Source organism: Cetorhinus maximus, chromosome 12, assembly GCF_964194155.1.
Source record: "Cetorhinus maximus chromosome 12, sCetMax3.hap1.1, whole genome shotgun sequence".
In the NCBI taxonomy this organism is placed as follows: Eukaryota; Metazoa; Chordata; class Chondrichthyes; order Lamniformes; family Cetorhinidae; genus Cetorhinus; species Cetorhinus maximus.
The window spans coordinates 31433285-31577463 of record NC_135890.1 but is presented as its reverse complement, the minus strand read 5'-3'; the positions used below and the strand labels follow the sequence as shown (position 1 = coordinate 31577463).

Here is a 144179-nt window from a genome sequence, read left to right as displayed (position 1 = left end):
GGCCCCTTCCTCTACCACTAGTATTCAAAAGCTTGCAATAGCAGGTGGTGTATTTGCCAACCAGGCCAGCAAGAAGGTGGGTCTTAGGGGTAGGGAGTGGGAAGGAGTGATTATTTTTGTGGTGCCCACATAGTCACTCCTATGCTTTTTGGCCCATCAACTGCCCCTTTTCCACCAGGCAGGCTGATTTAAAAGTAGCCCTATGATCAAGGTGTCAACTAAGCCCATAAAGAATTAAACCGGTAAATGTGTCCTCACAAAGATGGTGGAATGTGAAGCTTACTGGCATATGTCCATAGATGCAGTACCAACTCAAGTATCTCAGAGGGCGATGAATACTAAATTGGGAAGCATAGTTAAAGGACAGTGGAATTTAAGATTTAGGCCTGCCACACTGAAATTACTGCAACATTTTGCCCAATGGCCTATTTTTGGATTCCAATAAAAGATTCAAAATTTTAAAATATTTTAAATCTTTTTAATGCTTTTGCTAAGAAAAACTGGACCCCTGAGAAAATAGGATTGTGAAAAATGTCTGCTCTTACTGTTAATAATCACTATAGCACATTGCTGCTCTGATCTGTGCAAATAAGTGACAGTTTATACATTAATTATTTCAGCTTGAATCATTTATATTTTTACTATATTCAAGGCCAAGAAACACTCAGCCATTATGAACAGTTCAAAATGATTATTTTTCCTTCATTATTTCTCACCTCTGCAGAACATGTATCCAATAAAAAGCGTCACAGTCACGAGAATCAATAAAATCACAGTGATTGCAATTGGCCAGATATACTGTGAGGAAGCACCTGTAGAATTTAATTCTGTAAGAGGAAACAAATAGATATTGGATAACATTTTTGTACAACACTTTGAATATACCAAGGCACCATATCACTCCAATTTCAATTTGTTCTCCCCGCATCCCCATCAGTGATCTCTTTCCTGCCTGCAACATGCGAAGTCAAGTAGGGATGGAAAGGTTGGAGCCTGGTCTCCATTCCCTGTTTCTCCCATCTGGCTTTCTTACTATCGCAACCCCCGAAGGACTGATAATGTTGTTTATCCACTAACTGTAACATTAGCTGGAGTGTTTAAGGTTTTATAGTTTGCTCCCATTCCCTTTGAGATTTCCCTGTGACATACCTCTCCTTCAAAGAGTGACCCATCTGAATTTCATTTCCTTCCTATTGTATTCAAATCTACAACTTCGAATCATGGTCATCTTTACAATTTGTAAACAGATCAAATCTTTCTCCCCTAAGCAAATTTATAGCCATGTACTTGTATTCAACCTCTCTCCAGCACATTTCCATTCTAGTTTCAACAGGTTTGTTGGGCATGCTCTGTCATGAATAGAATCAACCATTCGCATAAATACCACTTGGCACAATTATAAGATTTATTCTGTCCACAATGTGCCAGCAAAATCATTAAGGTAATAGAAAGCTTTCCTGTGGCTGCTTATGACATGGGAAACATTTTTGCCTGAAACAGCACACAAAGGAAATTTTCTCACTGTGACCCTGATTTTCACTTCTGGGTGGGGCGTGCAGAGACAGGAGAATTCTCAACTATGTGAACCCAACCTTTAAAAATAGCTACCCAGACATCATATTTTGGGGTGGTGGGGGCAAAAACGGTGGTGGAAGCTGGATTAGAAGTTGGGTGGGCATCCCGGGAAGAAGTGAGCAGGATGCCAGGCGTGGAGGCAGGCTGGGTGGAAGGCCTGCCTTGGGGCTCCGGCATTGTGTCCAAAAGTTTAAAAATAAAAGATTGAAACATGAAACATCCCTCCAGCCCTCCCCCTCGCACCCCCACACACTCCCTATGCCCCATCCATGCTCACCCCCAGTGCCCGCTATAGCCCCTATGCCAACTTAGGCCAACCCACCCACTATCCATTGCCCTTACACCTCAGCTGCCAACTCACCTAGTGTCCACCATGGGCAGACCTCAGCACCCATGAGAGATGAGATAGAACAAAGTTCTATAAAATAAAGCTCTAAGTATTTGTTGCAGACCACTATTTTGAACAAAACACTGTCATTCGTTAAAAAAATATTTAGTACATGTACTTTCCTTCAACTACATAATGCCTTATAACAACAAACATTTCATTCAAGTGCACAATCCCTTTTATCAACATGCATTGGAATTCATAGTCCCAAAAAATCTACAACTTGTAGCTGTCAATCAAACTGTGAAATGGCAGGCACCCTATTATGATAATGGATGGTTGTGAATCAGTCATGCAACACTAATCCAATAATGAAAGCATTCAGCCTTATGTCAGAGTGAAATAGCAAACATTTTTAAAACACTCCAGACAATTTTTTCAGAGCAGGATTTTTAGATGCATTGACAGCTTGACAGTTCTCTTTTATGGGTGCTTCTGACAGTTTGGACAGTTGACTTTAACAGGTCTGCTGACAGTTCCAATGAGCATGACAGTAATGAGTTTATGCACTTTCAATGCACATTTATGCCTACTTTTACAGTTCCAAAGGACACCTAACCTCCCCGCAAAGGTGCCCAGGGATAAGATCCAACGGGGTACCTTACCTCTCCAAAGATGTACCCTGGCTATCCAAATGAACCCACAAAGTTCAGACCTGCTCTTACCTGGTCTAATCTGCACACTTTGGGTTTCACACTCCTGGCTCATCAAAATCCCATTTCAGTGAAGGCAGCTGATGATTTAAATAGTCAGCTGCTTCTGTAAATCGCACATGCGCGAAATGCACCATGCCCCCAAGAAAATGGGAATTGATGTGTTTGGGGATAGGACTTAGGATTTTCAGGTATTCCCACTATTTTTGCCACAATGGGGATCCCCCTCCATTGTGGCAAAAATCTGGGCCTATGTTTACACTCTCATTATCATATATAGACACCTGAAGATATTTTCTCAGTATGTATACATTGTTGCTATCAGATATGTGACCAGAAGAAACCTTCACATCTGTGCCAAAATTCTACCTTGGCTGAGCTAAATGTCTATTTGAGTTTGCCTGAACCATCATTACTGGCTCAACAATAGCTCCATGGGATGGAAGAGGTTTCTGTGATTTGAATGTCTTCAGCAGGCTATGGGTGCAAATGGATCTCCTCACCTCTACCTTGCTGCAGCAGCAGTGGCCAGAAAAAGTTCTGGTCCAGGGAGCACCAGAGTCCCCATGACCAGATTTTCAGAGGTCAATAACCTTATAAGAGTAGTCCGAGGTTCCGACCCTACAAAATCATCACAGAAAGCCAGCACCCAGCACACCCAGGTCCCGGCTTAGCTTCTGGCACTCCTCTGAAGCTATGGTAAGAGACTGCCACGGTCACTATTTTATACTCTCACAGTTATGATAGCCTATTAATTATGGTACTGGACTTAACCACTAGGATGTTAGGAGTTCAAACCCAATCATAGCAAATTGTGCAACTGAATTCACCAAATCTGGGAATTTGTGGGCTGTCACCAATAAAATAACCATGAAAGTTGCTGGACTGTTGTAAACTTCTAATTAGTTCACTTTTGTCCTCCAGACTCAGAACCCTACAGATCCCTACTCCTTTGGTTCACATTTGACTCCAGTCCCACCCTACCTGGTATAAAACATCCTCAGAGCAGGTAAGAGTAGGCAATAAGTGCATTTTCTACATACCAAGAATAAATTCATCATGTCATGACAAAAGGAAATATTGTAATTATAATGACAGTGTCACTACTCAGAGCAAATCTTTCAACTGTGTTTGTTTTCCTATTAAAGTTAAATGTGTGTTTTGCTTCCTACGATGACACACACAGACTTTATTTCTGATATTTCCTCATTCAGGCTATTCAGCATACATTCTTGACCATGGGAGGAGGGCAAGTCAAAAAACCTGATCCTCCAAGTACTGGGGTTTGATGAGCTCTTTGGATCAGATGTTTATCCATCCCAAACACTTGTGATCAGTGTTGGTAAAGACTCAGATGTCCAGTCCTCTGATCAGTGCAACTCTGCACAGAACAGGTAAGATCAGAAATTCAACACAATGGAGTACTGTGTCCCCTCACTTGAAGCACCAGTGGACTAATCACAGTGCCACCATACAACTCCAATAGCTTTTCTCTTCAAACTTGGCCATAACCTGAGCCAACAGGTCAATCTGCCTTACATCTTGTTGCACAGATTAAAGTAAATGGTAATTATTTATTTGCACTTGATATTGGTGTCATTATTAATACACTCCTAAGTAATTGTCCACAACTATTATGTGGATCATATCAGGTGAAATGTTATTCCACCTTTACTTAAAATCACATAAATAATTCAGCCTCATAATTTCCACAGTCCCAATTATTAGAAAAAACTTTCATTTATCCACCGCCTTTCACAACTTCAGGGCATCCCAGAACAATTTGCATCCAACGAAGTACTTTTAAAATGTAATCATTGTTATAACGTAGGAAACTCAGCAGCCAATTTACAAACAGTATGCTCTCCCACATGGAAGTGTGTTAATGACCAGATAATCTGCTTTTAGTGATGTTGATTGAGGGATAAATATTGACCAGGACATCAGGGAGAACTCCCTCTCTCTTCTCAAATGGTACCACATAATCTTTGATGTCCATCTGAGAGGAAATGGGGCCTCACTTTAATACCCCATCCAACAGATTGTGCCTTTAACAGTGCAGCACCCTATCAGTATGAACTCCACATAGTAACAAGTTATTTCAAACAGATTTCTTAGCAGAAATTGAAAAGCAGAATACTGTGAATCTTAGCAGCATTGGAGATGTGTTTCCAAAGAAGATAAATCAGCTACTTACTGCACATTATGTTGCAGAACTGAATCCGAGCAGAGTATTCTATATCTGTTCGCCATCCCTGTTAAGGCAAATTATTTAAATTTGTGTTATCAATTGTTAATTAGTGCATCTTTTTTAAAAAATCAATGAAACCCTGACAGCGCAATGGACAAATGTACTGACTAGAAGCTCATGGGCCTCAGTCTATGGCCAGAAATTAGTTGGCTGACCTCAAGCAACTGGCAGTGAGTGAAGGGCCAAAACAGCTTAATCATCCCTGGCTAGAGAAGGAACCAAATGATCCAGGTTTTCTGCTCTGAATTGCTTTCGAGCAAACCCCTGCTGGATGTATTCTGATGAAGACAGGGCATGCACTACAATGCTAAGCCCAAGGTCAAATTGTATCCCCTTCCCAAGCCTGGTTTGTCTGATATAGGAATAAGATATCAAAAAGGACCACAATCGCTCGTCAAGTTTAATCGCAATGAGTTTCTAGCTTCAGAATGGGACGTGAAAATTTAGAGGAAAAATAGATTAATTTATCTTTGCTTAAGAGATAGCATTCACTTACCTGCACACAAAAATTGCTGCCACATTCTTCATCAGACAAGTTAAAAACCCTAGAATGGGCCCCAATCTGTAACACAAAACATTTTAACATATTACTTTGACACAGAATCTAAAATATAAATCAATGAGCAATTTTCAAGTGATTGCAAACCTTTTTAGTTGAACTTTAAAAAACAGTATTCAAATTATATGACAGGAGGACCAAATGCAATGTGATTTTTCTTTCCATATCATGTTCATTTTAAATGCAGAACGAGATTAGTTTGAAGGTTAACTCTGTTATGAATGTGTACCAGAATAACAAACTAAAAAGTAAATAATTTAATTGTGTGATGCAAAAAGCAAATGTTAAAAGTTCAAGTTAAATTTAAGTTTTATTTCATTGGGAAAGACTGTCTTTTGTAGATATTTAATATATCTGAATATTGATAAGCATTCCCAAAGCTGGGGCAAAAATATTGCATTGTTGCAAAAACTGCAATATATTAACATTTATGGTGCCATTAGCTGCATTGACTAACCTGTGGTCTAATCAACAACTCAACATGAACTCACTGTATTTGCCGTAACATATAGCTCCTTTAGTGGTTCACACTTGTGGGGTGCAGTTCTGTTACACAGAGCCACCTTGAATTCAGCCTTATCCTGAGTCATGAACGTAAGCTGCAGCTTCTCCAACTGCCCATCAGTACTCATGTTCCAAACTATAAATAAACACAATTATTAACTGTGACAATTGTGATTAGGTGTCTGTTTTAAAAATCGTACACTCATAGCTTTGGGGCAGCGCACATCTCATCCATGATCAGGAATCTTAAACCTCTGGATCTGATGCAAAATGTAATTCCGAAGACATTTGCGGAACAGTGTAAAACAAGTGATAATAAATTAACAAACCGTTTTACATCTTTTCCATTGAAATCAATGAAAATATAAAATGGGAGCCATGTAAAACAGTGTGTTACCTCGCTATCACCCTTTTTGTACTGCCATGTAAAGTCGAGATCTATTCCATTTACACATACCTTACATGGGGCTGAATTTTCCCCACGCTTGGGGGGCGGGGGGGGTGCATGCAGGGCGGGCGCGAACCTGATTGGCACCCCCAATTTACGCGGGCTGGCCAATTAAGGCCCGCCCAGCATGACACACACCCGGAAGCGCTATGCGCTCCCTGTGCGGGTGTGGGGGGGGGGGAGGATTTCCCTGAGTCAGGACCTGCACTCTTTCGTGCATGCGCGTGAAGGAGCGCAGAAATCTCCCTGAGGCATAGAGCTGCCTCAGGGAGATTAGTTTACGTTTTGAATAATTTAATAAAGGAAGAAAGATTTTAAGGACATGTCCCCTCATGTGAAACTGTCACATGAGCTGGGACATGTCCATTAATTTTTTCAAAAAGTTTAATTTAATTAATAAACCCTTCATGAAACCTCATCCCGCCCGTTGATGAGGTATCATGAAAAATGCAAAGGCCGCCTGGGCTCTTCGCCTGCCCGCCAACCTTAGGGTTGGATGGACTGCATTTTTAACAATTTTAATTACTTTCTTAATGGCCTTAATAAGTCTTTGACAGTTCGGCGGGTGTGCAGACGACGTGGCTGCGAGCCTGCCGAACTGACAATCTAAATGATGCATAGTGACATCGGGACGCCCGCCTGATGTCACTGCGCGTCATTTTATACGTCGTCAAGTGGGCCCTGCCCCCGCTTGCCGACCAGAAAATTCTTCCCATGGAGTTTGCTGTCTTATGCATAAGACTTTTGTGTCTAGCAGTGTATTTATTTCACAGTAAGCCTTGTAAAGAACATGTCTTTTTATTTCTGTTGGACTGTTGTAAAGAACATAACATTTTATTTTCTGTTGGAATGTGGATTTTAAAATTACAATGGCTGCAGTTTAAAAGATATGTCCACTAGAGAAGGATGAGAGGCATCTACAACGTTTCCGTCCTGGAACAGAGTGTGCCATGAAAGGCAGGATGGTGCCGGAAAGGAGTCCTGGACCAAAGGAGCTGCCTGTCAACAGCATTTTAATTGGCTCCTGACCAGGGTTTGTGTGAAGAGCAGTGCAGCTGAATAGCTCCTAGCCTGAATGGAACAAGACCTAAAACCTCTTTCTCCTGTGTGTGGAAGATTCCAGTAATTCCACAATAATAGCTAGCTGTTTTATTTTCCTCCTCATATCTCTATAACATGCTCTCTCTCTGAAAACCCCTGTCATGAGGCAAAGGGGAAAATCAACGTACAAGGTATTGAAAGGCAAGTTGTTCAACCAGTGAACTAAATACTGAAAGTGCTGGAAGATCACCTCATGCCATCAACAAGAACTGAGAGGAATTTGGAAAATGTCGATCAAAATCAACCCATCAAATCCTGTACTCTGGAATTGGTGCTATTGAACTGTTTTATCCCACCCTTAAAATCCGTGTTTTTTGTGTGTTTTATGTGTCTTGTATGAGTGTGTATAGGGATTTAAGAAGGGGGTAGAGTTTAAGTTATGGTGTTAGAAATTGGCAGTTCATATTTCTCTCTTTTGCCGCTGGTTAATGACAGTTTGTTCAATAAACAGTTAAGTTTACTTATTAAGTTTACAAACCTGGTGCGCGTATTCTGTTAACCTAAATTAAACAGTTAGGTAGAATTGGGGCAATCTGGTGGTTTGATCAACCTTTTTCACATTTGTTGCGGCTCAGGGTCAGGCTTGATATTACACCGCACTATCCCTGGTGAGTCGTGACAGTCTGCTGACACTTTCAGCAGCTTCTAGCCAAATAGGTGCTCCAGTTCAACTACCTAAGTTGAAAACTGTAAGGGATTGCAGCCAACAGTTCTTTGGTAGGGCATTTGACTCAGATGGGGGGGGGGGGGAAAGCGTTTCTTTCAAAACGAAAGGAAACCGGATGGCAACAATCAGTTAACCATAAAACAGTCTTCACAGCATAGAATGAGCAGATTCCCAACTTTTAGGTTTTTGGTTCTTTTTATGAAAGGGATCAAATCCTCAGTCATAATGCTATGGAATGTCTTCAAATTGCTGGTCGAAGCATGAGGGGTGTAACAAGGTATATTTTTGCACCATCCTATCATTATCTCACCTGAACATGTTTGCACACCTCCAGTCATCTAATGGAAGAATGAACTTAAACAATACCTTTCTGAACAGGTGTGCCTCAGGTATTTTTCTTTTTGCTGGCTGCTCTTTAAGTCAAATCAGAGCATGCCAGATCTTGGTTTATTCTGGGCAGCCTCCCTTATCTTGGGAGCTATAAAGAAAAACTTGTCCTTTCCAGATTTCTAATCTAGTAACGCATCTCCAAGATGTCCCCACCCTTTTAAACTTCATTACAATAGAGTGGCCGGGATTTTCCAGCCCCGCCTGTGGCAGGAATTGTCGTGGGCAGGACGGAAAATTTGACAGACCAGCGGAAATTTCCGGTCCTGCCCGGCCAATATAAAAATTGATTTTTGTTTTTAAATCTCTCTATTCAAAACTTTAAGAAAAACTCAGGAGTCAGGTCAGCATTTTGACAACTTTTGAAACTTTATTTTCAATATTTTTATTGTTAATAGAGGGTCAATGATTCCATCTCTAAGCAAATGTCAAGAAACTATCCGCCTTGGAGAGCATCACAGCTGAGTCCAATATGGTCCTTAACTAACTGTCCACATGCACACACTTTTCCACAAGACCGCCAGAAAGCAATCATGGGATATAATTTCCTCTAGTCACTCACTGGTTAATAGATTCACTTTAGGTTTCTTAAATGCATTGCTGACTATGTTAAACTAGTGCACAGAGATTTTCACACGAGCACATAAAGCCACATGCCACACAGAGTGTAAACCACAGCTGTCTAACTCAGTTGTAGTGTTGTAGCCTCTGCCTTGACTGAGGTCAGCTAACTCAGAACAGACCAGAGATTAAACCTGAGACATTAAACAACCTGTGTGGCTCAGTGCCAAACCACACGGAGAGTACATTTACTTCTTAAAATTTACCTGGTAAATATCCAGAAGCAAAAGGACATCTGACCCAAAAACCCTCATCTGTGGTAAACTGTAAAGCAAGTTTAAAATGTAATACATTCAGGTTAGGATGAGGAGTACAAAAATACTTTGCGTTTAAAATGTTAAAAGTCTGCAAAATATTCATACTTTACACTTGCATGCACAAGGATAGGCAGCTTTATGCAGTATACATGAACAGGGCAGATTCCCTTAACTCATATTTAAAAGAACAACGCTTATCCCATTCCAAAAAGAAGTTTCTGTATTTGCCATTATACTTCCAACTCTGCACATTTGGTTGTTCAGAAAACATAAAACATAAATGCTAGAAAACTTAGCATTTAATTCAGCCATGCATATCAAAAGATCTGAGCTCTGATCCCACCTACACTCAAATAATCTGTTTTCAACAATTCAGTAACAATGAGAGTACCACAATTCACCTTAGCAACTCTAGGTTGGATAAGAAATTAAAAAACATCAGCCAGGATTACTGCTTGTGAATGCTGTCCACAGCTGGAATGTGTGTGGCAGACAATACCAGGCTCAGGTGGGCTTTTGCAACATAAAGAGAATTCTTTAGTTTCTAGTTAAAGATGAAGGAATGGAAAATGCTTTACCTTTACACAGAGCCTTGGATGTAGATCTACACGTGAATACCTGACCTATTCAACAAAGTAATTGAAATAGCCAATATTATTTCCAGACAAAAATTAACTTGAGTGTTTTAAAACAAAACTATATGCATAAAAAGTTTACCTCCAGATAATTATAGATGAGGAAAGCCATACAGCTCATTTTAGTTCATTCATCTAGAGTAACCCTTAATTACCCTAATTGTGTCTAATAATAATTGACAATGCCAGGGACTTCAGCTTCACCCTATCCAGGGAGGTGTCAGCTGTGGCTCAGTTCATAGCACCCTCGCCTTTGAATCAGAGGGTTGTGGGTTCATGTCCCACTCCCGGAAACCAAGAACTGTGATTATACTCGAAAGAGTTGCAATCTGTGACTGTTGATAACTCGAAAGAGTTTCACCCTATCCAGGAATTAATTCCGTGTATGAATCACTGTTTATATGGAAAGATTCCTACTATCAACCCTTAATAGGCCCTGCATTGTTTTGGACCTATGAACTTTTAAACTGCTCTCGCCATTTAAATTCATATCAGGGTTCCACATTGTGGTTCAAATGAAATGGTTCTACTATGGTGCACACAGCATGAACCGGCTGATAAGAGTAGAACTTCAGAGAAAAGGCCAGTATTAGGTGCAGTTCAACAGAAATCCCCTAGAATAGGGAGTGGGTCAAAGCTTGAGACACAAGCCTCACCCCAATTTTTTGTGGACACTGGAAACAAATGAACAGAGACCTTAATGTTTTAGATCAATTGATGAAATCTATTACAAATAAGGCCCAAGTTATGTACCTTAGAAATGGGTGAAATCTTCTGCCCTCGCCAGGAGAGAGGAAGGAGGTGGGCGAGTTTGAAAATCTGGTGGGTTGATATTGGGACCAATACCCAAAGCCTCCTTGCCTCCATTGGAAGCAAGTTCAGGGCAGAAGGGCCCATGGTTGACCTTCCTGCTCTGCCTCCACCTGAGATCCTTAATGACCAATTAATGACCACTTAAGGGCCTCTTCCCACCTCCACTGCAATTTTTCCAGCTCCAGGCTGACCTATTTTTAATTCATTTGTGGGATGTGGGCGTCACTGGTTAGGCCAGCGTTTATTGCCCATCACTAATTACCCTTGAGAAGGTGGCAGTGAGCTGCCTTCTTCAACTACTGCAGTCCATGTGGTGTAAGTACTCCCACAGTGCTGTTGGGGAAAGAGTTCCAGGACTTTGACCCAGCGACAGTGAAGGAATGGCGATATATTTCCAAGTCAGGATGGTGAGTGGCTTGGAGGGGAACTTCCAGGTGATGGTGTTCCCACGTGTCTGCTGCCCTTGTCCTTCCAGATGGTAGTGGTCATGGGTTTGGAAGGTGTTGTCTAAGGAGCCTTGGTGAGTTCCTGCAGTGCATCTTGTAGATGATATACACTGCTGCTACTGTGCATCGGTGGTGGAAGGAGTGAATGTTTGTGCATGGGGTGCCGATCAAGTGGGCTGATTTGTCCTGGATGGTGTCAAGCTTCTTGAGTGTTGTTGGAGCTGCACTCATCCAGGCAAGTGGAGAATATTCCATCACACTCCTGATTTGTGCCTTGTAGATGGTGGACACGCTTTGAGAATTCAGGACTTGATTTACTCGCCACAGGATTCCTAGCCTCAGGCCCGCTCTTGTAGTCACAGTACTTATATGGCTGGTCCAGTTCAGTTTCTGGTCAATGGTAACCTCCAGAATGTTGGTAGTGGGGGATTCAGCAATTGTAATGCCATTGAATGTCAAGGGATGATGTTTAGATTCTCTCTTGTTGGAGATGGTCACTGCCTGGCACTTGTGTGACATGAATGTTACTTCCCACTTGTCAGCCCAAGCCTGGATATTGTCCAGGTCCTACTGCATTTGGAAATGGTCTGCTTCGGTTTCTGAGGAGTCACTGATGGTGCTGAACATTGTGCAATCATCAGTGAACATCCCCATTTCTGACCTTAAGATGGAGGGAAGGTCATTGGTGAAGCAATTGAATGGTTGGGCCTAGGACACTACCCTGAGGAACCTCCTGCAGTGATGTCTATGGATTGAGATGATTGACCTCCAACAACCACAACCATCTTCCTTTGTGCTCAGTATAACTCCAACCAGTGGAGAGTTTTCTCCCTGATTCCCATTGACTCCAATTTTGCTTGGGCCCCTTGATGCCACACTCAGTGAAATGCTTCCTTGATGTCAAGGGCAGTCACTCTCACCTCATCTCTGGAGTTCAGCTCTTTTGCCCATGTTTGAACCAAGGCTATAATAAAAGGTCAGGAGTTGAGTGGCCCTGGCAAAACCCAGACTGGGCATCAGTGAGCAGGTTATTGTTAAGAAAGTGCTGCTTGCTAGCACTGATGTTGACCCATTCCATCACTTTATTGATGATCGAGAGTAGACTGATGGAGCAGTAATTGGCCAAGCTGGATTTTTCCTGCTTTGTGTGTACAGGATATACCAGGGCAATTTTCCACATTGCCAGGTAGATGCCAGTGTTGTAGCCATACTAGAACAGCTTGGCTAGGGGCGCAGCAAGTTCTGCAACACAAGTCTTCAGTACTATTGCCGGAATATTGCCCGGGACCATAGCCTTTACAGTATCCAGTGACTTCAGCTGTTTCTTGATATCACATGGGCTGAATCGAATTGGCTGAAGACTGGCATCTGTGATGATGCTAGGGACCTCCGGAAGAGGCCGAGATGGATCATCCACTGGCTGAAGATTGTTGCAAATGCTTCAGCCGTACCTTTTGCACTGATGTGCTGGGCTCCCCCAACATTGAGGATGGGGATATTTGTGGAGTCTCCTTCTTCGCCGAATTGTTTAATTGACAAATGCCATTTACGACCGGATGTGGCAGGACTGCAGATCTTAGATCTGATTTCATGCTGGGACTGAACAAATGCAAATATTTCAGCCCACTAATGAGGACAGAGTGTTGTGGTTTCTTATTTATGAGGAGGGCTCAAGGCAAAATTGAAGGTAGATTTGATGCATTTATTACTCTGTGTGTTCACTTATTGGCTGTAATATAAAACTGAGTAACTATTTATATTCAGCCTCATCTCACTGCAGATTAAATCATTCCACCTGCTGAAAGATTGAGGCAGTGTATGTGATGGTATGTGTAGCTGTATATTATATTATTGCTCATGTAAAATTTTTTTTTTTAAAGTCATTGCAAATACAAAGCAGGAAAATCAAAATAAACCAAGAAATTTGCTATTCAAGGCACAATTTTTTTACAACTGGACTGTAGTTTAACCTTTGCTCATCAAGGCTGACTTCCACAATCAAAAACAAAAATACCTGGAAAAACTCAGCAGGTCTGACAGCATCTGAGAATGAGAGTCATTCGGACTCGAAACATGAACTGTGTTCCTCTCCACAGATGCTGTCAGACCAGCTGAGTTTTTCCAGGTATTTTTGTTTTTGTTTTGGATTTCCAGCATCCGCAGTTTTTTGCTTTTATTTTGACTTCCACAATCGTTTTTCTGCAAAATCCGTCTTATTATTTCAAAGCATTAATATATAGATATGGTTCCATTGTTATGGGCCTGTGAGTCACTCTGTCAAACTTTGGAAACTGCCCTGTAGGAATTTGAGCTGCATCTATTTGCTGCTGTGTTTAGTTTCCTATAATCTTCAGAATTGGCGTTACATTTGCAGTTTTCCAATTTGCTGGGAACACGATTGGCCAGATTTCTGTTGGGAGAACTATTAAAATCTTATAACCTACCAGAAAATGGAAATAACTGAATATGAAAAAAAAAGTTGTTAAATGAAAAATGTCATTCCATCATCCTGATTTCTAAAGTGGAAAGCATTTCCTGAAGTAGCTACACTATACATTAAACACTTATTAATTGGAAATGGTTCAAATTAGAAAGCGTTTATCGTGTTGAAGGTCAAATTTGTGGCTGCATAGTTTTATCCTTAAAAGGACAGTTACAGTCTCAGTATCAGCAATATATAAAAAATTGTTTTCTTGTTTCAAGATGTACTGTGCAAATTGCTGATTTATTCATTGCCCTTTGAAATAGCCAAGTGCTGAATTAAATTCCTCTGCCCCTTTCTCAACCCTTAAATTATTTTTTTAAATATTCATTTACTTGCTTTTGAAAAGCTTTTAATAGCTTTTCCCTTCGTTCCTTTGATATCCTCAAAATCATTCCCCCTGGTCACTGACTCATAAACCAGCAAAATAATACTATTGATCTTGTCAACCTCATTGAAAGTATCTATTACATTTCCTCTCAGCTTAAATTCTAGAAAAGTATTGCTCTGGACTTGTCATGTTATCCATGTTGGCTTTGCATTAAATGCTAAATGCCTGTACTTACTTTTTGTTGTACTTTGTAGAAGGAGTCTTGTAGATCAATGCAATGATCATTGCTCCCAGTCATCCAGCAGAGGTTTATACCAACCTCCATAGGGCAGGCCAGTTCCCATGCCAACTCCTGTGTTACATGATCATATGTTATGCCATTCCAGAGTTCAGCTGTATCTGAAGTTAGATATGAGAAACGGGCTTGAAGAATATTTGCAACTAAAGTGTTACAATAGGCACAAAAAGTTGTTATATTAATGCAGCTGAACATGTAATAATCAGCAAAAAGTAAGCATTTTTAATGAGTCTTGTTCGCTACCTGTCAGTAACTTGATTTAAATTCACTGAAAATTACTTGTAAAAACTCAAACTGAATTGAATCGGCAGTTCAATTGGTATGCACTAGTTGGGTTGTTAGTGTGGAATTTTCCACTCCCACCATGCAGGAATTGCTGTGGGTGAGGAAGCAAGACTTGGCGTGCGGGTGGGGGGGCGGGGGGCAAAAATCAGCTTCCTGACATTGGGAAGTTAGTTTGGAATCTTGTTCTCCCTACTTTCATGGCGCATTAAAGGTGGATAGAGGCTTCCACTGATCTATGTTAGGACCCCATTTGCATCTCATGCATGCTCATTAAAAGCCCAACACACCGGAATTTTGCTCCCCCCTCCAAATTTAGTAGGAATTTAGAGCGTTCTGTTTCACAAGTGTTCATAAGTGGCGTGCCCCTGTGAGGGAGACCTTCTTCCTGGACTTTCAGGCCTGTAGATTCTGCTTTCGTCTTCCGTTCATACATCACAGAGGTATCAGCTGCCTGTCACACACACTGTGCCAAGGCTGAGCACAGGGGAGGGACAAGACTGAGCCAGGAGTCAAGGAGCAGAGTGGAAGAGTGAATGGATGTCCGGGTGCCGTTCAAATATGGCACCCAGGCATTGGTGCCTATGAGGTGACGGCAGGATGAGCTACTTCCTGCCCGCCCTGCCACAAGATTCAACGTGCTCCTCGCTGCTGCATGGTTAATGAGCTGAACAGCACCCCATGATCCATGTGTAAAAGTTGAATCTGACTGCACTTTTTGTGATGGCGATTTAGAAATGTTTTGTAATGTCCGTTCAGATATTTTATGAATAAAGTATATTTTTCAAAAAAAAAAATTAAAGATTAGCTCATTTTCCTAAAACTCAGGCCCCACTCTATTTTAATTATTTTATAATCTGATTCAGCATCAAGAAACCACAATGATAATATTTCATGGGATTAAATCACATCAGTTTGTGCGGGAGTAAGAAGGGAAGTCAAGCAGATCTTTCTCACTGAAAGGGTAATAGAGTTATGGCATAAACTACCAGGGAAGGCTATTGAATAAAAGTATAAACAGACTAAAGAAACAAGAGTTTTTTTAAGTAGGGAAGACATTGAGGGATGAGGAGAAAGTGGATATGTGGGTTGGAATTATCAAGACATCCCTAAGGCCCTTGAGGTGTTATCTCTTCAAGGAGATCATTTATTCTAAGTCAAAATTATTCGATTGTTCAGATACATTGGGCTGAATATTACAGGAGGGCAGATGGCTTGCCCCCTCCAGAAAGAGTCAGTGTGGAACTGACCCGCTCCAGGCCGGCCCGCCCCACAGCCATAACGCGCTGCTGGCAGGCTACACAAGCGCCGAGTGGGGGTTTCGTCCCTCAAAGGGGAGGAAGCCCTGCCCTCGGGAGCTGTGGGCCAATTGGATTGGCTGGCAGCTCCATTAGTCCCAGCAGCACCACGAGCGCATTAGTGGGCACTGCAGGGACTGCAAGAGGAGAAGGAAGGTGGCCCATGGATCTCCAGAAACAGGTAAGTCCAGATTTTTGGGCAGTGAGGGTTTGGGCAGGGGGCGGGTAGGAAGACAGGGTGGGTTCTATCTTAGGGGAGCCGACCCCGATAGGCAAAGAGCAGCCCCCGAAGATAAAAACATCCTCCTTCCTTCCCGCCCTTTGAAGAGTATATTTTTTAAAAATCAGGTTGTCCACTCCCGCCAGACTGCCCACGCCAAACATTGTGTTGTGTGGGAAAGTATTATCAGGGTCAATTGGTTCGGTAACAAGCCTAATTAACCCTTGAATTTCCATTTAAATATGCTGGGCGGGCTGACAATTTCGGCATCTGCCTGCCCCTCCCCCTATATTATGGGGGTGAGATCAGGGGTGGATGGAAAGGTGGTGGAGTGGGCACCCACACTATTTTATGTGTTCCCCCAGCCAAAAACACGCCGGCAGGTGCATGTAAAATGCAGCCCATTATCTTAGGCTTTCTGCATCCGCTTATGACTGATGCACACCCTGGTAGGATGGAACTTGCTGCACCACAGAGATGTTTCCCTGACCCCAGCAAGTCTCCTGACCTCAGAGTTGGTATCATATTTTAGGCGGGACAGCCAGGGTGCACTGCTGAAGAGAAAAAGAGCGGGGTTTTTACATGGCAGGCCTCGGGTTGCAAACATTTTAGTTCTGAAAATGTTTTACTCATCCCCCGACATTCCCATGACTCTCTGGGTCTGTGCCAGGCTGAGCAGATACACAGGCCAGAGATGTGCATTGATTTCTTGCTCCCCATTTCCTCACTTCTACCAGCCATTGAGCACTGAGTGCCTTTGGACAGAACAGGCAATCTCTGTAGGCAAAATTCATGCAATGCAACTGGATGCCCTTAATGAAATATGACTTACAAGTTCCCTCCCATAAATGGCCAGTTCATTTTATGCTACCAGGCCTGCCCTTTTGGATGGAGGTGGGTAGATGTACACAGGCTCGAGTCCATCCCCAAGCACATTTCTAATGCCATCTAACCCAGGTCCACTAGAAAACCAATGGGATAAGGCCAGAAAACCTAAGTCATTGTATTCTATGGATAAAAAGAGTGCTGCGTGAAATATAATTTAAGCAGGCAAAATTAAATCAATAAGTAAATGTGACAATTCAAAACTCCAGATTAACCTACAACAAAGTAATATAATAGATGTGTACAAGTAAATGGGGTTGAAGGGAGGTAAGAAAAGGCAGTTTCACACCAGTTTCCTGTTACACTCACTGCCTGGTATTCAGAAGCAAAAGCAATTCCATTTGTTTTATGTCTCTGCCCAAGTTTAATTTCACCCCAGATGTGTTTAGCTCAGTCACTTAGAAAGCATGCAAGACTGATTTTTAATTAACTTCTGGACTCACAGTTTTTAAATGGGCAAAGTTGTACCCTCCTGGCATCAGGCAGCACTGACCAGCCCTGGAAATACAACAAAACACAGATACAGAGTTCTCATTAGAAAAGTGAACATGGGATTGTTTACAAGTGAAAACAAGTTTTGGCTGCAATAAAATGAGAACCTTAGAAGAATATAAACATACGAAAAGAAGATTTACAGATTTTATAGGAACGCTGAAGTTTTTTGTTCTTTCATGGGCCAGCATTTGTTGCCCATCCCTAAATGCCCTTAAACTGAATGGCTTGCTACGCCATTTCAGAGGGAGGTTAATTAGAGTCAACCACATTGCTGTGGGTCTGGAGTCACATGTAGGCCAGACCAGGTAAGGACAGAAGATTTTCTTCCCTAAAGCACATTTGTGAACCAGATGGGTTTTTATAAGAATTGATGATAGGTTCATGATCACCATTACTGAGACTAGCTTTCAATTCCAGATTTTAATCATTGAATTTAAATTCCACCAGCTGCCGTGGTGTGATTTGAACCAACGTGCCCAGAACATTAGTCTGGGCCTCTGGATAATGAGTCATTGACATTACTGGTGCCTCACCTTCTCCCCCCAACAGCTGCATAAATTTTCCATCACAAGATTAAATTAAGAACAATTTAAAATACATATTGTGATTTTTTTAAAAATTCAAATATGCATTTGGCCACTTCTTTAAATTCTTCATAGTTTCAGTACATGGTGAGTCATTAATATCTTATAGAACAGATTAACATTTCTCCTTTCACATGCAAAGGACAAAGATATCTTCTAACATAGATCATACTTCTTCAATAGAATGACGCCAACACACCACTATAGCACTCATTTATTACCTCAATACACAAACAGGGCAACAGCTGAGAGTATGGCAAGGTGACCTCTTTGGAGTCTTGGACTTTAATCTGTTAAAAAAAAAATGAAAATACTTTTAGCAATCCCATGGTGACAATACATATCCAATTACATTAGGGAGTAAAGAATCAAATGTGCAACCCCAAAATTATTAAGTCTGAAGAGGACTGATTTAGGGATGAGGCAGAAATTTGGTGTGGAACCTGGGTGTGTTCTGGTCTGTTTTCCCTGGCCTTTCCATTTTCTCAGAAAGCCAGTGGGCAAACTGCCAGCTTCCTCCCTCCACATAATAGGAGCATGTTGGGGAAAGCACCAGGGCTTCCCTGAAAAATTCCATCCTTTACACCCTTAAACGGCTTCCGTGGAACTCATGGATGATTACTGCAGGATCCTTTATTATTATAAGTAATTGATCTTGGAGAGGCTCGATTATCTTGTCTAGTGGCAACAAAGCTACATGAAGAACTGAACAATAAGGCTTCAATTTATAAAGGCTTATCAGTGGGGCACAGCATTGCCTTGAAACAACCCCACCCTTGGAATGTGGGACAGGGTATGCAGCCTGGGGCTAGGGTGGGTTGGGGTTCCACACAGCTAAGCTTGAACCAGCAGAGCAGACCGCTCAGAAATTTTAGGGCCTAAATTTCATTTCCTTCAAAAAATATATGTGAAAACAAAACAGTGCTTATTTACCAATGCATTGATTCCCAAATCTTCACAAGTCAACCATTTGTGGCACAAACGCACATTGTAGGCGTAATCTTCTACGAAGTCAGAAACTTGAACAGATAATGTCTTCTGTTTTTTGTGAATAACATAATCTAATTTACCAGCTGAAATATGGTAAGAAAGTCAATAGTAATTTATTTAGTATTCAAATTCTAAAACCTACTGAACTGTCAACTAATAGCTTTAGCATTTCAACAACTCTATAGTTAAAAAGTCAGTTTCTTTAAAAGATATCAAAAAAACTTATACACCAACAACCAACTTGCTAATTATAAATCGTACACATTGACAGCCAGCCTTGAGAGATTAACAAGTTCTTATATCGTGTTGTGTTTTACGAAAATGTACACGACAAAAGGCAGTGAACATGTTAGAACTCAAAAATATAAAAACAAAAAACTACTGCGGATGCTGGAAATCCAAACTCAATCCTTGTCTATTTCATTCTTTACTCTGTGAAGTAATTGTAAATCCCCAGTGTAAGTCCCTGATCTAAGTCATGTGAGGCACAAAGCAACTACAAAGGGTAAGTTAGAATAGTGGTTTTATTTATAGCACTAGTAACACATAGGCCTCTAAGGACCAAGATATACAAGTTTCAAATCTCATGATGGTGGCTGAGGAATTAAAATTCAATTAAATAAATAAATAAATCTGGAATTAAAAAGCTAGTCTCAGTAATAATGACCATGAAACCCCTCAATTGTTGTTAAAAAAAAAATCCATCTCATTCATTAACACCCTTCAGGGATGGAAATCCCCCATCCTTACTCGTTCTGGCCTCTATGTGACTGCAGACCCACAGCAATGTGGCTCACTCTTTTAACTGTCCTCTGAAATGGCCTGGCAAATTGCTCAGTTGTATTCGAGAGGGGTCAGCTCATCTTCTCGAGGGCAACTAGGGTGGACAACAAATTCTAGCTTCATTCATGATGGCCACATAACAATAAAAGGATTGAAAAGAACTTCTCCATGGTGAAGTACGCAAAAAACAAAAGGACTGGCCACCAACTTTGGAGGGCTGAGTTTTTCTGGCCCTGTGACGGCAGGCTTGGAGGTTGGGAAGACAGGAAAATGGGGGAGGCAGAAGCGGGATGGCTCCCCAATACATTCCCACTGTCTTGGAACTTTCCCAGGGAAAGGCTAGGGATTGAATCGGCTGCCCAATCCACGGAGGTGGGCAGCCAGTTACACTGCTTAACACTCCAATTAAGGTGATTTTGCAGCCTCACCGGCATTTTGTCACTGGCAGAGCTGAGCCCCTACCTCTTGCAGAGGTTGCCAACTCAGTGGAGTAAGGGGTTCATCGGAGCCACAGGCTCCATTCCCTAATGAAATGCAAGCATGAAGGACCACAATCACAGCTGACCCTGACCCAGTGAAGGGGTTTCCCTTCCATCCTTATGTACTTGCTGGCCTAGATTTTGTTCATTTCTTCATTACTGTGCAGCCCAGTGAAGGCGCCCTCATGTTGAGGTGCCCTCACAGTTCCCAACCCGACTCAGCAGCACCCTCCTTTCATGAGCCGCCAGCCCCATGAGCTAGCAGCACAGACATCCCACCTACCGTCCTTAATAGGACAGTGAATGTGGAGGCAGCCAATTAGGAGGCTACCTCCTGAAAGATACTGAGCCAGTCTCACTGCTGGCTCAACGTCAGGGTCCTGAAGCCTGTTGCAAGATCTAGCCTCTAATATTTCATTACAGAGACTAAGGAATAGGTACCCCACCTGCCCTATAGGTCAATGTATGACACAAAGAGATTTCAGGAATAAAATAAAAAACAAAATGATGAAATACGAGAGCTTGAAATACGTATCACATGAATTATATAATTTATTAGAGTATTACTGTACCTATGCAAGTTGGAATATTTCTTCCAATCTCTTTATTAGTGCAATCTGAAAAAGAAAAAAAGGGCCAGTTGAATTCCTATGATGCCAAACACCTACAAGAATTAAAGTATAATCATAAAATCCTAACTCCGCTCCCCACCACCCCGCACCACCCCCCCACCGCCCCCCCCCCCCCCCCCCACCACCCCCCAACCACCCCCCACCCCGCCCCGGATGGATAAATACACCTCCTAGCCATGGAGGTTTGGAAGTTGAATATGCACCAATTATAATGTGTGTGCTTTTCCACTGGATATCATTATTTGCACATTAAATTATCAACAAGTTATGCTTAGAAGTTTCTGTCCATTTAAGATGGCAGTAATTCTAGTTCCATATTGGTAATGTTCACCTCTACCAAATTTCACCCAAGATTTGCGCAACGAAAGGGAAGTTTCAGTCAAAAGTGGAAATGATTTGAAGTAGTACACATAGTTCATGAATTTTCATCACATATTCATGCTTTTACTCCCCTGGTAAAAGATAAAGGCCATCTGGTCTCCGGATAGTCGTACCCTGGAGGTACCTTGGAAAACGCCTTTCAAGACCCTTTGGAAGTGCCAATGCAAGGACTCCAGGGGACTGGTCTGGGAAGTTTCAACTTACGCTGGGCAATAACCCTGCATTTGGAACCCTCCGAAACTGTGAATTAGAGTCAGAGACGTTGTATGGTTCCGACTTATTTACCAGAATAGCTACCCAGGAAAAGTTAGAAGGGTGAAAATCAATTCTAACACCTGGGTAATTATACTGCTGAACACCATCACCCACACACATCCCCCCCCCCACACCTGACTCCCCACTGGACCACTCAACTACAACTACTCCCCCATGACCATCCTCCCAACCAACCCCAACCACCCCACTACTAACTCCACCCACTTACCCACCACCTTACCCCCTCACTCACCTACCTTACACACAACTTTTTTCCGTAGCTTGTCAAAGTGGCCTTGGGACATTTCAGGTTACAATATACAACAGCTAGTGCCATACAAAAGGGGTGTAACTTGGTTTCTCCTGACACTCCTACACAATGAAGGAAGGACTCCAGGAGCAGGTACACTCCACGTTTCTCATGTGGCCTGATGCGGAGGTTGGGGTCAGAAATGTGGTGCTCCAGTGCAAGGTAAGTAAATAGGAACGGAGTGGTTATCCAACAGTGATTGCCACTCTTTGAAAGATTCAGCTCAATCTGGCACATCAGAAATAACCTAATGCAACGTCAAGGACAGATTGATATGACATACTTCAGGGAGCTACATGTATTTTTACCTCCTACTTGGTGCTCCTGTTTTATAAGGACATCACAGTAGTAAGGGATTGTTGTAAGTATCACATAAGTATATTCATCCACTGCAGCTCTGAAACAGTCATATTCAATTTCTACCTGTAATAAAAGAATTAGAAATGTTATTTGTCATTTTCTCATTCAATAGATTAATGACAATAGAATTTGGAATTCAGGGTCATATTTATTTGAACCTACATGCAGCAAAATTTGCAGTGAATTTTTGAGATTTAGGCTAGAAATTCTACCATGCTTAAGAAACTCGGCTGTTTGCAAGGCTCAAGTCAGCTTTTCCCAGAAGCAAATTTTAAAAATGAGTAAACACACCAATCTTCACAGGAGGAGCAAGAGTAGGACATTCAGTCCTTCAAGCCTATTCTTCCATTTATTTAGATCATGGTTAATCTGCATCTTAACTCAATTCATCCTGTTCAACTCCATGGGCTGAATAGTCCCCCCGTTGGGGGGTGGGGGGGGTTGTGTGGGGGCAGGTGGGAGCATGCGCGAACATAATCGGCACCCCCGATCGGGTCCGCGCCACCATTTTACGTGGGCGAGCTAATTAAGGCCCGCCCAGCGCGACACTCACCCGGAAGCGCTGAGCGCTCCCTGTGAGTTGGGGCCTGCACTCTTTCGAGTGCAGAAATCTCCCTGAGACACCTCTGTGCCTCAGGGAGATCAGTTTAAGGTTTTAAAATTTAAATAAAAGGAAGAAAAAACTTTTAAATCTTGTCCCCTCATATGACAGTGTCACATGAGCTGGGACATGTCAATGAATCTTTTTAATAATTTTTATTGAATTTTAAAACACTGCATGAAACCTCATCCCACCCGTGGATGAGGTTTCATGAAAAACACAAAGGCCACCTGGCCTATTCACCCGCCCGCCAACTTTAAGGTTGGACGGGCAGCTCATTTAACTGTTTTAATTAGTTTTTAACAGACCTTAATAGGCCTTTGACAGTTCAGTGGGCGCGCAGCCAACTCGGCTGTGTGCCTGCCGAACTGAAAATCTAAATAATGCACTGTGACGTTGGGACACCCACCCGACATCACCACGTGTCATTTTACGCACCGGCGAGTAGGCCCTGCCCGCCAACCGGAAAATTCTTCCCCATATCCCTATTAAAAACCTATCAATCTCAGTTTTGACATAAATTGACCTAGATTCAATAGCTTTTTGGGAAGGAGAGTTCATTTTTACACTGCCTTTTGTCTGGAGAAGTGGTACCTGACATCACTGCTGAATGGCCTAGCTTTAATATTAAGCTTCTGCCCGTTTATTCTGGCTCTCTCCCTCAGACACCAGGGGGGCCTCTACTCAGGACACTCCAAGGATGTCCAGCTGCTCAGAATCCTCTCTGCCTGTGAAACCATCCCCTCCAGCTACTCAGGCCGAAGAGGGTGCATCTGCCCCTTAGCAGGAGACCCTTTATCAGACCAGGGCCTTCCAGGCCTCAGGCCACCAGACGACGTTCACCAAGGTCATCACAGACATCAGGGCATAGTAGTCAGCAGGCTGCCTCCACCTGCGGACATCGGGGCTGCACCCAAGTGTAGCAGTATGGTGAGGAAAATTAAGAAATATTGAAATCACTTTTGGATGTGCAACCATCGTAAAAATATTGCACTTATGTAAATACATTTTATGTCTGTGTGAATGGCTTGGTCAACTGAAGGTGTTCTGATTATTTACATATGACTCCTTCTATTTCGAGGTTTAGCCATCCTCCAACTCTGTGATAGTGTTGCTCTGTGAGCTTCACATTCATATGAAGTCAGCTTTACCAAAGGTAGTTTCCGCACCCTTGTGTGATGTCAGGTAGATGTTAAAGTCTTTCTTGGAAGTGTGTGCTTAATGTGTTTGTAACCCTTTTTCCTCACAACACATCATTGTGTGAGGGCAGCTCAGCAGCCTTGAGGGATTCGTGGCAGTTGTGTCTCCTCAGTGGTAACACCAAAGAACAAGACTTGGATGGGAGGAGGAAATACCCAACCATGTCCTCATCCCACTGGTCTCTGTAGTTTCTCATTAATGTGGGAATGACTACATCAAGTATGTTTTCGCAGCGTTCTCGCTGTTGAGTCAACTCTCACTTCCCAGAACGAGCACATACAGGGGGCACCGCTGACCTTCTTAGAGATCATGGCCCGGGTGAAGCATGAGGCTAGATGGTGCAAGTCTAAATCCTGAACTAGCTCTCGCTGTGACTGGCTGGACATCCCTTTCAATATAATGGAGTGGCATTAAGGGCCCAGAGAAATGTAGCCATCTCCTGTTGCTTTCACTTTACTCCTCCTGAAATCTGATGGCAATTAAAGTGGCATGAGCACGTTTTCGATGTTGTGCTTCCTTGATGACATCATCCCATGGAAGTTGACCCTCCTCATCCTCTGTGCTTTCTGGGCCTCCTGATCTTCATCCTCCGAGGAGCTCTCATCCTCCTCCATTCCTCCCTCTGGCAAAGGATCACCGCTTTGGAGCACCAGGTTGTGAAAGGCACAACACACAACGAAGATGAGGGAAATATCTGACCTGTTCTTGTAGCCATAGTATTTATATGGCTGGTCCAACTCAGTTCTAGTCAATGGTAACCCCAGGATGTTGATGGTGGGACATTCAATGATGGTAATGCCATTGAATGTCAAGGAGTGATTGTTAGATTCTCTCATGTTGGCGATGGTCAGTGCCTGGCATTTGTGTTGCGTAAGCATTACTTGCCAATTGTCAGCCCAAGCCTGGACATTGTCCAAGTCTTGCTGCATTTGGACATAGACTGCTTCAGTATCTGAGGAGTCACAAATGGTGCTGAACATTGTGCAATCTTCAGTGAACATTTCTGACTTCTGACCTTATGGCAGAAGGAAGGTAGTGGATGAAGCAGTTGAACGGTTGGGCCTAGGACACTACCCTAAGGAACTCCTGCAGTGATTTCCTGGAGCTGATATGATTGACCTCCAACAACCACCTTCCTTTGTGCTAGGTATGACTGCAACCAGTGGAGAGTTTTCCCCTTGATTCCTATTGACCCCTGTTTTGCTAGGGCTCCTTGATGCCACACTCAGTCAAATGCTTCCTTGATGTCAAGGACAGTCACTCTCACACCATCTCTGGAGTTCAGCTCTTTTGTCCATTTTTGAACCATGGTTGTAATGAAGTCTGTTGCTGAGTAACCCTGGAATCCAAGCTGAGTCTCAGTGATCAGGTTAAGCAAGTGCCGCCTGATAGCACTGTTGATGACCCCTTCCATTACTTTACTGATGATCGTGAGTAGACTGATGGGGTAGCAATTGGCTGGGTTGGATTTGTCCTGCTTTTTGTGTACAGGACATACCTGGGCAATTTTCCACATTGCCACGTAGATGCCAGTGTTGTAGCTGTACTGGAACAGCTTGGTTAGGGGCGTGGCAAGTTCTGGAACGCAAGTCTTCAGTACTATTGCTGGAATGTTGTCAGAGCCCATAGCCTTTGTAGTATCCAGTGTGTTCATTCATTTCTTGATATCACCTGGAGTAAATCGAATTGGCTGAAGACTGGCACCCATGACGCTGGGGACCTCCAGAGGAGGCCAAGATGGACCATTCACTCGGCACTTCACAGAATCACAGTGCAGAAGAGGCCCTTCGGCCCATCGAGTCTGCACCGACACATGAGAAACACCTGACCTACCTACCTAATCCCATTTACCAGCACTTGGCCCATAGCCTTGAATGTTATGACGTGCCAAGTGCTCATCCAGGTACTTTTTAAAGGATGTGAGGCAACCCGCCTCCACCACCCTCCCAGGCAGCACATTCCAGGCCGTCACCACCCTCTGGGTAAAAAAGTTTTTTCTCTCATCCCCCCTTAAACCTCCTGCCTCTCACCTTGAACTTATGCCCCCTTGTGACTGACCCTTCAACTAAGGGGAACAGCTGCTCCCTATCCACCCTGTCCATGCCCCTCAATCTTCTGGCTGAAGATTGTAACAAATGCTTCAGTCTTATCTTTTGCACTGCTGTGCTGGGCTCCCCCATCATTGAGGATGGGGGTACTTGTAGAGCCTCCTCCCCCAGCGAGCTGTTTAATTGTCCACCACTAATCACGCCTTGGTGGTGCAGGACTGCAGAGCTTAGATCTGATAGATTGGTTGTGGAATTGCGCGGCTCTGTCTATTGTTTGCTTCTTATGCTGCTTGGTGTGGATGTAGTTATAGCTTCACCAAATGACACCTCATTTTTAGGTATGCCTGGTGCTGCTCCTGCACTGCCCTCCTGCACTGTTCATTGAGCCAGGGTTGATCCCCTGGTTTGATGGTAATGGTACAGTGGGGGATATGCCAGGCCATGGGGTTACAGATTGTGTTTGAGTACAATTCTGTGGTGCTGATGGCCCACAGCACCTCATGGATATCCAGTCTTGAATTGCTAGATCTGTTCGAAATCTATCCCATTTAGCCCATTTAACACAACACAATGAAGGGTATCCTCAATGTGAAGGCAGGACTTCATCTCCACAAGGACCATGTGGTGGTCACTCCTACCGATACTGTCATGGACAGATGCATCTGCAGCAGGCAGTTTGGTGAGGATAAGGTCAAGTATTGTTGGTTCCCTCAGCACCTGCCACAGACCCAACCTAGCAGCTACGTCCTTCGGGATTCAGCTAGCTCAGTCTGTAGTGGTGCTACCGAACCACTTGGTGATGGACATTGAACTCTGAAGGGATTATAATTTCAGGGTAAACAGCTGACCATTTAGGACCAAAAAAAGGAGAATTTCTTTGGAAATCTTTGGAGTTCTCAATCTTTGAAGTCTGTAATTTACGTAAATAATTAGCCATTGTCCAGAAACAACCACAATCTTTCTTCTCCATGAGAGAAAATTCATTATATACTCCTTGAGGGGCACCACTCCACAAGCATGGGATAAGGCCTCCAGGCCTCCATGAATTACCACAGCTGGTACAGGGATTGAACCCATGCCATTGGCGTAATTCTACACCATATACTAGCCATCTAGCTAACTGAGCCCAATGAATATTCAACCACTGAGAATGTTCAAGAATAAGATTGATAGATTTTTGGACACTAAGGGAATCATGGAAAATGGCAGCAGGGTGGGAAAGTGGAGTTGAATTAAATGATCAGCCAATATCTTACTGAAAGGCAGAGCAGGCTCAAGAAATCATATGGTCTACTCCTGCTCCTAGTTCTTATGTTTTTAGGATTATTAGTCTAGACTCCTGGATTACTAGTCCAGTAACATAATCTCTTCACTCCTGTACCGTTATTATCAAACATAATGGGTAGATTTTATGACAATTTAAGATAATAATGTTAATAATATAGGATAATAATAATATTCCTATTGAATGTGTTTCATTTCATGTCTGATTGACACATGCAGCTATTAATATGAAAATCAGGCAGCAAATTAAAGATACTCTGTGAATTGCGAATCACCACAGATTACTGGCCAATTCGCAATACTCCACTGTTAACTTCATGAAAATTGCATCTCCCATTTAACTTCCATGATTTTCATTAACTTGCTGCATTTGCACATTAATTGCCCATTAAACTCTCCATAGAAAATAAAGTTCAGTAATTATACTACCCTAGTAATTAGCAATTCCCTCTTCCCTAGAAAGTAAAGAATTATAAGCATGGAGTCTCATTGCTTCAGTTTGTCTGTTGTTAAAAAAAGTAGAAATGTTTAATGTATTCTTACTTTTCCTTTCTGTCTCTTTTTTCCTCTCTCTCTATTAATTCAATCTTTCTTTTCCTTACTTTCCTTTCGTGTCTGATTTGACATTGAATTCACCCTTCTCATTCCTTGCCAAGTTTTTTTTCAATCTTTTAACCTCATATGTTAAGGAGACACTCTGGTGGTCCCATTGTTCATCAAAGGTCTCTGATGTTCTGTTCCCTTCACTGTACAGTTACCAGCTCACATTCCAATTCTGTTGTGGACAAAAAAATTTCACAGCTAAACATGCAATTGTAAGTCTAACCAATGGGATGTGCGGCTTTATAGCAGAATCTGGCCCAATACAGTGTTTTTATACTGTTTAATCAATATTAAGAGTTAAACATCAAGGGATTCAAACTTACAGAACGTGCTGTAAACTTCTTATATGCCTGTTTATTGAATTTCACAACAATACATTGGTATTGTAAAGTGTTCATTGAAATGGAGCAGATTTCCACACCACGGATATGTTCTGAAACACAAGAACAAAGTAAATGCAAGACACTTTTTAAATTAACATAACATTTGAGAGAAGTTGAGGCAAAGGAGAAAGGGGTATCCTCCTCAAAGTCAACTCTGGTACTTTGGATAGGAGATGTGTCAGTTTCTGGCTGGGATATGTGGAGATTTATTGCATTTCAATAGGAGTGTTCACATGCCCATTAACATCCAGTCTCTAAGCTCGCACACAGTTCTACAGGCCAATCGAGGACACTAAGATTGTTCCGGTCATACAAGATACACTGTCATCTTTTTACTTCAGCATTTAAGTGCAAACATCCTTAAGACATAGCAAATTACCCAAGGTTTAATTAAGTTGAGCATTTCCCCTTTCATCATCCTTATTCCTTAGTTTCTTTATAACTTCCACTGGCACCTCTTATTGCTGTGTTTTCCTTGCATTTGGAAAGATAAGGAGGTCTAAGTGATTCATACTTACTGCTCAGCTGGCAAGTGCACTTCTCAAAAGTTCCATCCTCATCTCCCTACTATTCCTCACAAAAGGGAATCAAATTATATGGAGATAGGGCAGGAAATTAGATTTGAGGTAGAAGATCAGCTCTGATTTTAGGGTGGGGAAGTAGTGCGCTGCATTTAAATTCAAACTTGTGATTAATTTTTTGGGAACAAAGAGTTCAACTGCTTGAGATATTAGATTGTCGGCTAGGTCCACATATTCTAATTAGATTATCTTTGGGTCCCTGTAGATGTATCACCAGAAGAAATGGGATAAAGTTAATGACTTATGTGGTCTTATCACAAGGAGTTTTCTACCAGCAAGTACAGGACTGTTTTCTTAATATTTACTTTGTATAGTAAATTATTCTGAAAATAAACTGAAACTTCCACAAGGGTTCTCTGTGGGCAATCAGCCTAATCCCCAGAGAAACAGCAGCCAAAGTCTGGGAGAACCCTACAGAAATGTTCCCCCAGAATTTCAAAACTAAATAATAGTATGCAGTTTTCAGAATCTAAATTGCTGGGCACATACACTCATTGCAACAAGGACGCAATTTTCTTCCAAATTTGCTTTTAGAAAGTTTTTGATGAAAATATAAAAGTAAATACCATTAATTATCAATGTCCCTTTAACTTTCAGGTGTGTGGAACATTGCCTCTCCTTTATGCATTTCAACACTGTAAATATTTTGAGATCCTCCACAATTTTTGAGGGCAGGGATAACAGACGCTTACGGCAGGGACGGTATGGGTCACCTAAAAAGGGAATAAATTGCACGATATTGTTAAACATGTATGTGTTCATATCACATATTTGAATGTAAACTGTATTTGGTGGTTAACCCCAAGTCAGGCTATCAAGGTGTCCCATCCACTCCTAGTTGAGAGCTAAGCGCCTGACCTCCAACTATGCCTAGAGTTTCCCTATTTAATATCGTGGTAGGAGCACTTATGCCACAAGTTCAAGGGAAGACCTCAAACCACCCTCTCAGGGCAACTAAGGATGATCAGCAAATTCCAGCATTGCCCACGAATATTTAGAAGAAAAGAATTCTGATGCGTGCAACAGAGTGGAAAATGATGGAAATGTTGTAAAAAAGATGTAGTTTTTGTTGTGTATATGACATTGACAAATTTCTATCAATGCAGATGTACAGCTATACAATGCTACAGCACAACATGTACACAATAACTTGTCAGTGGGGCTCCAAGTTTCAGAGGGGATTAGAGAGCTAACAGGTGTGAAATAAGAACTGGCAATTTAAATATTATTCTGCGCCACAGCAGGCAGTATAATAGTGCTGCGAGACAAGTTGGATGCAGTTTACATTACAGTATTATGCAAAAAAGCTAAATAAAAGTGATTAGCTGTTAATGGGCAACTTAATCACAGTAAAATAACCACTCTAATGGTAATTTACTGTTTTAACATCATGATGGTATTGTGAACAGTTTTCTAAAAGGAAATGTTTTATAATGTTTCTAGAATTAACAGAAGAAATCTTTGTGTTTGCTTTTACATTGGTCACTATGCCTAGAAACAAACAAATTTGAACATTGATGTTGGTGAAATCCAACAATATGAAAGCAGTCATTAAAGCAGATTTACTTGTGCCTCACCACCACACTTGACAGGAATAGTGTACCATACTCCTCAAGATCCCACTTAAGATCAACAGCATTTCTTGCCATGGCACAAGGATAAAGTCTTGGAAGCTCAAAGTTTAGAGGAGGTCTACTTAAAAATTTTGAACCTGTACCCAGGAAATCCCCCTCCAGCTGACCCTTTGGTCAGTTTGGGTGTCACTTCATAAGCCATCGTGCCATCAATATTCAAAAAGAGAGAAAAAAAAACAAATTTTCGTTTTTATTTTAGTGTATTTCGTGATTACCAAGGTGAGAGATTAGTGACAAAATTAATATTTTATCATTCGGGCACTCAGTATTAACATTAAACAATCATTGACAAGGTACAGAACAACTTGATGCAGATTAAGGCTTTTACTATTCTTGTTACCCAGTAACAGATCGCTGCCTTAGCCTCAGAAGAGAGCCTCCTCCAGTACCATTTCAGTATTAGCTGATACTCCTGAGTAACTGGATTGAGACTGTTCAAATTCATTTCCAAAGCACCCTTAGAAGTGGCCCTTTGTCATTAATTTGTCTGATTCTAAATTAAATGGATAGGACAAAAGCCCAATGCACCATCCAAATCCCATATCATTCGAGATTTTCTAATGTTCTTGTTTTGCTTTCTGAAGACCAACTTGCGCTGGATTATTTCCAGTGAGTGCTGCATACTCTGATAAAATTCAGATGGCTCTTCTCCATGCAAGAAGGTTGGAAGGCTATCAACTGTGAAGGGAATCATAGTTGAACTGGCTTATTTTTCCCCTTCTCTAGGATATAAGCACTGTGACCAAACAATCAACAAACACTTGCTGATCTGGGTAACATAATGCAAGACTAGCTAGTATATTTACTCATTATGCTGTTGGAGGAGTTACTTCTTATCAGTATTTTCAGACTGATATGAGTAAATACATGAATGCAATCTTAGAGTTCCCTATAGCACAGTGCTCCTGAGGGAATTCCTGCTCGGTCATAAACCTGCAATTCTCATTGCTTAAAATCAATGATTAAACTAGCAGAAAAATTGTCAGTTAAGTGAGAATTTATGACAGAAATAAGGCAATATAAATTCAGTTTTAATTAAATCTACTCCTCATACATGGGGGTTGTTTGGGGAGGGGCAGAGGGCTAACTGATATGATCAACACTTGAGAACAGGATTGAGCTGGAAATAGCAGAAGCAAATCAATCTGACTGTGACTGTAATGAATGGCTTCTGCTCTGTCCTGGACAACATTCATCCTTCAGTTAACTGCAACATCTCGTGCGGCAGGGAAGATTTCACTTCCAGCTGAAATGGGAGCTCTCAGTGCAGCAGCCCCACACCTTCTGCCCATAGCTGCCATCTGGAGGCCTGAACTAATTTTGGATTCAAGCCTCACTTAACAGCATCGGTTTATTCAGGTCTTACCAGGTATACAGATTTGCTATATCTGTAAATTAGAAATTATTTTACAGTTTAAAAAGTAATACTTACTAAAGGTCATGTTTTTGCTTTTGCATTGGAGACCCTGAAAGAACAAAAATATAATTAGGGATATTTTCTGTGCGGTCGGGTTTGTATGTGTTTGTATGTGCATGTGGATAACTGTGTGTGTATGATGGTGGTGTGTTACAGATCACTCAGAGTCAGGATTGCTGTGGCAACATGCATTTTTTCCATAGGCCGGGGTTTTCAGGTCCCACCCGCCGCCGGGATCTTCTGGACACATCGCGTGTCAATGGGCTTTTGGCTGGCCTGCCACATCCACCACGGCAGATCCCACCATAGTACAGCTGGAAAATCCCGGCCATAGTCAGGAGCTATGGATAGTGACGGTAGAGGCTCCAACTTTCTTTCCAACGCATGGCTGACCAGGAATTTCTCCACTCTTACCGCCATTATGGTATGCAAGTTAAATGAAAGAAAGGTGGGAGCTGGCAGTGTAGCATATTGGTCAAGAAACCAAGCTGCAAAATCATCTCAACAACAAATAAAATCGCTGGGAGGGCAGTTGCCTAGGCTCACCTTTAATTATCTTGACTTACGTTATATATCACACCCCATGAATTATTTTGAGGATAACTGATGTAAAATTAATAAGTTCAGCCAAAGTACCTCAATTAAACCTTTTACTGATCTTCCTCTGTCATATACTGATCAACCTGATGCGCACTTAACTAGGAAGTAGTTTACCCTTGCATTTTATTGAGGAAGTAGTTCCACACTGTGGTTCAATTGTTTATCCTTCAAAGGAAAAGTAAATAACAAAAAATTCATGTTGTATAACTACAAAATGAAAACTGCCTGAAAACAGCACACGCTCACAAGAAAAAAGATCAACACACATCAAAGTTGTTCCTCTGTTAAATAGATAGTATCTTTTATCATCTACAACATCTAGGTGTTACCAACAGAATATCTAGGTTATAAAGTAGGTTATCTGAAATCAAATTAAAATGGTGACATGGGCTTCTGGCTTTATTGGCCAGGATTTTCCAGCCCCCTCATGGGTGGGACCCGCCACGGGCGAGGTGGCACCCCAGCCAGAGGTCCATTGACTTGCGGAGGGATCGGAAGATCCCGGCAGTGGGCGAGTGCGGAAAATCCCGCCCATTGTAAGTAAGAACATAAGAAATAGGAGTAGGAATAGGCCATTTGGCCCCTTAAGCCTACCCCACCATTCAATAAGATCATGGCTGAGGTAATCTTTTGAAAAAGGGAGAAGGAAGAAAATAAAATCACTTTCCCCTTAATACTATACTACAAATATTAGCATTTCTCTAAAGTGGTCTTTCACTTCTAAAAGAATAAGTTATATAAACTATATGAATAATTTAGGTTTCATATACATTTAGATTAGTAAATACTCAAGCTGCTTTTATCCAACTGCCTGCGTGTTGAGAGATGGCCAAGTGTGACACTGACCCACATTTATATCCAAGTCATGCAGCCCGTATTCATACGAAGCACTTAAAGAGAAGCCCATGCACAGGCTTCCTGTAGCAGTTTGGCCAGTGAACATGTGTGAAGTACTAGCATCATGTTGCCAGCAGGAAGTGAATTTATGATATCCAAATATCCAAGGTTTGACACAGTGCCACTCTGGGGAATTGTGCCATAGTGCAGCCTGTCTATTGATGCAAGATGGCCTGGCAGCGACAAGGGAAATCTGGCAAGAAATGGATTTTCCTTCTCCCTGGTCTTTTACTAATACAGAGAGTTTACCATACAGCTGGCAATGACTGTCTAAGGTCTGCTCATTAAGACGCAGTGCTCCAAAGGCACCACTGAAACAGCTTCAGAGCTTTTACAAGGCAAGAGATCAAATCAACGAGTTCAAATTCTAAAAAAATGTACTGAAGAGGAGACTTTGGGGTTATCCTCAACCATAAGGATGATCCTACGAAAGCAAAATAATTTAATTGCAAAAAGGGGGAAACAATATTGACGGAGATGGTTGGGCCAGATGGGGCAGTGTAATTTGAGTACATGAAGATAAGTGCTTTACCAGGGGAACAGAACAAATGGAAGACCATGCAGGATTTGCTACAGAGAGAACATCAAAAGTAAAAGCAAGGAAGGGGTTGAGCAGGTTGGTGGACATGGTGATATCATGTTGGTTGAAGGAAAAGAACAGAAGGAGTAACAGACGGGCGAGTGAAGGAGCTGGGGATAGTTTCTCCCACAGTCAGATGTGAAAAGAAGAATGGGTTGATGATGGGGGAGGAGATTTGAATAGAATGGGAAATGAGAACATGATCGAAGAAGACTTTGTCCATATCAAGATGTCGCTGGGTCAAAAACCTAGAACTCCCTTCTAACAGCACTGTTGGTGTTTCTACAACACATGAGTTGCAACGGTTCAAGAAGGTGGCTCACCACCGCCTTCTCAAGGGTACTTTGGGATGGGTAATAAATGTTGGCCTAGCCAGTGATGCCCACATGTCACAAATGAAGAAAAAAGCTCTCAGAGATGAGGCTTTAAATGAAGGTGAAGTCAAGGAAGAGGCCATAGATAAAGTTGGTGGAGTTGATCTGCAAGGCAGGACAGAGTATGGTAAGGGGTGTAGAGAACTCCAAGGATCATGGAGTAGCGGAGAATTTGGGTGTAAAAGAATATGAGTCGCTTAATGCAAAGGCTTAGGCGTGGGAAATAGGGAAAACGTTTCAGCAAAGGAATTAGTTGGGAGGGGAGGGGTGTGGTGCTTGCTAGGGTACAGCCAGTGAGTTTAAAGGAAAGGTGGAGGCAGGGTAGGTGTTAAACAAAGAGAAGATACTGCAGAACTAGAGATGATGGCCACTCCATTACCATGGCAATTTGGGCAGAGAACCTCCAATCTATTTTTAAATTTTATTTTTATCTTTGTGTACCAGGTACAATTAACTATTAAGTTTGTAAGCAATAAAATCTGGATCCTACACTACAAAGCATTATTGATTTAAATGTATGAATGAATAAGAAAATAATTTACACAATTTACATTTTCTTTCAGAATTTATGAACAAACACCAACAGACAAGCAAAGTCAATTTTATTGCACTTTGCTTTTCTTTATCCCATTGATATTGATGTACTCAATGAAATAATACAGATTGTTTTCAGTAATCTCCAAATGTGAAATGTTGCTGTTCTCAGGATCAGCATTCACTGATGTTGATTACCCAACTGAGGACAATAAACTTCTTGTGACACTACTGCCAGAGCCTTGGGGCCCGGCTCCTTGCATTGACCTCTGTGGTCACCTATTTCCATTTCCTTAGAGTTGTCCTTGAGGCCTCCTGCTTCCTGCTCCCTCCCCCACACCCCACTGAAAAATATGACCTCTCGTCTTCAGCCTACTTCCACCGCCAAAGCATCCAGCAGCAGAATTTGAACTTGGGAACCCTCACTCCTCCCTGGTGCTCCATTTGTACAGCTCCAACATGCAGCCAGAGTCAGTAAAGGCAACTAGCAATAGCTCCCTCCCAACGAGTGCAGCTGCTCTTTAATAGGGACAGGCTGCTTTTAAGAGAAATGGAATGGCTGTACTACAGGAGATTAACACACATTGCTCAGTCCCCTGATGACTACTCAGGAAACCAGGCAGAGTGGACCCCACTCAGGCCAACACTACAATCAGGTAAATGAGGAGATAGCACCATGTTTACATGCCTGCCTCAATGGCAACGGGTAGGGGATGGTCACAAAATGCATCCCTCACGCTGGAATACAGGTCATAAATAATTTCTAACCAGTCAAAGGGAAAGAAAAGTGCTTCTTTTTAAATAAGTGGTCAGATGTTATCGAGGATGAGGTGCATGGCTTCACTGTATAGAAACTTTGTATATGAAGAGGAGACCACAAATGCCAAGTAAACAGGTAAAAGTGCCTAATGAAAGTTCAAAGAAACATCCGCATTAGAAGATAATGTACCACTTGTATTACTGGTAATTGCTTTGCCTATTTAAATATCTTGAAATCAGCTGAAACTGTGTGTAATTTGTACATCGACTTAGTCAAGACACTTATTGGCAGAATTTTCCACCCCTCCAAACTATGTACGGTAAAATGGGTTATTTTGAATGGATGTATTTTTTAAATCTGTTCATTTAACACAAAGATATAATCTATAAGCATGTTTACTTGGTGATGATCTTATTAATAGAAAGGATTGCATTTAAACAGTACCTTTCATGACCACAGGACTTTTCAAAGTGTTTTAGAGCAAATCCTATACTTTTGAAGTGCACTGTTGTAATGTAGCAAACACAGCAGCCAATTTGTGCACTGCAAGGTTTCACAAACAACAATGTGATATTAACCAAGTGATCTGTTTTTGTGATATTGGTTGAGGGATAAATATTAGTCAGGACACTGAGGATAATTACCCTGCTCTTTGAGATAGTCCCATGGAACCTTTTACATCTACTTTAGAGATCAGATGATTTAATATCTTAACTGAATGATGGCACAAAATGTATATATGCACACATCTATTTTCTTAAATACCTTCCATCTACTTCTACATCCTGTATCAACAACCTGGTTTCCTTCTACTGTCAACTTCCTTTGTCAGCTTTTCCCATGATAAACACATTTATAATCAGTTGCGTCTTCACTTTAGTCACCAGGTTCCTACAAAATCACTCAAAATGGTTCTAAAATTGTTTTTCATCTGAATATTAATGTTAACTATAACTTGTAACATCTAAAATAAGCGAGTGTCTTTCTTCTTAGCAATAGTGGTTTAACTTTGAAAAATGTAAAATTTTGAATATAATTATACCTCCTGTTTCCATTGACAACCTCCAATTAGAAAGAAAAAAGAAACATTGAAAGGAAAGCAGAAAAGAAGAGAAAAACAGAAAATGGTAAGTGTGAAGCAGAAAAGAGAAAGAAAGAGACTCAAGCTGAAGATGAGACAGTAACAGGAATAAGACAGGTGAGAGAGAAACCATAATCTCCAACTTAGGCTGTACAGCCATGAGATATGGGTTAATAATACATTAAATTTACTATTTACATGTCACCATCCTTATTTATTATCATTATTACACACAATCACAACTGCAGCTCTACAATTATACTGGATAGGGCACCATAGGCTCCAGAAACTGTAGATCATACCTGTACCTGAAGCATCACTAATGCACTCAGAGGGAAAGTCTCCTTGTCCTGATTTCCAAACCATAGCACATCTATTATATCTACTACATTTATGTTTACAGCTTTTTTACTTCTTACTATCTGGGAAAAATTAGAATACCTTATTAGTGGCAAAATGTATTTTTTTCATTCTCCCATAGAAAATATGATTCTCTATATTTCTCTATATTTACCATGAATCGGAAATGAATAAATCAAATTATGTGGCGGCTGCTGTGAAAAAGCAATAGACAAAAGGATGGATTAGGGTCCTATAGGTTACTTTCTTACCTTTGGGAACTGGGTTCAACCTGAACTTCGGAATAGTTGCAAGTGTTCCAGAAGTTCTACATCCACATTTATGATCAGTTTTGTCTTCACTCTAGGCACCAGGTTCCCACAAAATCACTCAAAATGTTTCTAAAATTGTTTTTCATCCGTGATTTAATCTCAATAACTAAAATTTGCAACCTCAAAACTAAAGCCCCTCATCTTGATCAAGGCTAAAATTTCACAAGAAAACACATTAAAATTAAAAAAAAACATTTAAACAGGGCGAATAGCATAATGGAAATTAAAGAAAATGCAAGCATGACTGCAAAATTAACACTTTTATATTTTCGTCGCAACAGAAAATCATTTTTTTTAAAATCTGAACGTTACCTGAGAACACCTGAGTCCACATTTAGTGATTTCCTCAACAGCTCGACAGCAAGAAATGCTCAAACCCAAAATAATTAAAAGGAAGCTAATACGACTACAGCAGCTCATCCTGCGCTTTTTGTCTTTGCCACTTTACTAAATATGTATCATGAAAGGCACAGGCTTGACAAAACTCGTTATTTGAGCAGAGGCGCTGGAACCTGCTTAGAGTTCGCTGACTATCAACGTGCAACAGTTTCCTTTACGACTGCTATCATGCAGCATTACGTTACCCTCACACTGACTCACCGCCACTCACAGCAACTAAAAACGAACCTAAACTCCCTGCCCCGCCTCCAGAAATTCCCGGCTCCTATCCCTTTTCGCTGCTTTTAAAAAAAGCCGCTCCTTCAAATTAAAGGATTTCTTGGAAAATGATCTAACAGTGTATTTCACCTCAACTCCCAATTTCCACATGTTTCTCAAATATGTATCCTGTCATGAAAGAGCAAATCTAATCTACAGCCTGTTAGTTACATTAATCCGTGGCAACGATTAGGCAAAAATGTCTAGAATTTGGACTGAATTCTGAGCAGTTTCCAATTGCTCAATTTAGCTCCTAATTGTAATGGAGTATTTCCCAATGTCTATAGATTTATTACTTATTAAATGTCATAGTTTAACAGCATATGGTTAGAAGTAAAGTCTGGCAACATATTATAGCTAACTTGTGCAGCACAAACGGAAAGATTCGGCGAATGAAACATTCACCTCAGATGAAGTTGTAACTGCAAAGTATTTAATGAACTAGAAACCAAATGTCCAGTGTAACTGGATTCTCAAGGTCTTGTTCACTGGCCAGAAATATGCTCCTAGCCTGACAGTGAACTTGAAGTCATTCTATAAAAGTGTTCAGCCCTGTAAATCTGAATGCCCTCAGAATAATTTCTGAGTGTTTATTTCTTTACTTGCCCCCATGAGCTATTCAGGAATCAGTAACTTTGTACAATCACAACATAGTGGAGTCTACCCAGCATTCGAATGCCTCACCAGCATCAATTGGCCCAAATGGACTGGGAGCAGCTACTTGCAGAAATAACTGTCAGGGCAGTGGGAGGCATTCAAGGAAGACATAGCGAGAGTACAGGGCAAATATGTTCCCATAAAGACAAAGGAAGGTACCAAGTCTGGAGAACCCTGGATGTCAAGGGACATAAAGGTTAGGATTAAGAAAAAAAGAGAAGCTTATGGCAGATACCGAGGGCTCAATATGGCAAAGTCCTTAGCGGAGTATAAAAAGTGCAGAGGGGAACTTAAAAAGGAAATTAGGAAAGCTAAGACAATACATGAGAAAGCATTGGTGGGTAGAATAAAGGAAAATCCAAAGGGGTTTTTTTAATATATAAAGAGCAAGAGAATAACTAAGGAAAGAGTAGGGCCAATTAGGGACCATAGAGGTAATCTGTGTGTGGACCCGGAAGATGGGTACAGTCCTCAATGAATATTTTGCATCAGTCTTCACAATGAAAAAGGACGCACGTATAGACATCAGGTTGGAGGACTGTGAAATATTAGAGGAAATTAACATAGAGAGAGGAGGCACTAGCGGTTTAGCGGCCTTAGAAGTGGATAAATCCGCAGGTCTGGGTGAGATGCATCCCAGGCTATTGAGGGAGGCAAGGGAGGAGATATCAAGGACCCTGGCAGTAATTTTCAAATCCTCTCTGGTCATAGGTGAGGTGCCAGAGGACTGGAGAACTGCTAACATTGTCCCATTATTAAAAAGGGGAGGATGGGATAGACCAGGAAATTATAGGCCAGTCAGTCTAACCTCGCTGGTGGGGAAGTTACTAGAAAGAATTCTGAGGGACAGAATATATCTGCATTTGGAGAGACACGGATTAATCAGAGATAATCAGCATGGACTTGTTCAGGGAAGGTCGTGTTTAACAAATTTGATCAAATTTTTTGAGGGGGTAACCAGGAGTGTTGATGAGGGTAATGTATTTGATGTGGTCTACATGGACTTTAGCAAGGCTTTTGATAAGGTCCTTCATGGTAGACAGGTCAAGAAAGTAAGAGCCCATGGGATCCAAGGCAAAGTGGCACATTGGATTCAAAATTGGCTGAGAGGCAGGAAGCAGAGGGTGATGGTACAGGGATGTTTCTGTGACTGGGAGTCTGTTTCCAATGGGGTTCCGCAGGGCTTGGTGCTGGGGCCCTTGCTGTTTTTGATGTAAATAAATGATTTGGACTTAAATGCAAGGGGTATGAACAAGAAGTTCGTGGATGACACGAAAATTAGTAGGGTGGTAAATAATGAGGAGGATAGCGATAAACTGCAGGAGGATATCAATGGACTAGTCAGATGAGCAGAGCAGTGGCAAATGGAATTCAACCCGGAAACATGTGAAGTAATGCACTGGGGGAGGGCTAATAAGGCAAGCGATTACACTAAGAATGGTAGGACCCTGGAAAGTACTGAAGATCAGAGGGACCTTGGTGTGCATATCCACAGATCCCTAAAGGTAGCAGGGCAGGTAGATAAGGTGGTTAAGATGGCATATGGGATACTTGCCTTTATTAGCCGAGGTGTAGAATACAAGAGCAGGGTGGTTCTGCTGGAACTGTATAAAACGCTGGTTAGGCCACAGCTGGAGTACTGCATGCAGTCCTGGTCACCACATTATAGGAAAGATCTGATTGCACTGGAGATGGTGCAGAGGAGATTTACCAGGATGCTAGCTGGGTGGCGGGTCTAAGCTATGAGGAAAGATTGGATAGGCTGGGATTGTTTTCTTTGGAGAAACAAAGATTGAGAGGGGACCTGATAGAGGTGTATAAGATTATGAGGGGCATAGATAATGTGGATAGGAAGGCTCTGTTTCCATTAGTAGGCAAGTCAATAACCAGGGGCATAGATTTAAGATAAGAGGTAGAAGGCTAAGAGGGGAGTTAAGGAGAATTTTTTTCACCAGAGGGTGATGGGAGTCTGCAACTCATTGCCTGAAAGGATGGTTGAGTCAGATACTCTCGTAACATTTAAGAAGTGTTTAGATATTCACTCGCGTTGCCATAGCCTCCAGGGCTATGGGCCAAGCGCCTGAAATTGGGACTTGTGTAGTCAGATCTTTGTTGACCGCCGCAGACATGATGGGCTGAATGGCCTCCTTCTGTGTTGTAGGCATCTATGAGTCTATGAGGCATCAATGGGCAAGTCTCTTATACAGAAACATCATATTTCAGTATTAAGTTGTATTAGTAAGTCTCCCTACATTCAGACACAGAGTTCTATGATTAGGGCAAAATATCGTATGCTACAGAGCCATACACAACATTATCCTGATGATCTACCAGTTACGCCTTTTTACTGTCTGTCTGTGGACATCGGGTGAGGAATGTTTAGACCAGGCTGAGATGGCTTCTGTGATCAACTGATACTCAATTCTGACTCACACATTAAGAATGGTCACTTGGGATCTCTCTCCAGCAATATCATTGTACCTCAGCTTGAATTACTATCTCCAAAAAAAGGAAGAAAATCAGTGCAGAGGTTGATGTTAGGAAATAGAGAGAGTTTAAGTAAGTTATATTGGTATTTGTAGTGTTGGGAATGAGTTTTAGTGTTAAAGTTTAAGTTAGATTTGTATTTCTGTATGTATGTGTTAAAAAGGTCAAATTGAGTATTAGTTTCACTTTAAAAGGTGCTTGCATTTCTAATGAGGTTTTTACAGCTGTTGCAGCTAAGACAAACAAACAAGAGTAGAAGAATTGGGCTGTTGCCTAGTAACAGGGGTCTAGAGAGGCAGGCCCCTCCCATAGACACACACACAAAAGCTAATAACAGCAATTTGATTATGAAAGTAGCTGCCAGGAGAGACCTGAGCAAAGGGGACAGATAGCCAGTCCCAAGCTAAGGAAAAGACCCCAAAATCCAGGGGAGTGGAACAGGAGAAGGTCCCAAGCAGACTTTCTAGTCAAAGGAAGGACTGGAAAATGTCCTGTTAAGTGAAGCTAAAAGTGAGGGGCAGAGAGAAAGCTCCAAGCTTCAGATTTAAAGAGACAAAAACTGCAGAAAGCAGATTTAAAATGAGAGCAGCTTGCAAGAGGCATGGTGTGACAAGTGTCTGGGGAAGATGATGAGAGATCCATAGCATCTGGTTGAGGTGGCACCTGTCACTTAGTTTAGAGTGTGGTGTGTCTGACTACAGGGTGCCTATTGGTACATGGACTGTGTACTTACTGTGGACATTAGCGTATAAGATAGCTTTCGTGACTTGTGTTATCCTTACAAATCTGTTTATATCTGTAACATTATAATTGAGGGTGGAGTATTGTAACATAGTTCATCTTTTCTTGTTTAATAAATATTTTATTCTTTTGTTAAAAGTTCATCAGCTGACTCCTGTGACTCGGTTCAGTAGCTACTCTCTACGTATCTAAACAAACAAATAAAAGTTAGGATCTATCAAACTGAGTTCCACTCTGGGATCAGGCTTTTCTAGGATCAGTAATCTCAACTGGGATCATAAAAGTAAATTAATTACTTCATTTAAACGTTCAAAATCAATCCAAAGGCTCCCATCGGCTTCACACTGTCACATAAAAAGTAACAATTCAGTCATGTATATTAATATACAGATCATATGTGCTTCCTCAGCACCTTAATGTGTATACCCAGCAGAAAAACCTGTCAAATGTAAAACAAAATGAAATAAAATGCATCTCCTTTTAAGGCTAAAGGTGGTACTTGCACCAGTTATTTTACTGAATATCTTTCAAACACTGAAGGCTAAACAAATGTTAGGCACTGTAAGTGGTAGAATATTTCTGCTTTGTCATGGAACACAGAACATACCTCACCATTACTGTAGAACAGCAATTCTATCTCACGTGCTAAAGGTCTACACTTAATAAAGGCTCCAAGCAGCAGTGAGCTAAAATACTCTCTTCCCACAAATGAACGAATACGTAGAAGTCTCCAATCACCGATGTAATGTATTATAAAATCTTGGTGCATGGCTTCTGGTGCAACCTTAAGCATATCTTTAAATGTGTTTGGAACATGATTAAATGCTACTGGTTGTTAAATGTTTACTCATATGTGAATTTTAAACTGGGATATTTATGGGTGTGAAGCATTGATTGTGGGATCATTAACATCTCTAATTGTATATTGAATTGTGTATATTATGAAAAAATGTATTGCTCTAGAGTCACATTTCATAGAAGAATCATAAAGTCTTACACTACTGAAGGAGGCTATTCAGCCTGTCTTGCCATGTTGGCTCTTAGAAAGAGCACTTGTGCTTAGTCCCACATCACTGCTTTTTGTCCATAATCCTGTAAGTTCCTAAATGCACTTCCATTGAAATTGTACACTATATTATTTCCAACCTAAATGGATGTATATCTGTTTATTGTATGCTTAATCAAGCTGGAATCATTTTGAACAATTGAGATCCTTTTGATGAATTAATTGATAATTTGTTTTATGTAAGGAGAAAGTATATAATTACTAGACTGTAAAAATTAACAATATAGTTTTTGAGATAGGAAATCACGAAGACTTATAAATGTTGTTGCCAACTGGATCTGAGCCAAACCATATGTTCTGTACATGAACATTGAATATAGGGAAATTACTATAGGGGATGTTCCGCCTTTTTTTACAAAGGGCATATTGCCAAATATCTAAATGTTTCTCCAGACTGTAAAAAATTTAAGCTGTTTCTACATTTTTGCAAGAGGAGCAGGACTTAAATATGCAGAGCAGACTCCCAACAATAACATTTGAAATGGAGCCAATGGATTCCTTCAAAAATTGTTGAATAAAAAATTGTTTGGGGCTGGGATAATTGGTTTTAATAATAGATATACTGAGGTAACCAAATATTCCATGGGACATGAAAGCAGAAAGTGTGGAAAAGCTCAGCAGGTTTGGCAGCATCTGTGGAGAGACACATTTGACTTGAAACTTTAACTCTGTTTCTCTCTCCACAGATTTGCCACCGATGCCACCAGATATGTTGAGTTTTATCAGCACTTTCTATTTTGATTTCAGATTTCCATCATCCACAGTATTTTGTTTTTATTCCATGGTACTTAATGGTTTCTGTGCTGTAAAGTGACAAGTGCTGTCTGATAAACAGTAGAGAAGTGAGGCTGGATGGATATTCTGAAGTTTTGCTTGATCACGTTTGGGACAAGTGAGTATTTGTGCAGAATCTTCCTTCACGCATGGGTTGAGTCAATGAAAGACGATTTGTGGCAGGCTAGATTAGCCAAATGTCCTTTTCTTGGCTCGTGTTTTCTTATCTGCAATTATCTTACCTTCAAGTTATATAGATTCCCAGGATGCATCTCCAACCAATGTCAATATTGATATCACAGCAAATATAGATTTGATAGGCTTTGGCCCATGACATGATGTATCACTCTCCCTTCATTTATCCCTCTGCTTCAAACAATGTTAAATTTACTAATCAGTTGCTTGACTAATAAAGCTGGTATTTGTCAAAATCAAAAGATAATTCTAATTATTTTCATACAGTGAATCCAATTACTTTATTTTCTCAGTATAAATTCCTACACTTTATCATGGGTTTCTGTTGTAATCAATTGTACACACCATTTCATTCACCAGTTTTCATCTGATAATCACTTCCTTATCAATTCCAACCTTCTGTCACTTTTTTCAGAAAAACATCACATGCACATTTATCTCTATAATAATTTTATTGGCAATCAGTCAAATGAAAATGTCTGCACCCCATTTCAAATGCTCAAATATCATAAATGTCACGATAGGCTTAAGCATTCTCTAGCCAGGAAGGGTAAAATCATATAAGGTTCCTACATCTAATCACAATCCAGTAGCCCCTGTTATCAAATAACCTGGCAACACTGTCAAGACACAGACATGTAAAGTGGTCACTTGGGTAAGGTACATCTTAGGGTGCCTTATGTCCAGGAAACTGTACCTTAGCAATGTATCAAAGCCTTCAAAAGACATAGGCTGGGATTTTCCGGCCTCATTGTGGCAGAGTCCATTGCGGGAGATTTCACGGCCCAGCCAAAAGTTCATTGACATTCGGTGGGACCGGACAATCCCAGCGGCAGTGGTGCCAGAAAATCCCACCCACAGAATATTCATTTTTTGTTAATAAACTGTGCTTCCTGCTGATGGAATGGAACTGCTTATGGTTGATTCATTTTCAGCTATTTGGATGTTTGATTATACACTTGACAGTTTGATATTATTTGAATGGTTTTGCTTGCTGATGTAACACTTGAAGTGCAAAGCTTTTGAGGTGCCACACTTTCAGAAATGGCATTTTGAAAGGCCTGACACTATGGATAGGAATATAGGAACATATGAAAAGGAATAGGCCATTTAGCCCATCAAGCTTGTTCTGCCATTCAAGGAAATCATACCTGATCTGCAATCCAATGCTCTATACCTGCCTTCACCCCATATCCCTTAATACCTTTGGGCCAGGATATTTAGGTCAGTAAGCAGGGGCGGGGTCCACTCGCCGATGCATAAAATGACATGGGATGACGTCGGGTGGAACTCCCAACGTCACCTGCATCATCTCAATTTTCAGGTTGGCAGGGGTGCAGCCGAATAAGTTGTGCACCCACTGACCTGTCAACGGCCAGTTGAGGCCATTTAAAAAAAAATTGAAGTAATTAATGGACCTGCTCGTCCAACCTTAAGGCAGGCTGGGAGCGCTGGTGGGCTTCAGAAAAAGCATGAAACCTCATCCACGGGTGGGATGAGGTTTCATGAGGGTTTTTAAAAATTTAATAAATGTTTGATTAAAAGTGATGGACATGTCCTAACTCATGTGACAGTGTCACATGAGGGGACATGTCATGGAAATTTTATTTTTGCCCCTTCACCATTTTTAAATTCGGCACCGATCTCCCTGAGGCAGCATTTAGCCTCAGGGAGATGAGTGCGCTCTTTCGCACACATGCACGAAAGAGCGCACTCTCAGCTAAGGGATTCCCCCTGCCTGCACAGGGAGCAGATAGCGCTTCCTGGCGTATGTCACGTAGGGCGGGCCTTAATTCACCCGTCAACGTAAAATGGCGGCACGCCCCCAATCGGGGGCACCAAACGGAGGTGCACCCGCACGCGCCCACACTTGAACTTCCCTCCCAACGGGGGGAAAATTCTTCCCTTGGTTAACAAGAAACTATCAATCTCAGTTTATAATTAATAATTGATCTAGCATCAATTGCCATTTGCAGAAGAGAATTCCAAACATCTCCCATACCTTGCTCGCAGAAATGCTGCCAAATTTCATTCCCAAAAGGTCTGGCTCTAATTTTTAGGCTATGCCCCCCTCGTCATACATTCCCAATCAGCAGAAATAGTTTCTCTCTATCTAGCCTACATGTTCCCCTTAATATTTTGAAAACTTTGATCAAATCACCCCTTCACCTTCTAAATTCCAGGAAATACAACCCTAGTTTGGGTAATCTCACCTTGTAATTTTATCTTTAGAGTCCAGGTACCATTCTGGTACTTCTCTGCTGCATTGACTCAAATGTCAATATATCTTTTCTAAGGTGTGGTACACAGAACTGCTCGCAGAATGCCACAGGTGGTCTATGAGAGCTGGGTAAAGTTGAAGCATGACCTTTAGTCCCTTGTATTCTAGTCCTCTAGCTATACAGGCTAGCATTCCATTAACCTTTTACATTATTTTCTGTTTCTGTTCATGGCATTTTAATTATATGTGTACCCAAACCCCCAAGTCTCTTTGGACCTCAGCTGTTTCTAATTTTTTACCATTTAGAGGTACTCTCTTCTATGCATTTTAATTCCAAGTGAATGGCCTCACATTTGCCTATATTGAAATCTATTAGGCAACAGTATTCTATTTATATGAAGAGAGACTGCAGAACTCAGTGGTACAGGGTATATGAACCACAAAAAGATAGTATGCAGGTACAGCAAGTGATTTGGAAGGCAAATGGAATGCTGGTATTTATTGCAAGGGGAATGGAATATAAAAGTAGAGAACTTTCACTGCAGCTGTACAGGGTCTTGGTGAGATCACATCTGGAATATTGTGTACAGTTTTGGTCTCCTTATTTGAAAAATGATTTAATTGCATTAGAAGCAGTACGGAGAAGGTTCACTTGACTCATTCCTGGAATGAGGGGCTTTTCTTAGAAAGAAGGGTTGAACAGGTTGGGCCTATACCCATTGGAGTTGAGAAGAATGAGATAATCTTACTGAAACATATAAAATCCTGAGGGGATTTGATAGGATAGATATCGGAAGAGTGTTTCAGCTTGTGGAAGAGTCTAGAACCAGGAAACATGGTTTAAGAATAAGAGGTCTGCCGTTTAAGACGGAGATGAGGGGAATTTTTTTTCTCTCAGAGGGTCGTTCGTATGTGGAATTGCCATCCCCATAAACAATGGAGGTTGCGTTATTGAATTTATTCAAGGCAGAGTTAGACAGATTTTTGATAGACAAGGGGTCAAGAGTTATGGGAGGCAGATAGCAAAGTGGAGTTGAGACCACAACCAGGTCAGCCATGATCTAACTGAAAGGTGGAGCCATTGGCTCGAAGGGCCGAATGGCCTACTCTTGCTCCTAAGTTCTATGTTTCTATGATCCTACAGTTTTGCTCATTCACTTAACCAGCAATAATTTGTTGTAACGTTACACCTCCATCTACACTATTTACAACGTCTTTTATTTTTGTGTTATTAGAAAATTTAAATACGTGGTTTTCTACCCCATCATCTAAGCCATTAATAAATATGGTGAAGAGTGAGGCCCCAGCACTGATCCATGTGGGTCACCATCAGTCACATTCTGCTAATTAGAGTCGCTGCCCATTATCCCTACACAGTTTTATGCTGTTCAGCCAATTTCTAACCAGGTCAATAACTTGCCTTCAATTCCATGAGCTTAAACTTTAGCTAGCAGATGACAGCCTTTATCAAGAGTCCAAATAAATAACGTCCCTGTGCATTACTTTAGTCACCTCTTCAAAAAATTCAATCAGATTCATCAAGCATGACCTATCCTTTACAAATCCATGCTGGCTTCTCTGATCAGCTGGAAATTTTCAAGGTGTTCAGAAACCCTATCCTTAATAATAGACTCTAGTAATTTCTCAGCAGGAGGTGTTGGGCTAACTGGTCTATAACTCCCTGGTTTCCCACCCTCATCTTTCTTAAATAGCAGAGTGACATGCACAATTTTCCAATCTAAAGGAACGATTTCTGAATTGAGAGAACTTTGGAAGATAATAGTTAGGGCATCTGCAATATTCTCATCTCCTTCCTTTAAAACCCTGGGATGGAAGCCATCTGGTGCTGGGTCTCTTTAGTGCCACTATTTTCTTTATTACTGTTACGTTGTTTACATTAATTTTGGGTGAGTACTTGGCCCTGATTCAATATTAGTTTCCTTGGGATGTCTGGCATGTTGACCTGTTACTTTACCATAAATACTGATGTAAATAATTAGTCAGCATGTCCGCCATTCCCTTATTTTCATAGACAATGGATCGAATTTTCCCCCTGGGAGTTGGAAACAGAAGTTGCCTTTATTTCTGGGTCCTGACTCCACCGCTGGGAAAAAACAGTCACCCACCTGTGATTTTTCCCAGAACAGCCAATTAATGGCCACAGGGCAGACTCACTGTCCAAGTAAGGGTGGCGGGTGGGCGCATGAGCACTCAAAGCTAGAAGCCCAATCAGAGGCTTTTCAGCTTGAAAGGAACAGTAGGTTCCAGTCATAAGGTAAGTAAGAGAGAGGATGTTTAAAGGTGGAGGTACCCTCTCTCCAACTTTTTAAAATCTTTAATTAAAAAGTAGATTCAGCAGCAAGGCAATCATGGGGTGGGGAGAGGGGGATGGCGTAGAGCGTAGGCACCCCAGCCTGCCTCTGGGTGCCAGCCTCCAGGCACCTAAAATGACCCCTGACCATCTGCAGGAATCTGGAGACAGACTGTAAAATTCCAATTGGCTTTCTTTAATTGGCCTCAATTAATCTCTTAATGAGCCATGTCACCTACCCACCATGGGTTCCTTTGAATTTTGTCTTTTGTTTTTGCGGTTTACCTTTAAGGGGCTGCTTTTGCTTTGTCCCTGATTTTGTTAATTTAGTTTAATTGCTTTGACTCAAAAGAGTTACCCACCACAGGCGGCAGATAGTCCTGCCGACCCGATCCCACCTGCACAAAAATGGCCTGCAGATGGGGTAGAGTCGGTGAACCAGCATGCCTGCCATTGGGGCTATTTTTAGCTCCTGCCTGCTTCTGATTCTGCCCCAGTGACTGTAAATCCAGCCCAATGTCACTTGTTAATCAGCTTATTAAGGGGCCCAACATTGCTCCTGAACATTCTTGATTTCCTAATGTCATTCACAGTGCAAGACTATGTTATATGATGTTTATGTGTCACATTGTGATGTATTCTGTCAGCCTGGATGAAACTGCAAAATCTGCTGATGTAAAATTGCTAATCCATTTAGTCTAAAAATCAATTTTTGATCCTGTTTCAAACATTATTAAAATCAAACCCTAATACTGTAACCAAATTTTGTTCAGGAAAAATATGGCGCTGGGTATGTTTGGTAGCATGCCTCTGAAGCAATTTGATTGTTTTACTATTTTAAAGGTGCTATGAAAATACAAATTGTTGTTGATGCAGCAGCTTTCTTTTCCACTGCTGCTGGCTTCAAAGTTTACGCACAAATTAGAATCACAGAAACTTACACATTCAGTGCATCAGGCCTGTACTGGTTCTTTGAAAGTGCAGTCATGCTCAGCCCCATACCCCCACTTATTGTCCATAAACTTGTAAGTCCCTCATTCTCAAATTCCTGTCTAACTCCCTTCTAAAATTATTTATGGAATCAGCTTCCACTGTCTTTAAAGCTACAGCACGTGAGATCCCGATAACTCTGAATGAAAACAATTCTCATCTCCCGTCTGGATCTTTTGCAAATTATCTTAAATCTATGACTCATAGTTACTGATCCATTTATAAGAAGGAATTGTTCTTCTTTGCTCTATCAAACCTCTCATCACAAAACCTCTATTCCAGTCATCTTTTAGGAACATAGGAACAGCAGAAGGCCGTTCAGCCCATCGCACCTGCTCCGCCATTCAATACGATCATGGCTGATCGAACACTTCAGTGCCTTTTACCCACACTAACCCCATAGCCCTTTATGCTATTGTTAATCAGAAATCTATTAATCTCTACCTTAAACATACTTAATAACTGAGCTTCCACAGCCCTCTGGGGTAGAGAATTCCAAAGATTCACAACCCTCCGAGTAAAGAAATTTCTCCTCATCTCGGTCATAAGTGGCTTCCCCCTTATTTTGAAATTGTGTCCCCTGGTTCTAGGCTCCCCAACCAGGGGAAACATTTTACCTGCATCTACCCTGTCTATTCCTTTAAGTATTTTGTAGGTTTCAATGAGATCACTCCTCATTCTTCGAAATTGAGAATACAGGCCCAGTTTCCCCAATCTCTCTTCATAAGACAGTCCCACCATTACTGGAACAAGTCTGGTGAACTTTTGTTGCACCCCCTCTATGGCAATAATATCCCTTCTGAGGTAAGGGGACCAAAACTACACACAGTACTCCAGATGCAGTCTAACCAAGCTTCTATACAACTGAAGCAAGATTTCACTACTCTTGTACCTTCGCTATTCCAAGGTGAAAATTCCAAACTTTTCTGACCTCCATTTGTGGCATACCCTCATCCCTGGTAACACCCTGGTAAACCTCCCTTACTGAGGCCTTTACATCTTGCAGTCTGGTGCCCAGAATTTTTCACAATACACCACCCTACACTTAATCAATGATTTATTCATTTCTACAATAATCCTTTTGTTTTTATATTCTGAGTTTCTATTTATAATCCAAGACACATATATCCACTTTTAACCACTTGCCCTACCAGCATTAATGATTTATGTATACGGCCACAAAGGTGTTTCTGCTCATCCATGTTTTTCAAAATCATGCCATTTATAATATACTGTCTACCATTTTAGTCCTCCTAAATTGCATCACCTCACACTTCTCTGCATTGAACTACATCTTCCATGCTACTGACTATTTTATTATCCTGTCTATGTCATCTTGAAGGCAAAAACTAATCACTATCATCTACAATGCCAAGTTCATACAAAGTTTATACTGCTACCCTGTAGACCTGAGTCGAGTTCATTTATAAAAACTGAAGAATAATGGACCCAAAACTGACCCTTACAGAAAACCACTGCAACCATCTCCCAGTCTGAAAAATATCCATTCACCGCCAAATTTTGCTTCCGCTTGGTCTTTTCGCCTGCTCGCCAATTGTAAGGTTGGACGGGCAGTGGAAAATGTCAGTCAATTGTCTTTTTAATGGCCTGAACAGGCCTTTTAATTGTTGGCGGATGCGCTGCTAATTCCCACCCACCCCCGCCGACTGAAATATCGTGCGTCCGCACGTTGATGTCGGGAAGCTTGCCTGATGTCAACGCGTGTCGTTTTACACTCGAGCGGGTTGGGCGCGCACCCGCCCACCAAGCTAAAAAATTTTCCCCATGTAATCTGCAGGGGGACAAATTGCTGGACTTCTGTGAGACCCTTTGCAGGCTGCCATTCACAGCCACGGTGACAGCAGTCTGAGTTTTCATACCAGTAAGCTGACATTGCAAAACAGAAATCTGAATTTCCAGACCAGCAGTTAGACTTCTGGCAGATTTCTCAATACACAAAGTATTTTGTGATGCAACCTCAGTCTCTGGTATGCTGGCACCCATGCTATTTCTTGTCCCCTGCCGTGGCTGCAGATCACTGGCTGTGTCTCATCACTTACAAATCCTGCTTCTATGCTATTCTCTGGGTAACGCACAGTGCCAGTATCTGAGCTGACAGCTGTGGGTGTGTAATCGAGTGACAGTGTGTGTCTTCATGATCACTGTATTCTTACTGTTCCACTATTCCTGGCCAGGTTGCAATTCTTAACTATATGAATGGAGAAATGCACAAGGGTAAGGTGTGGTTTGTGGATGGAGGGGGGCAGTAAGAAGTACATACATCCACCATCTGCAGTTTGTAGATAAGATGAGATTATAGAATGTGGGGAAGGTGGGATGTAAGAAGGTGTATTATGAATGAGCATACCATTATCTTTACGGTTCATGCCCCTCCACCAGCCACGGCCTCAGTAATACATGTCCCAGCAGTGGCCAGCACCTCCTCCTCTGTGGGGTTCAGGGCACACAGATATGTCTCTCCTACTCTGGTTACTTCCAGCTGCCTCCGGTTGCGTGATACCCTTCCCCCTTTCTTACAGGACAAGGTGTTAGCGAGTGTCATGCTACCTGTTTCACCAAAATGGCTATCGCAGTTGAATGTGTGCAAGCTGCGAGATGTGTGTGTCTGAGGCTTGTAGCAGTACTAAGTGTGTGTGGTGAGATGAAGCGTATGAATGTCAGGAATGAGTCCTGTCTTGATAAAGTTGGTATAGAAGTGAAAGGGGTTTGGTGATTTGAGCAGTGTCTAAGGCTAAAGGCTAAGGCAGCAGTTAAGCTGTATGTAGCATTTGAAGATGCTTTTCCTGACTCTGATAACTCATGTAAGGTCATTGAACTTCTTACACCTCTACACTCAGGCTTTTGGAACTTGGCGGCAGCTGGGGCAACTCGCTATGCAGGGAACACGCAGGGTTAACACCAGCGACAGCAGGATGAGGCCCTTAAGTGGCCATTAATTAATTACTTAAGGGACTTAATTAGCAGTGGGGTGGGAAGGTCGTACACAGATCTTCCCGCCATGGACTGAATCAGGGTGGAGGCAGGAAGGTGGTGGGGTCCACACACACCACCCACCTGATTGATTAATGCCCTCTCCGCCACCAAATGCACCATGGTGGAGGGCATTAAATTCCCACTCCTGGGGCAAAATTTTGCCCTTGGCATGTGGGATCGGCGGGGGTGGTCGGGAAGCCAACTGCTGCCCGCGATTGGCAGTGCACCGCGATTTTACGCTGGCGGGCCAATTAAGGCCCACCCAGCGTGAAACACAGCTTGTGAATGAGCAAGAAGGGGCGGGCGGGGGCAGGGGGCAGATGTCCACCGAGCCAGCGGCCAATTCAAATGCGGTAGCAGCAGCCCCTGGAAGGCTGCCAGGGAAGGACGCTGAAGTCAGCACAATGGAATCCATTGCGGGTGGACACAGCTGGCAGGAGGGCAGGTCAGGGGAGTCAGCCCCATGTTTCTCAGATGAGTACCTCGCTTCCCTCCTGGAGAAGGTGGCAGCGAGGAGAGAAAGCCTAGTCTCCAGAAACGGGAGGAGGAGGCCCCCCCTACACCTCACCAAAAAGGCCTGGGAGGTGGTGGCATCCAGGGTCAGCAGCCACGACATGGTGAGGTGCACATGGGTGCAGTGCCGGAAGCGCTTTAACGACCTCCTGCGATCGGGAAGGGTGAGTACGGTGTTGGCATGGGTCACTTTGCAGAGCAGCTAAGAGCTGCCCATCTGCCCCCCCCCTCCACCCCCCCCGCCCCCCGTGGACCTCAGAGGTGTTAGAGTGTGAGTGGCAAATGTCAATGAGGCAGCATCTGGGCAAGGGGGTTGAGCCCTGGCTGCTTGGACCGAGTGCCTTGTGGCTCCAGAGTCACGAATCGGCTGAGCCCTGCAAAGTCTTCCTCAGGTGGGGTTGGCCAGGCTGCAACGGCGCTGCAGGTAGAGAGTGGCCTAATCAATGCTCCTCTATCCTTTCAGGGGAAAACATCCCATAAGAATATTGAGAGGTCGCGGACCGGCGGGGACCCCCACACCTCCTCATCCTCACGTGTTACAAGCAGGAGGCCCTGGAGCTGGGGAGGCGCCATGCACCTAGGTCAAGCAGCCGCGGTGAGGTTGGCATGGCAGAGGAAGGTAAGAGTGCAGTGCACTGAGGTGAGAATGTCAGCTATTGCAACCGTTCCAGTGTGGTCTCTATATTGATGTGAGCCTCAACCCTGGAATCCCCATTAATAATTGAAAGACGGAGGCACCATGATGCAAACCTCTGTCTCATCAGGGTGCCAGGCATGCACAGTGACAGTTTCATGACTTAAACTAATGACATGTCCTTCTTTTCCCTTTTAGGCTCACCAGCAGGCGTTCGTTATGAGGAGCCTGAAGACCCACCCCTGTTCCCTGAGGACCACCATGCTGAGCACGCCCCAGCATCACACCCTCTCTGTCAAGCAGACACCAGCACAGATACCAGCACCTCGGTGGGCATAAGGTCGCCAAATAGTCTATTGGTGCACATTGGTGAGGGCACTTCACACTCACTTGAGGTGCAAGCAGAGGCAGGGAGCGTCCAAGGTGCTGGTAGTCGGACGACTGCTGGGGACCAGGACAATGCTCAGTCGATAACTGATGATGAGCCTCTGGAGTTGTCCAAGAGGCAGCAGATGCTGGATGTCCAGCAGGGTGTGCAGTAGGATCTGGCGGAGGTACATGAGGGAATGCGTGTCACGATGTCTGTTGTGGAGGAGCCCCTGCGGAGCATAAGCACTGCATTGACCCTCATGGCCGAGTGCAATGCCTCCTCCGGATGCAGCAGCTCCTCCACCCCTCTGCCAGTGACCGTGGCATCTGGTGAGTCTGTGGTGACTGGGGAGATGCCAGCCGTGGCACTGGCTGCTCCCTCCCAGGCGGGGCCAGCACAGGCTCCACGGGCCAGAGGACACCTGCCAAGATCAACAAGGCCAACAGGACAACAGAGTGAGCAGGCTGTCTCCAATGCTGGTGCCAGAGAGAGGGGAGCACCTAGATGTAGCATCTGCAAATGAAAACTTAAAGCACAATACGGCCTCATCATGGTTGATATTTTGTTCCCCCATTTTTCTTTACATTTTTTCATGGTGTGATTAAAAACACCGGTTAATGTTAATTTCAGCAATGTTTGACGTTCACAAGTAAATGAGATGTTATTTTGTCCAACTGGCCTCTGGGTGCTTCATTTGTTCTGTAGGTGTAGGGTAGGCCATGATGTTATGATGGACGTGTGTCTCCTGAAACTGTATTGCAAAGGCACATTGTGTATGTTGTTGACCAAGGAAATGGTCCTATCAGAGATCGAGTATGGAGCCTGCAGCCCTGGCATGTGATGGTGGCTCTTATTTGGTAGGCTAGCTGAAGGATCATTGGATCAAAGCCTCCCAGGTGTCCCTGCCTCCCTTGAGGTTACCCAGGTCAGTGTCCACGCCCTCAGCGTTCTCCTGACGGTGCTCGTCCTTGGACTCACTACTGGACACATCATCTGTTGCCTGTGCAGCTGTGTCAAGATCTTCTTCCTCCACTGCGTTCCCCCCTTTCCAGTGCCAGATTGTGGAGAGCGCGGCATGCAACCACTATCAGTGACACATGATCTGGGGGGTATTGCAGTGCACCCCCTGAACGGTCTAGGCATTTGAAGCGCATCTTGAGAAGACCTATGGCTCTCTCTACCACCGCCCTTGTGGTGCCTTGGCTCCTGTTGTACCTCTGCTCGGCCTCTGTTCTTGGGTGGCGGAGAGGCGTCATGAGCCACCTTTTGAGGGATAGCCCTTGTCACCCAGCAGCCATCCATCCAGCCGGGCTGGAGCACTGAAGAGCCTCGGCACCTGGGAGTGTCTCAAGATGTATGCATCATGGGAGCTACCTGAGTACCTTGCGCAGACTTGCAGAATCTGCATCCTGTGGTCACACATTATCTGCACGTTCATGGAGTGGGATCCCTTCCTGTTGACGAAGGCACCCGGCTCACCTGCTGGGGCCTTGATGGCCACATGTGTACAGTCTATTGCACCCAGGACATGGGGAAACCCAGCAATCGCTGCAAAGTCTCTGACTTACTCTGCCTGGCTGGCCTTGTCCATACGGTAATGAATGAAAGTCAATGCACGCCTAAACAGACCGTCTGTCACCAACTTTACTCAACTGTGGACAGCTGATTGGGAGACTCCACACAGATCCCTCACTGAGTCCTGGAAAGAGCCGGAGGCATTGAAGTTGAGGGCAACTGTGACCTTCAGCGCCACTGGCATGGGGTGTCCACCCACACAGTCGGAGCTGATCTCAGGGCCAATCCTCTGACAAATGGAAGTCACTGTCTCCCTTAAGAGGCGGAGCCTCCTTTAGCATTGCACCTCGGACATATCGAGGTAGCTGCATCGCCACCTGTAAACCCTGGCAGCAGGATAGTGGCATGTTGTGCGGCCCCTTCTGCGTTGGACTCCCTGTTGGCCCTGCGCCCCTTTTGCCTGCGCCTGTCCTCCCAAAGGTCACTTCCCTGGAAGCTGGATAGGGACATCTGGCCTCCTCCCCATTCTGGCCCTCTCTTCCTCCTCAGAGGAGGTGCCTCCAGCAGAGACCACAATCCCCAATCCCAGGGTAAGGGAAGACTGTCTGATACCTGGAAGGGCCCACATGGTGTGAATCCTCCGGGGGCCTGGAAGACAGCACTGAGTCCTGAACTGAAGCCTCGAAATTCTCTGAATGACCACTGAAGCGAGATAAAGCTGTCCTGTTCACAGAAGCAAACAGCAGCAAGTGAAATTCTAAGCTCCTCACTAATTACTTTGACAATGCCACTGACCCCTCTTATCCGGCCTATGGGCGAGGGTTTTGAAATTGTGGCCTGCCCGCCTGCCTGTGCAACGGCCTAAAAATCACACGGGCTACATAAAGTCAGAGACAATTAGTGTCACAAGGACCTAAATTGGCCATTTAATTAATGGTGGGCGTGTCTCCGTCTTCATCGCGCACCCGCCTAGCGAAATATCGCGAGTGCGCGTTGACGTCAGCATGCTCAGCGGACATCAGCGCACTTTATTTAATCCTCGAGCGGATAGGGCACGCACCCACATGCCAATCTAAAAATTCTGTCCCTGGTTTCAGGGGTTATCAAATTTAGCCCCCTTTATATGCTTATAAACTTTATGGGATTCAATTTAACATTACATGCCAATCTTTTGCTGTCACCTCTCTTTGCCTCCGGTAATAACTTTGGCAACTCCCTCCTGTATTTTCCTTAATCCTCTCTTTTCATTTTTTATTTTATTTTAACTTTAAGCTTTCATTTTTGCCATTCATTGGATGCTCCCTTCAAATGAATATGCCGTTTGTATCCGAATTATCCCTTCCGCAATTTGCAGAACATGTACAGCTTAAAAATGTCCCCAGTCCCTCCCAGAGCTAAAACTTGTATAAATGGCAAAACTGTAATGTTTTGCCTAAAGAAACTCCCTTGGATTGAAATTTAGTCCAAATGTATTCCTCCCAGCCTCGCTTCCAGCAGGGTAAACGTTGTAACAAAAAGATTCCACTTTACACTGAAATGGAAGCAAAGAAAATGCTGAAAATACAGAGCAGATTTCCCAGTATCTAAAAAAAATGTTAAAAAGGCTACTTTCATTCATGTTTAGATTCTTTATCATTGCATTGCAATCTACATATGTCAAGGATTCTAGCCTAGTCCTCTCAAGCTTGGCAGTGCCACCAACTGCTTATAGCATCCACTACATGTGAAAAAAGCTAGTAATTTTTGTATTCAGACTGATGCCACAATGTTGAACGGAAACATCTATATATAGTAATTAAAAGTCTTGCATCTTCAATGAATCAATAGTATCAGAAATTTCGATAGTAATTAAGTCTTGCATCTTCCATGTATCAATAGTACCATTCACTTCAAAGGTAAGACATCTCAAAGTGCTTTATCTTAAAAGCATTGCAATTCAAAGGAGACATGTTAACAGCCAAAATTCATCATAATGCAAAAAAAGAACTGTATATGCAGGGTCAGTTTCACTGAAGTCAGAATAGGATGATATGATTTGCTTTACTATTAATACACTGCATAAAAGTTCCACAGATCTATTTCTTCATGTATTTTATTGCACCTTTTGTTGCCGAGGGATAATGTTAGGGGATGTGGAGTGGCCCTGAATCTTCCTGGTGCCTCAAGACGCAAACAAATTCTTAAATTGTTTCCGTCAGGGACAATGATCACGGAACGATCAAGTTTGACATAAACTGGTGTCCCATTAAACCCACAATCAGGAATCAGGTGTAAAACTTTAAAGGAGCTAAATTCAGAGAGACATAAATAATTGTATTGAAGGAAGGTGGATAAACAACACTTTAGTTGAAGATGAATGGAATATCATAAAAGGAGTAAAAAATACCTGGAAAAACTCAGCAGGTCTGGCAGCATCGGCGGAGAAGAGTACAGTTGACGTTTCGAGTCCTCATGACCCGTCAACAGAACAGTTCTGTTGAAGGGTTATGAGGACTCGAAACGTCAACTGTACTCTTCTCCGCCGATGCTGCCAGACCTGCTGAGTTTTTCCAGGTATTTTTTATTTTTTGTTTTGGATTTCCAGCATCCGCAGTTTTTTGTTTTTATCTCTGTGTTTAATTGACTGCCACTACTCTTCAAGAAATGCCTACCTTGAAGAAGTTTTGTTTTACTCTCCGTCAGGATTTTCGAATCTCTCTTTTGCCTTGTTCACCTTCATTGCTTTCTATTTCTCTCCTGGTGTTTGACAAGGTGTTTACTAAAATCCGCTTTCACAGCCATATTTCCTTTCTCAGTGGCTGTCTCCATCTCCGACTTACCCCACGTGGATTTCAACTGAAATTCCATCCCTCATGTTTCAAACCCACCCAGAATTACAGGTACCTCCGGGACATACAACGTTCCTCGGATTGCTGTTCCCGTCGCATTCTAAGATCCACACTCAGTGCCATGCGCCGCCATATGAACACACTCTACCTCTCCCTCCAGCAGCACCGCCACACCCTTTTTCAAAGCTGCGCGTGCCCCCAGTTTCATTTTATTCTTCGTCTCATCCGACGCCTCAACAAAAACTTTTTCTCTTTCTCTCAAGTGCTAAGGAACGCAAGCTCCAACAACTCATCGACACCAACACCCATCCGGGACCCTCCACCCCTGCCTGTCCCTCTGTCCCCACCCCGTCTTCCAATCCCAGCCCCAGCCAGGTATTCACTATACCCCCTGACCTTCCCCTCTCCGACGCTGAACGTTCAGTGCTCAGCAAAGGACTTAGTTTCATACCCTTAGGCCCTCATCTCAATGAATTTCGGGCTCGGCACGACGCTGAACTCTTCTTCCGCCGCCTTCGTCTCCGTGCTCACTTCTTTGGGCAGGAGTCCTCTCCCCGTTCAACGGATCCTTTTACCCACCTCCAATATTCTCCCTCCACCTGGACCCCTCCCTCTGGATTCTTACCTTCTCTTGATCTTTTCATTGAGAACTGTCGGCGTCACATTAGTCGTCTCAATTTCTCTGCTCCTCTCACCCATTCTAACTTGTCTCTCTCTGAACTTACTGCACTCCGCTCTCTCAATCCTAACATTGTCATCAAAGCCGCTGACAAGGGTGGTGCTGTTGTTGTCTGACGCACTGACCTCTACCTCGCGGAGGCTGAGCGTCAACTCGCAGACACTTCCTCCTACCTCTCCCTGGACCATGACTCCACCGCTGAACATCAAGCCATTGTTTCCAGGACTGTCACTGACCTCATCTCCTCTGGAGATCTTCCTTCCACAGCTTCCAACCTGATAGTCGCCCAACCTCGGACGGCCCGCTTCTACCTCCTAAATTTAAGTTCTGTTGAAGGGTCATGAGGACTCGAAACGTCAACTGTACTCTTCTCCGCCGATGCTGCCAGACCTGCTGAGTTTTTCCAGGTATTTTTTATTTTTTGTTTTGGATTTCCAGCATCCGCAGTTTTTTGTTTTTTGTTTTTATCATTAAAGGAGTAATGTTTAGCATGCATGACAAGTTCATACCAAAAACCAGTAAACTCGGACTAAACAAATATTGCCTTTAATGAATTAACAAATTGTCCCAGATCTTGCAGTCAGCAGCAAATGAATGGTGCCAGCCATTCGATAAACTTACACTTGATCATATACTTTCTATAGGCTCTTGTGCTGGACCTTCTAGTAATTAGAATTCATCTTGGTACAGAGCCTCCTAAAGGAGATCCAGGACCTGTGTAAAAGGTTAAGCAACTGGTTATCCCCTTAACCAATCAGATTAAAGAATTTTTGATGAGCAGTGCAGAGTCTGAACCAGGAACTGCAAGTTGGAATTTTAAATTCAACACCAAATCATATACAGAAAGCAAAATAGAGAAGATTAAGAAAGCCTGATAAAAGACACAGTAAGAAAATGTTTTCAAAAAATTAAGATTTTATTTGCTTTTAGTTTGAAGGAATGATACTGCCCACTTGTAAAAGTTAATTTCCAATGCCAGAAAGTCTGTTTGGCAGTAACAAAAACCTATCTGCTGCTGCTGCTTGTAGCTATTCCTACCAGGAAATCTGCTCTCATGGCAAATCACACTTGTCTGTCTTGCACCATCCCCACACATCCTCACAAATATGGCTCATTTGTAACTCCTCTGTGGCGTCCGGAGTCCAACTACGCCTAGGTCGACCCCCCTTTCTGCTGCCCTCCATTTTGTCCTCCAAGAGAGATTCTGTAACTTTTCAGCTCTGATAAGTTGGCCGAAATACTGACATTTTCTTTTCTGGGTGTCACTTTTTAGAGTTCTTTTTGCTTTTACAATTTCAAACACCTCTTCATTGGTCTCATGGTCTGCATGTGAAATTTTTAGCATAGCCCTAACATCCACATTTCAAAGGCCTCTCTTTATTTTCCCACAGGTCTTTATTTATTGTCCAGGTTTCTGAGGCCTACAGAAAGTAGCACCCTATGACTTATCGCACTCCTGACATTCGTATGCTCGAGTTTTCTTGTTTATGCATCCTTCATCTTGAATTTTCATCCTTCAAGCTTGAGTTTTCTTGTTTATGCATCCTTCATCTTCACAAAATTATTTTTGGCTATCTCTATCCTTCTTCTAATTCTAACATCTACCACCTTCTGTAATCATTTGTTCTAATAGGCAAACTTATCTACTTGGTCCAGTGCGACATCATCCACTTCAATCATCACTCTAGTTTCTGCTAAAGCATTCCTTCTAACTACCACTGTTTTTGGCTGAAAATTTCCAGCCCTTCCTGCCAGCAGGATTTTCCGGTCCCACCAAAGTCAATGAGCATTTGATTGTTCGCCACATCTGCCGTGGGGGAACATGCCGCAGCTGGGCTGGAAAATTCCGGCTTCTGTCTTTTTGGTATTTATACTCAATCCATATTCTAAACTTCTAGATTTTACTTGATCACTGATCAACTTGATCTTCTGATTCTGCAAGTAGTGCTGTGTCATCAGCATACCACAAGTTTACTATGTTCTTGCTTCCAATTTTTACCCCTGGAAGTGAATCTAATTCTCTGCATATTTGTTCTGCGTACAGATTGAATAATTTTGGTACGAGTACACAGCCTTGTCGTACTCCTCTGTTCTCTTGAAAAACTTATCACAGCATCAAAAATTCACTTACACTAGAATGAACATTTTCTGACAAGGTTTGTGGGTATCTAATGGGTAAATAAAGCTTCACACATTTCATGAGTTTCAATGCCAAGTCTCTCTAGGCACAATACTGTAAAAATAGCGAAACATCTGGAGGAGCTGGGAAACTTAGGCAGCAACTTCTTAATTTGTGCATTTAACTACTGCTGTCTAATTTACTATTTATTAATGGTCTGTGCCGAAAGCGTCACCACTATTTCTACTGCACAGTGCAGGTCACTCACAGTAAAATAAAGTGGAAAGGTGCCCTCTGCTACGGAGACAAAAGGAGAGGCATTCACTGGGATGATTTTCAGCTGATGCAAAAAAAGCTAAAAGGGTGACCAGAGACAAAGAGACGGATAAAAAAGCATAGGTACAGAGACAAAACAAGCAAAAAAAAACCTCTTCCAATACTAGAATTATAAAAGTCTGTCAGCAAAGAGGTGAGAACATTAAAAGTTGCAAATGAGCTTAAAACACAGAATGAGCAAAGGACAATAAATATTCTGAGTAACTCTTTCAAATTTTCACAAGGCATAATATAAGCAACTTGTGCCCAGCAAAAAATGCAAAATTCACCATTTTGATATCAATGACATCCAAGCCCAGGCAAATTGAAAGTTCTTAAAACCAATAAATTCCCAGGAGTAGATGGTATTTATCCCAGAATATCAGGGAAACATGACATGGAGGTTTGCGCAGCATTGATGCTAATCATGAGGGATCTGGATCCTGGAGAGGTGCCATTTGTTTGGAAACAAGTTAAAATAATAATTAAATTCAAAAATGAGGTGACAAAACAAACATAAAGTAATTAATCAATGACCAGGAATAAACTTGGATCCTGTGTAAAGCAACTAACCTAGAAAACAACAGTTGACATGGCTCTAAAGAGAGATCCCTCCCGACCAACCACCCCGATTTTCCTGAGGATGTGGCAACCACCTGAAAGACATTTGACAAAGTTCCACATGAGAGGTTACGAATTGACCTCAAAGCACCAGGGATTCAGGGTAAATCTAAGGTAAAAATAAGTATTTAACCGGACTAGAAAATAATGAACACTGGTTAGCAGTGCAATGTTAGGGTGGGGGTCAAATACTGAATGGGGCGTACTGGATTCAGTACTGAAACCACTGTCACTTCAATCTTATATTGACTTGGACACGGAAACTCAATACAAATTTGCTAATGATATCAAACTCAAGAGGGCAGGTTAACTTTAGACAAGACAGATCCATAGACATTGAAACCCAATAAGGTGAGTTGGAACATTTCCAAGAAAGCTCACAAACGTACTTAGGAGCTCTGTTAATGGGGCTGCACTGCAAATGACTATGGAGGCCCCATGTGCTCTTCAGTGGATTGCAGTTCTTAGCAGAGTTCAGACACAACTAAACAGATGTGAACTCTTCTTAACTCACCCAAATCCCTTGCAGAGTGCTTCCTAAACAACTTTGTCAGTTGATGATGCTAAGAAAGAAACAGGTTCTGGATGGCAGTAATGCAGAGCTCAACATCTGAGATTTGAGCTGTCTGTTCAGTTGGCGCTATTCTGCTCTTCTATTTCCACCTGCAATTGCTCCCCTTCACACATACTTTGTGCTTAACTTGGTGCATCCTCCTCAAGATTGTCAACTATTCCCTCTGCGTGGATATGCCTTTGCTGGTGCTTGCTGCAGGCAGAGTGAGTGATACTGCATGCTGTGACATGGTGCGGGTGGCTTTTTCCATGGAAGCTGCTTACGGAAACCTATGACCACAGCAGTCAAATGTCAGTACAATGGAATCAACAACTTACTTCTGGTAACTAATAAAACTTGTATGGTGTAACATGACGAGCCACGTCAAGTTAATTAATTATTGAGAGTCTGAGTGTATTAAAGGTTAAGAGATGGAAGAATAAGCATTAATGTTAACTACAAACGTGTAGATGTATAATATTCTCCTCAAGGGACTTACTACATGTAACCCATATAGGTTCACTCCTTTGAGCCTAGTTGAGGGTTTCCAGTTGCATGGATCAATTTTCTACATCTCTTTGTTGCCAGCAATGACAAACAATTCATTAAAGTGCCACAAGGTTTATGAAGCCTGAAATTTTGTGCCAGAACACTCTCAATCTAAAAGGCTGGTGGAAAATTGCGTACTATGCAAATCAGGTTGTCTGATTTCCCAGCCTCTGATTAAACTTTACAGCTGAAAAATTAACCATTATGTTTACATTTAAGAGTCTTAGGGCGCAATCATCCCAGATTTGCACTAAATGCAGTAGTGGGCAAGTAAAACGACAGCAAAAGGCAAAAAGACTGTAGCCCTCAGGTTTTGTGACACATCACTGGAATGCCTTTTGGACAGCGTGGAGGCCTGCCACGATGTCCTCTACCCAGCTCTGGCCACAGGATGGGCAGCGGCTTGACCAACCGGGCTTGGGAGGAAGTGGCAGTGGTGATCAGTGCCAATGCTGCACAGAAGAGGTTGGCCATCCAATGCAGATAGAGGATGAATGATCGCATCCGTGCAGCCAGGGTATGGCAACCATCTCATCACTCTAAACTCTCACACTCAAGTCTATCACACGTTCACTGGCATCTCACTCACTGCCAGCTCAAGGGACATCACCACCCATTCTCATACATATACCCTCACATGGCCATCTGACTTCATCTCCTCTGGAGACTGCCTTGTCAACCCTCACCATCTTGAGGCCACTTGCACAGATCAACATGTGCCCCCACAGACACCCTGGGTTACCCTCCTTCCCCTGTACAACCCTCGTCCTGCAACCTCTTCTCTTGCCTGAGACCTCTTCTCTCCCTTCACCAAGCAAGCCCTAGCCCTGCAGCCATTGAAAAGCCACCGACATGTGGCTGCCATGAGCCCCCTTAAAAGTGATGTGGTGCTGTCTGTAAAGCCTGGTGCTGATGACTGCGAGTGATGACCAAAGCAAGGTAGGCAAAGAAACTTTGAAGTCCTGAGCAAAGTGCAGCCTGGCAGGTGCACATCACTTGTGTGCTGTTGTGAAACACGTCAATGTGTTTTCCTGCCGACGTGGGTGGTTTTTGTGTGAATAAATTCCTACTAATGATCCCATAGCAAACTTGAGGTAGGATGAACTCAAAAAGGTTAGTTTATTATTGCACACATTCAAAAACCAGGAAAAGAAGGGTCTGTAACATCCCCCTCTGCACATATACACTAAAGAGAGGGATAGAGAAAAGGTTTTACATTTCAGAGATCACAGAGAAAATAAATATTGGTTCATGTGAGGTCCAGAATCAAAGTCCCATGAGGAATTCCATCACAGATGTCTGCAGGCTGAAAACCAGCGCTGTAAGGTTCGCTTTTCTGGTGGTGTAGGCTTCACAAGGTGAAATAGGTACGCAGAGGTGAATCAGTTTTGTAGGCAATGGCACAGAACCTTCAGCAGAAGCAGGGTAGATGAAGCCAATTGTCCAACCTGGCCAGAGCTCCCTCTGTGTGGCCTGCTAAGTCAGGCGTTAAAGCAGCAGACTGGCTTGCAGCTCAGGAAGACAGTATTAACTTGTTCAACAAGCCAGAGTCTTAGATCATGTGACCGTACCTCCCCACAAGGTCTTCAAAAAAAAAGATGTTTACCCAGTGTCTGGAAATTTGCATGTGTTCCAGGCTGATAGCGTCTCAGCCATTATGAGTTGAAAGAGGTGTTATTTGTTGAGCGTCTGGTGTTTGGGAAGTTATTGTCTTCATAGACTATCTGACTCTACTGACAAGCCTGGTCGATCAAATGCGAATGGACTTCATGTAGCTCCATTTGGAGTTGGGCTGTGCAGTCTCAGTTGGTCTATTAGTTGATCCTCAGAATTAACAAGGTGTGACATTTCTGAAGTTGCGAAGTGGCTTCTTTTGTTCTGGTGACTCACCGGCAATAACTCAGACATAGGGTCGGCCATCTTAATGGTCTTTGTCAGCTGAAAGGTCCAGTTTAAACTTAAGAAATAGCAATGAGGATACGTATTTTTATAAAAATATACAATTAGGTTCTGTTCCATCACAATAGTAAAATCTGCTATTGTTCAGTCAAAAAAAGCCACTATGTAGTTGCTTATAGATTTTGCATTGATTAATTGCTGCCCAGCAAAAGAGGGCAGCTTTTGAATTCTCCTGGTGTATCCCTGTATATGTTTTAGGCATGAACATTGCACTTATATATTTTAATCACTTGTTTACCATTGACTCAGGAGGTCAAATTCACCACCCAGTGCAGTGCTGGGATATGCAATCTAGGGAAGGTACCAAAATTGTTCCCTAGTCTGTACTGATATGAATCAGGCAGAAACACTGCTTAACTGTCCTCAGTGCCTGAGGATAGGAATACAAAATTCGGCCAGGTTCCCATTCCTGGTCACACTTAAGTGCCCCTGTTGGAAAATACAAATGAGTGGGTGTTCGCTGAGGTCAGGTTTGGATCATTGTGATACCCCTTTAATCACCAAACAGCCTGCTCACAGTTTACTATGTAGATTTATAGATATAGAATGATGAATTGGCCGAGGTTCTAAAAGGTTGTTGGTGACATTATAACTGGAGACAGAATGAGTCAGAGGGGAAAAAATACCTTAAGCTATTTGTTAATGTGACTTACATAAGAGTTATCATCTGTTTCCTGTCTACTTGATTCCCGTTGCTTGTACAATGTTTTCTTCCTCCTTTTGCAGTTTCCTGCTGCTAGATTCTGATTATCAGTCCTTGATTAATCCTTCTCCTCCTACAATTACATGTGATTCATTTCATATGAATTACATTGAGATAAACCCCAGTTTGTTTTACAAAATCTATCTGAATCATTTAAGTAGCCATGGGGAAAGAAGGAGACAACTGCTAGGAAACAGGCTGCAAGAGTGATTTTGAGTCCATGAGATTAAATAAGAGCAATTGCTGTGAGGTGAGCAGTAAGAAATAGTGTGACAGGTTGGATCATCATTCAGACACTAGAATTTAAATAGAAAATAAAATATTGTTTACTACAGAGGAGTAGTGAAGACACTAGTCAAATGCCATTGCTCTAACAAAGCTTTGGCTTCAATGTTCTACAAACTGTTTGTGGCACTGGTATAGAGAGTGCATGGTGCACGCCTTTTAAAACAACTGACTGAGATTTTAAATTGTATTGTACTCCCTTTGCCTGTTTCACTGCTGTACAAAAGAAACTTTTAAAAAATATATAAGGGCCAAAGATCTACGTCCCTTCCTGTATATTCCACCTTGGTGGGACTGGCACAATAGCTCCAGACACTAAGCAAGAAACAAGGTAATGCCAGGTTTCAGTTTCCCCTTTTAGGTTCTGGAAAATCTTGTTTAGGACAAAAACCTCTTGTCCACTCCAAACATGGTCCCCTGTTCAAAAGCGATCATTTTTCAAGATAGCTTCCTAGAAACAATGGGCACATTTTACTTTTTTGTCTGAGCTTACAAAATTTGGCCGTCATATAATCTAGGCTGACATTCATACAGAGTATTGTGGGAGTGCTGCACTGCCAGAGGTGCCATATCTTTCAGATGATATATTAAACCAAAGCTTTTTTTGCCCTCTCAAGTGGATGTAAAAGAGCCCATGTCACTATTCAAAGAAGAACCAGCTCTGACCAACTCCAGACACTGGGCTGAATTGTCCCAGATTGTCACTAAGTGCAGTAGCGGGCGAGTAAAACGACATTTTACCCATGGGCTGCGATGGCGAGTATTCGTGCTGTATCATCCCAATCCCGTCACATTATTTATGCCTTCCCGGGAAAAATGCCGTTTTGATGGTGGGGGGCTCTCATTCACCCTCCTGCCATCACCTTGCCGGTTCATCACGCCAGGCACCATATTTAAAGTCCAGCCGTGTGCACACATCTCAGTGCTCCCAAGCCATGACTACCGCAGGGAAGATGTCCACGAAAGGCAAGAAGACTGCAGCCCCCAGGTTCAGCGACGATTCACTGGAACACCTTTTGGATGCTGTGGAGGCCCGCCACAATGTCATGTACCCCCGCTCTGGCTGCAGGATGGGCAGCAGCATTACCAACCAGGCTTGGAAGGCAGTGGCAGCTGTGGTCAGAGTCAATGCCCTGCAAAAGAGGACTGCCACCCAGTGCCACTACAGGGTGAATGGTCGCATCCGTTCTGCCAGGGTAACTCACTCTTCTCATCACTCTCAACTCCCACATTCATTAACCCATCACACATCCACAGGGATCTCACACCTCAAGGGACAACACCACTAACTCTGTCACACACCCTCACATCTCCATCAGGCTCATATCCTCTCGAGCTCATCTCCTCATTCCATGGTGCCGCTCACCACAAAAACATTCCCCGCAGTGCCATGTGTCCTGCTCACACTCTCTCCAACTATTTTCAAGCAGCAGAAGCTGGCTCACATCGACAGGGAGAGCTCCCAGACTGGGGGTGTAGTGGTCCACATTAGGGCCCTCATTCACTTTGAGGAGCATGGCCATCGCACTGACTGGTGAGGATGTGGGCCCTGCCTTCGGCGACAGTGAGGTTGGCGGCGAACACTCACCTGAGGATCCTGCACCTCATCATCCCTCTCTCAGTGCAAATGTGAGTGCTCTCTCTCCTGCTTTTGAGCCTGCTGCCATGCACTAACTATCTCTACTTTGATTCACAGGGAGCTCTGCCAAGTGACCGACACCCTCAGCCAGCCAGTCCCTCAGCTCCATCCACAACCTCATCAGCAGCCAGGAGGACACCTCCTCCAGTGAAGAGGCGGAAATAAGCAGCCTGGAGGACCCGTCACCACAGAGGGAGCAGCCGGCCCACGAGTGATTCCGGAGGGAAAAGTGGGAGTGTGTGGCAGGGCCATTCGGAGCCTCGTGCAAACACTCTCACACGCACGTGGATCCTTCACGTTCCACACTCATCTCAATATCCTGAGCAGTTTGAATGTGGCCTGCTAGGGTCCACTTTCAGTTGTCCATCTGAGCTGACTTGCATCTCCATTAACCCACTGCTCACAGTCCCATGCAACATCTGATCTCGCCCACCACAACTCTCGTTTCACTTTCGATTTAGCAAGCATGGTCTGGCTTCACTGCATTGTACGCTCCCCCATCTTTTACCCATTTCCTCTCCCCCATCACAGTTGACCCCCGCCCCCTGGCATCGCGTTCCACCTCCCCTCCGTGTCCTATCTGCCACAACCCTTTTCCTTCGAGGATGTCCAGGTGAACGTGCACATTCCCTTCATTCGCAAAAATCCCACCCCCGTCGACATTCACCTCCTTCCTGCCTCCAGGGTCCGTGTCTGCCTCCAGGTCCCCACCAACCACCCTCGCCGTCCCTTCTATCGCTACTGTTGAAACCTCACCCTCCCACCCTACCACATCACTCTGTCCTCAGTCATTCTTACCCTTCCTCCATACCACATCCACCCTCAGTTCACTCCCCAGGAAGCTGACATGGACCATCCTGTGCACATTCACCTGCATATCCCCACCTTCGCACCACCTCCCCCCCAAGGAACACCCTCCCCCCTGGAACCCCTTCCCCCCAACTCTAATCCTCCCACCAACACCCCATTCTGTCTCCACCCTCCCTCGATTAGACCCTCCACCTTCCTGACTCCGTCCTCCACCCTTACCATCTCCACCACCTTTAATCCCTCTTCCCCCATGACACCTTCCTTCAGCCTTTCCTCTTCCTCCAGCCTTACTCCTACCCCCTTCTTGACTCTTCCTCCACCCTTACTCTCTCTCCTTTCCACACCCCTTCCTCTCCTTCGACATACTTCCTTCTCCCCATCCCTCCATCCCCCCAGACACCCTCCCCTCTCTGCATCCCTGCCTCCCCCTGGACACCCTCCCATCTCTGCACTCCTTCCCTTGCACCTTCCACACACCCCCCCCGCTTTACATCTACCTCCCCAGTTGCCATCTTCTCTCCCGTTACCCCCTCCTCCCCCCCGCCCGTTCTCCGCCCCCCCCTCCTAACCTCACCCCATCCTGTCACCTTCATTCCCCCCTCTCAACCTCACCACATCCTGACACCTTCATTGCCCCCCTGCCAACCTCACCCCATCCTGACACCTTCATTCCTCCCCTCCTAACCTCACCCCCCACTGACACCTCTTCCTCTCCTAGCCGATCGTAGCCCTTCCTCTCCCACCCACTTGACCATCATCCGTTGTGAGCATCAACAGCGACTTTCCAACTTCCGTGTGTTGTTTCACAGCAGAGCCATGTCCATGAGAATCCACCCATGGACATTCCTCCAGTGTGTCGTTGGTGTTGGGCTCCAGCATCTTCTGCGATGTTCGCGATGTAAGCAAGGCCCTGGCAGGTAAGTCCCAACTTCTACACATCACAGTTGTCACCGACGGGCACGGAAAATTCCGGCCCTTCACTCTGTTTCTCTCTCTACGGTTGCTACCAGGCCTGCTGAGCTTTTCCAGCATTTTTTGTTTTTATTTGACGTATGCATTTGACATAGTCTACTTGGACTTCAGCAAGGCTTTTGATAATGTTCCGCATGGGAGACTGATAACGAAGGTAAGAGCCCATGGGATACAAGGCAATTTGGCAATTGGCTGAATGGCAGGAAGCAGAGGGTGATGGTCGAGGGGTGTTTTTGTGACTGGATGCCTGTGTCCAGTGGGGTTCCACAGGGATCGGTGTTGGGTCCTTTGCTGTTTGTGGTAGATATAAACGATTTAGACTTGAATGTAGGAGGGTTGATCAGCAAGTTTCCAAATGACATGAAAATTGGTGGGGTGTTTAATAGTGAGGAGAATAGCCTTAGATTACAGGAGGATATAGACAGGCTGGTCAGATGGGTTGATCAGTGGCAAATGGAATTTAATCCAGATAAGTTTGAGGTGATGCACTTGGGCAGGACAAACAAGGCACGGGAATACAAGATGAATGGTAGGACCCTGGGAAGTACCAAGGATCAGAGGGACCTTGGTGTGCATGCCCACCGGTCCCTTAAGGTAGCGGGACAGGTAGATAAGGTGGTTAAGAAGGCATATGAGATACTTGCCTTTATTAGCCGAGGCATAGAATATAAGAGCAGGGAGGTTATGCTGGAACTGTATAAAACGCTGCTTAGGCCACAGCTAGGGTATTGCGTGCAGTTCTGGAATCTGCATTATAGGAAGGATGTGATTGCACTAGAGAGAGTGCAGAGGAGATTTACCAGGATGTTGCCTGAGATGGAGACTTTTAGTTATGAGGAGAGATTGGATCAACTGGGGTTATTTTCCTTGGAGCAGAGGAGATTGAGGGGGGACATAATTGAGGTGTATAAAATTATGAGGGGCATAGATGCTTTGGAAGTTTCCTTATTCCATGTGGACAGCTGCAAGAACAATGACCAAAAACAAAACATCAAAAAACAATTGTGATGTAAATGGGAACACATAAAAAGGTATCAGAATTGTATGACACATACCAAAAGCCACTGCAAAAACCACAGTCCTGCAACATCAACCAGTAAATTTGCAGGAAATTGCACTAACTCTGCAGGAAGTGTAGAGAACCACAACGTAAGTCATTTCACAATGGAGAACATAGTCCATAATATCAGCAATCAAACCAGACTGAATTTGTCCACCCAAAACTCCTGTTTGTCACCAAACTCAATGCAATACTAAATTAGATATGACAATTGGGTAATTAGTAAAAAAAAAATAGATTATGGAATCAGGCCACAAAATTGGAGTGATCACATAAGAATGTGCATCACCTAGTATTTTGGCCTAGTTCTGTTAACTTTTTTGATGCTCAGCTAGATGATCCATTCAAACTGAACTGGTAGAAAGTGAAAAATGAACTCAGCAATTGATTGCAGATAACCAAAGCAGTACCACATTACAGACTAGATTTTCATGGAGTCAGGGAAACTCCGTGGAGAGTTCAAAATGGCGGATGGAATCCAGATATTGAAGGATACATGAACGGGGGCGGGGCATGAAATAGGCATTTCATAGGCAGCATTTACGAATCTTCCGCACCATTTAAAGAGATAAGAGAGAACAGGAAGTCGTGATTTTCAGTCAAAAGGTACAGAAATCAGTTTGTGTGTGCCACGGCCTGGGATTGGAGATATGAGCAGCTCTGAAGGCCTGAGGTAAAGAATATTAAGCCTCTTATATAGAGCTAAGTGAGATATCACATTTAAAGCTGAATTTGCCTTTGAGATAGAGGCTGCTGTAGGGAAGTGAGGGTGGGGTTGCTGGAAAAGAGCAAGGGCACATCCACAGGGGCTCCTCTTCATCATTTCTTGCCTCGTAAACCAAGGGGCAATATTTCAGACTGCCAGTCTTGTTGAGCATGCGGAGTGTTGTCCATGAAGGAAGGCAGGCTCAAGAAATAGGTGCAGGACCCTCACACATGTGACATGCAGAGGAAAGGTGGAGACAGCGATGTGCAGCTAGAGCTATGATACCTGGGCGTGAGGTGGCAGAGCCCTCCAGTCAGAATAGCAAGAAGGAAGAGGGTGAGATATTACCCTGAGTGAGGGATATACCGGAACAGGTATAGCTTCCTCGAAGCGTTCAAAAAGCAATTTCGATGAAGGCTTAGAATGTCTCAGGAAATGGCCAGAGAAGCCTGCGCCATATTGAAGACAGACCTCATACCTCGAATAACAAGTGCCCAAGCAGCTGACAAGTGTGATGAAGGTTACTGTGGCCTTTAACTTTTATGTGGCTGGATTCTTAAAGGCCTCTGTTACAGACCACCGCAGCATCTCACTATTAGCTGCCCACAGGTGCATAACATCAGTGACCGATTTCCTCTTTGCTTGGTTAGGGAAACACTAATTTCCCAACAGATGTGGAGCCAAAGAGCAATGGCGTTTGTGTCAATAGCTAGCTTTTCACAAGTGCAAAGTGTGATAGATTGTATACACATCACCATAAAAGCACCATCACAGAGGCTCACAGTTATATGAATAGAAAGCCTTTTCATTCAATCAATATGCAGCTTGTGTGCGACCACGACAAGGTTTTCCTCCACACCTGCGCACAGTTCCCTGGAAGCTGCCATGACTGTTTCATCTGAGGAGTCAAACCTGCTGCATCTTTTTGAGCCTATATCCCAGGCCTGTGGCTGGTCACTGGGCAACAAAGGCTACCCTTTGAGGAGCTGGCTGCTTACTCCATTGCGCTGAGCAGAGATGGTGCCAGAACAGTTTCATAACAGCAGTCACGTTCAAACCAGGGCAACCATCAAGCAGTCCTTTTAAAAATGCGTTTCCGATGCCTAGACTGAGGCGTTCTGAGTTTTGAATTTTCCCACAAAGGTTAAAGGGTTGTGGTCGGTACAGACAGTCTTCTCTCTGTATTCATTTCGAATATATATCTCAAAGTGTTTGAGAGCCAGTAACAAATCTAGCGTTTCCATTTCTACTGTGGATTGTAATTTCTGATGTTTGTTTAGTTTTTTTTGGAGAAGTACCCAATTGGTCTCTCTATTCCTGCTTTGTTCTCCTAGTGGAGGACTGCCCTGCCCTCAAGTCACTAGCATCAATGGCAACTTTCAATGCTTGGTTAAAGTCTGGAGCTGCTAGCACTGGTTCATTTATTAGAAGAGTTTTCAGTTTTTTGAAAGCTGTATGGCATTTCTCGGTCCATACCACTTTTGCTTTTTACTGTATTAGGTCCATCAGTGGGGCAGCTACCGTGCTGAAGTTTGGGATGAACTTGCGGTCGAACCCATACATCCCAAAGAATCTCATGATTTCCCGTTTTGTTGTGGGTATGGGGAAATGTGCTGCTGCTTGAGCTTTTGCAGCTCTGGGCAGTACTTGTCCTTAACTCACGTGTCCTACGTAGGCCACCTGAGCCTTAGCGAACTCTCTCTTTGCGAGACTGACAAGGTCAGCTGACTGTAATTTCTGGAAGACGGCTTCCAGTTGCTCCAAGTGAGTTTCCCAGGTGTCGCTGTACACTAGGAAGTCGTTTAGGTACACTACACAATTGGATAAGCCTGCTACTACCTGGTTCATCAATCTTTGGAAGATGGCTGGGGCATTATTGAGTCCAAATGGCGTGACTTGACACTGGTATAACCCATCCGGAGTTACAAAGGTGGAGATTTCCTTCGTGCTGGTGCTCAAGGGAGCCTGCCAATGTCACTTCAGTAAACCTACCTTTGTAATACAGGCTGCGTTGTTTACCCTAACTATGCAGTCTTCCAGGCGAGGAAGCAGCTCTGATCACTGCATTCATTTTCCAGTAATCAATGCAGAACCTTGTGGAGCTATCTGGCTTGGGCACGAGCACAACTAGGGAGCTCCAACTATTGCTGCTAGGCTCTATTAGTTGCTGCTCCAACATGTAGTAAATCTCCTCCCGAACCTGGGCCAGCTTCTCTGGGCCTAGACAATTGGGATATTGTCTTATGGGAGGGGCTTCTCCTACATTCACATCATATAGAGCTAGTGTGGTGCAGCCTGGTTTGTCTATACATAGGCTTTTAAATGCAGTGAACAGACATATCAAGATAATATCTTAGATAATATCACCACCTTCTACACCTCTTTGATCCTTTTGTCTGTGACATCTTTTGATTATCTGCTCCTATCACTGCTTGCTTGTCCCCACAACCACCCCACCCTCAACTTCTCTCCCCCCCACCCCCCACCTTAAACCAGATTATATTTCACCCCTCTTCTAACTATGCTTCAGTTCTGTTGAAGGGTCATGTGGACCCGAAACGTCAGCTCTTTTCTTCTCCGCCGATGCTGCCAGACCTGCTGAGTTTTTCCAGGTAATTCTGTTTTTGTTTTGGATTTCCAGCATCCGCAGTAGTTCTTTGTTTTTATATCAAGTCTGCTTACTGTTCTGCATTTAAATGGGTGAATAAGGAATCCAAGTTCGCTAGTATTTCCGTGTTTGTTAGCCAGGTAGTAGGGGGTTCAATGTGGGCCTCAACCACATCTCCATTCAATTCATCCCCACAGCTACCCTTTCCCTCGAGGTCGGTGGCTATGGAACAGACCATTACCTGCTTCTCCCATTCTCAGCTGTGGTATTGTTTTATCATGTTGACATGACACAGCCTTTGCTTTTTTCTGCAGTCTGGGGTGTCAATTAGATAGTTTACTTCCCCAAGCTTCTTTGCTACTTTTTACAGGCCACTGAACCGGGCTTTTAGGGCTTTACTCAGTATTGGTAGGAGCACTGGCACACAGTTTCCTGGTTGAAAGGTTCGGGCCCTGGCATGTTTGTCTGCCTGTTTCTTCATAGCTGTCTGGGAAATTTTTAGGTGTTCTCAGGCCACATCACAAGCTCTCATGAGTCGCTCATGGAACACGGTTACATAGTTTAACATTGAGATTTCCTCCTTTGCTCTAAAAACCTCTCCTTGATTAGTTTAGAGCACTTCTCACTTGGTGTCAGTAAACCAATTCAAACAGAGTAAAACCAGTGGACTCACTGGGTCAGTTTCTGGTAGCGAACATAAGAAAATCCAGTCCTTTATCCCAGTCATCGTGGCAGTCTGCCTTGATCATTGTTTTTAGGGTCTTCTGGTACCATTCTAGCACCCTCTGCAACTGCGAGACTTCAGCTGGATCACGCCCAGGTTACCCATTGACCTCCTGGAATACTTTGGACATGAAATCTGAGCCCTGATTCAACTGGATCTCAGTGGGCAGTCCATAACTGGTTAAGAATTGGGTTAGTTCCACCACAACTGTTTTGGCAGATATGGTTCTCAGGGGAACTGCCATCCACGATGTTAAGAATATACTGGTAGCCCCCTTTTGTTTTGGGCAGGGGTCCCACACAGTCCACTAACACCTTGCTGAATGGTTCCTGAAAAGCCATGGGAATCATAGGTGCAGGTCGTATTGCAGGATGGGGTTTTCCCACAACCTGGCAGATGTGGCAGGTTCTGCAAAACATTGCTACATCCCTGCAGAGGTGCAGCCAGCAAAAATGTGGGCAGGTGCAGGCTGAATACCAACATGCCCAGCCCTCGGAGTTTCATAATAGTTCCCCACGGTAAATTGGGGGCACCGTTACCTGGTGGATCATTGTCCACTCCCCCTCTGCAGGTCTGTGAGGGGCTCTCCATTTGCTCATCAGCACCCCATTTCTAATGTAGTAGCGTTCAGGAATTGCCTCTGCCTCAGCTTCAGTTTGGGCAGTTAGAGCCAACTTTTTTAACACTGGGTCAACTTGCTGAGCCACAATCAAGATCGATTTATTATCTCCTTAAGGTCTTCTAGACTCCCAAAAAAGTTAACAGATAACCAGTCAGTAGAGTCACCTATATGCAGTGCCACTTCAGTCTCCACAGACGGAGCTTGTCTGGCCATAGATCAGGTTGCCACACAGCCAGGGAAAATGCCGGGCATGTTCTCCTACATCTGTTTTGTCTCCCTGACCTCGCTTGGCTCCTCTGAGATAACTGGAGATGTTACCACTTTTGATCCCACCAGGTCATTGCCGAGGAGCAGGTTGACCTCATCTACAGGCAAATTGGGGACGACTTTCCCAGCCACCGGTCCTGAAGCAAGGTAGCACTCCAGATGCACAAGGTATAAGGGGATTGGCATGTACCTTCCTTCAAAATCCATTACCAACACCTTGGCACTTATTGCACTCTCTGGTAGGAAGGTCATGTCTTTTCCCTGCAGTAGAGTTTGGCTGGTCCCTGTATCCCTTAATTTCACTATAGGCTTACTCACCTCTCTTCCTTCTGATACAAAATCCTTGTAACTCTCAGGCAATGTTTAAACCCGCCTGCAGTCTTAGTGCATCTACAGGGGTTTGCTGCCACAGTCTGGTCTGCTATGCACTCTGATTGACTCCAATACGCTGCACAGGGTTTATGTGCCCCGATAAATGCCACAGGTTTTTCCCGTAACCTCCAGCAGTCAGCACGGAGGTGTCCTACCTTTCAGCAGTTAAAACACGCAGGCTTCCTGGCCTCGCTTTTCATCTCAGCACCATCGTTTCTGGCCTGAGGAAGGTCCCCTGCATTTCCAGCAGCCCTTTCTCTCCCATGGGTGTTCAGTTTCATATCAGTCGCCCTTCTATCCTTTTCAGTTGGTTGGTGGTGACTAGGGAAGGGATTCCTTTGGGATGACGGTTTGTGAATTAGCTCATAATCATCAGCCAGCGTTGCTGTCTGCCTAGCTGCCTTTATCTTCCTTTCTAGTTCACATAGTCTTCCCTGAAGAGTTTTCGCTTTATCCCTTTCTTCTCTCTCTTGCCGTCATCTTTGGAAAGCTTCCTTTCTCTTCTTCTCTAATGCTTGGAGTTCTAACTCTTTTCATCTCTGCTCTAGCTGTATATTGGCAAATTCTATTTCTTTACTTACTCTTGGTTTAAGTTCACAACCTAATTATCTGGGCACACATTTTAACATCATACATATTACAGCCTTTGGGTGAAGGTCTGAGTGCCTAGCTATCCCTTTTAGATCTTCGAGGGACGGAACTTTTAAATCCTCAATTAAATCCTTAATTAAGTAACTTCCCCCTCTCCTGGCAAAACATTGGCATCAAATGTAGGAATTTTCACACTTTAATATTACAGACTCTGGAAAACCTTTTTGCAGTTTTTAAATTGCTTTCAAAGGAAAAATTTACTTTCCCCACTCTAATTCTTTTGTTGGTCTGTAGGAACAAATCTCGGAAATGAGCTCCCAATTTTGTTACGACTGGGTGAGGAGGGTGAGCTGGTTCCCCTTTCATTCAGCCTCCTCGATTAGTCACAACGAAGGTTTTTAAAATTTCCTTTTCCCATAAATGCCTTTTCCAATTCAAATACATTCATTTGGTAATAAGGAGCCATTCAAACCAATTTTTCTTGAATCAAAGAAAGAGTCAGTTTATTAGTTACTAAACCCAAGAAAAAATAATAAAGAAGTGACAACATGCACACAGATATCAGAAATAAGAAAGTTAGAGTCCAATAAAAAGTTAATAGAATAAACAATTAAGTCCTTTGCTTGACTTTGAGGTAAAATTGTTGAACATTGCCAAAGGAGGCTTCGCTGCTCCAGCGAGACAGTGACCTCCATTTGTAGATTATTGGGCCTGAGATCACCTCCAACTGTGTTGGTGGGAACCCCATGCCAGTAGCTCTGAAGGTCACAGTGGCCCTCAACTTCTATGCCTCCAGCTCTTTCCAGGGGTCAATGAGGGCTCTGTGTGGAGTGTCCCAGTCAGATGTCCACAGTTGCATCAAGCTGGTAACAGAAGCTCTATTCAGGCAGGTAATGACATTTATTCATTTCCATATGGACGAGGCCAGCCAGGTTGAGCGAGCCAGAGGCTTTGCAGCGATTGCTGGGTTCTCCCGCATCCAGGCTACAATCGACTGCACACATGTGGCCATTAAGGCACCAGCGGGTCAGCCGGGTGCCTTCGTCAACAGGAAGGGATTCCGCTCGATGAACGTCCATATAGTGTGTGACCACAGGACACAGGTTCTGCAAGGCTGTGCATGGTACCCTGGCAGCTCCCAAGACACATACATCCTGAGGCACTCCTAGGTTCCAAGGCTATTCAGTGCTCCAGCTCAACTGGATGGATGGCTGCTGGGTGACAAGGGCTATTTGTTGAAACGGTGGCTTATGACGCCTCTCTGCCACCCAAGAACAGAGGCAGAGCAGCATTATAATAGGAGTCATGCCTCCACAAGGGCAGTGATAGAGAGGTCTTCTGAAGATGCGCTTCTGATGCCTAGGCCATTCAGGAGGAGCACTACAATACCCCCCAGAGCGGGTGTTACTGATAGTGGTTGCATACTGCACTCACCATAATCTGGCACTGGCAAGGGGGGGAACCACTGGAGGAAGAGGATCTTGCCGCAGTTCCACAGGCCACAGAGGATGAATCCAGTAGTGAGTCAGAAGAGCAGCATGATGAGGAGAACACTGAGGGCATGGTGGCAGACCTCTGTATCCTTCAGGGAGGCAGGGGCACCAGGGAACCTTGATCCAATGCTCCTTCAGCTAGGCTGCCAAAGATCTGATTCCATCTCATCCCAGGTTTGCCCCCTCCATCCTGGATGTCTGAAATGACCCTTTCGTTTGCACCCAAAGTCCACTCAGAGCCTCGGCAATAAATTTTAGAGCTATTCACGTCCAGCATTACATACTGGCATACCCTGCACCGAAAAAAACACTAAGGTGAAGCATACTCAGGCCATTAGGACAAAAACAAAATTTATCTCATTTTGACAATCCAAAAAAATTAACATCAACTTCTCTGGTCTTAATTCCCAGATCAGGAGACATAAATAAAACATTACACAAAAGATCACCCATAAACAGTCCATCTTGTGCTCATGGTGCCTTAAACTTACTTTTGCCAGGAGCTGCTGCCATCAGCTAGAACGCCCTGAGAGGATCCCACAGAGATGACAAGCAGCTCATGTGCCAACGTGAGGTCGCTCTGGACCTCCCTGCTCGCCATTGATGGACGAGCACCTAGCTGGGATACTGGGTGCCTCACCCCGCGTCATTTCCATTTTCGGGCGGGGGCGCAGCCAAGTCAGCAGGTTTCATGAGGGTATTTAAATTTTTAATAAAGGTTTCAATTAAAGTTATGGACATGTCCCAACTCATGTGACAGTGTCACATGAGGGGATATGTCAGGGAAATTTTTCTATCATTTGTATTACAATTTTTAATTCGGAGCCGATCTCCCTGAGGCAGCACTTAGCCTCAGGGAGTTCTGTGCACTCTATCGTGCGCAGGCGCGAAAGAGCGGCACTCCCGGCTGAGGGAATCCCCCCCACCCGCACAGGGAGTGCATAGCACTTCCTGGCGGATGTCACACTGGGTGGGCCTTAATTGGCCCACCCACATAAAATGGCGGCGAGCCCCGATTGGAAGTACGCCCGCCTGCGCCCGCTCCAGCACATCCCCCCCAACGGGGGGGAAAATTTTTCCCCATGTGGTGAAGGCACTCCCACAATGCTGGTAGGTGTGGAGTTCCAGGATTTTCACTGATTAATTTACTTATTAAAGTTATTTCACAAGAAAATTACATCATATGTGTTGTTAGTTTTTTAGTTACATATGCTGACATTCCATTCAGTTACTGGTATTTCACTGAGGGTTATATGTATGTCATGTAGACTTATTGGCTTGTCTTGTGGGATTGTGGTTTTTGTTGTGACTTTTTTCTGGATGGCTTCTGAGCCATGACTTCAATTTTTCAGGAGTAATGACCAGCATGTTTATTTCCAAAGTGCACCATGTGCTGGTTAAGATGCTAAACTGTAAGAATCATTATTGTGCAATGAGCAGTTCACCAGAATAGAGGGAGACTGTGTTTCTCAATGTTCCTTCGTGCTTGTAAATTACTTAACCTCCAGAAATCCTCCACTAAAGACCCAAGTGGCAAGAAATACAAATCTTTTATCTTCCCCTATGAATGAACAAATATTTTAGGAACGTAACATTAATACTTCATTATTTGCATAATAATCAAAGAATAATCATACAGGAAAGGTGGTTTGGTTTCAATTTTACAGTTTATAATATTCTATTTATGACATGCGATCATCTTACAACATTTTTATGGACAGTACGAAAGCAGAGATTATACAAAGGAATTTTATAAAACAAAATATGAAGTAGTATCGAGAAAATGTAACAGCATGGGGCAATTTTAACCCTATCTGCCCAGCAGAAGTCAAGTAAGGGGGCATTTAAAATCACTCTGGAGTTGCTGGGACCAGACAGATTTGGGTTTTCACTTGCCCTGCCAGTCAGGTGATAAAGGCCCAAAGCCAGCCAGGGCTTTTTAAACATCTGTCTGATGGGTCCCAGTGATATCATGGAGACCCAGCTGCAACTTGTAACAGGAGTTTCCTGCCAGATCAACAAAATAATGAAAAGAATCGAGGCCAGAAGAGGCCCAAAGCAGTATGTTTTTAAATTTATTTTAACTTTCCTTGTAGAGTGAAGGAGTAGTTACTCTTCCAGCCCCTACAAGGTAAGCTTAAGCCTGTCCTGCCACAAACTTAAACCCTCCACCCATCCTCCCCCTCCAACCACCACCCGCCCGATCATCGGACACCTGCAAGCAAGCTCTGTAGACAATCCCACCGCTTACATGCTGGTAATCAAGACCCAGGTGCAAAGAACAATAGCTAGGACTAGAGTTTAACTCTTTGCAAGTGGTAGGGTTTTCAATGGTTAAAATTGGGCCCGAGGTGCCCAAGATTGAATTTGCAAAATTACAGAAAATATTCTTTGCATTCTGCACTTGGAATATGCAGTGTGCAACTATAAGGGCAGAATTTTCCCCCTGTTTCCCCCCTGTTGGGGGGAAGTTGATGGGCTGGCGCATACGGGTGCGCTTCCGATCAGTGCCCCCAATCGGAGGCGTGACACCATTGTACATGGACGGGCCAATTAAGGCCCGCCCAGTGTGACGTCCGCTCAGAAGCGCTATGTGCTCCCTGCGTGGGCAGGGGGGGAATCCCGAAATCAAGAGTGCGCTCTTTTGCGCATGCGCACGAAAGAGCGCACTCATCTCCCTGAGGCTAAGTGCAGCCTCAGGGAGATCGTCTGTAAATGTAAAAATGACAAAAATAGAAAAATAAAATTTCCCTTACATGTTCCCTCATGTGGCAATGTCACATGAGTTGGGACATGTCCATAATTTTTACACAATCTTTATTAAAAAATGTTAAAGCCTACATAAAACCTCATCCCACCCGTGGATGAGGTTTAATGCTTTTTCTAATTCACGCTGGGGCTCCTGGCCTGCCCGCCAGCCTTAAGGTTGGACGGGCAGGTCCTTTAATTGCTTCATTGACCCTGTCAATGGCCTCAATTGTCCGTTGACAGGTTGGCGGGCGCGCAGTTGATTTTGCTGCGCTCCCGCCTTCCTGAAAATTTAAATCGGGCACGGTGACCTCGGGAGATCCCCCCTACATCACCACACGTCATTTTATGCATCAGCGAGCGGGCCCCGCCCCCGCTCGCCGATGCATAAAATTCTGCACTAAAAGTTTCAAACAATACATGATGACTGATGATCTTTTTCTATAAATTACAGTGATTATGTCATGGGCGTGTGATTCCACCCCCAACAGTACAAATACATGTCTTTTTAAAAAATTATCAGTAGCTGCTTACTACTCAAAACTTGTAAAGTAACTGAGAAAGAATAAACACAGGAACCTTGCTCAGATAATGTGAAAAATGCACGTGTACTGAAAAGTTAAAAACACATTAAATATCAGGACTCTTCGATGGCCACGGAATATCTGGAATGCAAATTGACAACTATAAGCAAACCGTATCAGCTGCTGAACATAAACACAATTCCCCAACAGAATGGCTTGGGCAGATGAAGAGTGTACCAGAGATTTGAAACAATCCTACTTGTCTTCAAACAGGACTTTTGCTGGAAGAGAATCAGTGCTTTTGCTGAGATATTTTCTTTCCTGGAAATAATGCAGACAGTAACAATATGGCAGTAAGTACAAACTCAAAGGGCTTGGCCGCAAAATAGAATGACAAAAATTATAGTAAAATTTCAAAAATCAGCGAGAGGACAAGAAGCATTGTGAATGTGTCATTAGAGCAGATAAGAGTATAAATCAAGACAGTATCTGTTGAATTTCTTGGAAATTACTGGATAAAAGTGACAATATGTAAAAACCACAGATCACCAGAATGGATCCACAAGCCACACGTCTAATTGAACATTTCCCCATGAATCTGCAAGCCTTCGCCATCCTTTCTGGAGCTGGAATTCATGTTCTGATTGGTTAAAAACTAGCTGCAAAAGCCTTGTCAATTCATTTTATAACTATGGGCAGAACTTTTACCTTGGCAGGCGGGCGTGCGCCCGACCCGCCTCGAGCGTGAAATGACGCCTGTTGAAATCGGGCAAGCGTCCCGACATCAACGCGCAGTCGCGCAATATTTTGATCGGCGGGCGCATGCGGGAATCAGCAGTGTGCCCACTGACAATTAAAAGGCCTATTAAGGTTAAGCCCATTAAAAAGATAATTAACTTAAACTTTTCGCTGCCCGTCCAACCTTACGGTTGGCAGGCAGGCGAAAAGGCCAAGCAGCCTTTGCACTTTTTAGGAAACCTCATCCATGGTTGGGATGAGGTTTCCAACGGCAAATAAAAATAAAATACAACATTTCGCATTTCATTTATAACATGTCCCTGCTCATGTGACAAAGCCACATGAGGGGACATGTTGTATAACATTTTTTAAATTTTTTTTTTGAAAACTGTTCATCTTTCTGAGGCAGCTCTGTGCCTCAGGGGGATTTTCAAGCGCGCATTCATGCACATGCACCAAGTTTGCGCTCGGTCTCCTCCCCCGCCCACACAGGCAGCGCTGCCACTCGCGTTTCACGCTGGGCAGGCCCTAATTGGCCAACATGAAATCAAGGTCCAGCCCCAATCGCCGGCGGTGGTTGGCTTCCTGACTGCCCCCGCCGAGCCTGACCAACACGGGCAAAATTCTGCCCTATGTCAGCATTTTCATTTTTGACCACAACATCAGATGTTGTTGATATCTTGGTTTGATTGGCAACATTCTCTCCTTTCAAATCAGAACTTTCAGGGGGAGTTTTAACCTCACGGAGCGAGTAAGTTTGGGAGTGCTTGGGGTTGTTAAAAGGGCTGAAATAGGCAGCCCATCAGGAACCTGGATGTAACCCGTCAAATTCCACTTTTAACTTCAGCATGTTTGGCTGCAGGCGAGAAACCCCCTTGCGACAGGAATTTCTAATCTGTTATTTTTCTCCTTAGAATATTTTCTTTCTTTCCATCCCTTAAAGTAGTCAGAAGATCATAGCAATATTTTTTGCTAAGACATTTTCTTTCTACAATTTCACACGGAAAGGAAGGCTACCTGAAATGAATATAGTATTTACTAGATAGATGAAAATTTAAATTAATCAAAGATAACTCGGCATCAAACAGATATCCATTGTTAAGTTATCCCACCTTATCATGGGATACAACATTACTATGTTAAAACTCTATAATAAAAGCAGAAAATGCTGGAAAAACTCAGCAGGCCTGACAGCATCTGTGGAGAGAGAAACAGAGTCAACATCTCGAGTCTGTTTTTATTTCAGGTTTCCCGCATCCGCAATATTTTGCTTTTATGTTAAAACTCTATGTGCCTTTAAAATTATGACAGAAGATTCTACGTTTGGGGAGAAAAGTCTTAGCTAAACACAGTGGCATGAGAAACCGTACTGGGTTTGCCAAGTTATCATTTGGTCAGCAGTTGTTCACAAAAGGGGTTAAACTTTGAAGAGTCATAGAGCACCAATGTTAATAAAATACTAGTTTTGAACTTTTGAGTTTTAAATCAGATATTCTACTCAGGTTTACCATCCACTCCTGTAATTCTACTATTCACATTTATTATTCATGGTTGAAAGGAGCCTTATGTACAATTATTTATCTCTAAAATGGAACAACAATTATGCAATTTGGTTCCAATAGCAGATGATCCTCATATTTAAAAATAAACCACAATAATTATGGTGTGCAGTAATTTCAATTTGTAAGATTGACGTCATATAATGGCAGAGATTAGGAAGTACCAATCCTACACGCAGAAATGCTTGTTCAGAAAAAAATACTGTGATGGAGGCAAGATAGTCTTACCTGTTTAGACAGGCACTCAAATTGTCCAATATTGCACTTGCTATTACATTTTCTGTCAATGATTACTTTGATAGTGTCTTCTTGCACATTTGTACACAGTAGTGCCGTAACAGATGTAGAGTGTGACATGCTTGGACTCAAGTTGATCTCAATTAGCCATGGTTTAAAGTCTTCTCCCAGCAAGAAATCAGCACCATATAGTCCAAAATTGTTTTTGCGTGCTTGAATAATGGCCTGAACCGTCACCAAGGAACAAATGATAGCCTTTTTCATAGAAGGGTAGACAATCTCCTGCCAGATGTTGCCATAGCCTTTGATTTTTAAATAGTCTTGGAACTGACCACTTGACCACATGCTCTCTTTTGGCACCAATGGGTTACGTTCAGCGGATGGTTTTAATCGCTTCTGAATGGCATGGTTGCAGAGATGCACAGAACTGCAGAAAAGTTAAACATCATTACACTCATTTTAAAAGAGGTTTTGCATAAAAACCATTAGTTAATTTTAAAACATTATTTTCCCAATATTGCATTGAAAGCCCACATGATAAAAGTAATGGTAAAAATGTTCATATCAAAAGAGCAGTTGGGCCCATAACTCTGCTCCCACCTTACTGTCTTGGTGCCAAGGTCATGAGCATTAAAGGGAAGCTGGACAAGTATCTAAAACAAGAGGGAAAAGAGGGTTATGATGATAGATTATAGGCGACTACCGCTCCTAGTGATGCTGCTGGAACAAGAGAGCTGCCAGCCATTTGACTGTCCAGCAGCTCTCGGGTGTGGGACCTCCTCCCAGATGGGGGCGGAAGTCCCACTTTGAGCCAGTAATGGTCTAACTGCCGTTAAATAAATAATGCAGTCACATTTTTTCTCTCCTGCAGAAGCCAAGCAACTGCTATACATGCTCCTCTTGCAGCCATGTTGACGTTGTGGCTTCCTAGTGCCATCACTATCTGGGGTCCCATTGCAGACAGAGGAACTTTGAGCCTTCACTGTATGGCCACTACTTTGTGTTTGCAGCTCTGGATGCTTTTCAAGTACTTGTGCAGGAACTAACTCTGTTGCTGCTGCAACTGTGGCTGTGGTTGCTGTCTGGCCTTTACCTGCTGCTCCTGTGCTGTCCCTATGCAGCTTCCTCTTGAACTGCCCTCTTCCCCAGTGCTGCTGAAACTTCAAAGTGACCCTTTCAAAGTGTTTAGAACCTGGAAGCACTCCCTGGTGCTGACAAACATGAGCACCCTGACAAATGCTCCCAAGCCCCAAAACCTCCTCAGTATAGATAAATCCCACATCTTGTTCAGTGCTTCCATATCCCCTTGAGTACTCACAGATCCTCCACCACATTGACAGACCTCATAACCTGCTGCTTTAACATCAAATCCCCAGCTGTCAGTATCCAACAATTGTTTCCAGATGGTCTTTCCCTGCCTTCCAACATATCCATGTTCCAGCCTCACTGAATGCTCCCAAGCCCCCATCACTTAAAGTCTATCCTTCATGCGTTATGATGATAGATTATAGCTGGCCACTGCTACTAGTGGTGCTGCTGGGCCAAGATAATAACAATTAATAACAATTGCAGATAACAACATTCACCCCAACTCCCTCCAAATCCCTGCAGCCTCTGTTTTGCAAACCATACTACCTTCAGCTTGCTCCTGGATACTGCCTTCCTCCAACCCAAATCCTCAGCTCATCACTTGTATACATTCCACTGTCTCCCCCACAGAGTTTCACCATCATATTCCTGGAACCTACCTCAAGCCTGGTAAATGGGGGCTACCATCTTGCTGGGAAGAAAAAAAGGAAAAAGAGCAAGAAGTAAAAATTGAGTGCAAAGCAATGCTAATGGGAGCCATAAGTTACACTGTGAAGGAGAGAGTTTCACACAGTAGTGAAGGAATGGGATAAAATATTCAAGGACAAATAGGCAGATGGATAGTACAGTGCAAAAAAAATGTTAGCGCAAAACCGTGAGAAAGAGAACAAGGAGTGGAAGACAACCAGGTTGACAAAGAGGGTGACAGAGAAAAGATTACAGAGCAGCAAAACTACAAGATGCATAGTTGAAAAAGTCAGTTTTGTTTTTGCCCAGGAACAAAAGCACAGGAATCAACTCCAATCAAAACAAAACATATTCCCTGACTCATCATCAGCCCTGCCACAAGAAATCCCCGAATGTGATTCGTGTTTTGATATTTTCATGATCTTATCTCGGAAAAAGGGTGTTGCTTTTGTAATACTCAAATTCTTGCCCACAATTGCTTTAATAGCTATAATTACTATTCACAAGTTACAGTTTATGATCTAATGTTCTGTTACTCTCTTATAGATTTATCTTTTAGATTTATCAACACAGATCATCAGGTCAATTTATGTTTTGACAAGTTCACGAGAAAATAGATTTCTTATTTATTCCCATGCTATAAGGTGTAGATGTTGTTCATGTATTGCAAATGAAACTTAGCAATGTACAAGCATCAAAGGGCAGCTGCACTTTTCCTCTTATCATGAAGGAAATGATACTGCTGAACCCACAGAAGCTACCCAGCTCTGGCAAGTGATAATCACCTGCAATGGCTTCCATTATTGCACCATTACTTCTGGTGTCCCCCAAGGATCTATCTTTGGCCCCCTCCTACTTCTCAACTATATGCTGCCCCTTGGAGACATCAGAAACCTTTGAAAAAGTGTCATGCAGCCTCAAAACATTAACCTTGTTTCTCTCTCCACAGATGCTGCCAGGCCTCCTGAGTTCTTCCAGCATTTTCTGTTCTTATTTCAGAAAGCACAGCATTTAATTTCTATCCTTTTTTTTAATTCATTCACTAGATGTGGGCTTCGCTGACAGGGCTGATGACACCTAACTCTACCTCATCACCACCTATTTCAACTCTGCCACTGTTACTAAATTATCAGGCAGTTTATTCAACACCCAGTATTGGATGAGCAGATATTTCCTCCAATTAAATATTGGGAAGACTTTACGGTCCACACTCCAAACTGCGTTCCTTAGATACCAACCTCATCATTCTCACTGGCAACTGTTTGAGATTAAGCCAGGTGTTCGCAACCTGGGTGTCACATTTGACCCTGAGTTGAGCTTCCAACCTTATATTTGCGCCATCACTAAGACTGCTTATTTCCACCTCCATACATCGTCCCATTTTGCCCCAGTCTCAGCTCATTTGCAGCTGAAACCTTCACTCATACCTTCAGTGCCTTTAGACATGACTATTCTAATGCACTCCCATCTCGTCTCCCACATTCTACCCTCTGTAAACTTGAGAAAATCCAAAACTCTGCTTCCCATGTCTTAACTCACAAGAAGACCATTCCCCTATCACCTCTGTGTTTGCTGACCTACATTGGCTCCTGGCCAAGCAACATCTTGATTTTAAAATTCACACCCTTGTTTTCAAATCCCTCCATGGCCTTGCCCCTCCCTGTCTCTAACCTCCTTCAGTCCCACAGCCCTCCTAGGTGCCTGTGCTTCTCCAATTTGAGCCTCTTGTGCATTTCCAATTTCAACTGTTTCACCTTTGGTGGCCACACCTTCAGTTGCCTGGGCCCTAAGCTCCGGAATACCCTCTCCCACATCCCTCCGCCTCTCTACTTTCCTTTCCTCCCTTAACCCTACCTCTTTGACCAAGCTTTTGGTCATCTAATCTAATATCTCCCGCTATGGCTTGGTATCATATTTTGTTTTATAGTATATCTATGAAGCATCTTGGTATATTGTTATGTTAGAGGTGCAATATAAATATAACATGTTGCTGACACTTGTAATATTGTCCTGGGTCTGGGATGATTTTTAAACATTTTTTTTTAATTCATTCATGGGATGTGGGCATCGCTGGCTAGGCCAGCATTTATTGCCCATCCCTAATTGCCCTTGAGAAGGTGGTGGTGAGCTGCCTTCTTGAACCGCTGCGGTTCATGTGACGTAGGTACACCCACAGTGCTGTTAGGGAGGGGGTTCCAGGATTTTGACCCAGCAACAGTGAAGGAACAGTGATATATTTCCAAGTCAGGGTGGTGAGTGGCTTGGAGGGGAACTTCCAGGCGGTGATGTTCCCATGTGTCTGCTGCTCTTGTCCTTCTAGATGGTAGCGGTCATGGGTTTGGAAGGTGCTGTCAAAGGACCCTTGGTAAGTTCCTGCAGTGCATCTTGTAGATGGTACACACTGCTGCCACTATGCGTCGGTGGTGGAGGGTGTTAATGTTTGTGAATGGGGTACCAATCAAGCGGGCTACTTTGTTCTGGATGGTGTCAAGCTTCTTGAGTGTTGTGGGAGCTGTGCTCATCCAGGTAAGTGGAGAGTAATCCATCATGCTCCTGACTTGTACCTTGTAGTTGGTGGACAGGCTTTGGGGAGTCAGGAGGTGAGTTACTCACCACAGGATTCCTAGCCTCTGACCTGCTCTTATACCCAAAATATTTACCCTAAAACCACAGAATCATAATCCAGTTTAGTTTCTGGTCAATGGTAACCCCCACAATGTTGATCATGAGAGATTCAGTGATAGTAATGGCATTGAATGTCAAGGGGAGATGTTTAGATTCTCTCTTGTTGGAGATGATTGGAAATACCTGGCATTTGTGTGGCAAGAATGTTACTAGCTACTTGTCAGCCCAAAGCTGGACATTGTCTAGGTCTTGCTGCATTTGGACATGGACTACTTCAGTATCTCAGGAGTCAGGAATGGTGCTGAACATTGTGCAATCACCAGCAAACATCCCTACTTCTGACCTTATGATGGAAGGAAGGTCATTGATGAAGCAGCTGAAGATGGTTGGGCCAAGGACACTACGTTGAGGAACTCCTGCAGTGATGCCCTAGAAGTGAGATGGTTGACCTCCAACAACCGCAACCATCTTCCTTTGTGCTAGGCATGGCTCCAACCAGCGAAGAGTTTTTCCCCTGATTCCCATTGACTCCAGTTTTGCTAGGGCTCCTTGATGCCACACTCAGTCAAATGCTGCCTTGGTGTCAAGGGCAGTCACTCTCACCTCACTTTGGGAGTTCAGCTCTTTAGTCCATGTTTGAACCAAGGCTGTAATGAGGTCAGGAACTGAGTGGCCCTGGTGGAACCCAAACTGAGCATCAGTGAGCAAGTTATTGCTAAGCAAGTGCCGCTTGATAGCACTGTTGATGACCCCTTCTATCACTTTGCTGATGATCGAGAGGAGACTGATGCTGTCAGTAATTGGCCGCGTTGGATTTGTCCTGCTTTTTGTATGCAGGACATACCTGTGCAATTTTCCACATTGCCAGGTAGATGCCAGTGTTGTAGCTGTAGTTTTGGAGCACAAGTCTTCAGTATTATTGCCGGAATATTGTCAGGGCCCATGGTCTTTGCAGTACCCAGTGCCTTCAGCCATTTCCTGATATCATGTGGAGTGAATCGAATTGGCTGAAGACTGGCATCTGTGATGCTGGGTACCTCCGGAGGAGGCCAAGATGGATCATTCACTCAGCACTTCTGGCTGAAGATTGTTGCAACGGCTTCAGCCTTATCTTTTGCACTGATGTGCTCGGCTCTTCCATCATTGAGGATGGGGATATTTGTGGAGCTTCCGCAGTTTAATTGTCCACAACCATTCACGACTGGATGTGGCATGACTGCAGAGCATAAATTTGATCCATTGGTTGTGGAATTGCTTAGCTCTGCCTATCATTTGTTGCTTATGCTGTTTGGCATGCACATAGTCCTGTGTTGTAGCTTCACCAGGTTGACACCTCATTTTTAGATATGCCCTCATGCACTCTTTATTGAACCAGGGTTGATCCCCTGGCTTGGTAGTAATGGTAGAGTGGGGGATATGCCGGGCCATGAGGTTACAGATTGTGGTTGAGTACAATTCCGCTGCTGCTGATGGCCCACAGTGCCTCATGGTTGGTCAGCCTTGAGTTGCTAGATCTGTTCGAAATCTATCCCATTGAGCCCGGTGGTTGTTTTCTAGGCCATAGGGAGGTTGAGAGTCAACTGTGTTACTGTGAGACAGGAGTCACATGTAGACTACATGGGATAATGGTGCCAGGTTCCCTTCCCTAAACGACATTCGTGAAGCATTAGGGTCTTTACAAATATCGAACAGTTTCATGGTCACTTTTACTGGTTTTTTACTTTTTACTTCCGCTTTAACTATCATGATGTGATTTTGAACTCACATTTTCTGGATTATTGGTCTAGGTCTCTGGCTGAGAGATGGCTGAACCTGAAACACTGGGCAAAATTTAATTCTGCCCCACCCCTCCACCCCATCCTCGCCCCCCTGCCCTGGAAAGGGCTTTGAGGTGAATGGGAGCCACATAATCGGGAAGAAAAATAGAGTGGGTGGGGCGGGGGGGGAGCCCATTGCCTTCCCGATTCTCCCAGCACAACCTCATCCACCTCACCCCGTCCCCCTGCCCTGTCAATTAAATCAAGGTTGGGAAAGGGTCAAGGACACCCATCCCACCTGCTTCTTAAGTGGCCAATCAATGGCCACTCACGGGCCTCATCCTGCCATCATTGATATTCTACTAGCAGTCAATATGTCGGGGGGGAGCTGCCATATGCCACGTGGGGAGGTCACCCAGTAAAAGCTGGTGGCTTCCCTGTGGGCTTGGGATGGGAGGGCCTTCTGAGCGGGCACCCCCTGACCCACAGAGATCGCAAGGTGCAAAAGCTCCCCCCTGCTCTCCACAACAACCCTCCCCAATCTCCCTGCCAGGGCCTGTGTAACTGGCCCCAGCGAGCCTGACCAACTTATCTGTATTCCAGGGCTTTTGCAGTACCAACAATACTCCTCCCTGGGACTGAAGAGCTGCTGCCCATTGGACTGGCTGACAGCTCCTGGAGGCGGGACTTCTCCCCTTAAAGCATGGAAACCCCAATGGCAGGCAGTTAATTGCCTGACTGACATTCAACTCCGATGCTTCTGAAAATGGCCACAGCGGGGCTGCCCCAGGCTCTCCAGCCGCTGGACAGGGCCACCACTATGGCCATTAAATTCAGCCTGATATCTCCCCATAGATGCTGCCAGACTCATTGAGTATTTCCAGCATTTTATTTTAGATTTCTAGCATCTTTAGTATTTTGCATTTGCTTCTGGAGTACTTGTCCAGTAACATAATCACTAGAGTACCATACCCATAAATAACTTCAAATATAATATATTTGAAACAATCTTATTCTTTTCATTTGTTTACCTGTCCAGGTTTTCCAGTGTGAAAGGCTGTGTGGAAAATCTTAAGTAGCAGTCCTTATAGAACCAGATGTTTATCGGGTTCCAGTCTGTGACAAGAAACCATAGTCTGATGTCGAATTTGGTATCATAAATCAAAAGTGGCTTCTCAATGTACTTCTGCACAACCCACTTGGGGTTTTCTAAAGAAGGGACAATGTCCTTCTGTTTTAGAAACTCATCCAGTCTGTCTACACATTTTATACCTGTAACATGAACATTAAGATTAAGAAAACATTTTATTAGGAAGGCTCTGAGATTATGAAGATTAAACATCTGATTAAATTTAAACACTTTAGTCTGGGCTGTGTGGAATAAATATTTGAGAAAAATAAATTAATAGTTAACATTTTATTACTATTTCTCAAGAGCTTGCAACGGAACTGGCTGGGAAGCATTTTCAGCAGAGAAAACTCTTCTTTAAAACATTCTGACATCTCAGAGTTTTCAGAAGTTTAACCAGTCTAACCAAAACATCCTTTCAGCCATAAAATAGCCACTAGCACATAGTTTAGGCTTCCAGTGGAATTATTGGAAGTGGAACTGTGACGATTAAATATTGGCACTGTCTGGAAATGTGTTAGATGTTTAACTTCATGCAGTTGAAAGGACCTTTAGAAAATGCTTACAACAGTCACCAACAAGTTAAAAAAAAAATCAATGAAACAGGTTCTTAAAACCAATGTAGGGTTGATCAATGACATCCCATTCTCTTGGAAATGTCGATCATCCTGTACAAGCTAACAGCCCTTTCACACAGCGATCCTAAGTTCGTTACCATTGTTTTATATTGTCATTTATTTTTGAATAATGTATCTTATTCCTTATAAATATGTGGGCAGCTGATCCAGGCACATTACTAGTGCTTGCCCTTACAACCTTAAAGAACCCAGAGGTTTTTTTTTAACCTGAGCCTGAGTAGGGAAGCTGATCAGTAGCTCTTGGAAGGATGAAGAAGCCCTTCAATATCAGTATAACTCTTTCTTTTTTGGGGACAGGAGGACCAGGACTCCTTCTCTGGACTTCACAAGAAAAGACATGGCTTCCCCTGGCCCAGAATCCTTCACCCTATCATACCCTGAAACCCTCTCAAAATCCCCTCCCTGTGAGTTAACCTGGTTACTGGCCAAGTTCCTTTGGTCAGCAGGTCTGGCAGCATCGGCGGAGAAGAAAAGAGTTGATGTTTCGAGTCCTCATGACCCTTCAGCAGAACTGAGTAAAGTTAGGAGAGGGGTGAAATATATGCCCACTGTTGCTTTCTGCCTGTTTTAGGTGGACAGCTGACCAGCAACATGCAAGTGAGGCCCAGAAGTTAAAATGCTTCAATCCTCAAATTTAGACCAGGAAGTGTACTTTGCACTTGCTAACCACCCTTGCCTGCCTGAAAACTGCTGGGCGTTAAAATCATCCTCATTAATACTGTATGCTTGTTATTCTGTACAAATATGTTGGTTTTGACCAGTACTTGCAGAGAGTGAAATAATAATACCCACACTTCCTTCCAGTTGCTTCTACCCATACAACCATTAATCTTACCAAAACATCTCCCACGTTACACAGAGCTACAGACATAAGATGGGGGCAGATGGTGGCATAGTGGTCATGTCACTGGACTTGTACTCTAGAGGCCCAGGCTCATGTTCTGGGGGCAAGGGTTCAAATCCCACAACAGCAGCTGGTGAAATTTAAATTCAATTAATAATCTGGAATTGTAAAGCTAGGCTCAGTAATGGCAGCTATGAACATGATTGTTGTAAAAACCCATCTCGTCGGTAATGCCCTTTAGGGCAGGAGATCTGCTGTCCTTACTTGGTCTGGCCTACTCACATATGTGGTCAACTCTTAACTGACCTCTGAAATGCTGTGGCAAGCCACTCAGTTCAGGGACAATATAGGGATGGGCAACAAATGCTGGCCTTGCCAGCAATGCCCACATCCCACGAAAGAATAAATTTAAAAAACATAAATGCAAAGGCACCTCTCAAATTTATTTTTATGTTACCTCGACCCCGCGACTTTGCAGCTGGTTTGACAATCCAGATGTTTCTGATACCATCTATCTCCAACTGTGGATGTACAGACTTTAGCCTATTGAGAATGTTCTGGCAATCAATCAAATAATTATGCGAACCAGGGATCGTAGCTTGATTACTGAAGAAACACAAATAAAGAAGAAAAAATATCTGGGTACCTAAAAAAAAAATGATGCATTTTACTTGGCCTCCAAATAGTCTTATAGCTGAGTATGTTTGTAACCCAACAGAAATTCAGAACAGAATTAGGCTCCCGGTCAAAATATTTGACCTATTTTGGATAGATGTTAATGACTGAGTTCAAAGAGAAAGGAAGGTTAACCACATATTGAGCATGACATTTTACTTTTCACTTAGCAAACAGATATTGGAGGCTTGAAGTACAGATAAGGTTCACAATCATATGGTTTTGTCAATGCACATCAAGGCAACACCTTGTTTTAAAAGAAAATAAATAAACAAAGAGGTTGCTGCAAAAAAGCAAAATAATTTTTTGACTAACTTTGAATTTAAGAGAAATGAAAACTTGCTGGATTCGCTAGCAAATGTTCATCAGGAATATATGTTTCCACACTGATATCATTAACATGGACTTTACATATTTACTTTGTTCTCCACCATCTAGCAAATGTCTGTGATCTTCCTTTTCAGGGTTTCATTAAAATGAATGAGTGGAAAATCGAAAGGACCCCAAATCGGGTACGCCAACCTCCATGCTCCTTTCTCAAACCTTTGCTTTTGTCTTGGTGCAGTGCCTCTAAAAATGTACCACTATGGTTTTGAACATGGCGGCAAGTCAGTTTCTCTTAATCTGTGTGGACGACAAAGCGGGTAAGCTCAGGTCCAATGTCTGTGCTACAAAAAAGCTTGTTTGAGGTTGTGGCTAGTCATGTGGGCATCTCTCACAAAGATTCCTTTAGGTAGTTCCAGAAATCTTTTTATATTGATTACAAAAGTGAGGGAAGGTCTCCGCTGTGAGCAGGAAGAGTTTTTGGCTTGGGCCTTCTGATTGGAGGCATCTTTGATGGGGTGCGAGTTTTCCGCTTACCCCGGCCACATTCCATTTCCATCATCATTTTACATGGAGCTGGTAGATTCCCAGCCTCACATCCTGGCGATATCCTGCCGTAGCCGGAAGAAAAGCAGCTGGCAAGCTGCCTGAAGGGAAAATATACAAACAAAATCTTTAGCTTTGTTGATAGAACCTGTCGATGATAATTTATCGTGCGCTTGCAAGAGCTTCTCTTCTACTCAAATCCTGTGGTCTATTCCAACAGCCTTGGAATATGCCTTGATTTAACTGATGGCTCTTATATCTGGTGTTCAAACTGGGAAAATACAGCAATACGATAGTTATCATATTTCCTCACTATCATTTGATTTACATACCCCTGTTCATGTATCACTATCTCACAGCAAGAGGGAGGGCTGGTCAAGGCAGTAATTGGGAGGAGGATGGAAGGAGTGGGTGGGTGGTAAACAACAGTGGCACTTCTGACTCCACATTCAGGTAAATACTTTTTAATGTACTTATCTTTCTCATGGCGGACTGCAGCAGCCCCTTTAAGGACCACTGGACATGTCGCATGGAGACCATTTTTTATGAGCAGAATTGATGCCAGGCCAGATGCTTTTAGGGCAATCCAATTTGCCAAAGTGGGTACCAAAACAGCCATGAGATCCCATACTTGCTGTGCAAAAAGCTTAAACTCTGCTTCAGACATAGGCCTTGAATGCTCCTTTTGATGCCTATGTTGAATGATGAATAAAGTACTTCCTTCACATCCTTTCAGCCTGCAAGAAACTCTATACAGGTTATTGATAGAAGTGCAACAGTGCACTTTCATTCTCCCAACAACCACGTGTGAGGGAATTACACACCTGAGGCAGATGTACGCTTTTTCCAATAGTGTAAAATAACTACTGACTCGATCACTCTCTCCCGTTTTACATCTCTCCTGGTTTTTATTTCCACTGAAGTCAATCAGCCATTTTACACTATTGGACAGAGTTGAGATCAGAACAGTCCTGATCAAAGGTCATTGCCCTAAAACATTAATTCCTGTTTCTCTCAGCATAGATGCTGCCTGACCCACTGAGCCTTTCCAGGGTTTTCTGTTCTTATTTCAGACTTCCAGCATCCGCATTATTTTGCTTTTGTATTAAACCTATACGAGTCTGCTTGCTGCCAAATCAAACAGCCTGGGGTGATTGGCTCGACAGAGAAAGACAGAAAGAGAGAAGGGGGCAGAGAGAGAGTGGTGGTGGTGGGGAATTGGCAGGAGAGAAAACCATGATGGCACACATCACAATCCTCAATGGCACTCTCATACAAATTGTAAGTCATCCTCTGCAGGGATTTTCAGCACTTTGGGAACAAATAGAAGGGACAGGTAAGGGGACTTCCTCTCAGACAACCACACATTCAATACAAATGCCTCCCTGCGTGTCAAAGGATTGAAGTAGTGCTAGTTAGTAGGCAGATGCTGGCAGCCACAACCTTTCAAATTTGGCTATCGTACCTGTTAATAATAGAGGGGCAAAGCTCTGCAAGTGGCTTTCTACTAACCTGAAGCCTGCTAAAACAACTAAATGTCATCACTGGCATGTGGGTGTGCCAAAGCCTGCCTATGTGGTTGGTGACATCATGACCGCAGTGCAAGTCAAGTGCATGCTAATTGCTTGACCTCCTTTCTTTCAACTCTTCCTTGAAACATGAAAAACATTATTTGAAACACAAGCAAACCAACCCTCTTCAATGATATTAATTGTAATTTCTACAGCCTGCAGTAGATGTCACATTGCCCTCATGGGCCCTCTTTTTTTAAATTTGTCCCTGTTCAGCTGAAATCCTGTGAATATTTTGCTTACAGTCTGCTTTCCAGGATCTTAGTAGACAATAGCAAAATACTGCGGATGCTGGAAATCTGAAACAAAAACAGCAAATGCTGGATAAACTCAGCAGGTCTAGCAGCATCTGTGGAGAGAAAAACAGAGTTAACATTTCGAGTCCATATGACCCTTCTTCAGACCCTTCTCTGAGCAGACAATAATGGACCATTTTTGGAGCGTGACGTTAACAAATAAACTTATAACTTAATAAAAATAATCTCCAAAATATAAAATATTAATCAATTCTACATTATAACAATACCAAACTAAAAATGCCCCCTTTAAGAACCCATCAAGTGTGGAACTTGCTTTGTGTCCACTCAAAACAACTTTCAACGGAAAAAAGACAATCCCAGTACAACAATTGAGAAATTGTGAGAAATTGAGAAAGCGCTCAGTTAAATATTTTTGCATATTGAGAGCACATATTAGGGTACTCACCCAAAATGGAACCCACAATTGGGCCTGAGAACCAGAGTATTCCATTTTCTCAAATATATGTACACTAGTATACAAAATGTGGCAAACAGAAATTGCGTACAGAGCAATTGAGCATAAAACACACCTACAACCTATACAGCTACTCCAGCTGAGCATGTATCCAGCCCAAGTTAATCACAAAATTAAACAAATACAATGTTCTAATGGTAGAAATTCTGATCAGCAATGGTCCTAAAACAAACACTTAGCATGCTCATACTACATCCTTGTGTGTGTGCTGAGTTTATCACAGCTAACTCATTAAAATTCAATGCTTAACATTTTCTTAGAAATATCACACAGATGATTTCAGTATAAGTAGGTTAAACAATTGTACATTAAACATGCCAACCAAAATTTCTATCTTTTAGTATTCCATGTTTCACACAGTGGACAAACGCATGACACCAGCTTATTTTTGGCTGATATTGTGGCCTTACAATTTCTCCATAAGTTTTGCTAATCTCTCACAATATCTTGCTATATTTTGCTAATCTTCCACCAAAGTTAGTGCAAGAGGTCAGGAGAAATCAAAACTGAAACTCAGGGCCTTTTAAAGCTTATATAGAAACATGAAAAATTTACAACACAGGAGGCCAATCACCTATCATGTCTATGCCAGCCAAGAAGGAATACCATTCAGTCATTCAAAGAATAATGATTACAGCTTTGTGCTTACTTACTGAATGAGGTAATAGTGCTGTTCAATTAGATCTGCCCACTCCATTTCACTAAGTGTTGGTGGGATGTCCACTTCAATATAATTTGCACCCTGCTTCAGACTTTGCAAAAAATCTTCACACACTCTGATGGCGGTTTCTATCAGTGTAGTGGATAACTGACCATCTGTTTTACTGGGCTTTTCAGGATCTGGGAAAAGGCAAAGAAATGTTCCATGAAGTAGAAGATATTGTGACAGGTTATTTTGAGTGAATGTAAGACAGGGCATTACAATCACGAAATCTGTTACACAAGCAGGAATGAAAAATTCCCGATGTTGTACATGAAGAGCAATGCCAAAAAGTCATTTTAAAATCAAACCCAGGGAATATTCAGACCACAGGAGATGGCAAGGTCAAGAGGATGAGTCATGCGTATGGATTGGGGGTTTAGAGAGAGAGAGAGAGAGAGAGCGAGAGAGAGAGAGAGAGAGAGAGAGTGAGGGATCTAAGGAGGATGGAAGAGCAGTAAAATTGCCACACGGCTGGCCTGAGTTCTGTACCATAGAAACAGGAATAGGCAATGGACCCCCTGAAGCCTGGTCCACAAACACATGCCTTGCCTGGAATCAAACCCAGGCCCTGCTGCATAAAGAATCCTAACCCTGAACCACCAAATATAACAGTACTTCCACTCAAAGTTTGTTTCTAATTTGTGACTTTGGATTATTTTCAAAGAAATTAACATAAAACAGGTTTAGGCAATTTTTCCTCTGCTAATAATCATGCAGATTGACATAAAACTAGGAAACACAATATTAACAGTGTAAATTGGCAGCCTGAGTGCTTTGCCAGTTTTCTCCCTCATGAAAAAACTTATCATTAGTATTTCATCATTATATTAATACAGATCGCTTAACAGTCAACTAAGAACTAGTGGTTCTTAATACTTGTTAGTGGGGTTTTCCATTTGCTGAAATTAATTCCCCAATATCACTTATAACTCCAAAAGAGTTACAGATCCCCTCAGCAGCAACATATTCTGGAAGAGACAAAAATGCAAAGTGGAAACATAACACACTTGGCTGGAGAGTGGAAAATCTATTGAGGCAGCAGTTCTTAAAGAGCTGCAACATGAACATAATGGAAAGTTGCAGTTAATCTATTGTTCAAAGGTACAAAGGGGATATGTGAGCCACTTTGCTACTTTTCATGCTGAAGGAATGGAGATCCTGCTGCAGAAGATGCAGTAAAAGAGAATGCACCTTCTGATGCTGAAAGATACCCTCCATTGAAACCACAGGTGCAAGTTCCCTTGAAGGAGATCACTATTGCGTCGATGGAATTGCCTCATTTGTGACTTCAAAGTCAGTCTTTCATTGTGCCAAAATTCCATGGCACAGTTTTCTTGAAGGTGAAGATGGTAGTCAAACAACAGAAAACTAATGCAGAGATCTTAAAGATATGCAGGACAAGGTGCTGTTCTTCTGTAGGGAGTTCTCTAATGGGACAGCTGTCATGGCAAAACCTGTTCTGTTAATAGCTATTTGCCAAGTGTTTCATTTTCAAATAATGCGGACACCTTGGACTGTTGAACAATGAAGGTATTATAGTTGCTTCCCAGATAATAGAAGAGAAATGGATCATGATTGTACACTTAACATGTTACACCTTTATTAGGCAGTGTTTTTCTGCTGAGATGTTAAACTGAGCTCCTGTCTAATTTATCTAGATATAAAAAATCCCATGACATTATTCAAAAGGGAGCAGAGTTCTCCCTGTTTTATGGTCAGCATGCCTTCATCAATCAAAATCAATTTAACTACATAAAATTCCAAAGAATTTAGAAACACAGATGCATTTCACCTCAACTTGTCTATACATGTGTTTATGTTCTATCAGCTTCCTCCCACCTTACTTCATCTCACACTGTCAGCATATCTTTCAATTCCTCTCTTCCTTATGAACTTATCTAACTTCTGGCATTTGAATACCATTACAATAATCTAATTGGCTGGATTTTGTGTTAAGTGGTTAGGCAACAGAACTCACCGCTGACCTCAAAGAATGCTGTCCTAAATATCTAGCGATGTATGAGGTTTGGACTTCTCCTTTCCCAATGTCAGTTTGAATCTGCTGCCAAATCAAAGGTATCACCAGGCAATCAGCAAAATGTGATATCATCAAGCAGGGCAAGCAACCAATCAGATTGAAGCATTCCCAAAGACAGCAATCCAAAAAATAAAATGCACTAAATCCCTTCACAATTAATGTTTCAATTGTGAAGATTGTAAACTAAATAATTGAGTTATGGAAATCAGATTAAGTTAAAATACCATAAACAAACTTAATATGTGGAATTTCTTATCATAAAGGAGAAATATGACATTCAACAAATATAAAAATACTCTTTCAGGGCCGCTGAGGCTGTTCAGTAGTAATTATGAACTTAGTACACCATTAAAAATCCAGTTGCACCTCTCATTCAACAATGTGTAGCCTTTTCAAGGGTTTTTAACTACTTCCATTAGAGTGTAAGTTCCCATTAGTTCAATGATTTTGAATTGGCTGCTTACTGGGGGAATCTCAATACCGCACCCTCTGGAGAAGCTTGGTATCACTGACCACAACTTCTGGATTTTATGCGCAGGTGCAGACTCTGGAAGTTGCAAACTGCTTACTGCTACAAAAAGTCCAAGCCATTGTTCATCTAATGCTTGTGGACAATACTGTATGCAAATTGGCAACTGTGTTTTCTTTACAAAACAAATGATTACACTTCAAAAGTAATTCATTGGAGGGTGAAGCATTTTGATATGTTTTCAGAATGGGAAAAGTGCTACATAAAAGCAAGTTATTTCCCATGCCAGCAGAAAATAATGTTAATATCATTTCACATGAAATAATGTTAGCACTCATTAACCCAGAACATAAGGATCAAGCTATACCAGGAGCCAAACACCAAAAACATTCCACTTTTGGGTGTTGAAAAATACTTTAAAAAGCACCTATTCAACCTACAGAGTTGCTCCAGGGCAGCATTACAAATTTATAATCTTGCTATTTCAAATCACTTTCATAAATGGGATGTGTTCCATGCATTCCCTTTGTATCCCAAAATTGCGGATTGGAGTAGTTTTCCTTCCTGCATTTTGAATGTGTATAATTGAACGAGTGATGGATGTGTCTGAACATTGAAGAAATAAGTTTGTTTTGCTTTAAGCTACAAAGTTAAATTATCCTCATGACAATAACAAGCCCTAATGCCTAATTTTGAATGACTGGAAGGGGATAAATGTGGTACACTGCAAAGATCGAAGATATTGCCTATGCAGCAACAATGCTATTAGTGTTGCAATGGTGCAAATGAAGGAAAGTGTATCAAATAATCTATTTACATCATCTGAATACCATTGATGTGGTCCCACATATATATCACTTGCTTTTGAAAATCAAGCTACATGAATTTCACACAAACTCTGTTGATTGCCCCACAATAAGCCAGAACACTGCAGTTGATTTTATCTCCCAAGTGTGAATATGGCCCAGCAAAAGGCTGGATCATCATGGAACAGTAGCAGAGACGTTGGACGATTTTAAAGGCCATTCTTATGAGCTGCCATTTGCCAACCTGCTAACCAAAAAGGGTGTGAAATCAGCAGGGAGTGGCAGATCAGCCAGAGGCCTATTAAAAGTGGGAGCAAACCTGTTAAACTCAGAATATATGCCCTTTTGGAATGTTGCAAGAGGAGCTTCAAGATCAGTCGCAGCAAAGCCAATAGGTTCTTGGTAGCCATCCCTAGAGGCCTGTTGGAAGAGCTGTGGGCAAGCAGGGAAATCCTCTTTCTGGCCAATGTCTAAACATCAAGTCCACCAGACATGGAGCAACATTGTAGAGACTGTTCACTCAAGGAGCATCTCTCTTAAGACTTGAATGCAGTGCAGGAAGTGCTCCAAAAGCCCTGCAAGTGTGACAAGGCTAAAACTCTTCATTTCTTCATCTTTCTCAAGAATGCATGACAACAACTCTTTCCCCAACACCCCGTCAGCAATTCCCTTCCCTCTCCCAGCACAAGGACATGCTTATTACACACAGACACACACACACACACACTCAGGTCTGCCAGCATGCTGCAATATTCATTCAACAAGGATTGATTTCCCATCACAACAGCCACTAGCTGCTTTTCTTCCCACTTGATAGCCTTTATTACCAACTTCTCTCATGGTTCTTTTCTCAATTCTCACCTCACACTCCAAATGGGCCAGTTAGCCGATGTTCCTGCTTGAAACCGCTCACCCACCTCTTTCCTACTGGGCATGTTGGGTAAAAATTGTGTCCGTCATTTTTTGAAAATACCTTTTAAAACAACTCCTCCGACAGGCTGACTGAAAGGAATATTTTGTGAACCCTTACAAACAAGAGGGAGTTTTTTAATAACAAGTCCTTAAAATGAACTCCAACACATGTACTATGATTCATAATGCATACCAATTAAAACAGCCATAAACCAGATCAGGCTTGTTTGCGCTGGTATGTTTACTGATAACATGGGACCCATGTAATCTCCCAGATTGATTTTGTTTTCCAATGTGGGGTCAGTGAAGAATTTTTCAGACTGTTTATCCCTTCCTGGCCAGATTTTTTTCTGCTTTTTTTTTGCCTCTCCCACGAAATTACTTGGCTGCAGGGCGTAAGTGAGGGAGTGGGTGGGAAGAGTCTCCTTATGATACTCCAGCCATAATAAGTCTACGTCACCCACAATGAATCCACCAGTCCTTTCCTCTCCATCATCTTCTTATAGGTACTTGTGACCTTGTAAGTGTTGATTAGCCAAAGCTGGCTCAAAGCCTGTAAGATCTTACTCTGGGTCTGACACTACACTGCTGCTCATTTTAATAAGACATTATCCATTACATTGATTAATGTGTGATGTGTACAATATATAAAGAGATTAGATTCCCTTTATATTCTGCTATAGGTACAACCAAGTGGCAGGAAAATTGTAGTGCTTTTGCGTATCTTCTAAATAAAGACATTGTCAAAGTTTCAAAAGGTTTTAAATATAACCAAGGTATCAGGGTTGAATTTATGTGGGTGTACTACGCTTATGACCATTACTTTGGTGCAAGAACTGCAGAAACTCATGTAAAAAAGCATAAGTGGTGCTGGCTAAAGGCAAAATACTGCGGATGCTGGAAATCTGAAGAAAAAAAAATACTGAAAAAACTCAGCAGGTCTAACAGCATCTGTGGAGAGAAAAACAGAGTTAAAGCACATGGGAGACAGAACTCTGAAGAAGAGTCATATGGACTCGAAACATTAACTCTGTCTTTCTCTCCCCAGATGCTGTTATAAGTGGTGCTGGCATTTTTTTTTCCCCAATAGTTTCACAGCTCTGCCACTGAGTGCACAGCAAACAATCTGGGGAAACCCAGCCAGAGTTCACCATGTCTTTATTCACCTAACATCACCCATTTTTACAGCTGACATATTTGGGTCTGCCAGCATGCTGCAATATTCATTCACTAAGGATTGATTTCACACTTTAACTCCATGGCTTGCTTTTTATTTTGTTTTGACAGCCAACCTCAACTAGGAAAAGCAGCGAGGGACTAAATTAAAAGGCAGAACTACAAAGGTAATCCTCTTTGGGTTACTACCTGAGTCATGAGCAAATTGGCATAGGGTGATTAAGATCAGAGAGTTGAATGCATGGAAGACTGGTGTAGGAGAAATTAGTTTTGATTTATTGGGCACTGGCACCAGTACTGGGGAAAGAGAGCTATACTGTTGAGACAGCCTTCACCTGAACCATGCTGGGATCAGTGTTCTGGCAAATCATATAACCAGGGCTGTAAGAGTGGCTTTAAACTCAATAGTGGTGGGGGGAGGTGAGGGGGGATTTGGAAAGCTAAAGAGAAAGGACAAGTCAATAGTGTAGGGTAGCGATGCAGGTAATGAAAACCAGCGTGTGACAGGAAGGGAAAGAGCATACAAACATAAGAGCGCGCCAGCAAATAAGTTTCCTGCTTTTGTCTTCCTCCTTTCTTGAATAATGGTGTTACATTTGTGTATTTCCAATCTGCTGGGACCTTTCCAGAATCCAGGGAATTTTCAAAGGTTACAATCAATACATCCACTATCTCTGTAGTCATTTCCTTTAAGACCCTAGGATGCAGGCCATTAGGTCCAGGGGAATTATCAGTCTTTAGTCCCATTAGTTTTCCTAGTGCTTTTCCCCTAGTGATCATGATTGTTTTAAGTTTATCCCTCCCCTTTGCCTCTTGATTTCTTACTATTCTCGGGATGCTTTCTATGTCTTCTGCTGTGAAGACAGGCACAAAATACGTGTTCAAAATCTCTACCATGTCCTTGTTTCCCATTATTAATTCCCCAGTCTCTCAGTCTAAGGGAACATCACTTACTTTAACTACTCTCTTCCTTTTCACATACCTGTAACAGCTTTTGCTGTCTGTTTTATATTTCTTAGTTTTCTCTCATATTCCAATTTCTCCATCTTTATTATTCTTTTAGTCATCCTTTGCTGGTTCCTAAAATTGTACTAATCTTCTGGGCTACCACTAAACTTTGCAGTATTGTACAGCTTTTCTTTCAATTTGATACCATATTTAACTTCCTCAGTTAGCCACGAATGGTGTATCCTTCTCACAGCATCTTTCTTTCTCAATGGAATTATGCAATATGTCCTTATATGTCTGCTATTGCTTCTCTACCATCTTACCTTTTAACCTTTTTTCCCATTCCACTTTAGCCAACTCTGCCTTCATACCCATGTAATTGCCTTTATTTGAGTTTGAAACTCTAGTTTCAGACTCAAATTTCTCACCCTCAAACTGAATGTGAAATTCATGTTGTGATCACTCTTACAAAGAGGATCCTCTACTATGAGATCATTAATTAATTCTGTCTCATTACCTGTTCCCTGGTTGGTTCCAGAACTTTTTGTTCTAAGCACACTCTATGAACTCATCCTCCAGGCTATTTTTGTCAATTTAATTTATCTAATCTATATAGAGATAAAAACCTCCCACGATTATTGAAGTACCTTTCTTACAAGTCCCAATTATTTCTTGATTTATGCTGTTCCCTAGTGACTAGCAAGGGGCCTATAAACCACTTACATTAGAGCCTTCTTTTATTTTTACTTATCTCCGCCCTGATTCAACATTTTGCTCCTCTGCACCAAGATCATTTCTCATTATTATACTAATGTCATCCTTTATTAACAAAACAATTAACAGAACTATTACATCTCCTTTTCCTTTCTTTCTGTCCTCCCAAAATGTCAAATATCCTTGAATATTCAGATTCCAGCCTTGGTCACTTTGCAACCATGTCTCTGTAATGGCTATCATATCTCACTCATTTGTTTCTATTTTTGTTATCAATTCATTCACCTTGTTATGAATGCTGAGTGTATTCATGTAAAGAGCTTTAATTGTCTTTTTACCATTTTTACATGCTCTGATCTTGGGTCAATTAGTCTAACGTCTTTCATTGGGTAAAGTCTAGAATCTGTACTTAAGGAGGTAGTGGCAGGGCATTTAGGAAATTATAATACAAGCAGGGAGTCAACATGGTTTAGTGAAAGGGAAATAGTGTTTGAAAAATTTATTAGAGTTCTTTGAGGATGTAGCAAGCAAGGGGAGCCAGTAGATGTGGTGTATTTGGATTTCCAAAAGGTATTCAAAAAGATGCCACATAAAAGATTACTGCACAAGATAAGAGCTCATGATGTTGAAGGTGATGGATAGAGGGATAATGGGTAATGGGATAAATGGGTCAATTTCAGGTTGGCAATGTAACTAGTGAAGTGCTACATATACGATTTATATTAATGAGTTAGATGAAGGACAGGCTATTGTAGCCAAATTTGATGATGATGCAAAAATAGGTAAGAAAATAAGTTATGAGGAGGATACAAAGAGTCTGCAAAGGGATATAGATAGGTTAAGTGAGTGGGAAAAAATAGCAGATGGAGAAGAATGAGGAAAAATGTGAGGTTGCCAACTTTGGCAGGAAGAATATAAATGCAGAATATTATTTAAATTATGAGAGACTATAGAATGCTGCAATAAGGCGGTATCTGTGTTCCTTGTACTATAATATCTTCCTCATTTATTTCTATTTGTGCCATCAATTCATTAATCTTGTTACAAATGCTGAGTGTCTTTGAGGACGTAAACTGCAGAATAGATAAGTGATGTGGTGTATTTGGATTTTCAGAAAGCTTTTGATAAAGTCCCACATAAGAAGTTAGTGTGTAAAATTAAAGCACATGGGATTGGGGGTAATATATTGGCATGGATTGAGAGTTGATTAGCAGACTGGAAACAAAGAATAGGAATAAATGGGCCTTTTTTGGAGTGGCAGGTGGTGACTAGTGGGGTACCGCTTTGGGCCCCAGCTATACACAATACATATCAATGATTTGGATGAGGGAGCCAAATGTAATATTTCTAAGTTTGCTGACGACATGAAACCAGGTGGGAATGTGAGCGATGAGGAGGATGTTAAGAGGCTTCAAGGCGATGTAGACAGGTTGAGTGAGTGGGCAAATACATGGCAGATGCAGTATAATGTGGATAAGTGTGAGGTTATCCACTTTGGTAGGAAAAACAGAATTGCAGAATATTATTTAAATGGTTATAGATTGGGAAATGTTGATATACAAAGGGTCCTGGGTGTCCTTGTACACCAATCACTGAAAGCAAGCATGCAGGTGCAGCAAGGAGTTAAGAAGGCAAATGGTATGTTGGCCTTCATTGCAAGAGGATTTGATACACGAGCAAGGATGTCTTACTGCATCTGTACAAGGCCTTGACGAGACCACACCTGGAGCATTGTGTGCAGTTTTGGTCTCCTTATCTAAGAAAGGATATTCTTGCCATAGAGGGAGTGCAGCCAAGATTCACCAGACTGATTCTGGGATGGCAGGATTGTTGTATGAGGAGAGATTGGGCTGACTATGCCTGTGTTCACTGGAGTTTAGAATAACGAGAGGAGATCTCATTGAAACTTATAAAATTCTGACAGGGATGGGCAGACTGGATGCAGGGATGATATTTCCTCTGGCTGGGTGGTCTAGAGCAAGGTGTCACCGTCTCAGGATACGGGGTAGGCCATTTAGGACTGAGATGAGGAAAAACTTCTTCACTCAGTGGGAGAACTTGTGGAATTCTCTACCACAGAAGGCTTTGTAGGCCAAGTCACTGAATATTTTTTAAAAGGAAATAAATCAATTTCTGGACTCTAAAGGCATCAAGGGGTATGGGGAGAGTGCAGGAGTACGACATTGAGATGGAGGATCAGCCATGAGCATATTGAATGGTGGAGTAGGCTCGAAGGGCCGAATGACCTACTCTTATTTCCTATGTTTCTATGTTAGCATGCAGGTACAGCAAGTAATTAGGTAGGCAAACGTAATGTTGACCTTTATTGCAAGGGGAATGGAGTTTAAAAGTAGGGAAGTCTTGCTACAACTGTACAGAGCATTGGCGAGACTGCACCTGGGGTATTGTGTACAGTTTTGGTTTCCTTACTTAAGGAGAGATATATTTGCATTGGAAGCAGTTCAGAGAAGGTTCACAAGGCTGATTGCTGGGAAGAAGGGATTGCCTTATGAGGAAAGGTTGAGCAGGTTGGACCTAAAATCATTGGAGTTTAGAAGAATGAGGGGTGATCTTATTGAAACATAAAAGATTCTGAGGGAGCTTGACAGGATATTTCCTCTCATGGGGGAATCTAGAACAAGGGGGTACAGTTTAAGAATAAGACGACTGCCAAAATGAAGATGAGGAGGAATTTTGTCTCTCAGAGGGTCATTAGTGTTTCGAATTCTCTTCCACAGACAGCAGTGAAGGCTGAGTTATTGAATATATTCCAGGGTAAGTTAGACAGATTTTTGATTGACAAGGGAGTCAAGGGTTATGAGAGACAGGCAGAGAAGTGAAGTTAAGACCACAATCAGGTTAGTCATGATCTTATCAAATGGTGAAGCAGGCTCGATGGGCCAAAAAGCCTACTCCTGCTCCTATTTATTATGATCTTATTAAATCTGGGTGCAAAGTAAAATCTTTTACTGAACCAGCTGAACAGCTCAACAAAATGCATGTTTTACCTGTTACCAAGGCTTCTTTAGTTCCTTCAGTGTGATCTTTTTCTATCTGACCTTCTCCAGTGCTTGGACTTGACAGATCACTTGCAGAATTGTATATCACCCATTTCAGTATACTGACTGCACCAGTAAGCCTGAAGTCATCTGAAAGCAACATTATCTCTTTTTAGACTGTAGTTACATGTTTGTAAGCTCAGTAAAACAAATGCGTAATCTCTGCTTCTCAAACACGAGCAGCCGTTTCAATAAATTTATTCTGGATGTTTTTGAAGAAAGTAGCGATGTGTTTGTTATAGCCACTTATACTTCTGTGTCCCACAAACATTTACAATGTTTAACTGTTTGACAATATTAAATTCATTCCTAGCTGATAGATTTGGACTGATATCCAAGAATAAAAAAGTAGTCCTGATTCCTATAAAGTCACACAAACGCTCACTAGTTGAGCCTGTGGCTGATACCAAAGGAATCCACTTCAGGATCTTCATACAACTGGAAATGTCGGGTGCTCCTGGAGGGAGTTTCCTACCAATAATACATATTTGTCCAAAGAGGTAGGAAAGTTTTATTGAATTGCATAATTCAGACTTGAGAACAGAAAGGAACATTCACATAACTTGCAGGTTGAGTCGGTAGTTAGGATGGCAAATGCAATGTTGGCATTTATTTCAAGAGGACTAGAATATAAAAGCAGAGATGTGCTGCTGAGGCTTTATAAGGCTCTGGTCAGACCACATTTAGAATATTGTGAGCAATTTTGGGCCCCGTATCTCAGGAAGGATGTGCTGGCCCTGGAGAGGGTCCAGAGGAGGTTCACGAGAACGATCCCAGGAATGAAAGGCTTAACATATGAGGAACGTTTGAGGACTCTGGGTCTATACTCGATGGAGTTTAGAAGGATGAGGGGGGATTTGATTGAAACTTACAGAATACTGAAAGGCCTGGATAGAATGGACGTGGGGAAGATGTTTCCATTAGTAGGAGAGACTAGGACCTGAGGGCACAGCCTCAAAGTAAAGGGAAGACCTTTTAGAACAGAGGTGAGGAGAAACTTCTTTAGCCAGAGAGTGGTGAATCTATGGAATTCATTGCCACAGAAGGCTGTGGAGGCCAGGTCATTGAGTGTATTTAAGACTGAGATAGATAGGTTCTTGATTGGTAAGGGGATCAAAGGTTACAGGGAGAAGGCGGGAGAATGGGGTTGAGAAACTTATCAGCCATGATTGAATGTCAGAGCAGACTCAATGGGCCGAATGGCCTAATTTCTGCTTCTATGTCTTATAAAGATGTTTGCCTGTAAAATGTGTCCACCTTTAACCAAAAGTCAACACCTTTTTTCCTTTATGCATCAAGTGCTCACCAAACGCTATTATAATAAAAAGTTAGGAAAGATGCATGCAGATTGAAGACAAATACTCAACTTTATAATAGGAAGTGGAGAGGAAGATGGAAGTCACACTCAAAAGCAAAACAGAAGGAGGGATTTCGTGGGGAAGGGAGTGGAGAGGGCAGTTATGTATGGGTTCCAATAATGTGCAAAGATTTATTATAACATCCCCCAGATATGCTATATGACAAGTGTATATGCAATCTGGAGGGGATATTAATTTTCCACAAATCACCAGTTGAAAGTCAGTTATCGGTTTTGCACTTCTAAGTCAAAATTATTCCTTTTCTTAAAATGTGTATTAATTTCTTTGTTTACAGCACAATCAGGAACATGTGATTTTACAGACTAATCTTTAGGAGATAGTATGAGGTTCAACATACACATAGCAGAGGAGTTAATCCTTTGATTGTGCAGAGTACTGCATCTGCAATATTGCTTGCCTAGTCATTTGTTAAAGTCCTTGTGAGACTTTTAACTGCTTTAAAATGCATAATTTCTAGTAATTCAGCTGTGATTATGGAAGATATTCAAAATGAAGCAGAGATGTGTAAAGGAAGGCAAGTTGCAATAGCCCTCAGGATTCTTGTAGGTGGACTGAGAGTGCAGCAAATTAGCCTTTGCAGGGCCAAAGAATATGCAACCAACAGTGGGCATACCACACATTGGAGGATATAGCAAAGTAATTAACATCACCTCATTGCACTAAAACGTCCAAGTAAACAAAAAGAAATCTTTGTGTGAACCTCTCCATTCTTATCTAACAAATGAGGACAAAATGCCATCTTCCTGATATAAATCTCAACATAAATACCTTTACTCTGACAGCACTCTCCACAGCCATGTGAAACTCTAAGGAAAACAAATAGCTTCAATGAACGCTATAAAAGGACATGTTCTTCACTTTCAAGTGATTTGTTGAATTAGCCATAATCAGAACAGTCATGTGCCTTTCCATGATTAAATATTCCATGGGTAAAAGCGATAGGCAATGGAAATTGATGTGCGGGCACTACACACGGTTCAGATGTGGGTATGATTGGAAGCTGCAGCGTATATATGTACAAACTCGGCAAGAAAAAGTGTGCAGTAAGTTCATGAGATGGTAGGTGAGATTTGATCAATTTTCACTGTTAATGCAGAGATTCACACATCAGGATGAAATGAGGATACCATCAGCGGTTCTTTTTGCTCTTGGCGATGGTTCTGATTTCAGGTCTGATGTACTCATCCTTTTTGTTCTCCAGATTGCATCAGAGTTCAAGGATTTCATTGCTCTTTTCACAAAGTTGCAACAGTTCATCAGTCTTGCTTTTTAATTCGGCCTTCAGCTAACCGTTCTGATTCATCAGTAATTCCTTTTCCTGTTCAAGGCATTTGTCACGATACTTAGAGACTTGAAGTTCATCAAGTTTTAATTGAAGATCTGTCTTTGCTGAATTTGCTTCTACAAGTTTATCATCCAGATATTTCAAGTCCTCATTTCAAGTGTTTTACTTCCTGCAACTGACACTCCAGTGTTCTCACCAGTTCTCGTCTTTCATTAGCAACCTCAGCTTTCTGCATGAAAGTTGGTTCTCTACACTGATCAGTATTTCCTTAGCAGAACCTAATTCCTCACGGAGCCTTTGACATTCGTTCATTTCTGATACTAACTTTTCCTGGTCCTGGGCTAGCTGTCTTCCTTGCTCAAATTTCCGGTTCCTTCAACTGCTGTTCCTGAGAAATGTTCTGCCTGGTTTTCTCAAGGCTTTCTAATTCATCACCTTTAAGGATGAGTTGAAGATCTGTGCAAGTTTTTGACTTAACAGTGAACATTCTTGATTGTGGATCACATACAAAGTTTCTGTGATTCCTCTTCCTTTGTACTGGAGTTTAGCTGTCAACTGCCCCTTGACCTTCAGCTGGGTGCCTCCCGGACCTTGGAATCTTATGGTCAATGGCTAGAAGAAGTCTGGTTTCAACTACCTTTCTGTGTCTGAAAGCATTGAAACTCCTGCTCCGGTGTCCAATTTGAAGTTTGTTTTATGTCTGTTGACCATAATATCTGCACTCCAATAATTCCCATTTGATCCCATAATTTCTCCCAAGAAAGGTACTTCTGGTTCTTTTTCTTCCTGAATATCTTCAATTTCTTGAAGGGTAGATATTCTTGGTTGTTTCTCCTTTAATTATTTTATTAAAAGCATTTTACTGCAGCAAACTGTTTTACAATGGCCTCTCTTCTTGCAGGAATGGCATTCCGCATTTTTGGCAGGGCATGCTTCATGCCAATGCAGCCTTTTCCCACCACAAGGAGAATACTAAATAAGGGCAGTTACTGCGCCCTCCTTTTTTCTCTGTTTGGGATTAGGTGTGCAGCAATTTTTATGTGCTATAAACTGGACTGGATCGGTTGATTTTTTTTCCATGAGATTTTTTTCTCGCCTCAAATAAAGATTTTGTTGTGCTTTCTCTCTTCTGCTTGCCTTGTTAGCTGCACAGCCTTCAATAGGGTCAAACATTCCCTCAGCTGCAAAAATAGTGTCTCTTCTATGACTCCCACAACAATGTGATCACAAATTAATTTGTCTTTCGGGACTCCATATTCACAATTTTCAGCTAATCAATATAGCTTGTTAATAAAGGAATCTATGCTGTCTCCCATCTTTGGGTGCACCTATTAAATGTTGCTCTCTATATAAGGTGTTTTTTCGAAGAGTAAAATAAGTATCAAAGATCTGATAACTCCTTCATATGTCACCATGTCTTCGTTTCTACCCTGTCTGACCACAACGTTGTCTGCGCTACTATCTACGGCATAGAGTAATATAGTGACCTGCTCCTTGCTGGTTGTCTCTGCTAGTCCTGATGCTGTTCTGTATCTGGCAAACCTGCGACACCAATTCTGCCACTTCTCAGCTTGACCTAGGCCTTCCATGGGGTCGAAGCGCTCTGGTAAAGGTAGGATTTTTTCTAAGTTTTCCTTTTACTGCTGGCTTCTCCAAAGTGCGTTTTTTTATTTATTCACAGGATGTGAGCTTCACTGGCTGGGCCAGCATTTATTGCCCATCCCTAGTTGCCCTTGAGAAGGTCGTAGTGAGCGGCTTTCTTGAACCGCTGCAGTCCCTGTGGCGGAGGTACACCCACAGTGCTGGAAGGGGGTTCCAGGATTTTGACCCAGTATTAGTGAAGGAACAGCAATATATTTCCAAGTCAGGATGGTGAGCGACTTGGAGGGGAACTTTCAGGTGGTGGTATTCCCATCTATCTGCTGCCCTTGTCCTTCCAGATGGTAGTGGCCGTGGGTTTGGAAGGTGCTGTCTAAGGAATTCCTACAGTACATCTTGTAGATGGTACACACTGCTACTACTGTGCACTGGTAGCGGAGGGAGTAAATGTTTGTGGATGTGGTGCCAATCAAGCAGGCTGCTTGGCCTGGATGGTGTCAAGCTTCTTGAATGTTGTGGGAGCTGCACTCATCCAGGAAAGTGGGGAGTATTCCATCCCACTCCTGACTTGTGCCTTGTAGACAGTGGACATGCTTTGGGGATTCAAGGGTGAGTTACTCGTCGCACGATTCCTAGCCTCTGACCTGGTCTTGTAGCCACAGTATTTATATGGCTAGTCCAGTTCAGTTTCTGGTCAATGGTAGCCCCGAGGATGTTGATAGTTGTAGATTCAGGGATTCAGTGATGGCAATGCCATTGAACGCCAAGGGGCATTGGTTAGATCCTCTCTTGTTGGGCTTGGTCATTGCCTGGCACTTATGTGTTACTTGTCACTCATCAGCCCAAGCCTGCATATTGCCCAGGTCTTGCTGCATTTGGACATGGACTTCTTCAGTTTAGTTTGAAGATTTTCTGTACTGTCCTTGTCCTGCAGTCATTTCTCTTGCTGCTTCTTCCAGTCGCTGGGCTCTTCACTTGTTGCTCCTTTCATCGTGGTCTTCCACTGTCACCATCTGTTATTGCTGATGTGGGTCTTAGATGTGGTAGTCATTGTCTGGACTTACAGAAAATGCTGGAGGCAAGACTGTTGGTAAACTCTACCTTAAATTGAACATTAGGCTAACTATGTGCAATTCAGACTCAGCACAAGCTCTACATAAAACTTTCTCTCTCCATGCTCTGTTGTCCTGCGATCTTACATCACTGATGATATAGATTATATATTTATATATTTAACATTAATCTTTTATATTACATACCTCACCCGCCAGCCACCTCAGCCACCTTACCCACTTAGTTCACCCACCTATCCACCCTACCATCCTACCCATTCATTCACTCACCAATTCAATAGCATTCAAACTGGACCTTTAAAATTACCATACAGCAGCTAGTGCCGTAAAAACAGTGTCCTGCCTTCTCCCCAAATCTGCTCTGCTGTGACGGAGCTCTCCAAAGGGATGCTGCACTCCACATTTCTGGGAAAGCCAGGCTTGGAAGGTCCCAGAAGACATGCTAGAGTCGGAGATGAAGATCCGGGCTTATATTATTTTTCAGAATCTGCCCTTCCAATGGACTTGCACTCTAAGTCACAAACGACATTTCAAAAATTAGGCCAGGACCCAGAAAACATTGGATTGCAAACTTCCTCAGCAATTTTTGAAGGTCCTTGTTTGGGATGGATCTTTAGTCTGTCCCAAAGTTTGTACCCCACATCAGAGATGGGGAGTGGACACCCTGGCCTGATGGAATGACATGATACACCAATTGTGAAATGGCATCTAGCATTGGGAAAAAGCAAGTCCACCTGGGGTCAAAGCCTGAATTCCAACCTTAGCCCAAACAGCCCGCCACCTCCCCCTACCCGCCCCCGCCCCATCAAAGATTTACCAGAAATTTTGTAGCGCTTTTTTGACCTCCTTATAAAGTCACAAGATTTATTTCCAACATAGCAGAGGAGGCATCACCTGCCGCAGTTTGCAGCTTTCTCTAATAAGTGCTTATTATGTTCCTCTGGTGGCACAAGTGCTCTACTAACTTGGAAAAAAAGATAAGCACTCCTCTGACCACACAGGCTTTGGTGGAGTCATTGTTGGAGGAGTGTTCCAGCTTTTATTCTAGAAAGACTTTCAGTCTGCCAGTGTCTGGAGTCTGCTTAGTTCTTCTGGAGCACCTCAACAGGGCTTCTCAGAGAGGGATTGAAACTGTCGGAACCCTGGCAATATCTACCTTGGTACATTGAACTGTTGATCAATTATGTAACACTTAACGAGCAATCAGAAAAGCTGAAGGCCTAAAAAGGTCCACTGTTTGCTTCAATGAGGTGGGTGGGCAGCATTCCTGGAGAAGTAGGAGAAATAAAATCTGTGATGAATAAAGCTGATTTCATTAGGCAGAGCCTGGGGGGCAAGATTAAACCTGACATGGGTCTCTTGAAGCACGCTTTTATATTTCTTTCTTTTACTCCTGCAAGCAATCATTTCCAATTCTTCATCTGATGATAGCTTTCTCTTATATTATTTTAGATCTTGGGAAATCTCATACTCACTGCAAAGTGTACATTCTTCTTTCATATCAGAAATGAGGTAGCACCGTGGAAAGAAACTGTCAGCGTTCTCATCCAAATAGGAAGGCAAGTTCCTCAGATTCATGCAGAGCCTAGCCTTCAGTGAAACAACATTCAAAAACATTTGATCACATAAGCATCTGTTTAAATGGTTATTTTTAGATGAAATATTTATAATCAATAGAGTGACAGATTCTGAAGAGGTTTAACATTCTTTAGGAGAACGAATTTGCGTTTTTATAACACTTTTCACACCCCCAAGATGTCCCAAAACACTTCACAGATAATGAATTACCTTTGGAAGTGCAGTTACCACTTATGCACAAATGAACCTATCAATCTGCAGGTTCCAGAGAGCAATGAGATAAATGACCAGTTAATCTGTTTTGCTGCTGTTGGTTAAGGGATAAATATAGGTCACAATTTTAATCATGTTCTGTTTATTATCCCATTACTAAGTGATACAGATTTAATAGTCTTTTTAATGAAAACTGGTAGTGAAATTACGCATTAGATCTATAAAAATCATGATAAATATAATTACTATCGTAAGTGAATTAAATTATAATTCAATTAGGGATTTGTTGCTGCATTGTCAGAACATCTTCCTTCATGCTAATGAAGGAACAATGCGAAAGCAGGATTTGTTAAATTAATGGTCCATTAAACGTCTTTCAAGACTTTTTATCATACTTATATGCAAAGGGTTCCATAATTATTGAATCATTAAAGATATGATGATGTCTGTCCAAAAGTTTCTCCTAATACATTTCATGAGAACTGCTGATATAAAGGCAGAATACTGTGGATGCCCTGAAGAAGAGTCATACAGACTCGAAACGTTAACTCTGTCTTTCCCTCCACAGATGCTGTCAGACCTGCTGAGTTTTTCCAGCACTTTTTGCTTTTGGTTCATGAGAACTGCTATTTAATTAAAACCAGTGAAAATAAAAACAGACCAAAGGTGGGCAGCAAAAAGGCAAGGAAACTTGGGTAAGGTGCATTACCAAATGGTAACTATTTTATCAACTGGATCACACAACTTACTTCTTCCCGTAGTTCACACAGGTTAGATAGTCTAATATTACTTGAGGTTACAAATTACTGTTAACAAGAATAGAGGATGAATGTTTAACATGTTTGTATGACACTCCTCTCTCACTATTTTAACATTAAAATAAATGGGTTAATGCCCCCGTTAAATAATGGATGAAGGAATTCACATAAACATGGTGCTTTCATCCCCAATGTAATTGCTACGTTTTAACAACTTATTTACTTTCATTTCAGCTTAGATCATCTCTGATGGTGTAAACCAGTGCAACCTGCCTCCGTGACTCTGCCCCACTTTCCTGGGATACTTTACTCTGTATTCAGGTGGATACCCAATGCTAATAACACCCTTCTTAAGAAAACAGGAATTCATTTTTTTAAATTTATTCTTTCATGGTCTGTGAGCATCACAGACAAGGCTGGCATTTGTTTCCCTGATTGCCCATGATATGATGTGGATTAATAGACCATTTCAGAGGGCAGTAAGAGTCACCCACATTGGTCTGGAGTCACATGAAGGCCAGGCCTGGTAAGGGCAGCAGATTTCCTTCCTGAAAGGGCATTAATGAACCACATGGGCTTTTACAACAACCAGTGATAGTTGTCATGGTCACCATTACTGAGATGAGCTTTATATTCCAGATTTACTAACTGACCAGCCGCTGTGGTGGGTCTTGAACTTGTGCCCCCAGAGCATTAGCCTAGGTCGCTGGGTTACTAGTCCAATGACATTGCCGTTATGCTGCCATCAACCCCTATTGAGTGATAAACAAAGATAAACCATGGTTCTTCTAGTTCACCTCTTACCGTCCTGTTAGTCACAAAATCAATTTCCATCGATTAGTCTACAACAGACATGGGACGGAATCTTCTGGTCTCGCCAGCAGCGGAAAGTGTGATGGCCAAGGAGAACTTAATTTGGCGGGAGGTGAAAAATCAGTTTCCCAACGGCGGGATGAACTGTAGGAATTTTGTTCTTGGGACTTTAACGGCGGGTTAAAGACAGGTCAAGCTTCCCAACAAACAATGTTGGGAAGCCCTTTCATCTGTATTAGCATCTCATGCATACTGATTAAAAGTTCCCTCCAAAATAAGTTCCCCGCCAGTGAGAAATTAGAACGTTCACTTCTACAGCTGTATATAAGTGGCGTACAACTGATGAGCTTCACTTCCTCCACAACTTTCAGATCAGTGGAAGCTACTTTCGCCTTTTTGGGGACCTAGCATAACATCACTCATATCGGGTGCTGGTAGCAATAGCTGGACAAGGGAGGCTGGCGAAGGCTGGAAGGGGGAAGAAGGTGGAGCGAAGGTTGAACAGGGGAGGCAGGCTAATTGGGGAAGGCAGGCTAAGTGGGAGACTGTCCGAGGAAGGGGGGAGAGCGTGAATAGGGAAGTGGGGGGAGGGGAGGGTGTCCGGGGAAGGGGGAAAGTGTTTTAGAGGGTGGGGACAGTGCTGTCGACTGTGGGGTCCTGAGGATTGGACTCAAGGTACTGGTCAGAGGAGGAACAGTCACAGTCAGATGAGGGAGTGGGGTGCAGAAGGGTGTCAGGTCCAGGGTGATTTGTAGTTGAAGGTTTCAAGGGAGGAAGTCACAGGCGGGGACTAGACAGGTTGCTTGGATAATGAGAGGGGGCAGGGTCAGGGTTGGCATGGGGATGGTAACGGGTGTTGACTCAGAGTAGGGAAGGCATGTGGAGGTGGATCATAATTGGGTCCAGGGTAACAGGGGGAGGTTCAAGGGTGACAGAGATGGAGAGGAATGGTGATATTATGCGGGCAAAGGATGATGGGGAGGATGTTGGTGGGTGACAGGAGGGGAGAAGGTGGTGGACTGAATTTGGAAGGTGATGCGCACCATTTTCCAAATCTGATCTTGACCACCCAGTTAGTCAGTCAGTGGGATCTCTCAAAATGGGTGGAACGTCTTTTCAAGTGGGTAGAGTTCAAGGTCAGCACAAGTCACCAACTAAAGGGAAACACTAATAATTGAGGCAACTGGATGTCAACCAGACCCAGTTGTGTTCTCTTGTCTACGGTGAAGTCCACATGGCAGCAAGTTTGTTCCGGACTCACGGGTCTCATAGCTTCAAGGTCCCAGCAAGGTATAGAGCTGCTGTTCATTCTGTGCCATTTGTTATCAGCTGCAGTCAGAGGCAGGAATGAAAGGAGGGAGGGAGGTGGTGCCTGTCAAAGGACCCGGTGGCCGACTCCAGACCTCCATCCTCCCGGGTGAATGGTCATGGACGATGGGGGCTCATGTGGTTAGTCTTTCTATGTTGCCAAGGCAATGGTCTCTCTGCACAGTCTTGAGGATAGTGAAGGCAAACAGAATAATGGGAGGCCTCTCACACATGGCTCTTATCACCCTGGTCAAGGAGCAATGTCTCCATGTGCAGCCATATATAATGGGGGAAACACCCATCTCTGGTCCTCCAAGTTGTCCTTGGGAAGGGGCGGGGGTGGGGATGCCACGCCTAGACGAAGGCCAGGTGAAGGGCTTAGCACTGGCCTGCTGACTTTGAGATGGAGGGAAACCTGTGAAGAACATGCTCACTAAATGTATCACTTCAATGCATTCACAAATACACTGAGGCATTGATGATGCAGGCTCCAGGCAACCCTGCTTTGGTACTGGCTCTCATCCAGATGAAGAGGAGGAGGGCCTGTCACAGGTTGGCACAGCGCCAGGAGGAGGGACAGCCTGAGCAGCAAGAAGCAGCTGGGCCTCAAGAAGGTCAAGAATCTGGCGAATAGGGTCCACTGCTATGGCGACCATTGTCCGACCACAGGTGTATCACGGTCAGTGTTCTTATCTACAAATGAGTGAAAGGCAATGCTGGAGGCACCTTCGTTTCACCTGGGATGTGGTTGCTCACATTTGCCAGCTTCTCCATGGCAAAATGCAGCCATAAAGACATGGAGGGAATCCCATTCCCATGGCATCGAAAGTCACCGCCACTTTGAACTTCTTCACCAGTGGATCCTTCCAGGGCTCCACTGGGGACCTGGGCAACATCTCCCAGTCAGCGACACACAATTGCGTACGGGAGGTCACAGATGCCCTGTTCAGGAGGGTGCACCAAATTGTATAATTCTGCCTGAATCCTGAAAGCCAGGCTTCAAGAGCGTTGGGATTTGCAGCAATCTCATACTTCCCACAAGTGCAATTGACATGTGGCCTTGAGAGCTCCCTGGTCACGTTCATCAATAGAAAAGAATTCCACTCTTTGAACGTGCAGCTGATGTGTGATCACAGGTGGCAAATCCTGCATGTTTGTGCTCGGTTCCCAGGGAGCTCTCACGATGCCTACATTCTGAACCACTCCCAGGTACCGCAAGTTTTTGAAAGGCTTCAGCGATTGCAGGGCTGGCTTATCGGGGACAAGGGATACTCCTAAAATACCTGACTGATGATGTCAGTTTGCCATCTGCAGAGTGCCGCTGAGGAGAGCTATAATGATGTACATGCCCCGACCAGTCCACGATAGCCCTCAAAAAGATGAGGTTCAGATGTTTGAACTGCTTAGGCCAGGCTCTCCAATACTCACCACAGGCAGTGGCCAGGATCATTGTTGTCCACTGTGCCCTGCACAACCTAGCGCTACAAAAATGGAGATGTCTTGGCTGAGGGAGACATGGAGGACTGAGATGTCTCCTCCGACAAGGAGGCCAGTGAAGGGGATGGAATTGACGAGGATGTCACCGAGCCACATGCAGAGGCCACAGGCATGATGTGGCAGACAGGCCCGTGCCAATCTGACAGCTACCAGATTCCAGGCAGAGTAAGCTGCTGTCACATTTGTTGAACTTTTTGGTTTTCTATCCTCACTGGCTGGAAGGAACTTTTTGTCACAAACATCATTTTTCTCTGAATAACTTGATTTATGATAGCTGAATTAAACTGCACTTGTTACCGTCTGCCCTGCTGTTAGTCTGATCATTTGCATGCATCAAACTATTCTAAAATGCAGAGCCCTGGTGCTAAATGTGCACATTAGAACCTGCACAGCACTTCATTCTCCAGTGACCTCAGGCACCTGTAAGTAAAATTGTGATTTCACCCACGCCCTCATGAAGTCCGTGTGTTTGGCAGCTTGGAAGCAATATCGAATCTAACCTCGACAGGGTTGCACTCATGTCACCCTGACACCTGCTCCCAAAAGGGGGCTGACCTGGCAGACAGATGGATGGGTCCACAGGGAGGAGCAGCATGAGAAAACCATTTGTCCCCTCCAGATCGCTCTCCATGCAGATTGATGAGCGATAATCACGTTCTTGCCACCACCCCACCGATTGCCACTCGCTCATCATAAACCTTGACATCTTTATCATGCTGGGAAGTTTTGAGGTAACTTTGTAATCCTCTCACTGAGACTGATTCACCTGCACTATGGGTTGCTGAGGTGAAACCACTCGGACTCTCCAATCGCAGAGACCCCTACAAGTCTCTGTCCTAGATTAGTTTAGCATTAGTGCGAGGCCCCGTCATTGTGGACATCCCAGTCAAGGTAAACTTCTTTCCTGCGTGGACCCAGCAGAGGGTTAGAGCTGCTGATGCTTCACATGGATAGTCTCACAGTCCTCAGCACGGTCCAGCACACAGGCCCATTCTACTCTCTCTCACCACATGCACTTAAACCCTGGTACTTCAGTGATGTCCAATGCACTTCGGTTGAAAACCCTTTATGTGAGGTCTACCGCCACCCTCAATAAAGAGCCAAACAAGACACACAAATCTCCACGTGGGGTCTGACAAAGGCTTTAGGCAACTGCACACACACCTCTTAAGTCCTACACTCAAATCCCTCTTACAGTCAATATTACTGTGTCCGTTGCCTCCTTTCTTGCTGCCTTCACCTGCATGTTTGATCAAAATGACAAATTACCAAGGAAGGACATTAACATTGAACTTGCCCACCACAGCTTCCTTCAGACACGTAAGGCAGCCTCTGGTTTTCGATTGTTAAGAAGACAATGAAGAGCTTCAGTCTCTCAGCCCTGAAACTGCATCTACAGTGTTCCTTGCCACTCACAAAGCAGGTTTAACTCCCCTCGAGTACTCATGGCATCCACCCACATCTGATATCAAGGCAACAGCAGCAAGAGATGTAATAACCTCGATGAGCACGTTTTCAGAGGTCAGAACATGGTAAGATGCAAGTAATGGCTTGCATGAGCAGTGGCCAGGGAGTTCCTGATTGGCTCTGAGGGGGCCCATAGTCCAGAGCCTTAGATGCCTATGACCTTTGAAGCAATTAGCGGCAAGATGGAATCCAGGAGACTTTGAAACAGTGAAAGTGGACACATATTTACAACTATCCAAATGATATACAATGAGTGCAAACACATGCCATCTGTGTACCTTCAATACTTTTTATTTTTTATTTTCCTACTGCTACATCTAACTGCAGGTCTGACATTCGCAGTTGAGTTGGAGGCACCCTGCTGACTGCTATGCCCTATTGACTGTGATGACCTTGGCAGGCATCCTCTGGTGGCCTGACCTTAAGGGCCCTGGTCTGCTAAGGGTCTCCTGCTCAGGTGCAGGTGCACCCTCCCCAGGCTGACCTGCTGGAGGTGATGGGGTCACTGGCAGAGGGGAGATGAAGCAGCAGGGCATCCTTGGAGTATCCTGGGCTGAAGCCTCCAGCGTGCCTTGCTGGTGCTCCTCCTCCTTATGGGTGCCCGATGACACCTCCCTGACCCCTTGAAGAGAAGGGGCACCTGGTGGACCAATGCCGAGAGCGATGCAGCGCAACTTCAAGCACATATCTGACAGCCACTGTGCGTTCTGCTGGGCGTGGGTCTCCAAGGCGGCTGTCAACCTTTCCATGGAGGCAGCCAAGAGCTCGCATGCAGGAGCCATGACAGCAGACATAATGTGGACGGACTCCTCCAGCCTTCGGTCCAGTCATGGTCTCTGGCAACTCTGCCTGATGTTCCCCTGCCTGACTCTGCACCTCCAACAGGTCTCTTAGGGCCGGGTCCAAAGACTCAACATTTGCTTGAGGTCAGTAGGGGCCTAGTCACCAGCAGTCCTCTGAGTGTCAGAGACCTTGGCTGTCACTGTCTCCGCCAGCTGTGGACCCGTGTCAGTGATGTGCTCACTAGATTGTGACCCCAAGCTTACTCCAGAACTTGGATCCACTGAGGTGACTGTATCTGCGCTGGTTGCACAAGTGACTGCTGTGATGGTGCACCCTCTGAGGATTCTGAGAGGTGGGTTTGGGACTGGGTCTGTAGGTGATTCGGGTTGCAGTCCTCTCCCTGTTTCTTGCTGGTACCTGGAATAGAGAAAAGAAAGATTTAGTGATTGACAAAGCCTCGTTAATTAATGCTATCTCACACTCGCAGCCGACAGCTACTGACTGGGGGCATCTTCACTGGCTTCCTGCGGGGGGCGGGGTGGGGGGGGGGGCTACTATCTCACCCTCAGCACAGTCATGGTCCTGCTCCACCCGGCTAGCTCGGTGGCCATCTCCTCATACTGGGTCAGGACTTTAATAACAACCATACCCACTTCGGTCTTGGCCCACCAAAGCTTGCAGAAAGAAAGAAGGATTGATTGCCATGCCAATGGTTGCATGAGCAGTTCCGGAGCATGGATGTCTATGGCAGCCGCTGACCTCCCTAGTAAGTGATTAAGAAGCCGTTAGTCCTGCAAATGCCATGAAATTGAGAGCATAGAGTAACTGGCACACATTCAGTGTAAATTTCCCATCTGCTGGTCGTGTGTGGCATCCCTGTGTGCTCGCACATGTAAACTGCCTGATATCCTTATGAGGGTACCAGTTTGCAGTGAGTAGACAGTGCACTTACCTAGGTGGAGAGCAGGAGATTATTCATTCTCTTCTTGCACTGCTTAGCATCTCTGCACTGGATCCCATGGGCCCTAACCTCCACTGTGACCTCCGTCCAGGCTGCCATGGTCAGACGGTAGGGCCTCCTGTTGACATCCTGGGGAAACGAGAGCTCCTGCCTTTCCTGGACAGCCCGGGAGAGAATCCGCAGGGAGGCTTCACTGAACCATGAGGCCACAGGTTGCTGTCTTCTCTTAGACATGTTTGTTCACACAGATCCGGAGCACCTGGCCTGCAGTGAGCAAATGGCCGTCTGGGTGCCCTTTCGATGTGGCGCCTGGACCTTTGACCCCATGGGGCAATGGCGGGGATGGCGAATTCCTGCCCAACCCCGCCACAAGATTAACTGTGCTCTACACGGATGAATAAGTAATGAGCTGAACAGCGCAAGATCGCCCTCCCCCCAGCAAGAATCACTTCCACATCCGCACCTGTCGCTGAGCTTAGGTTTCAGAGTGGAAGATTACACTCATAGGGTAAGAAATACCCCAGTGGTGCAGAGTATTGGAAACCATCCAAAATGTGCCCCATTTACCTCTATTATTCAGCCGTGTCCCTCTGGAATTTGGTAACATTCGAGCGAAGAAAATCCAGGCAATGGCACTAATACTGTGGAAGCATCACAAAGCTATGGTTCCACTGTTTTTGTTTTAAATTAGTTATATATTTTCACTTAATATTTCATTATTGACTCTACTTGTCTTGCCAATGTAGGTGTGTGGGCGGATCAGCAACCCGGCCCTGTGCATCTCCCAAGGTCCTTTTCCCCTTTGAGGCGTCGCCTTGCTTCGACAATGCATCATGCCACAGGGCCAGTGAGTTGAGTTCAGTTGCACTTGCAGTTGGTTTCATCATCAATACCAAGAAATGCTCAGGACTACCACATCCTGTTTTCTACTTAATCCGAATCTTAAAAAGGACAAAGACAAAATATCTGCATATTCTTGTCAGTAAAACACATCCAAGTTCTGTGGTTTTGCCACATGTCCTAGCTAATTACTCACTTCCTAAACCTGCTCATAAAGCACAATTAGAAAAATAGCAAAATTCATTCAGAAGTAGACATTTTATTAGCCAGGTACGAACAATGATATTGAAGTCGTCGTCAAGAAGGGTGAGGTATGTCAAGAGCATGTGCCAAGTCAGCACAAAGCATCATTGATTCCATGAAATTCCTACTCACACTTGGTCCAAAACCATATTCGACCTCTTTCGTGTTGATGACAATGACTTCATAGTCATCACCGACGCCTTTACCAAGTACCACATTATTCAACAATTCCACAATACATCAAGCACAACTGTCACATACACTCCAAGTGCTATTTTCAGTTTATTTTGTGCACCTAGAGAGATCATTATGGATAACGGTCCGCAATTTATTGGTAAGCCATTTCAGGATATGTGTGAGAAGTGGAATATCGAACACACTACTTCTTCTCCCCATTAACCTAGATCTAAGGACCTAGCTTAATGAATGATTCACACAGTGAAATCCCTAATTTTCAAATTTAGACAGACCAAGCAAGATCACATTGCAATGTTACATCTGAGAGCAACGGCTTCAAGTGCAACTATTCTATCATCAGCAGATCTCATGTTTGGCAGACCAGTGTGTATCAATCTACTGACTTTTACCCATACTACTCTCCTAAAACTTAGAGAGCAACTTTTAAAACTGCAAGTAAAGATGACCAATGTGTGCAATAAAAGTGCAGGTACAGAATTGCCATGTTCACAGTTGGGACAACAGGTTTGCCTCCAGGTTTGCCCCCACAGAAGGTGTGTAGCAAGCAGCTGAGGTGACAAGGATTTGCTCTGAACCAAGGTCCTATGAAGGCATTGCATACAAAGGTGTAACAATGAGGTGTAACCAAGGACAAATCAGATCCATTCCAGATCCTCAACTATCGTACAGTCCTATTGCATCTAGGACAAGATTCCAAATGCAACCAGGAACAACATCCAAGAATGAAAGAAACCTCCAAACAAGGTTACCATTACAAGATCTGAGTGGACCTGCAGATTACCTTTATGCTTTAGAGACTCACAGATTCATCGGTTTTATACACTTATGTAATGATAACTAAACATGACAAGTATTGTAAATAGTTATACTTCTTTGGAAGGGGGGAAAGTATCTTTACAAAGAAAGGGGAATGTTGTAATATGCCTTTAAGGAATAGTAACATGACATCACTAGAAGGGAAGTATGTCATGTGATCCAGTCTCAGTTTAACTTTTGCCTGTGAGCAGAACATAGTACAGCTCTGATGCCTTCAAACTTTAAACCCATGTATATCTGTCCTCATTTGCCTAGATGAGTGCAATTCCAACAACATAAATGAACCCACAATGTACTTACCCGATCCCCTATGAGTGATTGGTGCCTTTATATCATTATAAAAACACACCATTTACTGCAACATCCTGGTGCACATGTAGAAGCACAAACCAAGTTAATCAATTTTCACTGCATGTAAAACTGACTAGCTCTTAGAAAAACATCTATTCTCTGGTATATCAAATAATGTAATGGACACTCTTTAGAAAGAAGGAATAATCCAATTAAAAAACTGACCCCTCCTTGTATCCTCATATGATTCCATGATTCCTTCCTTGCCCATCTTGGTCCAGTCAATTATCTTCATCCTCTAATCCTTAATACTTGACTCCAGCGTGCAATGCCATGGAGGATCAATTTGTAATATATAAAATTTGTTGTGCACTCCTCATTTGCGCATTGCCATCTCCATGGCTCTTCGATTAGATTTTCCATGATTAAATGAGCAGTTGCCAGCTGTACACTTCAATATGGTGCTTTAAAAGCTTCAAACCTCTGGCTATCTGGAAAGGGTTCACAGACTGCATCGTCCATCCTGCCTTCCCTTCAACTAAGTTCTTAAGATTAGTTTTAGCTTTAATTTCAATACGCAATAATATTTTTCATTTTCAGGCTCTATTTTTAACCACCCGCTTCCCTTGTCCCTATAAAACATAAAATTGGTTAGCTGCTCCAGATGGTGCTGCCCTTTGTCTTTCCACTTGAGGCTTCCAGTCACCATTCCTCATCTTGCTGGTGGCCAGAAATGGCTGTCAATTTAAAACTGGTATCTGTTTGTTTTTAATTTACACATCACCTCCCTGCTCTCCTGTCCTGTAAATACCTTTAAAAAAATTATTATTTCTACAACAACATCATTTGCACCTCCCGACATGCTAGCTCACTCAAACCATAGACCTCAATCTTAGGACCATCTCTGAATGTTGCCCTTCCTGTCCCTGTTCCTGCCACACTCCAACTGTAGTCAATACGTAGATGTCATCTCCCTATATTTGGGTTCTACCAGGACCTCTCAGCTCCAGGCATCAGTGCAGCCTTTGTCCAACCACGGTCAGAGGCTGGGAATTCTGCAGCAAATAACTCACTTCCTGACTCCACAAAGTCTGCCCAACATCTACAAGGCACAAGTCAGGAGTGTGATGGAAGACTCCTCACTTGCCTAGATGAGTGCAACTCCAACAACATTCAAGAAGTTCAACACCATCCAGGACAAAGCAGTCCGTTTGATTACAGAACCCCATCCACCATGCTAAACATTCATTTCCTCCACCACTGACGCACAGTGGCAGCAGTGTGTACCATCTACAAGATTTACTGCAACAACTCACCAAGGCTCCTTTGGCAACACTTTCTAAACCCGCAACCTCTACAACCAAGAAGGACAAAGGCAGAAGATGCATGGAAACACCACACCAGGTTCTCCTCCAAGTCACACACCATCCTGACTTGGAACTATATCCCCGTTCCTTCACTATTGTTGGGTGGAAATCCTGGAACTTCCTGTCTAACAGCACTGTTGGTGTACTTATGCCACATGAACTGCAAAGGTTCAAGAAGGTGGCTTACCACCAACTTCTCAACAGCAATTAGGGATGGCTTTCAATGCTGGCCTTGCTAGCGATGCCTTCATCCCATGAACAAATAAAAAATAAATAAAATGAAACTCCAAATAAATTATAATTAAAGTATGTTAATAGAAACATTAATATATATTATTTACAAATGAACATTTGAAATTTATTCTTAGCATGTCACATTTAATGTTAGGAAGGAACAACTCCACTCCACCTTTTATCATTCCTGTCCCCTTATCCAACCTCCCCTTCCTTCTCCCTTCACCCCCCTCCCCCTCCCACTAACCTACCCCAGGTGTCCTTTCTCTTCTCCCTTATCCCTTCTACTCTCACCTTTCAGATGCTAGTGCCCTCCCTCAGCACTCTTAGCTCCTCCTTCCCTCTCTCCCATTCTCCCTACCTGTCTGCTATGCCCTATAAATAGTACTTAAAGAGTTAAAATACTCAACTCAATATAGCCATACAAACATTTTTCAGGGCAGCAGGAATATTTAAGAACAATAGCATTTATAATTTATAATACAACTTACATTGATGTAGTACTCTTTATATACAGAAATATATCTCTGTAAACATAATGAACATTCATAAACATGTACACAGTAGTACATTTTATATAGCACACTGTAGATTTGTTTTTTTTTTCATGTACTTTGCTTTGAATGGTGCCTGTATCATTATTTGATTGTTTTATATTATGTGACTGATGGTCTGCAACTTGGAAAGGAAAATAAACTGAGAAACCAATACATTTCCTTTGTCCTGCTTTAGGAAGTTTTGGTTGGTGCCCAAGGGTGCCCAGCCTTGCCAGAAGCAAACTCCAATGCCAACTGGAAAGCCTGGCTATTGACAAAACTGGAGGCTGGCATCAGTGGAGCAGATTAATTCCCTACAAATATCAGCCTGAAGAGGTCTAGGGCTGCTTTTCAGTAAAAGATAATTCTCCTCTGGCATATGCCAGTTGCAAACTTTAGTCCATGAGACACTTGAAGGGATAAATCTTTTACATTAAAGTCCACGCAGAAAGCATCTTCTTTAATTTAAGCAATAAAAAAACCGTCAAAATGAACTCATATTCTTCATTAAGCTGGTTATTCATCTGCTGTCAATTTTTCAAAAGGATGCCATTACTACTTCAGACTACCATTTTAAAATACTTCAAGCAAAACAAGGTCAAATGAAAACTAAGGACTGAAAGTGATGAGAATGCCAAACTGTGCCTTTGAATGAAAATGTTGCTATAGCTACGGAAAGGATTATTCCAAGAAATTTATACAAAGGTTGATGACTTCTGGTTTCTATAAAAAGGCATTCCAAAATTATGCATAAGCAAGCTGTGTAATATCAAGCAAACATTGAACAGCTAGAGAATGATTAGCAAATGTGCACAAGCTTTGTACATTTGACTCATTTTTTAAAAATGCTGTGGCGTATGAAGATTATCTCCAAATGTTCTGGTAATTCATTGACCCAGAAAACAGTCTAGTCACAACAACCAATCTTTACAGTAGTACTATCCTGCAACTTAAATTACTACATTTGAAGATGAATATACTGCATAAGGTCTATTATCAGAAACCATTGATTCAAGTGATGCAGGAATGAAAATGATGGTTATTTATTGTATATGAAACTCAAGGCTTGAATATTATTACACATCTGAGGTTACCTCTGTAAATCAGACTATTGTCAAGACTGGCTAAACATAGACGTCAGACATTCAGTCCTGACTCAGTTCCTCGCCCAAATGGCTGAATTTTCATTTGGGTGTGGAGATGGGACTGGAGGAGGGTGAGGCCACAATTTCACACCCCTGAGCAATGTGCCAGTTTACTGGCATGCTCCCGCCTCTGGGCCATTTCAGAATAGGCTGGATTGGGAGTGGTGGTGATGATTACGCACTCGCAAATTGTGGGTAGCCAACTAAAGGGCCTATTAAGGCCACTCTGCCGATTTTTGCAATCGGCATTCAGGCCCCCCACTGAGACCAGAGCATGGCTGAGGGATGGAGGTGGCCTTCTGCAGCAGAACAGAGGGGCCAGCACTCTGTCATGCAAGGTAAACCTCCAACCCCTCATCCGGCATAGCCATAGGATCACAGCTGCAACCACTGGCCATCCAGTTGAGGAGTTACCCCTGTACAATGACGGCCTGGCAGCTGTGGTCCCTTTGTATTTATAAATCTGTAAATGCTCTTCAGAGGATGCCTCAAGCTTGAGGCACCCTTTCTCCTACCTATATCAGTATATCCTACCTCTAATGGTGTGATTGACGATCTTTCAGTGTTGGAGAGCCTCCTATTGGCCCTCCAGCCTCAGGAGCCTGCCCGCTGCCCTTAATTGGATAGAGCTTCCAAAGGAAGCCACTTAATTGGTCACCTTCTACAGAATCGCTCCTAGAGTCCCATCACCAACATCTCCAGGTCCCCAATCTGGAATTCACTCCAGCATTGGAATCAGGACCCTGGAATGAAAAGTCAGCCCTAAGTGTCCCCTTTTGCCAAAAGCTTAAAATAGTCAAAGATGACACAGTTGGTAACAGGTGGTCTGTCTGAGCTTAAATCTAAAGTTCACTTCACTATTACCACTGATCCAAGGCACTTATATTTCCTGGTTTTGCTAAGTTAAAGTGAAGTCTCCCAGTTCCTATAAGAATAAGTACTTTTAACCAATCGCCCATCAGAAACTACCTACAGGTGACAGTCAAAAAGGGAGGAAAAGCATTTGGCTTCATTATAAAAGAAACAGATGTACAGCCTTGGCAAAGCTTGTAACATTATAACTTTGAGGGCCTGCTGTAGCACCATTCACATTTTGTGATTGAAAAGAACTGAGGTAATTGTTAATTTTTGTTAAATTAAATATCACACAGATAGCAGAAGGCCAGGGGCTGTACTCTATACATGTAGCTGTGTATTGCAAATACACACCCATCTTCCTTAACTAAAATGTCAGAAAACAATGAAAAGGTGCCTTCAGATTATATCCATGACAACAGAATGCATTCTGCATCTTTCATTTAAATATGAATGCATCACTAAAAATGTCTAATTTATTTACCTTCCCTTTCTTCTATCTTTTTTCTTAACATGCCCTTGTTTCTTAATCATTCACTCTAACTGCAAGTGTAAATATTCTCGCATTGAAGAGTGAAAGGAAACAAAAGAATGCTTTGCAGTTAGGAATATCCAGGGTAGATATTACTATTCATTGCAGCTGCTTTTTTGAGTGGTAAACACGCAGAAAACCTAATAAGTTAGCAGAGAGCAGTCTGCACGCAATGCTCACTCGCTAAATGCACAGGGCTCATTTTCCAGGTTTCCTGCTGGATACTGAAAACAGGCCTTTCGAATTTGAAAATGAGGGGCTTAACATCAGTTGTGGTTCCCATTTAGAAATTTCTCTCCAGCTCAGAAATCTTCAGTAGCCCCAATAGCCACCAACCAGGAAGCCTGAGGAGCAGAAGTTTGGCCCCGAATCAACAGGAGCCTTGGTTCCCCCTTCCCCGCCCCCAACTCCCCCCCCCACAGCTCGCTCCAACCTATCCTCCTGGGACTTCGCTGAGGGCCACTCCTGGAGAGGTTAGTGGCCCTGAAGTTAAGTCTTTTGTTCGGCCAAATTACCTCTGAGGACAGATTGTGCTGAATCTGACTGGCGTCAGTAGTGTCAGCTGTGGCTCACTTGGTACTGCTCTTGCCTCTGAGTTGCTGGGTACAAGCCCCAATCCTGGGCTTGAATTCAAAAATCAAGATTAACATTCTGCTGCAGGACTGAGGGCATTCTGCATTGTTGGAGGTGCTGAGTTTTGGATGAGGTGTTAGACTGAGGCCCCACTTGCTTGCTTGGGCATATGTAAAAGATCACATGGCACGATTTCAAAAAAGAGGTTATCCACATTGTCCTGGCCAAAATGTATTCCTCAATCAACATCACTGATTCTCTGGTCATTATCATAATACTGATTGTGGGAGTTTGCTGTATGCAAATTGGCTACAACATTTCCTACATTACAAAATTTCATAAGTTCTGCGATTATATCATCCTGTGATGTACTGAAATGGTGCAATGTAGTGTATTATTTGTTTTGTATTATTACTGAAAGATAACTTGTATAGATTGAAAAGGAATTGGTTCAATCAAAACAGCTATTTGTATGTTCACTTTATTGTGATATAAAGCATTATATTGATTCATTTCTGGCCTCATTTCATCAAGTCTATGCTCATTCTACTTGGAAAAATTAATGAAGAGCATGTGCAAATGACATTGATATCTGCTTCAAGTCACAGAGAGATATTGTTATACAAGTCATGCTCTCATACAAGTAGATACAGGGCAGTTTTAGTCAACTGTAAAATTAAAATGCTTGGATTGGTTCCTGGGCAACTAATGCTACTTAACTTGAGAAGGTATCTAAACCAGGTTAAATTTGCAAGAGTTACTTCGTACTGAATTAGTTTTGTTAATAACAGCTTCACATTGGTAAGATCCACAGAAGCAACATCCCAGCATAATTGCACCCATACCACTCGGGAGGTCAGTTCTTCAGAAACATTCTGCAAGAGGGCCCATTACAGTTTTGGGTCTATTGTAGATATTCTCTCAAGGTTCAGTGCCAACAGTCATTCCTGTAAGTGGGTCTTGTGTTGCTAATGATCAGGAGTTTACCAGACTGCTCCATCTTTACCTATACAATAGCAGAAGGTGCAACAATGGTATTCTAGTTATATGAACCAGATATCATGATCCTTTAGCTGCCCTCACATACTCTTTTCCAATTTTACAAAAGGCAGGTTGCTTAACCATTAAATGTGAGCATGTCAGTTACAAATTTTCAAGCTGATTTATTTTACAGTCAACAAGTGAACAATCATTACAGCAAATCTCACCTCTTAACTTAATTTCAGTCCCACCTCATATCAAAAAAGTGTCCCACAGTGTCCATGCCAGTGGACTAAGCAACATTTTCTTTTGGTCAACTATTTCCCTGACGTATACCAAAGTTTACTGTGAGCAGAGTTAGCTCCCATTTTAAGGCAGACCAACCTTGGCTTTCGCATGCTGGTGTCAACTGATCTTACCAATTGAAAGCAAACATGTGCTTCTGCTGTTCTTTGCCCTGTAGAAGGACAGGATGTTTGACATTTGATGACTAGCCTTCTTTCTGCCAACAGAGCTGCTAATCAAGTTGGCTGTCAGCCCCATAGGAAGCCACCTAGAAAATGCAGTTTCAAAGTGAATAGGGCTATTCAAACATAATGAGGCTGGATGGCCTCCCATTGTCTGACCTGAGGACAGACAGCATTCCACAGAGTGACCCATTTAGCTTGGCTTGAATATACAACTCTCCTTCTGTCTGCAAGGTCGATGTTAACCCTCATTTTCACTTAAAAGAAACATGAATATAAGTTACATCCAGATACTTCTGCAACAAAATGGTTGAACATCGTGAAATGTGACATTTCCCATTGGCCCCTTTACAAAATAAATTGTGAAAGACATTCCTTTGAGGGTCTAGGTGGCACTATACTTGCACCTGCCTGCAAAAACCTTCAACTGAGTGTAGCAGCCACAGTCATTCTATCATGCAAGGGTCAAGAATAATCTCAGCCTAGGGGAAATTGCTCCTAGTTACACCTCCTCTGACACAGATGACCTTGCTTTGGTCTGACAGAGGTTCTACTTGAATGATTTTAGCACTGCTCTCCCTGTAAGTGCAGGGAGCTGAAGTATCTGTGAGGCTGGGCATCAACCTATCCTACAATCTACCAACTTCCTGCAAAATAGAATCATGTCATCCTACTCCCAAATACATACCATACATATGTTCAAATTAAAATCTTTATCCCATCCTGCTTAATTGTATTCGATCATCTTTCTGGAGTTTCAGAAAGCAATAAAAAAATCAATCATCCCACACAGAACCGTACTTCCTGCCGACTGAATAGGAAGAATTGTATCTCATGCTGACTGAGCACAAACACTGACAACAGTTGTTCAGGAGTTTGGCTCAAACTAACCACAGGTCTTGCAAACATGTGCATCTAAAGGGGAGAAGGGAGATGAAGGGCAAAAGAAACATAAAAGTTCAATAAACGGAATCATTAATAGTCAGTGAACCATGGCGATGCCTATCAGAATTGTTTCTCTTTCTATAATCAAATTTTTATGCTAAGTGAGCTCAGCTCTCCTTTATTATTAATACATAATAACAACATTTAACTAAAGAATATTTCTTACTTTGGTCGTAAAAGATGCATTCCTGCCATAATGATTTATCATTTGGTCTCTTTGTAAATGGTGGCAGTCAATTACATTCCTTCGTACTGTCCAGATGAAGTAAGGAATTTCTTTTGATATCAAATTTGACTGAAATAAGATAGTAAATCCAATCATAAAAGTGTTAACACACTAGTTTGCAAATAAATTTTAAGAATATATGGAAGCATGGATTGATAAAAGGCCCACAGAGCCTGTACAATCCACCTCACCGAGCCTCAAACCCAGTTATTTAATGTAACATTTGTTATTAAGTTCAAATGGTAACATACTAAAGTACTTGGCTGAACCCTGACATTCATCCCCCACTGGAAGTGGATAACTAGCACAATCTGGCAGGCACAAAATGTGTGCATCTGATGCTGTTGCATAGGGTCTCTGCCCTTTTATGTCAATTGCTAGATTCTACCTGCAGATTCTACCACTTATTGCTTGCATGCATTTCCTTCCATGCTAACATATGTAAAAGAGATGAGACAGGTCGGGATGGTGTCAACACCAAAACGTCCTTTCTGTCCTGCCTCAGATATCCCCAATGCAATGCACACCTGAAGGCCTTCAACATCTGTCTGAGTGAAAGTTGATTGGCACATGATGTCCCCCACCTTTGTGACTTAACAAACACAAGAATCTGAGGATGCCGATTCTGCAGTGTTTACTAAGAATTGTAAATATGTGTGTGGTTTAGACCTTTGATACAATCTGGTGGTATCTAAATGAAAGCATTCAGCAATGAAAGCATTCAGCCTTCCCTATTAGATTAGAATGAATGTCTCTGCCTGTCATTTCACTTTTCATGGTTTATGAATACATTGTCCTGGATTGTCCTCTTCCCACCAAAGGAGAATCAAGCAGAACCTCTACCTGATGCCTCAACCCTGCCCTGACCATGGCTTATTTCTCTGGGCTGGGAGGTCACAATGTGTACAGGGCAGGACCCTGACAGCTGGAACCCACCATTACAACCAATGGGAATTCTAACAGTCCTGCAATACCCAAAAAAGTGGAGACCAGGCTAAAGGAGCACAGGGCCCTGAAAATTGGAGAGACATTTAAATATATTGTAGCAGGCTAGGCCAACATCTAACAAAGGGAAGGGGAACATGGCCTAAAAGGAGGGAGAGGTGCCCATTTTAGGCCCTCTCCCCTCAGAACGGCCTTTGGAAATCTCCCACAGCTGCCCCAAGCTGGCAGTCTCCGCAGGCAGCAGAAACAAATGCAGGAGGGAAAGTATAATTTACATGTGGTGGAAGGAAAAATCAAATCAACACAGGGACATGATCATAAGTCTCTTCATTTCTTTCCAATGTTAATGCCACCATCCTATCTATTTTGGGACAGGACGGTGGTTGAAAATCCAAGCAATTGTTTCACGACACTGAGGGGTAGAAATTCATGATTGGTGCACCCAGTTTATGGATGGAAAACAGTGCTAATAATGGCTAATTTTTCAGGGTTACACCCTGTACTTCAAGATACCTGAGAAACATCCAGTGGTATGTTGGCCTTGGACAATTTTCAGGCTTTTAGGGTAGCCACCTAAAATAGGCATTATGCTCTTCAATATGCTAATAAGAGGCTTAATACGTGTATTAGGATCCCTCTGAGAAATTGGGCTGTTCAACAAAGACCATCTTGTCTGTTCCATTTAGGTTTTCCTGCCATGGTTTCCGTGAAGTAATGTCACCAGATAAATGAGTTCATTAATTTTATCTTTGATATCAAGCCAGGAGGAGCAGAATTTGGAACATTTCAGGTCTGTATGACTGCACAAAGTGCATTTACTCATTGGGTCATTGGGGGAGCTTCATAAGACAATACAAGTACTTTCTAATACCAACAAGAGAGATTTAACCAGCTTCCCCGTGACACAGGCTTTTGTAGAATAGCATTGGGTTCATTGGTGCAATTTTTACTCTCAACTGGTCTGTCAAGCAGAAGCAAGACACTTTCCCCACAGTCAAAAAAGAGACTCCTGGAATATGAGTCAACAAGGGAGGGATAGTTATTTCAATAGACACCCTGTCACATCTCTGGGAGCAAACTACCTTTCCATTCCTTCTAAATTTGAAAGAACTTCATAAGATTGAAAAGATTTCTTTTGATAGATTCCTCTAGATAGCAGAGTAAATTGTTGTTCAATGTGTGGCATCTTTACCATACCACTAAATGATGAATGTTTTCTGCACCATTGAAGGTACAATGGGCTTCCTCATCCTTCTGAAGCTGGAAAGACTCATCATCTAATATAAAAATATAAACTAAATTAGAGAAGAGCAGAATATCGGTGTGAAGGCAGCTCAGATAAGATAGATAAGAACATGCAATTCTTTACATTTACTTTAACTGCAAATAATTTTCTGTTAGAATGGCTATTTTCCCCCATTACTAACGCTGTACTTGTATTTACTACTCAGCTGACCAGTAGCAAATTCTGAAGGCATAATGTATAGAATTTCCATTGCCAACATTAGGAGAATATTCATAATGCACCAAGTGACAATTTGTCTTATTCCAAGGTGAGGAAATTTACTTTGTTGTTTGCCAGTAATAATTATTGAACTAAGTGTTATATAGGCTACAACAGTATTGGGATAGCGGGAATAATCAATTATGTTGCAAACCTATTCTTGTTTATAGTAAAACTGTTGCCATTCCAGTAATAATCCTCCTCCCCTACCCGTATGATATTGTCTAAGATAATAGAGAATACAGGTATCTAAAACAACAGGTAACTCCAATAGCTATGTTTCTTCTCCATGGTTACTGATCAGAAAGTCATTTAACTATTTAGGGGGAAAATATCATCCTGGTGCAATTCACTTCTCAGGAATAGTACATTCAGAAACAAAAGCCCCCACACCATAAACAACATTCTTACTGCCAGCAGTGTTTGCTTTGTATCAAATGGAATATATATCAAACCACTCCAATATATTGAAGGGGTTGAAAAACTTAACTTTTTTTGGTGAAAGTATGTTTTCTGTTAAAACAGCATCATCATATTACCCATTGTGTTACCGTGCATCTCTGCTTACAAACACCTGGGAAAGTAACATAGCTATAATTTTACTAGGGTAACAACATTCCTTTAAGGTTGCTGAATGTCAGAAGTAAGCTGGTGTGTACCTTATTGCATTACAAGGAAATATAACGATAAAATGTTGGCATCATATTTTTATCAATTATCAACAAATTGCAAACAGAATCTAGGGAAGAAAAAGGCCCACATGAATAACCAATGGTTTGATTCACCACATCCTAACAATAAATGTGTTCCACGCTTGTTTTTTTTAAATATACTAATGATCAATGAACAAATATATAAAGTGAATGGCTGTATCCTGCCTACCCCCGATAACCTAACACCCCCTTGCTTACCAAGAATCTATCCACCTCTGCCTTAAAAATATTCAAAGACTCTGCTTCTGCTGCCTCTTCAGAAAGAGAGTTCCAAAGACTCACAACCCTCCGAGAAACACTTTGCTTCATCTCTGTTTTAAATGGGTGACCCCTTATTTTTAAACAATGACCCCTAGTTCACAAGAGGAAACATCCTCTCCACATCCACCCTATCAAGTCCCCTCAGGGTCTTATATGTTTCAATCAAGTCGCCTCTTATTCTTCTTAACTCTAGCAGATACAAGTCTAGCCTGCCTAACCTTTCCTCATAACACAACCTGCCCATTCCAGGTATTAGTCTGGTAAATCTTCTCTGAACTGCTTCCAACGCATTTAAATCCTTGATTAAATAAGGGGGCCAATACAGTACACAGTACTCCAGATGTGACTTCACTAGTGCTCTGTATAACTGAAGCATAACCTCCCTACTTTTGTATTCAATTCCTCTCATAATAAATGTTAACATTCTACTGGCTTACTGAATTACTTGCTCTACCTGCATACTAGCCTTTTGCGATTCATGCACTAAGGCACCCAGATCCCTCTGCATCACAGAGCTCTGCAACCTCTCACCGTTTAGATAATATGCCTCTCATTTATTCTTCCTGCCAAAATGGAGAAATTCACATTTTCCCACATTATACTCCATTTGCCAGACCTTTGCCCATTCACTTAACGTATCTATATCTTTTTGTAGCCTCCTTATGCCCTTTTCACAAATTACTTTCCTACCTATCTTTGTGTCCTCAGAAAATTTGGCAACCATCCCATCCATCCCTTCATCCAAGTAATTGATATAAAATGTAAACAGTTGAGGTCCCAGCACTGATCCCTGTGGCACACCACTCATTACATTATTCCAACCTGAAAAATACCCATTTATGCCTACTGCCTGCCTCCTGTTAGCCAGCCAATCTTCTATCACTGCCAGTATGTTACCCACTATACCATGAGCCTCTCCTTATACATGAAACATGGTGTACAGAAGTGCAGAAAAAATAGATTTTTGAGTCCGGGAAAAGGTGCAGAGAAGACACTAAGAACCCAGGAACACAGGAAGGTTCAAAATATGCAAAAAAGTGGCTGAAAAGGACAAAGGAAATCAGACAAAGGTTGCAAGGCTGCAAATGAGACATAGCTCAGAAAGGCACACTGAAAAATATTAATCTGCAGAAAACTACTCAAAATACTGAGTGAGTGAACATGGCAAACTTTGTAAACTTTCCAAGCCCATTTCCAGTCGAAATGAACAGTGATACATCGCAGAACTGGCAGTTTTTACATTTAAAATGGCAAAACTATGCAATTGCAACAGACATAAAGAAAAGCCTGAACTGATAAGAGTAGCCACATTGTTAACACTGCTGGGGAATGACCTCTACAAAGTGTATGCCACCCTAAATCTAACGGACAAAGAAAAAAGACGCCAGAGATTTTGAAAGCCTTTAACGCACATTTTGAACCCCGAGCGAATGTTACATATGAACGTTATGTATTCAACACTAGAGTTCAGAGTAAAAATGAGACCATTGAACGTTACGTGATGGCAGTAGCACAGCTGGCAGAATCACGTGAATTCGGGCTGATTAGAGATAGATTAGTCTTAGGCATGCGAGACCCCTTGGTGAGAGCAAGTTTACAGAAAGATGAGGAACTGATGCTAAAGAAAGTAATAGGCATGTGTCGAAATAGAAAAGTCGTGAAACGTCAGCTAGAGCATATGTATGGCAGAGCAGACCAGGAGATACACAAAGCTGAGAGGCAGTCCAAGCTGAAAGAGCGGAGCAATTGCTAGACAAAGCGCAGGATGCAAATACTGCGGAGGACAGCATGCACAGGAAAAGGATTGCCTAGCATGGGGAAAGCAGTGTTTTAACTGCAAGAAGCTGAATCATTTCACACACAAGTGCTTAGCCAATAAAAAGCAAAGCAAGCCTATGCAGAGGACCACTGGAGAGACTTCACCAGATGAGTCTGATGAAGAACCATACATGATACAACAACAGGTTGGTTCAATCAAGTCTATAGGTGATAAATGGTTTGTGACTGTTGCCATGATCACTGCAGAGGGAAAGTATCAAGACAACAAGAAGCGTCAGATAGACACTGGTGCATCATGCAACATAAAGACCTTCACAGATCTGTGTGAAGTGGCTCAACATGGCGATCAGGAAATGAAGCCCTCAAAAGTAAGGTTGAGGCTATATGATGGCATGACACTAGGACCGAGAGGACATATTAGTCTGACAACCCAATGCAATGGCAAGGAGGAAGCTCTGGAGTTCCAGATCATAGAACAACAGCCACATGGACTGGAGCAGTTCAAGAAGGCGGCACACCACCACCTTCTCAAGGGCAACCAGGGATGGGCAATACATGCTGGCCCAGACAGCGATGCCCACATCCTGTGAATGAATAAAAAAAAACTAATCTCAGCTGAAGCAAGCCTAAAGCTTGGACTGATAACCCTAAATGTGCAAACAGAGAAAGGGAAAGATTCCAGAGTGAGAGAGACAATAAGCAAGTAAACCACAAGCAAACCACAGCTCTGAAGAAGGGTCATACGGACTCGAAACGTTAACTCTCTTTCTCACTCCACAGATGCTGCTAAACCTGCTGAGTTTTTTCAGCATTTTCTGCTTTTGTTTCAGATTTCCAGCATCCACAGTATCTTGGCTTTTAAACCACAAGATGGTTGCTGACCACGTCAGTGCAATGAAATGCATGAGCCAAAGGTAAATGTTCTACAAGGAAAGGTTCACATCAGAGCTGAACTGGGAGAGTTGAAGGGCAAGATTCTAGCTGAGTCCATATCTTTGAAAATGCACAATAAACTGAAGTCTTCAATGAACCAAACTGTGCGAGATCTGAACAAACAAATTTCAGGGACAACACAAAGGTACCAGGAGGAAAGAATGACTCACAATTCCAGAGCTGGCGACTCAAAGCAGGTGTTGAAAAACTCAACAAGTTATACAGTTGCAACCACAAGCATATACGATCAGCTGGCGAAGCTGTTCCTTCACCACAATTGGCCGGTCGAGGAGAAGGGATCTCACCAGCTGTATTGAGCACAGAACTCCCATCAATCCCAGAGATCCACATGTCCCGAACAGCCGAAATGGAACATCAACCGTCACCAAGGCAACAAAGACCACAGGAACGACACTCCGGACAAGGAACGTCACCCAGACGTACAGCTAATTTCAACACACACGTGTTATATTAAGAGGCCTGAAGGGTTTAAAGACTATGGCCATGATTTTCCGGCCCCGTCATGGTGGAGCCCGCTGCGGGAGATTCGGTGGCCCTGCCAAAAGCCCATTGATTTTCGGTGGCTCTGGACAATCCTGTCAGCGGGCAGGGGTGCAAAGTTCCGCCCTATGTTTGCAATGCATGTGCAGAGACTGATGAATAGAACAAACAGTTATCAATGCATGAAAACAGTGAGCGTATAGTGGGTAACGTGGATAACGCACTGTCACACAGGGTCGTGCAAACAAATGTGTCTTTTGTTTGCTAGGCAAAAGGGGATGTTTCTATCTTTTGTTCAATATGAAAGGGGGGATGTTTGGGTTTTGGAAATGCAATCTTACTAAGTGGACTACCAGTGAACTACCTGGCTTGCCATAGTCATGTGACTCTGCCATGAGGCAAGCACTGTAGGCTGCTATTTCTAACCAGTTCAATAAAGAGTCTCACTGAGACAACCACTGATGAAGACTGAAACAAGAACAAAAATTGCTGGAAAAACTCAGCAGGTCTGCCAGCATCTGTGGAGAGAAAGACAGAGTTAATGTTTCGGGCCCGTATGACTTTTCTCCAGAACTAAAGAGAAGTAAAAATGTGGTGAAATACATACTGTTTAATGGGGGTGGGACAGGTGAAGCTGGATACAAGGCCAGCGATGGGTGGAGGCAAAGGAGAGATTGCGAAAGATGTCATTAACTAAAGGTCAAAGGGGTGTTGATGGTGGTGATACTGGCTAAAGGTGCTAATGGTGACATTAAGAGTAGAAAGCAGGATGAGCAACTCAGTCAACACACACGTGTTCCATTAAGACCTGCACGGTTTAAAGTCCAGATTTTCCAGTCCCGTTGTGGTGGAGCTGCGGGAGATTCGGTGGCCCTGCCAGAAATCCAAGATGATGAAGACTGCTGTCCTTACACATGAAACATAGTCCCTGAATTTAAAGATTTGTGCAGAAACATAAAAAGGATCCTGCACATCAATGTGAGATATGCTGGAAATTTTTTTACGCAGAGGGTAGTGAGTGTCTGGAATTTGCTGCCAGAGGAGGTGGTGGAAGCAGGTACGATAGTGGTGTTTAAGAGGCAGCTTGACAAATACATGAATAGGATGGGAATAGAGGGATACGGACCCCGGAAGTGCAAAATGTTTTAGTTGACGGGCAATATGATCGGCGCAGGCTTGGAGGGCCGATGGGCCTGTTCCTGTCCTGTACTTTTCTTTGTTCTTTGTTCTTTGAAATCATCACAGTGCATTCATTCTTCCAAGTTCAGCTGTTGCTAACCTTTTCAGGGAAAATGGACCATGTGAGCTGATGCTCCAATGGAAATGACCCCAGTAAGATGATTCAAAACAGGGAAATGCTCCATCCAAGCACAGGTCTCTACAAAAGTGGTCATTGAGAACACCATTGGGTCTTAATGAGGTGCTTCTACTGCCCAGACAGGACAGTAGGGATCTCTACAGTATGCTGCAGATCATAGTTGTACACTGCCATGCCCTGCACATCTTTATGGTACAAAAAGACCTGAGCTTGGGCAGTCCTAGACAGGTAACCCTCTGGTGGCTTGTTTCTCATGATTTTATCTGCCTATTTGACCTACAACAGGACTGAGTGAAGTGATGATATCTACCTGTTAAATAGAGAAAGGGGCCTTAGGGTTGAACATGCAAGTAATTTCTGTTAGTGAAGATGAAGATGATGCACTGTAAAATCCCAAATTACTGACCACTTAACCAGAGTGCATTGTGAAGGCTTCTATTTGTGGCTTTTCATTCTAGAAGGTGAAAAGTGTACCGGTGCTCGGGTTGCCAAAGGAAGAAAAGGGAGAATCGTCAGGGTATTAACTTGCCTTCCCTGATCAGGTCACTAAACATTGAACTTCATGCAGCATTGGTCTCCATTCCTGCAAGTCATTTTGTACATATGCTAACCCATGGAACTCAGATATGATCAGTTCTTCAAACCATCAATGAATGCACCATCTTCCATCAGCACAGATATAGCAGAACTAACTTCAGGATCTCTACGTTTTTTGCTGCAGGTGCATCTTAGTGCGAATATAAACCAACAAACAAAAAGCAAATCTTTTGGCATATAATACAGAACCTACTCAGGCAGTCAAGTTTCTATTACACCTCTGAGATTTTTTTACAAAGGAATTCCAAGTCTTCTTTGAAGCAAGGCTATGGCTACATAGAGCCACATAGTGGTAGGATGTGGACTCACAGCTGAACTCCAATATATGTTGAGTTTCTAATCTTAGCAGCAAATATTTCACTGTTGAGCCAAATGCTTCTCCACAGTAAGAAGAAGAAAACTACAGAGGTGGTCCAGAGTGCTCTTCTACGCAATCCCTATGGCCTACTTCAGACTCCTAATAATAGGCGACTTAAAGGAGAGTTCTACTCGATTGTATGGCAGCCTAATCCTATATGTTTATAGAGGGCAATACCTGAACTATTACAATCTAAAACAAAGGGGCACAGTCTCAGGATAAGGGGCCAATCATTTAGGCCTGAGATGAGGAGAAATTACTTTGCTCAAAGGGTTGTGAATCGTTGGAATTCTCTACTCTGGATGATTGCGGATGTTCCATTACTGAATACATTTAAGGCTGGGACAGACAGATTTTTGGTCTGACAGGGAATTAAAGGATATGAGGAGCGGGTGAGAAAATGGAGTTGAAGCCCAAGATCAGCCATGATTGCACTGAATGGCAGAGCAGGCTCGACGGGCCACATGGTCTACTCCTGCTCCTAATGTATGTGTTCTTATGTATTACTGGTGCCCCTTGATTGTTCACTGACACCACTGTTTTGGACCAAAGAACTGCTGGCAAAAGGCAGTTTGAGAACAGGCATTTTCTAGAAGATATCTCTCCACTGAGATTGGGAACATCCTAATATCCAATAAGGAGTTCTATGCAAAATGGCAGCCATTTAACTTCATTTGGATGCAAAAAGCAAACGATGGACACTAGCAAGTTAATTATAGCTGAAGTAATTTGGTTATGGATAACATACTTGTGGGACCCTTTTTCAGTTTTGGATTGCTCGTCTTTTCTTGCTCACAATTTTAAATTCTGTCTGATTAATAATTCAATTCAATTGTTTTTTTTATAAATATCTTGAAGGATTTCTGCTTGATGATGCAAACTAACTACACATGGGTATGGTCATGTAGTGGCTATGTATGGAATGAGTAATTCAGAGGCTTGGGCTAGAGGCATGAGTCCAAATCGCACCATAGCAGCTGAGGAATTTGCATTCAGTTAACTAAATAAATCTGAAATAAAAGGCTAGTATCAATAATCATTTAGTCATAGTCCCAAAGGACCATAGGCATCTCTCTCCATAAGAGAGACAATTTTGGCAACTCATAGCTTAAGGGGCGCCTCTCCCCACGCGCAGAGCAAGACAAGGAGGCAGGGCCTCCATGAAATACCACAGTCAGTACCGGGATCAAACTTGCTCTGTCATCCTTACCTGGTCTGGTCTACATGTGACCCCAGACATGCAATGTGGTTCACTCTTAAATGGTATGATGGTGGAAGCCAGATATGGTGAAAAAGTGCACAAAGTACTTATTTGAAAATTGTGGGCCATTATCGGACATGATCTCGTTCAGGATGCCATGGCTCGTGAACATTTCTTTCAGTGCTTTAATTACTGCCTCTGTGTAGTTGTATATAGTTGTTTCATCTCAACCCATCTGGACAATACACCACAATAAGGAACGATTTGCTGTTGAAGATAAATAGGTCAATGCCCAGCCTCTCCCATGGCCTAATAGGGAGTTTTGTGGGGATGAGGGGCTCTCTTTGGTCCTGTGCAGTGCACGCACCTGACAGTTTGCTATGGTATCCTCAATTGCCCTGGAAATTCCTGGCCACCAGACAGCAGATTGTCCAAGTGGCTCTGGTGTATTTTTTGAAGGATCTCCGGTTGAAGGGAAACTGGGATGACCAGCCGCTCATTGTAGACCAGGAGATTGTCTATGACCGTAAAGTGTTTTTATTGTTTGAATCAAGCTTTCATGATACCGCTGCTTGGTCTCTGTTGTGGCCACCCTTGTTGGCAGTGATGGCAGATGCAGGTATACTCATCTCACGTTTTTTCCTAGCAAATCTGTTGGATTTTACTTTGGTCACTGGCAGGTGGCTCCTTGCAAATTGGGAGTACACTTCCAACTCTTGGATAAGATTGGTGTCCTGTTTTATTGGTAGGCCTACTGTGATCCTGGGAAGTATTTTTGCCGTTGTTTGGTTTTTACCCTGGACACATACCATCTCATTAGCGAATCTCCTGTGGTGTAGGCGGAACCTCTGGATTCTGGTAGGCATCTTTGCTAGCTCCTTCTCATCCAGTAACGAGACTGCTGGCTTATGGTCTGTTTCAACTGTGACATTGAGGCTGATGATATAATCTGAAAACTTCTTGCATGCCCACATGACTGCAAAGACTTCCTTTCCTATGACAATGTATCTCACTCCCATGTCCAACAGCCCTCTGGAAGCGTAGTACACTGGTCAGTGACTTCAATTAACTCCTATAAATTCAGATTTTAGGTCTCTGCATTCGGAGCCTGCAGCCATCCAGTACAGACCATTAATGAATCAGTTGACAGGTTCTCCTGGCTGCTGGACACGCTTATTAAATTTAGCTCTTTTAGGGATTTTGTTACTTCTTAGGTTAAAATAAACATTGAATGATTATAGTACTTCTTCAAATTTGGATGATTTGTTGCTTCCTTGTCTAGCAATAATGTCATCCGCTAGCAAGCCTACCGAATAAAGCAGTGTATTAACTTGCTCAGCTTCTGTCTTTTTATCCAGACCTGAAGCAATCATGTACATGAGGAATCTTTTTGTCCAAAGTCCCCAATTATATGATTGATTTGGGCCTTCGATAAGTCCAAACTGGAAGAGTTAATTTCTGATCCATACTTAAAAAACTTTGAGAAGCTGCTAAACTTCAAGATGGCGCCGTCATTCATTTGAAGACAAAGGGTTGACCTGCACTTGCCACCCTTGGCCGGTTCCCGCTGCAATGGTGCTCGCGTTCAGCCTTAAAAA

At 43.0% G+C, this 144179-nt stretch overlaps 2 protein-coding genes across 4 annotated transcripts in view; both read right to left on the bottom strand.

Moving 5' to 3' along the window:
• The window catches only part of il17rel (interleukin 17 receptor E-like), a 41679-nt gene extending 3224 nt beyond the window's left edge, over positions 1-38455 (bottom strand). Inside the window, exons 1-17 of one of the 3 annotated variants that reach the window (XM_078553323.1) lie at positions 37931-38454; positions 32836-32886; positions 32137-32170; positions 29637-29783; positions 28430-28539; positions 22319-22433; positions 21005-21049; positions 19114-19253; positions 18402-18470; positions 17545-17599; positions 14354-14517; positions 9990-10034; positions 9361-9418; positions 5918-6066; positions 5364-5429; positions 4814-4871; positions 717-827 (exon numbers count right to left, since the gene is read on the bottom strand). In XM_078553323.1, coding sequence (XP_078409449.1) covers positions 717-827; positions 4814-4871; positions 5364-5429; positions 5918-6066; positions 9361-9418; positions 9990-10034; positions 14354-14517; positions 17545-17599; positions 18402-18470; positions 19114-19253; positions 21005-21049; positions 22319-22433; positions 28430-28539; positions 29637-29783; positions 32137-32146 — 1342 coding nt within the window. In that variant the 5' untranslated portion in view covers positions 32147-32170; positions 32836-32886; positions 37931-38454. Of the gene's footprint in view, positions 1-716; positions 828-4813; positions 4872-5363; positions 5430-5917; positions 6067-9360; positions 9419-9989; positions 10035-14353; positions 14518-17544; positions 17600-18401; positions 18471-19113; positions 19254-21004; positions 21050-22318; positions 22434-28429; positions 28540-29636; positions 29784-32136; positions 32171-32835; positions 32887-37930 lie in introns of all 3 variants that reach the window. The other 2 variants (XM_078553321.1, XM_078553322.1) reach the window with 2 other exon arrangements.
• A 42638-nt stretch (positions 38456-81093) lies between these two features.
• On the bottom strand, positions 81094-143600 carry ttll3 (tubulin tyrosine ligase-like family, member 3). The gene is made up of 9 exons (XM_078554422.1): positions 143391-143600; positions 132412-132540; positions 114320-114434; positions 107458-107598; positions 97337-97523; positions 93251-93399; positions 91214-91454; positions 84016-84451; positions 81094-81811 (listed from the first exon to the last, which is right to left on the bottom strand). Exons 1-9 carry the CDS (start codon positions 143598-143600, stop codon positions 81746-81748), a joined length of 1674 nt encoding a protein of 557 aa, XP_078410548.1. The 3' UTR covers positions 81094-81745.
• Positions 143601-144179: the final 579 nt, after the last annotated feature.

Excerpts from the sequence above, each read along its gene's own strand:
- ttll3 (XM_078554422.1), bottom strand. The coding sequence starts at position 143,600 with ATGGGAGTGAGATACATTGTCATAGGAAAGGAAGTCTTTGCAGTCATG. Across the intron at positions 132,541-143,390 it reads GGAGATTCGCTAATGAGATG|TCAAATTTGATATCAAAAGA; the intron begins GTATGTGTCCAG and ends ATCTTATTTCAG. Across the intron at positions 114,435-132,411 it reads ATGCATCTTTTACGACCAAA|GCTAGGCTCTGCATGAATCT; the intron begins GTAAGAAATATT and ends GTTTCACTGAAG.